We start from the raw sequence: 144,179 nt of genomic DNA, 5'->3' as shown, positions 1-144,179 counted from the left end.
AATTGACAGAGCAAGCCATCTCATCCCAACCAAGCAAACATGTAAAGTTGGTGGATTACGACACATAAGATAGTAGCACAACAACATCGACACTGACACCGAATGGGGGGAGCTTACACGGGCGCACATGGAGATTCCAAACCACCTAGTCATAGGAGAAAAGACCTTGCCACACATCACCACACAACAAGAAGAGCAGCAAGGGGAGCAAGAGGAACAACAGGAGCAAGAGCAAGAGCAAGAGCAAGAGAAAGAGCAAGAGGAGTGACAGAAAGAAGCACCGTTTCCAAAAAGAAACAAAAGGAAGTCGACCTATTACACACCTCGCCTGCTATAACCATTTCCTACTGAACATCTTCCTCGTGGCCCCACCCACAGGAGATGCTCAGGGTATAGCGATTTCCAGGAGATATGGCACTACCAAAAGTCCATAGAGCTTCTCATCTAGAGGGAACTTTCTCACAAATGTGCAAATAAATTTTATGGGAATACAAGATGGAATGTCGGATGTAGTCGGTTGCCCTTGAGGCCTTGTAAGAAGCCGCTAAAGCGTATCTTGTTAATCTATTTGAGGACACTAACTTGTGTACCATCCATGCAAAGCAGGTCACTATAATGGTAACGGATATGCAATCGGCCCGCCATATTGGAGAAAAGGGGAACAAAAAATGAGGAGTGTTCAATGATGTATCTCAATTTTTGATGTATCGCAAATTTTGATGTGTAATATATCTTCCAATTGTCGATGTGTACATCTTGAAATTGTTGAATGTGCAGTCTATTTTGCTATTATCTATTTGATTTAAGCGCGTATGTGCTTTCCATCACGTTTTAATAAAGGGCCAGAAGGGTGCAAAAAAGGTCCCTCCGAGCCGCGTGTAATGGCCATTTTCACACCCTTTCGCCCCCATGGTTTTTCTAGTAAGATGTGTCAATTCTGGATAAACTCTCATCGTGCGAAGGGCATGGGGTGGCTCAGATGGGGTTAAGAGTAGGAAAGTCGTGATGGCTAGAGGGGTGCAAAAATGCTGTGTACGGGGGCCTCGTACATGCCATTTTTGCACCCCTTTGGCCCTCCTTTCTTGTGTGGAACATTGTCTTGTGGTGGTAGGTGGAGCTGGGGGTGGACGCAGAAGAGAGAAACAGAGGACTTTTTCGACCAATAGAACCATTTTTCCCAACAATTTAAAAAACCTTCAACCTCAAATTTTTGTAGATTTTTCTCCTAAAATTTGAAGGTTTTTATCAAAATTAAATCTCAAATCCCTTAAAATCGAACGTGGTATAACTCAAGCCAACGAAAATTAAATGGCACATATTTCTTCATGATGGCCAGAAGGGTGCGAAAATGTCCTCTTGCGAGGCCCCCGGATAGTCCTTATTCGCACCCCTCTAGCCCTCCTCTTTTCTAGATTACAAATCAAACACATGTACTTAAAAGCCACTTTTAGCATTATATTGATATAAAAATTTACATGTGGGATTTGGGAAAATTTACATTGTCTAGAAAAGGGAGTGAGCAATGTGCTCTTGAGAATGAGTGAAAAATAGGTCATTTACAAAGATTCTCTCAACGAGTCACTTACAAAGACTACACACATTCTGTGGCCATGTCATAAAGGGAAAACACGTTTATTTCACTTGAAAACCAACTAAAATTAAATGGCAAATTATTTTACATGATGGCCAGAAGGGTGCAAAAATGCCCTATGCGAGGCCCCCCGGGCAACCCTTTCTCGCACCCTTCTAGCCCTCCTCTTTTTTACATTACAAATCAACACATGTACTTAAAAAAAACTTTCGGCATTGTATTGATATAAAAATTTACATGTGGGATTTGGGAAAATTTACATCGTTTAGCAAAGGGAGTGAGCAATGTGCTCTTGAGAATGAGTGAAAAACACGTCACTTACAAAGATTCTCTCAATGAGTCACTCACAAAGACTACACACATTCTACGGCCATGTCGTCAATGGAAAACACATTTATTTTACTTGAAAACCAACTAAAATTAAATGGCAAATAGTTTTACATGATGGCCAGAAGGGTGCGAAAATGCCCTATGCGGGGCCCCCGAACAGCCCTTTCTCGCACCCTTCTGGCCCTCCTCTTTTTTACATTACAAATCAAACACATGTACTTAAAAGCAACTTTTAGCATTATATTGATATAAAAATTTGCATGGGATTTGGGAATACACTTTACAAGAGACGTTCGTCGCTTCTTGTCTACGGGGAGCTCATCGGTTAGAATAGTAGTGGCAATTTCTCAAGGTGAGTCATGGCCAAGTGACTTGGCAATTCCTAATTGGGCAAACACCTTCCCAAAAGTGGTCATAACTAACGACTTTTTAACTAGGATTACAAAATTGATCGACCGGCCAATAGTGGCCACATAGAGTTACTTTAAGAAGGTCTTTAATGCAAAAAGGGGGAATCTGGCATTGGGTGTGAATTCTTTATGAATAATCACAAAGTGATTGGGTAGGAGGTGTGCAATGTAGTGGCCAATAGCTGGATATGGTCCTATAGTAGCATGCGTTCCCCCACCCCGCATAGCATAACTATCCATCTCTAGCACCCTCTCTTGCTTATCATCTTTCGTCTACATCATCAACCTTTTGCTCCAAGTCAATGTTGGACTTGGACTTGTCGATATTTTGTGTTGGAGTTGGTGTCCAAGGCACGATTGCATGGGATACACTTTGTTGCACCGCTTGGAACTCCTCCTTAGTGACATTTGCTTGCTCTGCATTCCTAGCTACCTCCAGAGCAATGACCATCGTCTCCTCCACTGAGTCTGTGAGTGGGAGGAGGTTCTTCTCCATGTTGCCTGTGTTAGAGTTGTCCAATGGGAACTCTGCCTTCACCTTGAGCGTGCTCAAGCACTCATCCATGCGGAGGCCACATGATTTTTTAATGTTATGCAAAAAAAATGAAAAGCTCCCCCCCTACCACAACCAGCCATAGAGAGTCAATCTCTATCTCAGGAAGGGGGCAGAGTAATATTCATCTTCAATTGCTGTGCCACTTTCACTGGCCTCAAACCAGTGCGGATTTTCTGCGAGCCCTGGCGCACCTTCTGGAAATTGTTTTGCGATTATCAGGCTTTCACTTACACCTGTGTGTGCTGCACTCTGAGGCTCTTCCTTGTTTGTGGATGAATCCTCCAAGGTGTAGTTGCGGCATTTTGACCTCCTCTTCCTCCTATCCTTCTAAAAGGAAGAAAAAAAGCAGGCCATCATGATAGGAAGCAATGGCCAATGGCACCTCTATTGAGATTGCATACTTGCTTCTTGTCAAGCTCTAGGAAGTGTCTAGATTTCATGATAGGAACCAATGGCCAATGGCACCTCTGTTGAGCTTGCGTACTTGCTTCTTGTCAAGCTCTAGGAAGTGTCTAGATTTCATTGCCATTGCTTCAAATATTCTGAGTCGCCTTTGGAAGGGCCTTTCATTGTGATTGATGTACTCTAGGAGGTTGGAAGGCACCCACAATCTATCATCGGTGTGGCCAAAGAGACAGAGTGTGGCTTGATGTGGGTGTCCATGTAAGATAATGTGTCCACAAATAATTCTTCATGGAGGCAGTGTGGAGATCCAATCAATCTCATGAGTGAACATTACGTGCAAGTGTGTGGCCTTTGAAAACTCGCTCTCATGGAGAAAGTCCATGAAGCATTCGTAGGCAACCATGTGATCTAAAGCTCGAGTGTAGAGGTGCCTTGAGCTCTTGAGATTGAGTGAAAAATGACACATATTCCTTCAAAGTACTATTTATACAAGATAGCGGCAATTTCACATTAGACCAAAAAATGAAAAAAATGTTGATTTTTTAAAAGATGAAACCATCTCTTCAAGAAACCAGACAACATAATTTAAACACTACAGTATCTCTTCAAGAAACCAGACAACATATTTTAAACACCAAAGTATCTCAAAAAATATTTTTTTATACAAAACTCCGGTGGAGGGATATTACGAAATTGCTCCAGTGGACACTTATAGCTTAGATTCTTTGAACCAAGGTGACATCATCTGTCCCCCAATCCAAGGACACCTTGGTGTTTTCTTCTATCCTCCTTCCAACCTATCCAAACACCAAACATAGTAAGTGACTCTAGAAAGGGGTAAGCAAATACAGAGGTTTAAATGTCAAAACAATCCTTACCTTCCTACCCTGCACATTGAATACTTATTGATTCCCTCAAATCACAAAATGCGTAGGTGATCACGGACGTTCAAAAGGCTCCATTGCTTACTTGCTTGGACAATATCTATCCCCACATTAGGTAGGCCTATGGAGAGATATATAGGCTCTACAACCTCCTCTTGAGCTTGTAAGGGTGTATCCATGCACCCTTCTTCCTCATCCATGCACCCTTCTTCCTCATCCACTGCTCGTAAATAGAAACAAGTAGTACGAGCTCGCAAGAATGGAAAGGAGAAACTGGAATGCACTACATTGCACCTGAAATTCTCTCCTTTGTGCTCCCCCTCCGCAATGTCCCACCCTTGGCCAAGCAAATTGACAATCTCTTCATAGCCTACCACCTTGCACATGTACATTGTTGGTGTTCGTGTACAAGTAATGGCCCGAAACATGTGGGCAAACACACGCACAGGGCATGCCCAGCTAAGACCAACTAATCTTGAGGCCTTTGTATACTTCAAAGAAGAATGTATATCATTGGCCATCTTTGCTTTAAGAGCAACAATAGTCCAAACATCAGGCATTGGTCAATCAGCACTAGAGAGGGGAGGAGAGGGGGCTTCTTCAAGCTTACCAAACCCGTTGATCTGTGTCGGGACTACATATTTGTGGGTGTAGAAGAAAATCTTTTGACTAGCAAGGTTAGAAGGGGCATGGTCAGAAAATACACCATCCCCAATGTGCGCGTGTATGGCATAAAATGTTCCTGTTAGGCTCCTTATGGGCTGCTCCCTCACTGATGTTGGAAGGGAAAATATCTAGAAATGAGGAAATTGTCAAATAAAGTTGAAAAGAACAGTTCACATACTATGTACAGTAATGTACACAAAGTGAAAGCATAGAGTTGCAAGGGAAACAAGGACTATGACGATGTGGGCTCAAAGAAATTTTTTATGCCGAGTACACATGTTACACTAGGGCCACCAATCCATCATGCCTTGTTTCCTTGAATCCTAGTAGACGCCCCTTCCAATGATGCTCAACCACATCTCGATGCTAAACTCGATGGCGATCCAGTGGCACTGGGCTGCAAATACATCTAATCTGCCTTTTGAAATTGTTTTTCAACCTAAGCACCGTGTTCATCCTTGGTATTGTGCATGAGCAGAGCCCCAACCTCGTCCGTTGGCCTTCTCCTCGACAAAGATGCACTACCCTCCATAGTGTGTTCTTCTAGAAAGCTTTTAGGGGAGAGAGAGAGAGAGAGAGAGAGAGAAGGTTGCATAGTATATATTAGAGGTTGTTGGGGAGAGAGAGGTAGATGTGTATGTGAGGAAATTCGAATGTGTGCACGTGCGTGTGATAGAGATAGAGAAGGCTGCAAATCTGATCACAGTAGAAAGAAGGAAGGGAGGGGGGGAGCGAGAGAGAGAGAGAGAGAGAGAGAGAGAGAGAGAGATTATGACAACATGAGTAGCATGCAGTTGGCCTATTGATGGCAAGGTTGTCATTCATTGTGACGACATGAGCAGTTGGCCTATTGATGGCAAGGTTGTCAATCATTGTGACAACATGAGCAGCATGTAGCTGGCCATGAGCAGCATGCAGTTGGCCAAGAATCCAGTTTTTCATGCGCGGACCAAACATATAGAGGTCCACTATCATTTTATCAGAGAGAAAGTGTTGGATGGTACAGTGGATTTGCAGTTAGTATGTGAAGACTGAAAGAGCAGGTGGCCGACATCTTTACAAAGCCACTTAGCAGCAGGCAGCAGGGAGAAGTTTTACTTCCGTACTATGTTGGGAGTACATGGGATGAGCTTGAGGGGGAGTGTTGAGAGCTTTGATAGCCCAAGCTCATCTACATCTTCATCTATGGCAGTACATCATGAGCTTGAGAGGGGCTATTGAGATTCAAGCTCGATGTCAGCTTATGCCAGTTACACTATGTGCTAGCATGTTAGGTATAGTAACATGTGTGAGACATAAATGACCGCGTCTAGCTGGTCATAGTGTGTGGACATTAGCTAGGGTTAGCAGTGTTGTGTGGACACAACACATGTAGTGTGTTGTAGATTATGGATTATGGCTTTATGCATTGTGTGAGAAGGGAGATGGCTTACCTCTATGGTTAGGATTTGATAATACATTAGGGTTTGCCCCTCTGTGTGTGTCTCCTCTCCCTCTACCTGTTTTTCATCATTAAGCACCCCAACTCTAGCCTAGTCCAGTGCTCCTGTGTGTGTGTGTCTCCTCTCCCTCTACCTGTTTTTCATCATTAAGCACCCCAACTCTAGCCTAGTCCAGTGCAACAAACCTTATGAATCCATCATAAGAAGTATCGCAATCCCATCCATGAATCAAGTGCCAAAAAACCCTAATATCATTCACTATAGAGGCGCATATTACAAGTGAGGATTCAAACATGCTTTCAAGGAGTGTCCCAAACAAAGTGATAAGGGAAGGAGCATCAGCCACATTAACAAGCCTTAACTTGTTGCGTGTATAAGGAGGACTTAAACATAAAATCTCCCTTAATGCCATCATAAGGTTGCAAGCTTCAATCTCAAGTCAAGAGTAGCTAAGGGAACATCAAACACTGCCTTTAAGCAGAAAGCTCAAGCTTCAACCTCAAAGCAAGCATCTAAAGAGCTTGAGGATAATAGCTAAAACAGTACCAAGCTTCAACCTCAAAGTAAAAAGCTAAAACAGTACCAAGCTTGAGGATAATAGCTAAAACAGTACCAAGCTTCAACCTCAAAGTAAAAAGCTAAAACAATACCAAGCTTGAGGATAATAGCTAAAACAGTACCAAGCTTCAACCTCAAAGTAAAAAGCTAAAGAGTGGGTAAAGAGTCTAAGGGCAGTATGTAAGGGAACATTAAACACTACCAATGAGAAAAAACTCAAGCTTTTAACCTCAAAGCAAGTACCTACCGGGTGCGAGTCCCAAGCCGTAAATATTAAAGGACCAAAACCAGAGGTCCAAAAGCAAAAACATCGAAGAGCACATAGAAACTTACCACACAATCAGTTGTTGCCAAGGACTATATGAATGAGAGATCTAAAGTTGCCTCCCTTAGGACTCTTATTGGTGCTGGTTTTGGGCTCCCTTAGCTACTGATTAGAACTTCCCCATGTCCTTGACTATGACTCTTGTTGGTTCTAACTGGGTTCCCTTAGCCACTTAGGCTTTGGATGACATGTCTCCTATCTCTTGGTTTGGATGGATATCTTCTACATCCCTGTCTTTGCAAATTGTCTACATATATATTGCCTCGGACAACAATCATGATGTAGTTTCTAGACCTATATAGAGATGGTCACATGAAGCCTCTTGCTCTTGAGACCGCTCATAAAATCAAAGTAATAAATCATCCAACCTTTCATGGGGACTTCATCTCATATGGAGATACTTGGATCTAGTTAGGTATTCCTGCATGATCTCACTTTCCTCTTGCTTGAGGTTGTAGATTTATGCAATGGGGCTTCATCTAGCTGCATTGGGTAAGAATCCCACAATGAAGGTGTGTCTCAAGATTGCATAATTAGCCTTTTCAATTAGGTTTACTGCTCTAAGCCATTAGTGTGCTTTACCTTTTTAAGAAAACATTTGAATGAATAGATCTTGGTGGGATCATCAATAATCATTTCCATCACTTTGCAAACTTGATCAAACTTCTCTAGGTACTGAATAGGATCTCTAGTTCCATCAAATTTTGTTAGCATCCTTGAGAAATGCAAGGAAATGAATGTGTATTGCTTAATGTCAAAATTGACTTATATACATTACTAGCTTTCACACTAGACCAGACAAAAACTTAAAAATAGTCCAGTAAAATTGTGACATTAAGCTTAGGGTAAGGCCACTTTATAAGTTACATCACCTTTTTACACAAGAATTAGGCTTCCATTACATGTGAGTGTAGGACAAGTAGGTGAAACCATGTTACCCTATAAGTGGTTTTGTAGTATCCAAGAAGAATTATAAAAAGGAAGGCACATTCCAACAAACCTCAGCATTGACAGCCAAAACCTCAACCAAGGAAGTTAACCACAAGGTTAACCACAATACCCATTTTAGCCTTTGGGAAGAATAAGGTACACAATATCACCTACCTCCTACCAACATACCCAAGGTCAACCACAATACCCATTTTAGCCTTTGGAAGAATAAGGAGATGTTGGGTGTACCTACCAAGGTACTAGAGACTCAAGGATACTTTAAGGGATTCACCAATATATGGATATTGAAACAAGTGAATGATGGTCAAAAGCCAGACCATTCTAGTAAGTCAGTGATGAGAAAAGATTGGGGGAGGAGAGAGAGCTTGAGCTCTTGCAAGCACACATGCACTCTCACAACAATGGAGAAGACACACACAGAGATGGAAGAAGGCTGAAATTTTCTTTGATTTGTTGCTCTCAAAATAGTTCTACAAAAGACAAGTGAAATCCAACATAAGTACTAGAGTATTATGTACAAAAGATCCATAATGAGCTGGCAAGATAAATATGCCATAACTCGGTTGGACTAGGTAGGTGTACATAGTACTAGAGTACAATGTACAAAGCGATCCATAATGTGAACATGCTAAGTAGGTGAGCTGGCAAGATAAATATACCATAACTTGGTCAAACTAGGTAGATGTAGTCTTGCTATAGACTTCCTGGGCGAAGATCCATCATGTTAGCTACTACTACCAAACACGCCAGTGGTGTAAAGGTGGAACGGTTACCCAGGCACGTCATGAGTGTTTGCTTGTGTTGACCTTGACATCTTAACACTCTCCCTCAAGCTCAACCCCATCTCTAAGACTCCAAGCATAGTGTGAAATCTGTGAAGCTTCTCTACTCCCAAGGCCTTGGTGAAAATGTCAGGTACATGCTCCTCTATGCTAATGTACATGAGATCAACATCTCCTGCCAAGACCTTCTCTCTCATAAATTGATATCGGACCTCTATGTGTTTGGTCCACGCATGAAAAATTGGGTTCATGGTGGCCAACTACATGCTACTAAGGTTGTCGCAAATGGATGATAACCTGTCTATCCACATGCAACCCCAAATCTCCAAGTAGCTTATGTAACCCTCATGTAACCAAGCTACCTCACATGTGTTGCCATCGTAGCACTCGTGTACTCTGCCTCTGTACTCAACAAGGCAAATTGGTTGCTTGCTCCATGTAGCAACACCACTTCGAAAGGAAAACATAAATCATCTAGTAGATCTTCTGTCCAAGATGCTACCAACCCAAGCTGCATCAGTGTATCCATGTATACCAGCCTCATAGAAGAGGCCATAATCCACTGTGAACTTCACGTAGTGTAGTGTGTGCCTCACACTATCCAAACACCGATTTCGAGGAACTTGTATAAACTGGCTCTCCAACCCAACTGTGTAGTTTATGTCTAGCCTGGGTGATCATCATGTAGATCAAGCTTCCCACTATCTTCCTGTACATAGTGGCATTCTCCAAAATCCCACCTACATTTGCACTCAACTTGCCATTTTGATCCAATGGTACAAAATTAGGCTTACAACCAGCCATACCATATTTGGAAAACATGTCTAATGCACGTTGTCTCTGTGATAGCCATATGCAGTATCTCAGCTCACCCAAATCCTTCATGTCAAACTTCTTCTTGAGGAGAGCCTTTACATTCTCAACTTCCTCTTCATTGTCACCCCTAACAATCAGGTCATCCACATAGATGGTGATGGACCACAATCCCCTTATAACTCTTTCGCACATAGAGTGAATGATTAGCATTTGCTATATGAAAGCCAATGGTGATAAGATACTATGCAATCTTGTCATGCCATGCTCGTAGTGCTTGCTTCAAGCCATACAAGGATTTACATAACCTACACACATATTCTAGGTGACTTAAATCCTCATAACCAATTGGCTAGTCCAAATTTACTTCTTCTCACCATGTAAGAACGTATTCTTTACATCCATTTGATATGCAAAACCCATCCTATTGACATAGTCACTACAATAACAACCAAGATCCATTGCCATCTTGGCAACGGGGCTGAATGTCTCCTCATAATCAATGCCATAGGTATGAGCATAACCTTTGGCAACCAATCTTGCCTTGTACATGCTAATGCTTCCATCTAAGTTGTGCTTCACTTTGTGGACCCATTTACATCCAATAGCCTTTTCACCCTTAGGCAAGGCACCATCAACCCCATTAATACACGAGTAACCTCTACAATGTGCCTGTTCTTCCTCTCAATAACACCATTTTGTTATTACGGAGTGTACCCACATGTGAATTACCTCTGAATTCCATGTTTTCTCAAGTACTCACTGAACTCATTGGAGAAGTACTCTCCCCCTCCATCTAACCTTAATTGAGTCTCAAGTCTCTCTATGAGTCCAAGCTAATCTATTTTGGAACCTAATTGATTTGAGTCTAAAGTCTCTCTATGAGTCCAAGCTAATCTATTTTGGAACCTAATTGATTTGAGTCTATTTCATATACACATCATCATGGGTGTAATTAGATACCATCCACCTTAGCTTACTGTAATCACTCATCATGGGTGTAATTAGACACCATCCACCTTAGCTTACTGTAATCACTCATCATTTGCATGTGATTAGCTTAATCCACTTACATTAGGAAGGTACCATGGATTTTAACATGGTATCATAGCTTCCCCTCACCCCATGAGCTTATCTAACCCTCTATTGCATTAATATCAGCTTATATTAGCACTAATAATCCATTAGCTCCACTAATCCCATCTTATCCTCTTCTCACCTCTTGTGGCCCAAATTTGCAGAGCAGATTTCTCTCTATTCTCTCTACCATTGGCCAAACCCTTTTAGGAGCACATTGTTCATGCTATTGCTAAGCCACATCTCCAAGGATTCAGCCCAAATTGATTCCAATCAAGCGTAGAAGCAAAAATGGCGATTTTCTTCTCCTTTTTCATTATCCCTCTCTACTCACAATTGGTCAAATTACTCTTAGGGGATCTTTTGCAATGCTATGAACTATCCATAGTCCAAGCCTCATGTCAAATGATCCACCGATTGAGCCCCAGCAAGCACATCATTAGTCTGGGCCTTTCTGCTAAATCTCAATGATTTTTGCGTGTTTTAAGATGATTCTTGGGCTCTATCCCTTGCTCCTCATTAATAGAAATAAGGCTATACAAAAAGCCCCATCAAATTCCACTTCAATTAGCTCAATTGAAGACTCCAAGTTTTCAACCTGTTAATCACTATATTAGGCACTAATCATGTAATTAACATATAATTAGCAATAATTGGGTGAAATTGGGGATAAAATTGAGCAAATAGGGTTGAATTTAGTGTGTTTACACATCAAAATCACTAACTTTGCATTGGGGCCATCCTCAAGTAGCTCTAGACATAAAAAATTAAAAATTAGAAGCACACACACTACTTGCTTTTCATCTTGTTTAAAGCACCCACATTTGCCAAGTTGTACAAGAAGACACTACCAATTGAAGCATCGTAATCTCATTGGTAAGAAATTCTTATTATGGCAACATCAACAAGCATCATTTCTCATGTAGAGAAGTTCAATGGGGGAAGGGTTCCACACCTGGGCTACACAAATGAAGTACCTTCTAATGCATAAGAAATTGTGGAAAATCATTAAGGAAAATATGTTGGATGATCCAAGTGAAGGGTGGGATGAAAAATATGAAAAATCATTGTGACTTATTGGTTTACACCTAGGCACTAGTCTTATTCATCACATTGACTCTAATGAACACGCAAAGGATGAATGGGATACAAAAAAACTCATGTTTGGAGCTAAGGCAAAGAACATAAAATTCACTTAAAGATTGAATTCTATGGTCTACAAATGAGCTTTAATAAGTCTTTGGCTCAGTTTGTTAGTAAAATGAAACGCATTATAACCCAGTTATAATGCGTTTTAGCTGGCATAGATGATAAGATTGGAGATAAAGATGTAGTTGCCAATAATCTTAAAAAGCGTGCCAAAGGAATATAATGCACTTGTCACAACCTTGAAGAATCTGCCAAAGCCAATATTTGATGGATGTGTCTCCTCCTTCTTGGAGAAGGAGAGAGAATTAAAAAGAAGAAATCCCAACACCGTTGAGCATGTCTTGTTTTACAAAACCAATGTGAAGTGTCACAATTATGGTAAGAAATGACACTTTCAAAATGAATGCAGGTTCAAAGACAAGCCAAAGTGTAATCACTGCAACAACTTTGGGCACAAAGAAGAAGATTGCAAATTGAAGAAAAGTGAAGGCAACTTTATGGACACTAATTCAACCACATAGTATGAAGAGATCCCTAGTGATCAACTCTTCTAAAGAGCAAGGAGGCAAACATCACCACTACCCTAGCCATATGTTGTGTAAAAGAGGGGTCACCATATGAGTAGACACCCATCTTATCATTTTATCTTTTTTGTTGTGTGTATCCACCTGACCACCTGAGTAGCCAGGTTGAGCACCCAAGGGGTAACTCACATCCGACCACCTTGCGTAGCCCAGACATATGGCACCAAGGAGGGGTATTGAGAAGTGTGGTGCGATAGAGCACATGTAGAGGTAGGGAGTTTTGTGACCATGAAGCCGTATGGTAAACATGATTATCCCACATGATGGAAAAAGCAAAGATGTACTCTACCCATATAAAAGGGGTCATTTTCAAGTAATGGAAGTACAAGCACTTGCACATATCTCAAGTCTCTCTAAGTCCAAGCTAATCTATCTTGGAACCTAATTGATTTGAGTCTATTGCACATACACATCATCATGGGTGTAATTAGACACCATCCACCTTATCTTAGTGTAATCACTCATCATTAGCATGTGATTAGGTTAATTCACTTGCATTAGTAAATGTGCCATGGATTTGAACACATCCAACTCAAGGGAGAAATCCAAGTATTCGTTTTAAAGAAACATGAGATTCTCACATTTGTGAGAACCACAAGATCATCTCCAAAAGATTACCAAAGAGATCCATAGTAAAGGGTATTAATATTTAACACCAAAAAATCACTCCAACTTCCCAAAAGGTAAAACTAAGCAAGTGTAATGCTCACATTCTCATGTCCGTGAAAATCATTATGATTCTCATGCCCGTGAAAATCATTATGATTCTCATGCCTCTAAAAATCGTTATGATTCTCATGCCTCTGAAAATCTCAACAACTTGGAGACTTCGGTTGTAAGGTAGTTGGCCTATTAGGTTGCCCTATCAGGTAGGTACTTGCATTGGGACCTCAGTGGGTGTGGAGGGATGTTACCAACCCGATGATAAGCATCCCTTTCTTCAGTTATATTGTGTGAAATGCCAAGCATATTATTCTAGGACACATTCAAAGAGTCCCTATTCTTAGACCTCATTATGGGAGGCTTATGGTATCACACAAGACATTCATAGGACTTTTTGGAGGAGGCTGTGGGAATTTTACAAGAGTACACATATATCCTCCTTTATCTTCTTGGTGGCCTTGCCACCAACCAATGGAGATTATTTGTTAGTGTTAGCCTAGCATGCCTGAGATGTGCAAGAGCTTTAGATATAGTTTGCCATTGCTTATGGGAGTGCAGGGAATGTCTCTCTCTCTCTCTCTTTCTGTTTCAATGTCCCATTTTTATTCTAAGCCCTTCTCATATTAGGCCTCAACCCCTTCACTATGTAATGATAAGATAATAGCTTAAAATAGTCACCAATGTGACTCTAATTAGAACTAAAAAGTTTTGGAAGACATTTAGGACTATTATAGAATTTCATCACAGGTAGCACAAAGTTAATGGGACGTTAATTCTATATCAATGCCAAGTATGTACTAGATTTATGTAACTCCAAACCCTTGTATGGAGAGCTATATAACTCCAATGTTCTTTAGGGTGTTATGGGTAAGTAAGGGTAATGGAATCACTCCTTTGTGAGCTTCTTTTAATATCTTTAGGATTTGGGACACTGAGTCAAGTCTCCCAAGTGTGTGCTCACTTCACTAGAAGCAAAGACAAGAAAAAGAATATGAAATAATATATGAAGAGGGAACCATAAAGGAGAATTAGCTTCAGTATGAAATTGCATTTTCAATTAAGTAAAAAGATTTCTAGAAGTCTAAGTTCTACCATTGAAAAGAGCATATGTGATATCAAAGAATAAGAGACAAGTATAAAAGACACTCTTAGAATTCGTTGAAAGAACTAAACGTAAAAGGAAAATCAAAAGTTATAGAGAGACATACATCCACAAATTCAACTTTCATATTTGATTTAGAAATGGGAGTAGTAAAGCTAAATGGAGTAGCATGCTATACAAAAGCCACTAGAGGAAGGCGTACAACTAGATTTTATACATTTATAGAACCAGCTATACATTTATTTTAAAGTTTTAAATCTTGTCTAGAAAATGGGGATGCTATAGTAAAAATGACCATTACTTTTTCTTATACCTTGGTGGGAAAACATTACATTCAATTTGTCAAAAAATTACAAGTTATACATTTACAATAGTGGAACCTTCAAAGACAATAAGATTTAGTAAGATAGAGATGGGAAATAATCTCGATAATTGCTGCAAATTGAGGTGACAACTCATGACATTTTCCTTCCATCCATGCGAACCTATGAGGGAGCTTAGATGGTGATTTGGAAAGACATGGAGACATAGGTGTGAAAGAAGAGTCCCTACATTAAGTCCAATTAGACCCAACCAACCACATCATCTGACTAGGGTAGTAAGAGACCAAGATTAGATGCACCTAGACCCATTTAAGGTTATTTGGGCCCTACAAGAGACTAAGATTAGGTGCACCTAGACCCATTTGAGGTTATTTAGACCTTGCAAGTCAAATGGGTCTAGGTGCACCTAGACCCATTTGAGGTGCACCTAGACCCATTTGAGGTTATCTGGGCCCTGCAAGTTGAGGATACAAGAGACATAAGATAAGGTGCACGTAGTCCCATTTGAGGTCATTTAGGCCCTACAAGTTGAGGATAGTATGTCTTCAACAGATCTCCATCTACCCTTAGTGTCAATCTACACACTTGTAGCCTATTTGGCATGATGCTAAACCTACCTAAGTCATTAACCATATGACCACATATTGGCGATGTGTCAAAATGGATCTTCGCTACTCATGCACAATACTCATACATGAGCAACTCTTGTCATTAATTTGTTTTAGAGTCATGGGACTTGGGTAGTTAATGATTGGATGTCAACTGCATAAGGTGTTGACATAAGGACCAAAGAAGGTGATCATTCAACTGCAAAAGACATTTTCTCAACCATAATGCATCATAGTGTCATACCTTTCCTGCCTTCTCTTCCCCTTTGACAACCTTAATATAACCTTACAAATCTTCTACATATGAAGAAAATTATAATTTAGCTGCAAGAGTATGATAACTCTTCAGCTTTTACCAAACAATGAATAAATATAGAGCCCTCCAACTTAATGCTAAAGTCACCATCTTAAGTATGCTCTAACAATATGAGCTTGCTCTAATACCATGAAAAAGTAATGAGCAAAAGTGGATCTTAGGTAGCAAGAGTATAGCTGAGATAAAATAAGGACAAAACTTGGAAACCACACTCAACAATATATGTAGTGTGTAAAACAGTGATGAAGCAATCATTGTGAAGTCTACTATTTGATGATGTAGCCCCTTGATCATTGTTGGACCTTGATTGGTGTTGACTATGTTAACACCTTTGGACATGCCATCTCATCAAAAAGGTCGAACCTCACTAGAAGTAGACTTGTCAAGGTCAAAGTCAATCACAGAGAGATGTGGCATGAATCGAAAGCTATGTTACGGTGTTGAGCTGCATGGTAACCTAACCTAGATCCAACAAAAGGTGTTGATTTAAACATGTATTCTTCACTCCTTATAACAGTGATGCAAGATGTACCAAAACCCAGGTTACAATGCCGAACTGCATGCTCACCTGGATCCCACAAAGGGTGTTGATTGGAAGCAACAAGCTCCACTCCTGGTGGTGCCCTTCTGTCAGCCTTGTGACCATATTCAGTATAATTCCTACCCATGACAATATCTCTCTCCTTGGCACCTACTTTATCCATGCAACTATTACGACCCTGTGTTTTTCAAAGAGACAACAAGCAAGTGGGCACGGGCACGGGATGGCCAGTGTGAACAGGCATCAGTTGGATATGAAAAGGAAATTCATAAGTGTGGCCAGCCTAAGTGTGAAAGGGAACAAAAAGGATTATAAAGTTTATAAGGTTTAATAACCTTTAAGGCTTAAAAATATTATGTTTTTATAAGCATGCGTTTTTTTGGCTATATGGATTTTGGCGTTTTTGAAAAGCGAATCGCCTCTTTATAAAGGTGAAGGGTGGCGCATGGCATATGGTATTCCTTCGTTGGCACGTGGAATATTCAGGCGCATCACCTTGGATGCAGGTCGCCGTGTGGAGTTGCCGCAGCTACGCGTACGTATGGTACAAGCGACTGTACGTGAGGAAGTTCAGGTGGGCGGCTGCACGTGTGGAAGACCAGGCGACTGTGCCTATGGGCTGCAGCCAGCAAAGGGGCACCAGGCGGCTAGTCTATAGCCAAGCGAGCAGCCACGGGTAGCCAGCAACGGGCGTCAGACAGTTACAGCCAATCGGGCAGATTGCAAGCGAAACAGGGGGGAAGGTGTTACTGGACAGAGACAACCGACCACTGTATAGCCTCTCTCTTTCATCATAAGAGCCCGGTGTGTTTTCTCTTTTGTGTGCCATGGAAGTACGAGAGACTTTGAACAGGAGAACAAGCTATAGATGCATGGGACAATGACGGGACAATGTTCATGGAAGAGATGGTGTGATTTCTCTTCCTGTCGAATTTATATGTGCTCAGGGATTTGCTTATAGGTTCTCTATTTTTCTCTCACCTGGTGCTATGGAAAACAACCCTAGGTTTTTTTGGCACCGTGATTGGATGGTGCATATGTGGTTTATCTGTCATGGAAACAGGACATTGGTTTTTTCGAGAGGAAACAGGACTTTGGTATCGAGGAAACAAGCCTATGGTTATGGGATACAAGTCTTTGGTTTATCGGATACAAGTCTTTGGTTTCATGTGAAAAACATGTCTTTGGATTCATGTGAACAGGTAGTTTTCTCGAGGTTACATGCAAGCTGTGACTATAGGAAAGGACATATGGTTTGGTTCAGCCCTACTGTTGTTTGGGAAAGGGTTTGAGAGATCAATGGTAGCGATGGAGAAGACCTTTTCAAACAGGGAGGTGTTGTACAGGTGTGCCTTCTCTATGGAATGCTTAGCTGTAATAACGAGAGTTCTTATTTGAAAGTCTTGGGTGAAAGCTTCGAGGGATCCTATTGGTAGAGGATTCTACGAGTTGTACTTTGTACTCAAATTTTGTTCAAGTAAAGAAATACCGCAAGGGGTGCCACAGCGTTTTGGGACCAATCGGTGTCCTTGTACTATTTGCAGGAGCACTCTAGCTCCCCCTGTTTGTTTCCCTTTTCCAGGTTCCCATGGGTGATGAAGTGTTTTATGTGCGAGTGTTTGTTTCACCGCCCATCAGATTTCTGAAGGCCGGTTTCAACAGCCACCTCCATCCGAACCATTTCTAGCCACTTTAAAATCAAGAGATGGCTCTTCACAATGGTCTCATGATCAACACCAAATGATAAAATCGACTGGAACCCTCATTACCTCGAGTTGCTGCACCTTGGCTTAGCCCCTTGCTCCATGCCCCACATGCTCAAATTATCCTAGACATTTACTACACCCTGTCTTGGGGCTAAGCCACTGTGTAATGCTCTTAATCATGGAATTCGATAGACAATGGATCACAACCAGTGCTCGATGGCTTCAAAGTTTCTCCCAACATCCATATCTTGAATAATTTCCAAAGATTATGCAAGCTTCCAGAGAACTGGGTCCTAGAAACTACTTAAACTTTTTAAAACAAGTTGATCCAAAACACCATGAGCACCTATGACTGCACCAAAACCATGGTCAAGCCAGGTGCTACCTCCCCCTTTGTTTGGCTTATACTAATTCAATGTAATTGTAGCTCTCTCTCTCTCTCTCTCTCTCTCTCTCTCTCTCTCTCACACACACACACACACTAGTTTATTCTTTTATTGACCAAGCAAACGCATAACACGACTTACCAAGGATGCCAACTCGACCAGAACAATCAACGTTTCCAAGGGGAAATGGCTAATGCAGGTGCACACCAGTCAACATCCAAAACACTTTCTTAGCATTAAGGAAAGAAATTGTATCTGTGTGTACAAGAGTTCTTCACTGTTCTATTTGCCATGGCCAAATGGCAGTCTGTTACAAACTCAGAGATTTTGGGCATCGGTACGAGTGTCCCTTCGGTGTATTAATTAGCGCACACATGATACCCAACATTTTACTGTGCCTACATAACATATCTTTCTTTACCTCGTTTAGAAACATCCTGTGACACCAAATGCAAACTCTTCCACACTCATTTTGAGGGAAAGATCTTCTCAAATTGCATCAGAACTTTTTGCATTCTTCAAGCAACAACATCCAAGCTCTTCCATGCTTGTTTTTACACTTTCATTGCCTTAATCTTGTTCGCTTCTTCATGCAACTCATCACCTGCATAGATGTCAGACATAAAGATATAAGCTACAGCATCCTTCTTATCCAAATGCATTGCATGTTCAAAGGCCTGCTTTCCAAACTCCACATTGCCCCAATTTCTACAAGCACCCAGCACAGTATGCCACACCACAAGATTAGGACAGAATGGCATCTTCTTGATCATTGCTACTGCTTTATCTACATGGCCTGCACGGCCAAGGAGATCAACCATGCAAGTGTGGTGCTCAAGAATTGGAACAATGCCATAGTCTTTGCTCATGGCCTCAAAATATGTCTGGCTCTTAGTAAATTGACCTGTACGACTGCATGCATTAAGAACCACAACAAATGTGACCAGATCTGGCTTTAAACCTTCTCCTAGCATTTTGTCAAACATATGGAAAACATTTTCACTCTCTCCAAGATGGGCATATCCTGCCATTAATGCAGTCCACAAGACTACGTCTCGAACTGGAAGCTTGTCAAACACTTGCTGTGCTTTTGCAAGGGAGCCACATTTAGCATAAATATCGACCAAGGTGCTGCCAACCAAAAGGTCTCTTTCCAGAAACCCCTTTCTTTCAATCTCAGCATGTATTTCTCCAATCTTGTCAGTGGCCCCTACGCTGCCACAAGCTTTCAAGCCGCAAACAAATGTGATCGCATTTGGGGAGACACCCTCAAGTTGCATTTGTTCAAAACACTTGACTACTTTCTCAGAAAGCCCATGTTCAGCATATCCTACAATTAATGCATTCCATGAAACAACATTTCGAAATGGAAGCCTGTCAAACACTCGCTGTGCGTTTGCAAGCGAGCCATACTTAACATACATATCGACCAAGGCGCTGCCAACAAAAATATCTCTTTCCAGCAACCCCTGTCTTTCAATCTCAGCGTGTATTTCTCGGCCCTTGCCTGTGGCTCCTATGCTGCTGCAAGCTTTCAAGCTGCAAACAAAGGTTACAGCATTCGGGGAGACACCCTGGAGTTGCATCTCTTCAAAACAGTTGAGTGCTTCCTCCCCATGCCCATGTTCAGCATATCCTCCGATTAATGCAGTCCATGACACTACGGTCCGAATTGGAAGCTTCTCAAACACCTGTTTTGCTTTTAAAAGTGCGCCGCATTTAGCATACATATCAATCAAGGTGTTGCCAACAACAAGGTTTCTTTCCAGCAACCCCATTCTGGCAACCTCCGCATGGATTTGAAGGCCTCTTTCCAGATCTTGCAGTTTCGCACAAGCCTTCAGTATGGCCACAAAAGTATGTCCAGTGGGATGTACAGTATCATCCTTTTGCATTTTCTGGTATAAGGTGAGAGCATGTTGTGGCTTCCCACATTCGATATAACCAGTGATGAGGGAATTCCAGGAGCATTCAATCCGATACACCAGCCTGTCAAAAATCTGCTGGGCATCACGCATGCTTCCGAGTTCCACCAACATCAGGACGAGGTAGTTCCCCAATGATCTGTGCGTTTCCACCCCACTTTTGCACATGTAGGCATGCAGCCGCAGTGCACGCGCTCGGTCTCTCTCCTTTCCACACTTCTTCAAGAGGTGTGCAAAGTCCTCAATGGAAGGCTGGGACAGAACCCCTTTTTCCAAGGAAGGCAGTGCCTCCTCTAAGCGAATCATCCTCCAGCCAACGCCAGTAGCCCAGCTTGTCCTCATGCGTTGTGCATTCTCTCTTGCCGTAGCCTGTCTTGAACCCAACATGGATTGTAGGAGCCGTCCATCCATAGCGACTCCTGGGTAAGATTATGCTTGAAATTTGGGGCTCTTGGGTTGGGTGTGTCTGGACAGGAGAGGAGACAGGGGGAGAGTGACCAAGCATCATCGTCACTTAGTGGAAGCAATAAGAAAGAGGACGTACTTCCCCGTTACGTTCGTCGGAGCAGAGGGAGGAACGCCTCAATTAGTTCTTAAGCGATCGTGTAGTGAGTGAGTGTGAGAGAGAGCGAGCCTCAGATGATGAAATGTCTCTAAGGTACGCATAGTATGTAATTTTAGTTTTTTAGGGTAATCGTGGCTATGTTTCTATGAGTGTGAACTAGCCTATCCTATTTTCTATATATTTATATATGGATAATTGTGGTTGTGTTAGTTATGGGTGATAACTAACCTATCATATGGCATATTTTATGTGTGTTATGGTTTATCACATTGAAGAGTGTAACGCCACGAGACTTAAATTCCTACGAGAGAAAGGGAGTGTAGTTGGATCTCTCTACGTGAAATGCAGAGATCTTTCGGTCACCTTACTTGACGGAAGAAGTGCACGTTTTTAGCTAAGCACGAGGAGGAATCATACCGGCTATTTTTTAGTACAATGTGCGCTTGTTGAAGAGAAGAAGCCACACCCCCCATCACGGACCCTTCCATATGGGAAACCTATGCTCGCAACTCCTACAGCATCCCAAAGTAGCCCTTAGCTCACATCCCGCGTCCCGCATCCACCACCCTTTTTATCACCCCTAATTACATAAAGCTCTACACAACAGTAGAACACCAAGGACCATGAGGACCTTCATCTGGCACATGGTTAAGAGACCTTGGGTCCTATCCTACCTCACTTTTGTAATAGGGCTCTTTGTGAAGGGTTTCCCCGATCCTCAGCTATCCACGCCATTATCCCTATCCAAAAGGCAAGAGACCACTTGGAACCTAATAACTACAAAACCATCATGATTGGCCATAGATTGGGCCAAGATTTATGAAGCAATCTTAGAGGCTCAGATTAGCTCATGGGCAAAGAGGAGCAATAGGACATGGAGACTTCAGGGGGAGCTATTCAACCTTAGACCATATCTTTACATTATGGAGGAGGTGAGAGCAACATAGGAGCAACATGAGCAACATGTTATTTGTTGATTCATGGATTTTGAAAAGTCCTTTGACTCGGCATCGAGATCACTATTCACTCTCCTACAAGAGCTCCATTTTCCACCAGAGATGATGTTGGGGTGTTGGCTCCCTATAAGTTAGTGAACTAGCTAGGTTCGGGCTCCAAGTAGCATGTGGAGAGATTCGTAGAGCAGATTGGGATCAAATCTCCTACACTTTTGGGCTATACATTACTAAGATCTCATATTTTATCAATAGATTGGTTAGTTTAGGATCATCAAGGCTAGCCCACACAATAGTCCCCATCCTCTTTCTCGTATTCGGTCGAGGGGTTGTCAAGACATTTGCTACATGCACTTCTTCATACTTTTTGTGAGAACAGATCTCACTAGGAATCTTGGTAAAACCATGCTCTTCACAACACCTCATAACAATTGGCAACAAGGCACTCTTTCTCATATAGAGGAGAGACCATGTATATATTTACTTCATATGTCTATATGTTGGGGATGACCATCACCTATCATATCTCCAAAATGCACTTGCTTTCTCAAGCCCACCTAATTAGAGGATATGTTGCATGGGCTCGTCTATCGAGGCACTACTTTTATGACCACTTTTAGGAACCTGAAAAAAAGAGTTGGTTGCCTGACACATTGGTGAGGCCACCTATGGTGTAGGGGGCTTCATTTGAGAAGGTTGTCGAGGAGAGGAGGACTGGAAGAGAGTGAAAATGAAGACGCTTTCATGCGTGATCATGAGTAAGTCCTCTGTAGTACCATTGGGATATCCTTCACAGAGTTTGGGGAAGCATCATTGGTCATTAATGCCCTCTCTAAGATGATCACCTACATTTCCCACATGTACACACCTACCAAGGATAGCATTCGAGCTTGCACAGGAGGGAAGATAAATAGAAAGTGTGACATTGATAATGCGATGCTATGCATGCTGAGATGGGTTAGTGCCTAGCCTCAGGATAGCTGTCATAGAAAGGTTGAGTCTAGAAGACTCGGAGAACCACAAAATTCAGCAATTGTTGGTATTGGATGGAGAAAGGGGTTGCTTGGCATCTAGACCACTAAGATAGTGCAAAGAGAAGGAAGCTACAAATTAACATGAATAGTAAGTTCAAAATCTTTAAAGGAGGAGATGCAGTACTATCATTAAATTCAAAATTGGGGCAACGGCCTAGCAAATTAAAAATGATGAGGTGGATTAGACCATACCAAATTCAGAGGAAGTTAAGGGTGGAACCTTTGAGAAGGATGGGGTAATCCTAAACAAACCAGCTAATGGATATAGGCTCAAGCCATATCATGGTCTTGTAAGGAGCACAAAAATCCCCAATCCAAATGTTACCAAAATTGGAAAATTTCTAGAAGAAGAAAGAGTAAAAAATGAGATGGGTGTGCTAATGATTGACGTGTGCTGGGAAAAGAAAGATCCAAATATCAGACTTGCAATGCCACTAATAGGGCTTCGAAGAGGGCCACATACAAAATTTCTGAGGGTGAGGACGGTATTAGACGCCTGTCCCTATCCATTCATTATTTCCATAACTTTCTGTGCGATTTATGAAGCCATCTCAGGGAAGCAAAAATCATAGGCCATCTCATGGAAAAAACCGTATTAAATGCCCATCCCTATACACTCATTATTTCCATAAATTTTTGTGTGATTCATGCATCCATCTCAGGGAAGCAAAGATCATAGGCTATCATAAAAATCTGATGATGATGAGTGCCAGTACTACACGGTCCAAGGACCAATGGTTTAATAGCATCGAGGAACCTCGCTTAGTTTTGGTGAACAAACATATTCCCCTCATTGTCACTCTGTGATTGCTAACTACCTCTGCTCTCTACAACCTTGCCTCCTACATACTCTGCTCACTTTCTCCATTCAGTTCCCCACGTGCAAAACTTTCTCTGTTCAGTGCCCCATGTGCAAAAATGTATCTATTCAATGCCCTTAGCTCAACCCTACCATAGGAAAAACAAAAAAGCACAAGGAGTAGCTAGAGAAAGTCGGCATAAAGGAGTTCACGGAGCTACCTTGGGGTGAGCTACAAATCAATCTCCATGCAAATGAGCAGCTAGAGAGGCTGTAAGAAAAGGATAAACATTAAGCTACCATCCAACAAAACAGTTTCATTCATAGTTAGCTATGTGGTAGAAGTATTTGAGCTGCTTGCAAAGGGCATGATAGACATACTCCCGACAAAGGAAAGGGACTTGATGAGGTAGTTTGGGGCTCTAAAAATAGCAAAAGAATTCAAGATCATGGGAAACATAGATGAAGATAGGCAAAAGCACATGTGATTTGTAAAACAAAGATGATCAACCTAGTACACAAGTCTTATTGCATGTCCCGTAGGAATTACCGAATCATTTAGGTAGCGGAGTCAAGGACTAAGGTTGCATGTGCAGAGCTTCTCTACAACAACATGAAGAAGGAAATAGCCAACTTGAAGAAAAACAACAACAAATAAAAATAGGGGCTCACCTAAAAGAGTTATTCTAAGGGACAATAGTGAGAACCAACAAAAGCAGCAAGACAAATAGGATACCCCCACTCTGAACCAAGAATATCAAGAAGACATTGGAGAAGGAAGCCATATCCAAGGAGAATAGGGGCAGGATGGCTGGAAGAAGATAACCCAACCCAACCAAAACCCACAATGGTGATAGTGTGGTGGGAATCGCTTCCCTACCACCCCAAGGACAATACGAAGTCTACTGGATTCGAAACCTCACAAAAAAGGAAGTTTAACTTTAAAGACAAAAAGACTGGGTTATTTAGAAAGAAGCAACAATAGCTACAATAGTATAGGAGAGGGAGATACCTGCAGTGTCAGATACTGTGTAAGGTCTTCTTTCCTTGGGTAGGATAGGGCAAAAAGTCCAAATTTTTGGGGACACCCCCCGTCCGAAATCCTAATTCAAGATATTATCCCTGTCCCAACATACACAACATCTGAGGTAATGGAGACATCCACTAGGACTTCTATATTTCCAAACACACTAGAGGAGAGATGGGCACATGAACCTATAGAAGTATATTACAGAGGGCCCAAGCTAGATTCAAAACCTTAGGATGAGCCTATAGTAGAAGGACAAGAAGGTCTAAGAGATAAAAGGTACAAGCAAGATTTAAAACCTGTAGAAGTATATTACAAAAGGCCCAAGCGAGATTCAAAACCTTAGGATGAGCCTACAACAGAAGGACAAGGAGGTCCAAGAGAGCAAACAGGAACTACTGCTCCTGGTGAAGACTGAACTACAACAAGGGTAAAAGTTCAAGAAACAAGTGGCATGACTATAGGAAACAAACAAGAATATACCAAAGAGTTAGCCAATCTCAAGGCAATGATGACCAAGCAGGATCAAGAAACCAAAATCATCAAGGACGGCCTTGCCAAAGTAGAAAAGGCCAAGCAAAGGGCAGACAACATGATGAAAGAGCATCTAGAGGTGGTCCAAAGCATGTAGGAAAGAGCCAACAAAGACCAAGTCAAGCTAGCCCAAGTAGAGGCCATATTGGAGATTTATGATGTAGAGACCACCCAAGTCATATATAAGCTCGATGCTACAAAAATGGAAGAATGGGAAGAACATGCTAGAGAAGATCTCAAAGCAATGTCAGAGGAATATTTCAACAAGCTTAAAGTCATTCTAGAAAGCCGTGCTAGAAAGCACCCACCCCCCAGCTGTTGTTACTACAGAGAGATGATTATTTACCAGGAAGATCTAGCAAGGCCAAGGAGACAATAGGATAGGCCACATGTGAATTCGGAGGCTAAGAAATGCTCTAGAGAGAATCAGGCATCCAACTTCCTGATTCCAGAAACCTAGATTATCTCAAAGAGACGAACTAACATCTGTAAAAGGAAGTGGAAGAATGCAAATAAAATTTTTAGACCCTGAAAGCAGAAGGCAAAAAATCCAATGTACAATAGGAAAAGACCTCTAGGAGCTACTTAGTAGTAGCCATGATGTGCTCCCATAGCTCCTATATTATCTATTTGTGTATGTCTTGAGTACCATGTCCGTAAGAGAAAATAAATGAAGAACAAGCACTCTAAATGCATATAGAGGAGTTGGATGGATTGATCAAGGAGTTCAAAGAGCAACAAGAAAAAGGCACATAGGTCATCAAAGAGCTAAGAAAGAAGGTGAAGGATAATTCACCTAGGCCATTACATAGACAAGTGTTAAAGGAAAAGAAAGCTACAAAGGAGCAAACTACTAAACTCATGCATGTCCAAGTTGAGCTAGCCAAAAAAGAAGCAGAGATCCAACAACTCAAGGATAAGCACAAAATGGAGTTACAAACATAAGAGGGATTAAAAAATAAATGTTAGGGATGGTTTACCAAAGAACAAGAATGCGGAAAAGGAACTCAAAGAGGATAAAAATAGACTTCTCATAGACTTGATCAGAACAAGAGACAAAGCAGAAGAAGAAAGTTAGCTCCCAATGGTTTTGGACATTGGAAATGATCATTGACCTTATCGTTATAAGGATCATGGGTTTAGAGGCTGCTACTCTGGAAGATCGAGCTCAACTACATATTCTCAAGAGCAAAATAGCCACATTGGAATCAATGGAAGATATATAGATTTATGAGTTGTCAAATGTAGAAATGGATGCTTATAAATCTTGTTGTACACAACTCCTACATGATACTTATGGCTATATGGAGAAATTCTATATTCTTCTTCATCAGAGTTATCAGCTTGATGCCTTGAAAATCCATAATCCAGAAGATAGATCTGATGGATCTAGAGACCCCAATGGAGCTGATGGAAAGTCTGAAAGAATACAAATGGCACTCCAATAGACATAGCCACAACCACAACATCAACATCTCCTCGACCCTCTTTATCAAATAAAGGTAAAAGGCTTGCTAATATTCATGATAAAGCAAAAAATATATATATCATTTAAAAGACTTACAAACTATCCATGAGCAAGCGTTGGCTTATGTAAATAGAGTTAAAGAGCTTCATGATGAGAAGCTAGCTCTTGAAGTAGCTAACCCAAAAGAATCAAGTAGAAATGATTGAGCAACAAAAAAAGGATACAGAACTCATTCAACAACTTCAAAAGTAAACCAAATCTTCAAAAGAGCTTCTAGCTGCGACCAAAAAACTTGATGAATATGAAGATAGGATGCATCAAATGGAAACAAATTTTTAAGCAAGATTGAATAATTTACAAAGCATCAAACTATGCTAAAAGACCAGTCTGATTTGAATGCAAAGAATCAAGTAGAAATGATTGAGCAACAAAAAAAGGATACAGAACTCATTCAACAACTTCAAAGTAAACCAAATCTTCAAAAGAGCTTCTAGCTGCGACCAAAAAACTTGATGAATATGAAGAAAGGATGCATCAAATGGAAACAGATTTTTAAGCAAGATTGAATAATTTACAAAGCATCAAACTATGCTAACAGACCAGTCTGATTTGAATGCAAAGACAATTCTAGCATCAGCAAGACAACTTGTAAAATGTTCAATATATATTCAACATACAAATGCACTTCTTAGACAACATAATAGACAAATTCCTATGAAGGGTTGATTGTCCATCATTATGACATGGGAGAGCCGTTGGAAGTTCCTCCATTGCGTCCCACCACTTCATCGATTAATTGCATCACTGGAGAATCTGGATCCAACCTGGACTCAAACACAAAATCGAAGTCTTTTGACTCCTTAGCTAGGCAATTATGCATTCCAAAGAAATGCAAAAGAAGAAGATGCAAATGCAAAATTGGTTGTTGCTACTACAGGTCAATAATCTTTTTAATCTTATCTTCATCGACAAGTTCAAATGTTCTCTAGTAAATATCTAGATGCACATGTCCTTGATGTGTAGTTCTAATATCTATAACACGATTAGGATATTCTACTCAAAAAGTTACTCCATCCGGCTACATTATAACTTGTCCACACAATTCTTGTCTAGGTCCGACCTTTGTTCGTGGGGGACGAACAACCCACCGGGTGTGCCCGGTGTTAATCCATAGTATTACCCATATAATATTAATCTTAGTAATTATTCTTGCTTTACATATCAATCGGTATATTGAAACAGTGCGTGTTACTTTGTATCTTTACCATTTATCTTATGGCACAAGGTGGCACAAGGTCACATTATATTGAATCATCATCAATCAAAGAGAACTTTTATAATAATGTAGAGATAGGTTATGGCATCATTATTTATCTTGTAGATGTCTGGTATATACTGTTATTTGTTTATGTTATCAATTGATTGTAATGCATTAATATGTTAAACTGTATGTGTTGTTGTTCACTGCCAAAAGGCCTCAATCCAGCTTGCACACTGTAGATACAATAACTTATCTTGATCCAATTACAAATTAGTAATTTTTTAAGACTTCAACAACCAAAATAGCAAAAATCTACAACTATGAAAGGAAATTTTTTAATGATTTGATATTTATTGCCCCATGCTCCTCACATTGTCTTATAAATGGCATGATTAAATTTTTAAAAATGAATTCCTTTAAAAGTAGTTTTGACTAGAAAGAAAGTAGTCAAAACCTATTTCCCTAGAACCTTAGAACTGTTAATTAATCAAGTTCATATAGAGACATATGGATACACAAACTCATTACCAAAATCATGACTCTATACATGCCCTTCATAGTTGACCCATGCTACAAACATACGGTTTTGACTTGCAACTTACTGTAAAAAGTAAATATCCCATGGCACCTCTAAAGCCTCTCATCAACTCTTAGTGGTGGTGCTAGTGAAACAAAAGGCAAACATAGGTGGGAGAAAACCCTACAATTGCAAACATGACAATGAAGGAGTAGGGAAAGGCCATCGGGAGGCCTTTCCCAACAGGAAGATGGGGAGCCAGCCCTACTTGGCGACCCATCTTCCCCTAGGAAAGGTCGATCGATGGCCTTTCCTGGCTGTCATGGTCGTATCAGGCTCAAAATTCTGAGGAGCTTACTTGGAGTGCATAGTATGGAGTTGAGCTTGATGGGGAGTGTTGAGATATCAAGCTCAACTAGTGCAGATATGGGTGACATGCCTAGATGACAACTCTTTACTTATGACATTGGCATGGTTGGTGAGATTATGGTGATATGCCACCAATGGTCTATAGGTTTTGTGATTGCCAACTAGTCAAGCAAACGAGGAGAAGGATGGAACAAATTCATGTGGAGGCAACCAGGAAGACGACTCCATGTATTCAATGCATCAACTATTTGAAGACTGCAAGACATAAATGTCCGCTGCAGGCTAAGGGGTGGGCATAATATGTTAAGTGGTTTTTGAGAACCTCGAAGTGGATAAAATAATACTAGGATTTAATGTAGATAGTTTTTATGTATCATTAATGTCAAGCCTTTTCTTTTGTAGGCAGCCAGTTGCTATGAGGTTCTTCGCTTTGATGCATTTTTTTTGCTATGTTGTCATCATCTTTGTACATATAGCATGGTGTGATTGCATTATCAAAGGCATGAAGCAAAACATAGGATGGTATTTTTGATTGGCATCTCTTAGGAGAGCTTGGTACTGGCACATGACTTCTTCATCATAAGGACTCAAAGATGGGTTATTTCTAAGAGGCTTGCAATAGTCTAATGGACACACTAGTGGCATAATGATGATGGTACATTGGCAATATACTGATGTTAGTGACGGCAAATGTGTCGAGGATCTCTATTGTGAGGCACTCATATCATTGAGACAAGATGGATGACAAAGGTAGAAAAAGCCTAGACCTTTGATAGCCATTTCCCTTTGCATATATTGAAGGTGTTTGACGTTTATTGCCATATATATAGGCAGTGATGTGTGTGAACACACTTAGGACCGCCGGGGCACTTTTTCCCTCTTTAGGAGGTTTTTTCCCCCGGATTGTATATACGCCCATCATTCTAGGGCTAACTTATCTTAGTACATTGACACAATCTAATACAGTGTGTGTTGTGTGCATTCTTGCTTCTTCTTCTCCAAGCTTTGTGTGCTTTCCTGCAACCCTAATTCCAACAATTGGTATTAGAGCAGGCATCGGGTCCCAGGGCTATGCCGCTAGCACCCTCCGACTCACGTTCTCCGATTGAGGTGAGCTTTCACGAGCGCTTGCAGGTCCCTATACTCTGCAGATAAGCCCGTATAGCTTTGTGTTCTCAGAAATTGCATCTGAGGTTGTTTCGGGCTCCGTTTTTGCATTACAAGTTTTGTAAAGGTGTTTTCGTCATTTTGTGCAAAAATTTCGACAGTGCAGTTTTCTGCAAAATATGCATATGTATTCTATTGTGGACCGTGCTATATAGCACGAGTTATTTTATGTTTAGTCTTTGCTCCATTACAGGTAGCTTTTGCATCAGTTTCAGTCAGTGGCCATGGCTGATAATAACAGCAGCAATGATGTATTTCGCATGTTGTCTGCTGAGATGACAAACTGGATGGAGACAGCAACTACCCACTTTGGGCATACATGATGCAGCATGTTTTGGTTGCAAAAGGAGTGTGGAACATTGTGCAGGGTATGGATGTACGTCCAGGTTCTGTGGATGTAGGATCTGTTGAGGATGTTGCAGGTTCTAGCAGCTCTACTGTTGCTGCTGTTTTACCCACTACTGAACAAGCTCATTGGGATGGTAAAGATGCGCAGGCTCATGCCTTGATTGCACTTTCTGTCAAACGTAACATCACTCCACATATTCGTTCAGCTAAAACAACAAAACAGGCTTGGGATATTCTAGCTGGTTTATATGCAGGTCGTAACGAGGCAAAAATCTCTTACCAGCGTAAAGAGCTAGAATCGAAGATTATGCAGGAAGATGATGACATGAATGTTTTTCTTGCTGAGATTAAAGATCTCAAGGAACAGTTGATTTTTACAGGTGAGATTATTCCTGATCATTCTCTCTTGTGCAGACTGTTCTTGATGCTTTACCTGAGTCATATCAGACTTTTGCTTTCACGTGGAGACTTGTTACTGAGGACAGACCTGATGTCAAGTATGATACTTTAGTCAACAAGCTCTTGCAAGAAGCGCAGTCCAGGCAAAACAAGGCTAGGCAGCGTGCAATTGATTAGGCATTTGTTGCTGCCCAGCAGAGAAGAAGTGGTAAGGCAGTCCCTTCCACTGTTTCTTCTCCTATTAGTAGGTCTGCAACTTCTTCTCCTTCCACAGGTAGCAACAATAGGTCTGAGAAGGCTCTTGATCAAGGCAAGAAAAAGATCAGGTGCAACTATTGTAAGGTAACTGATCATGTCATTAAGAATTGGCCTAAGCTAAAGGCTAAAGAGGCAAAGAAGAAAGAGTCAAATGCAGCCACAATAGCGGATGCTTCTACAAATGCAGATTCTGCAAATGTTGTGCAAGATACAAAATGGGCATTTAGCGTGTATTGCCAGTATGACCCATTTGTACATGATGCATGTTTGGCAGTTTCTGTTGACTCTGATGTATGGTATTTTGACAGTGGTGCTACAAAGCACATTACCTCGCATCGTGATATGTTCACTTGTCTTGAGGTTGTCTCTAATGGGAATACTGTCATATGTGCCAATAATGCTTCTTACCCAGTGAAGGGCGTTGGTAAAATTATGCTTGCTGCTGCAAATGGCAGCGCTTTCACACTTTCAGATGCTTTGTATGTGCCAGGGATAAAGAAGAATCTATTGTCTGTCTCTGCGCTTGCCAGACTTGGACTTGTAGTCAAATTTGTGGATGACAGATGTAATGTTCATGATTCGACTTCTGGTGATACGATTATTGCATCTGGCACCTTGTTTCGTGGGCTGTATAGGCTCAACTCTTATGACAAGTGTGTGGAAAATTCAGCAAATGCAGTTTCTGATGAAAAGGCAGTTTCAAATGCAAAACTATGGCATGCTCGTTTTGGTCATCTCTGAACTTTGCTAGTTTGCTGCGTTTGCAGAAATTTGATATGGTTGCGTCATTGCCCCCTCTTGAGGCACCATTAAAACATGTTTGTGAAGGCTGTATTTTGGGCAAAATGTAGTGTTCTGCGTTTCCAAAGGATGGTTCTGTGCGGGCCACTCTCGCAAATTGCAACTTGTACATAGTGATGTATGTGGGCCTATGCAAACTCCGTCATTTGGTAAACACTTGTACTTCGTGACTTTCATTGATGATTACTCAAGGCATGCATGGGTATATCCACTGAAGGTAAAGTCCGAAGTGTTTTTGTGCTTCAAACAGTTTTTGCTTATGGTTGAAAATGTATCCAATTGTACTGTGGGCACCCTCCGTTTTGATCGAGGGGGGGAGTACATGTCTAAAGAGTTTGATGCATTTCTTGCTAGTCGTGGGATAAGACACCAATGTACAGTGCCGTATACCCCTCAGCAAAATGGTGTTGCTAAGAGGAAAAACAGGTCACTTATGGAGATGGCACGATGTATGGTCAAGAGCAAGCTTTGCCACATGCGTTTTGGCTTGAGGCTGTCATGTGTGCTGCATATGTACTCAACAGGTGTCCCACTAAGGCCTTACAGTCTGTTACTCCATACGAAGCTTGGCATGGCAGGAAGCCTTCTATTGGTCACTTGCGTGTCTTTGGTTGCTTGGCCTATGCTTTAGTGCCTGTGCAACAACGTAGAAAATTGGATGATAAGGCTGTCAAATGCATTTTTGTTGGTTACAGTGCTGAGAGCAAGGGTTACAGATTGTATCATCCGCAGTCAAAGCGTATCTTGATTAGTCGAGATGTTGTTTTTGTGGAAGATGCTGTGCAGCCTTGGTTATCATGTACCAAAGAGACAGGTGTGAGCTCACGGGATGTATTTGATACGTTGTTGCCTCTGTTTACAGTTGGGAATTCAAATGTAAGTCCTAATGAGGCAAATATTCAGCCTATGTAGATTTCAAACGACAGATCAGCCTATTTCTGATGCAGATTTACAGGATGTAATTTATGAGGATAGGGCTGAAAATGAGCAGGCTAGAGGTATGCCTAAATGGCTGGTGCAAACTTTGCGTCTAGTCATACTCGTTTAGGTTTTCAGCATGCCTCTTATGCATCAGATTGTTATGCTTTGGCTGTGTCTAGTATGTGTGAAGAGGAAGAACCTCTTTCATTTGATGAGGCACAAAAATCAGAAATTTGGTTGGCTGCAATGCAAAGTGAATATGATGCTATAATGAAGAATGGTACATGGTCTTTGTGTGATTTGCCTATTGGTAAAAAGGTCATTAGATGTAAGTGGGTTTTTAAGTTGAAACGAAAGCCAGATGGCAGTGTTGATCGCTATAAGGCTAGACTTATTGCAAAGGGTTATGCTCAAGAAAAGGGCATTGATTTTGATGAGACCTTTGCTCCCACTTGTCGTATGACTACCATTCGTAGCATTTGTGCATTGACAGCTCATAATGGTTGGAATGTACATTAGTTGGACATAAAGACTGCGTTCTTGAATGGAGATTTGCGTGAGGAGGTGTATGTATCGCAGCCTCGTGGTTTTGTTCAAAGAGGGCAGTAAAACAAAGTGCGCAGGTTGAAAAAGGCTTTATATGGTTTAAAGCAAGCTCCACGAGCTTGGTATGAAAAGATATATGCATACTTGACTGCACATGGTTTTCAGAATAGTCCAACAGAAAGCACTTTGTATGTTAAACGTGTGGATGATGTACATCTAATCATTGCTCTCTATGTCGATGACATGCTGCTCACAGGACCAAATGGAGTCATTTGCTGATTTTAAGGCTGATTTGAATACCTCTTTTGAGATGTCAGATTTGGGGCATTTGCATCATTATTTGGGGATACAATTTAAGCAGTGTGATGGAGGTATTGCTTTGTGTCAGACAAAGTATATTGAGACATTGTTGCGGAGATTTGGCCTTGAAGACTGCAAGCCTATTGCTACTCCAATGGAGACAGTTTGAAGTTGAGTCTTCATGATGCGGAGATTTAGCCTTGAAGACTGCAAGCCTATTGCTACTCCAATGGAGACAGTTTGAAGTTGAGTCTTCATGATGCTGGAGATCACTTTGATGTCACACTCTATCAGACAGTTGTTGGTTGCCTCATTTATGTATGCATTACGAGGCCGGACATTCAGTTTGCAGTCTCACTGCAGGTTTATGCATAGCCCAAGGTCTCAGCATTGGAAGGCAGTTAAACGCATCTTTCGCTACTTGAATGGCATCATACATCTTGGGTTGTTTTATCCCAAGGGGGGATCGTCCACCAGATTTACATGCTTTTTCGGACTCAGATTGGGCTGGTTGCTATGACACAAGAGTGTCCACAAGTGGTTTTTGTTTCATGCTCGATAGCTCATGCATATCTTGGTTGAGTAAGAAGCAACCTACTGTGGCCACTTCTAGTTGTGTTGCTGAGTACAGTGCAGCTTTCACAGCTACGGTTGAGTGTGTGTGGCTCAGACGGCTTATGGCTGACTTGGGTGTTGGACAGGAGTCTGTCACCTCTATCTACACTGATAGTCAGAGCGCATGGCAGTTGCGAGAAACCCAATTTTTCATGCTCGCACAAAGCACATTGAGGTGCATTATCACTATGTCAGGGAGAGACTCCCCTTTGTGGACTGATCTACTTCGGGCATGGCACTTCCCTATACATGAGTGCCAGCTCTCGTTCACACCATCTCGCCCAGGGGGGATTTGCTGCCATATATATAGGCAGTGATGTGTGTGAACACCCTTAGGACCGTCGGGGCACTTTTTTCTTCTTTTAGGAGGTTTTTTTCCCCGGATTGTATATACGCCCACCATTCTAGGGCTAACTTATCTTAGTACATTAACACAATCTAATACAGTGTGTGTTGTGTGCATTCTTGCTTCTTCTTCTCCAAGCTTTGTGTGCTTTCCTGTAACCCTAATTCCAACAATGTTAGTATTTTAATAGTATGCCATCTATACTTGTTTTTTATACCTACGTATGCTAGTATTCACTTATCTATTCTGAGTGTAATAGCGTTAAATGCCTAAACTATATGTGTTTGGTACGTGTGTGTGTGTGTACATGAACCTACTCCTATCTAAGTAAAGGCGTCGAATTGTACTTATGGTGTGCATGGGCCATGCGAACGCGTGCTGTTATCTTCAAAAAAGCTTAAAGCCTTAAGTTATAAGTTCTGAAAAGCAGATGATAAGGATGGAAGCCAGTGGTGGTTGGTGAGTATGGCGCATGTAGAAGTAAAGGGAGATTGCGCATGGCGGCATGCATGGATAATCATGAGATCGTGATGGCGTGGTCATGCTTACCACGTATGTGGTTGAACACACGGAGCAAAGATGATAGACATGCATGCAGTGATAAAAGGTGGATAATCTGGAGGCCACGAGGGCGTGACATGTTGGAGGCTAAAGGGTAGGCAATCGACGACTGCATACAAGGCCGACTAAAAGCTATAAAAGAAGCTCTTGGGGAAGAGTTGATGGGAAAAAAAATGACAAGGCTGCCAAATTCTCATTGTGTGTGTTTGTAAAGTGTGGGCTACTGGCTCGTTTTTGCCATTGATATTCTAGAATATCATCGGTGAAGTGAAGGTGCTGGGTATGCTAGGCCGTCTCAGAGTTTGCAGAGCAGCTATTGGGAGTATCTCTCTCTCATCTTTGAGGGATACTTTCTGTGATGGGGAGGATACTATTTGAATCTTCTTTTTATTGTAATAATCTGATCTTGCAATCTGTCTTTACAATAAAATTATTCCTTTCAAATCATTCAAGTATAGCAGTGACTTGTGCATGTGTTGTCTTCTATACAGTCCGAGTCTGGTTGAATCAAGTGGCTGGTGTTTTAATCTTGTGAATGCATTGTTGAGAGAGGAGAGACACGCTATAGAGGATCTTGGTGCTACCCTAGTTTTCATAACGACGCAAACAATAGAATCTTTCGCAAGATAAAGAACTTGATGCAAGAGAGATAGAGAACAACATTAAATTACTCTTTACAAACCGGATTACAAACTGATGGCGTGCGCCCACTCGTGTGGTTTGATAAGGAGCTTTTATGGCAATTTAGATAGACACTGAAATTGAGGATGTCATGCACTAGCAAGGGTTCACAATGCAATGAAGAAACTCGATGATGTCAATATGACAGAGGAGGTCACCCCCATCGAACCTACTATATATAAGTACAAGGTTTGTCGTATCGTAGGTCAGTCCAGGTCGACCACCCTATGATTGATCCAAATGGATTGAGTCGACCATATTACATGACTAGTATAATAATAGCCTTAACATAAGACTATTATTATCCTAGTCAGGTAATGTGGTCGGTCGATCAGATGACTAGGATAATAACAGTCTAAACATAAGACCTAAGGTCTTTGCACAGCTTCCAATAGGTCCATCTGAGGTCATTTGTGTGCTCATTTGCGCCCATGCGACTTGAGAACGAGGTATCTCAAGAAAATCTCCTCCTACCCAAGACTGTGGTCTTATTGACCTGCACTTACATGTATCCTACTTGGCATAGTAGTGCCAAGTCTACATAAGCAATCCCATAGCCATCCATTCACCTATTGCCAACATCTAGTGTCTAAACTGGAAACTGTCTAGACGCGTGGGCATCATTGATTTCCAACATAGGAAGGCCTCTCTCTCTCTCTCTCTCTCCTATGCAACAACATTGCAAGGAGCGGGCTCTTGTGTCTCATTTTCATTTTCATTCATCTTTGAGGGGGCGATCCTCTCTGTGTGTATGAGAGCTCTCTCTCTCTCTCTCGATGAGAGCCCATGTCTTCCGATAGCACAGAGAACCTAGAAATTAATGTAGCCCTAATAATATTATTTGGTTTGGAGTGAATTTGTAACACGACACAAATACAATGTAAACTCAAATTCTTGGGAAGGTCTTTTGCCTGCCATAGTTTTTGTATTAATACCCGGCGGGAAAACCCCAAAAAACAAAATGATGCGGCTGCATCATGCTCTCCCTATTGTGCTTTTTCATCTGCATGCCAGTGTGTGGTTCTCTGTTAGCCTGGCAGAACCAGACATTTGAAGACACTCCCGGCGATGGGTGACCATCGGAAAAAGAAACGACTACGGCTGGGTGCTCCAGGTACGGCAGTCTGTCCTCAAACTGAGTTTTTTCCTGGCGAATCGGTGACGGAGCCCCCTTCCGGCGAGCAAGTCACGAAAACTTCCGTCACGAAGATCGATCCGGGCCATTATCAGATTGTTCCTTCTGGCGATCTGGCCACGAAGATTTCCGGCTTTAAGATTTCCTCTGGCGAGCAAATTACAGGGGTTTCGAAGATTGCTTTCGGTGAGGAGATGACGGAGATATCTCCTGTCACGGTGATTGATTCCGGCAAGAAGTTGTCGGAGATTTCTTCCGACAGATTTGCGAAGAAATTTTTTACCGGTAGTGGAAATCACCCTGTGAGTGCAGAGAAAGCCCCATCCATGAAGCGTCTGCTACGGCCACCTTTGCCTGCTGAACAGGGTAAGTGCAGCAGTAGCAGAGTGGTTGACACCCTTTCGTGTTTCCATACCCTCAAAGACTTGCAAAGAATTGAAAACAAAGCGGAGCCCAATTCTGCTGCCATTTTGCTTCATTCTATTGTAGATTTACCAGGAAATACTTTATCTGATTGTACCCATGGTGACCCTCATCAGTATCCATCATCTGATTATGCCCACCATCATGACTCTCCATCTCATCCTGCACATCACGACCCCTCACCTGATTGGGCCCGTCGTGATCCAGAGCATGATCCCTCATCTGTTTGTGCCCATCACGACCCTTCATCTCATCCTGCCCATAATGATCCATCATCTCATCCTGCTCATCACGATCCCACATCTGATTGTCTCCATGGTGATCCATCATGTCATTCTGCGCATCATAACTTATCATCCCATGCTGTAATTGGTCACCCATCGCCTGGTTCTACACACCCTGACTCATCACCCAGTTCAGCAAGTGGTTCTGCACACCATGATCTATCTCCAGGTTCGGCACATCATGACCCATCTCTGTGTTCAGCACATCATGCATGGCATGACCCTTTGCAGAGCCTGAAGACTTACATAGAGAGTCTTGGTGGGGTTCTTGAAGAAGGATGGGAAACTGACCAGCAAAAGACGTACAAAGGGGTCTTCATTTCTCCTGCCAAAGAAAGGTTCACGACGAGAGCTGAAGTGGCCAAGTATCTTGGTTTAAACCCTAAGAAATGTGCCAGCGGCAGCCAGCTTGCAAGGTCAAAGAATCAGATAAAGATTAATGACAAAGATGCTTTTGTAGAAAATTTACCTGGTGGTTCTGGCAACCCACCATCAGGTGCTGCACACCAAGACCCACCACTGGGTTTGGCACACCAGGACCCACCACCGGGTTTGGCCCACCCCAACCCACCACTGGGTTCAGCACACATTGAACCAGGACCAAGTTCTGCACACTTCTACCCACCACTGGGTTTGGCACATCATGACCCTGGTACTACACATCGTGAATCATCACCTGGTTCTGCACATCATGGCTCTTCTGTTGGTCTTATACAGCATGGTCCATTGCAGAACCTAAAGACTTATATAGAGGGTCTTGGTGGGTTTCTTGAAGAAGGATGGAAAGTTGACACGCAGAAGTCGTACAAGGTCTTCCTTTCTCCTACTATGAAAAGGTTTACTGCAAGGACTCAAGTGGCAAAGTACCTGGGTTTACCTCAGAGTCAGGTTGCAAGCTCAAACAGTCAGATGAAAGCTATTCCGATTGACAAAGTAGATTCTGATGCAGGAAATCCAGCAGGTGGTGCTGGCAAGAAAGTGCAACATAACCCATCACCTAGTGCATCACAGTCTAACCCAACACCTAGTGTCGCAAACGATGATTCATCATCAGGTTTTGCATACCATGATCCATCATTGGGTGTTCCACAACATGACCTGTCATCAGGTGCTACACACCATGACCAATCACCTGGTTTTGTACACCATGACCCAGGTTTGGCACATCATGACCCATCACCTGCCTCAGCACATCATGGCAGTTCTGCAAGGGCTGACCCATTGCAGAGCCTGAAGACTTACATAGAGAGTCTTGGTGGGTTTCTTGAAGAAGGATGGAAAATTGACCCACATAAGACGTACAAGGTCTTCCTTTCTCCTGCCAACAAAAAGTTTACGGCAAGGACTCAAGTGGCAAAATACCTGGGTTTACCTCAGAATCCTAGGAACTGCATTGGCAAAAGTCAGCATGCAAACAGTCAGATGAATATTGTTCTGGTTGACAAAGACGTTGCTCATGCAGGAAATGCAAGTGGTGACGTAGGTAAGCAGACACCAGAAGGTGCCCAACTTCATAGTCAAGACCCATGGATACACTCCCAAGGGAAGGACTCTAATGACCAAAGCAAAGTGAGTCATGTATTGCTTGAGGTTGACAAGCTTATCAAATTTGTAACTAGAATAGACAAATCTTCAGCACTCTCTTGTTGCTATGTTGAGACAGTTCCATAGCTACCCATGGCAAGGGATTGATTGCTTTTGTTGGAATGTGTAGAAAGAGGAGCCATCAGCTTCAGCAAAGTCCTATCATAAAGTTGCAGAGAATTCAAGTTTGTGCCTAGCGCACACATCTGATGTGGCAGATGTGACAAATGATGCTTACAAATCAAAACTGGCCAAAAAGGAGCCCCCATCAGCAACATTGATAGCGCAACAGTGCCAAGATGTTATTCGGAGTATCATTTCCACAGAAGAATTTGGATCTCTTAGCAACATGCTCAACCATGGGTTGCCACCTGGATATTTGAGGGGGACTTCTCAATTAAAGAATCCTACCTTCGTTACTAATTCAATAGATCTGCAGCTCATTTCTTTGAGACTGTCTACAGGAGTGTATGGACAAACACCGGAGATGTTTTCTGCAGATATGCAACAGGTATTGCTAGGTTTCAAATTCTCATACACATGTTTCTCTAACCTTGTAACATCTAACTTAAGCCAATTATGTTTACTTAATGTACACCTAGGTTTATGGGTGGCACTTTAACCTTATATAGTCCCAGATGCCTTTGAATCTGTTGCAGCTGCATTGCAGATTTGTGCTGTCGAGTTGCTCTTTTCTTTGCTCTTTTCTTCCCTCACTTCTTCGTGTGTGGCTAGAGGAAGCTTTTGTGAGGTTATTGCCAGCTCTTCAAGGTCAAAATTTCAGCCTGGGCATCAAGTTCTCCTTATGGGTAGAAGGCTTACCTGCTGCAAAGAAAAGGTTGGTCAAAAGGAGGAGCATGTCGCTATCCAAGTCACGTACATACTCATCAGCTGCAAAGATCTCATCCTTTGTACAAAGGATGGGTGGCAAGACCACTTTGCCATAAATAATCTCAAACGGGGCCTTTTCCGTGGAGGTATGAACTGTGTTACATTCCAAAATGAATGACCTTTGCAAGTCGGGAACAATCAATACGGGTCCACACATGATAGCATTCTTGAGTTGCAAGAAGGCATCCTGCTCCTTTGGAGTCCATTTAAAAGTGGCTTTCTTCTTCGTGAGATCATGTAGAGGGGTGGCAATCATAGCAAAATGCGTTATGAAGCGCTTGTAATATGAACATAACCCCAGAAAACTACGTACTTGATGTACATTTTGCAAGTCTGGCCAATTCCGGATGGTTTCAATCTTGGCAGGATCCATTCTTACACCATCCTTGGATACAATGTGACCCAAATAGTGTATCTCTGAAAGAAAGAACTCACTTTTCTCAAGGACTGTTAATTGGAGGTTAAGAGATTGGACCATCGACAGTGGGAGGATGGTTCTCTAGTCCCTGCTCATTAGTGTGGTGAGTGCAAAGGAGTAAGAGGTTGAGTTGATTGCGATTTTGGGAGCTAGGGAAGATCAAATCGAGGCACAAAATCCATGATTAATAATAAGCACAAGGATTGCGATTTTGGGAGCTAGGGAAGGTCAAATCTACGCACAAAATCCATAATCAATAATAAGCACAAGTATCAGCATAAGTGAGGAATAATCTTATACTAACCAAGAGATTTGACAACCAAGCACCAAGATTACATCCTTTATAGCTCACAAGGGAGGATCTAGATCCACAATCATCTCCTTGATTTTCTCCATCACATCCACGATTCTCTCAATTAGTCCATATGGCTCATGACATCACCATGCCTACATCAATTGAAATCTATCTTTTTCACCTTTTTCTCACCCATTTACATTCACTAATTTTCAACAAAAAAACTAAACTTACACATGCGTTGTCACCATTTGTTCCATCTCCATTTCTGGAGCCACTTCTATGGGATGCTCACTCCATAGAGCGGCCATATTTTTACCATGTTCACATGTGGTCATGCGAGTGTCCCATGTGAAAGGGTCAGTCATTTGGTGTCACATGGACGGGAACCAGTTTTGTGCCACCCGTGTGTGATCAGTATTGTGCCATATGGACGGGAGTCTGTTTGCTGCCACCTGTGTATGACTAGGATTGCGTCTTATCCATGGGACTCACTCCATGGTAGGATGCTGACCTTGTCTATGGGATTGTCACTCCATAGGAAGGCCCGTGCCAGGACTTGTGTTTTGTCTATGAGACTGTTACTCCATAGGAAAACCAGGACTTCACATTTCTGTCGCGCCAGTTTTGTGTCCGACAAGAAATCTTTGTACAAGTTTCATGAAAGGGAGATTTTATCCATTACATGTGCACATGCATTTATGTTTGCATGCATAAACTTGTTTTCGCATGACTTGTTCTCGTGTGTTTGCCTGCTATGTCGTGCCAGTACATTGGACGGGGACGCTCCTAGTGTACCGTGGGTGTGCTGTTTGCTGATAAGTTGGTGTGGCGTGTGAACATGTGGTAAGTATTATGGGTTTATATACCCTCTTCTAGACCTGGTTGGCCAACTATACTGGGGTCGGGTTGTTGAACAAGCTCACGACCAGCAAATATTAGCATTTAATGCTAAAAAAACCAACGTTTCACACTATACCCAGGCTGGCCCTTCTGATTTGGCTTGGCTGCCTTGTGGGCTGTTGTCCAGGCCTGCACAGGCTGTTGGGCAGTCCTTGGGCACTGGCCGACTGGCTGCTGGGCAGCCCTTTGGCTTGGCCGCCTGGCTGGGTTGGCCCATAGGCCCTGTCAGCTGCCTGGCCAGGCCCCTTGGGTTGGCCGACAGCCTGCCTAGCACATACTAGGGCTGGTGGGCAAGGCCTGGGGCCTTCCTAGCCCTCTTGGGGTGGCTCATAGCCTTCCCCATGCCCATACTTAACACAAACCTACATCTACACAGTCGTCTGACATCTGGTCACAGACCAAACACACAGAGCAACTGACATCATTCCAGAGGGAGACTCACAGTGCGGACCGGCATTGTTTCATGTGCAGGACAATGCACACCTGACCTTGGATGTATGTGTAGAACAAACACACAGAGCAACTGACATCATTCCAGAGGGAGACTCACAGTGCGGACCGGCATTGTTTCATGTGCAGGACAATGCACACCTGACCTTGGATGTATGTGTAGAACAATGCACACCTAACCTCGGACGCATGGAGTAGAACCTTGGCTGACTCGTCCGGGAGTGGGCTCACATGGGACCAGTTTTCCACTCTAGGTCCTACACCTTGTTCAAATATGTCCACCTGGCATCCAAGTGCAAGATGCACGTGACAGATTGCCTCTTTCCACGATGTTGGCTCATCATGTGCTACATAGTCTGCTAAAAAAACAGAGGCAAATGAGGCACGAGGATTGAGCTTGTTGGACCAACGAGGACTGTCCAAGGGGGTATCGCTTGGGAGCATGCCTGAATCCCACATGGTTTGTTGATACTAGTGGGGTAAAGAGTCCCTAGGTGGTTGTCGGAAGGAGGAAGGCTCCTCAAGTGGCGGAGGAATAGTCGACTGATTAGGTTCATGTGGCACAGTCGGAGAATATTGATTGGGTGGTATGGGCAGCGGAAGGCGAAGTCCGTCCCGCTCATGAAAGACAATGTCTCGACAAATGAAGACTTTGTTCAATCTTCGATCAAAGACTTTGTAAGCCTTTGATTCAGAAGAGTAGCCCACAAAAATGAGCAACTCACTCCTTGGCTCAAGCTTTCCCCTCGTGTCATTCGGAGTGTGTATGTAAGCACTACACCCAAAGACATGGAGATGGGAAACAGTCAATTTTTCACCATAAAATGCCTCAAACGGGGTCTTGTGAGGGACGACGACTGTGGGCCAACGGTTCAAAAGGTATACCGTAGTGTTGACCGATTCTGACCAATGGCGGTCAGGCAGCTCTACTGCAAAGAGCATGGAGTGTGCCATATCCATAACAGTTCGGTTCTTGCGCTTGACCACTCCATTTTGTGAGGGGGAGTTGGTGGAGATGAGCTGGCGTTGAATGCTCTGCTCTTGCAAGAACTCGGTAAATTGATTGGAGATAAACTCATCACCATTGTCACTTTGAGCAATACTCCCATTTGGTTAGTGACTAACCGAACCCACGTGGTAAAGTATTGGAAGGCATTTGATTTATGCTTCAGGAAAAACACGCACATGTACCTCGAATAGTCATCTACAATCAGCATGTAGTAGAGAGCCCATTCAAGGAGGGGGTTGGGGATTGCCCACTCAAGTCAAAGTGAATCAACTTTAGGATACCCTGAGCACGATGAGTAGCATGATGTGGGAACAATGTACAATGTTGCTTACCCATTTGACATGGCTGGCAGACATCCTTTGTCAGTTTGAGGCGAGGTATGCCTTCAACCAACTGGCCTCTAGACAACTCATAGAGTGTGTCATAGGGCATATGACCATAGTGATAGTGCCATAGTTGTTCAGTGTCCGAAGAAGCTCTGGTCACATAGGCACGAACCCAATGAAACTCAGAACCCTCGGAAGATGGCTCAGATAAAAAAGTAGACATCCAGTATCCTCTAAAAAAGTAGACATCCAGTATCCTCTAGTTGTATACAGGTGTGTATTCTCTCTTTGAGATTCATAGCCTGCTCTTCTAGTTTAAATTCTTTTATCTTTAGGATATCGCTTTTGCCACCACAGTGAACTTTGGCCTCGCTTTTCTCAGGTCTAAGGCCAAAAAGCAAGGCCTTGAAGCTAGAAAAGCAAAGGACAAGAACTTTGGGAAAATCCGGCCATATTCAAGTAATAACTTATTATTAAAAGCTAAAAGAGGAAAACCAAAGTAAAGAAAAGTAAAAGCCAAAGCCTTATTAGCTTTTGGCAAAAAGCAAGACCTCCCTGTTAGCACTTTCATCCCTAGTTTTTGCTCTTTTATGGTGCCCATTTGGTCCCCTTTTGTATGATGGCCCTTGCTTGTGGGCTGGCCACCCCTTTTTACTATTTTTCTGGGATTTTTCCCAGCCATTTTGGCATTTTTCCAGTCGGCCATGTCCAACAGCTCCAGTCGGCCTGTTTATGAGCTCCAGTCGGCCAGCACTTCCCCACTATAAATAGTGGGTGCTGGCCTCTCATTTCTCATTCAGTCTTGTACATATTTTGCTCCCTCACTTATGAGACTAACAGTCTTGCTTGGGACTGTTTTGGTTCAGTATATTCAGCATAGTTTGCTCCATCTCTCTCTCTCTCTCTCTCTCTCTCTCTCTCTCTCTCTCTCTCTCTCTCTTGCACTCTCTGTTCAACACATTCTAGTGCCACTCTGCTTCCGCTCTGTGCACTCTTTCATGGTATCATCGCTCCCGGTTTAGCAACCTTTCTGCTGCCCCAGATTCAGCCCTGTTTTTAGCACCTACTCCTCTGCGTTTTCTTCCAGATTCATAGCTTTTGCTGCTGCGTTTTCTGGACAGCACCCTGCTGGTCGCTTTCCCTTCAGATTGGCTTCACCAATTCAGCTATCTGGCTCTTGTTGATCAGCGTTATATTGCCCACTTGGAGATTGGACTGCAGGCGGCCTGTTTTCTACAGGACAGCACTTGTTCACTGTTGCGTTTTCCTCTCTAGTGGCCCTTTCCCTCTGCAGAGGGGGGCTTGTGGTGTTGCAGGCTTTGGTGGCACTCTTGGTACCTGTGGAGGACACCTTTTCTTCAGAGTTTGTGCATTTCTTGAGATTGAGCCTAAGCTTTTGTGATGGCTGCTCCCACTTCTCTTCATATGTTTGCTGAGTCTGCCAAGTTGGATGGTTCCAACTACACCCTATGGAAGGTGAAGGTGAAATCGGCCTTGCGTGGCGTCGATCTTTGGGATTGGCTTGTTACTCCGGCCAATGCCACCCCTCCCACCCTTGCTTCCGGTGGTGTGACTCAGGCATAGATTGATCTTTGGCAGTCAAATGATCGACGTGTTTTCTCCTTCCTGATGTTGAACTGTCAGGATGCTGTTCTCTCTCATGTGCGTACAGCAGATGCTGCACATGAAGTTTGGAAGGCTTTTGCAGATCTCTATGAGATTAAGTCTCCGGGTCGGATTTTGGCATTGGAAAAGCAACTTATGAACTTATGAGTTTCTGAGTTTCCATCTTTATCTGCTTTCATCTCGAAGATGAAAGATCTCCAGGACGAGCTTGCTGTTTGTGACAAGGACATCTCCACAGAGGATATGGCTATTCGGCTGTTCTCCAAACTTCCAGAGAGGTTTGATGCATACTTTGAGTCTCTGGTTTCTTCTCCTCGTCCTGTTCCAGTTACTTGGGAGGAAGTTCTCCCCTCCGTTATGCAGATTGAGTCTCGCTTTGAGGAGCGGCTGGCACCTCCAGTGGCCCTGATGGAGCTTTGGCAGCACGAGATAAAGGGAAGACTCAACAAAAGAAAGGAAAAGGGGGTTCTGACAAGAACTCCAAGGATTCTGATAAGGATAAAGACAACAAATCTTCAAAGAATAAGGACATTGAATGTCATTATTGTGGTAAGAAGGGTCACAAGTCACCCCAATGTCACAAGAAGACGCGTGATGAAGTAGCAAAGAACTCTTCCTCAATGGCGGTGTCTCAACCCAAGAAGGATGATGGAATTCTTCTCTTAGCAGGTACTCGGCGTATACTTGCTCTTGTGACTTCTCAGTCATGGTCTTGGATTGTTGATAGCGGTGCTACTGCTCATATGACACCCCATCGAGATTGTTCCAGCTGGAAAGCCTCAGTCAGTTGAGGAGGTTGAGCCTGCAACTGGAGATGAACCCCGCAGCAGCAGGAGGCTCTGAAATCGGCCTTCAAAAACTTGACGGGTGGTGAAACAAACACTCGCACACACAAAACACTTCATCACCCATGGGAACCTGGAAAAGTAAAACAAACAGGGGAGCTAGAGTGCTCCTGCAAATAATACAAGTACACCAATTGGCCCCAAAACGCAGTGGCGCCCCTTGTGGTATTTCTTTACTTGATCAAATTTGAGTACAAAGTACAACTTGTCGAATCCTTTACCAATAGGATCCCTTTCAGTTTTTCACCCAAGACTTTCCAAATAAGAACTCTCGCTATTACAGCAAAGCATTCCATAGAGAAGGCACAACTGTACGACACCTCCCTACTTGAAAAGGTCTTCTCCATCTCAATCATGGATTCTCACAACCCTTCCCCAAACAGCAGTAGGGCTGTACCAAACCACATGTCCTTCCTATAGTCACAGCTTGCATGTAAGCTCGAGAAAAACTAAAATCTGTTCACATGAATCCAGAGACATGCTTTCCTCATGAAACCAAAGACCTGTAGCTGATAAACCATAGACCTATATCCCATAAACCATAGGCCTGTTTCCTCGATACCAAAGTCTTGCTTCTTCTCGAAAGACCTACGTCTTGTTTCCATGACAGATAAATCCACATATGCACCATCCAATCACGGTGCCAAAAACCTTGGCTGTTAGCCCCTCGGTGCCTCCTTCGGCTCACCTTCTTCAAGAGAGGTAGAGAGAGACCCACGCTGACTGCTTCCACACATGCAGCCACCTGGCGTAGAGAGCCTCCCATCTGATCCTCATCTGACTGCCATATTGTCTGTAGAGAAACTCTTGCGTGGCGCTTGCCTAGCTGCTGCCCATCTGGTTGCCTGCTTGGCTGCCCTATACTGCCCATTGCTGCCCAGCTGTAATCCATACATAGCAGCGATAACAAGCAGCAGCACTCAGCGACGGCGGCAGCGGTACCTGGCGGTGGCGGCGGCGGCGGCGGCAGTAACTGTACTCGACGGCGGCGGCGTGGCTATACCCGACGGCAGCGCCAGTACGCGCGGTAGCAGCGGCTATACATGGTGGTAGCGGCGGTGGCTGTACCTGGCGACAATGCCAGTACCTGGCAGCAGCGGCTGTACCTGGCGGCAGAGGCTATGGTACCTGGCGACGACGGCGGCACCCGGCGGTGGTAGTACATGGCGGCGGTACTCGGCGGTAGCACGGTACCCGATTGCGGCTCCTGGAGGCGGCAGTAGCAGCAGTGGTGGCAATGCCCAAAAGCAGTAGCGGCAGCAGTGGCGGCCCCATGCGCAAACATGCCCGTGCATGAATCATCCGGCCACCTTCCACACGACAACCAACACACGGCCACACCCTTCAACTTGCCACCCTTCGAATCTCCACCACCTTCCCTTATATAAAGAAAGATGCTTTTTTCATAAAAACGCCAAAAAGCAAAGATAGACAAAACACATGCTTTTTAATATAATAATAAGCCTTTAAAATTAAAGTTCCTTTTTGTCCCCTTTTCACACTTGGGCTGGCCACCAACATGGGTTTCCTTTTCACATTCAACTGATGCCTGTCCACACTGTGCGTCCCGTGCTCGTGCCCACGTGCTTGTTGTCCAGAGGGAAAAACACAGGGTCGTAATAGGCTCCGCGTTCTGTTCGAGTACCGAAGTGGTTGGTAGACACCCTTCGGGAATCAGGTGTTATGGAGCTTCCCTTTGAATGGACCACAGAGGACGGACCTCGAAGATCGCGTAGAGTTCGTGATAAAAGTCATTCAGTGGAGCTTTTACAGGTAAACTATGCTTTGATGTCTCGTATCATGCGGGACAAAGAGCCCACTTCCGTCAAGGAAGCCCTTGCACAATACTTGGAGGAAAGCCATGCAGGTGGAACTGGATGCCATTGAGAAGAATAACACTTGGGAGTTGGTTCCGAGGCCGTCAAAACGATCTATCATTGGTGTCAAGTGGGTCTTTAAGACCAAGTATACGTCAGATGGGTCGGTGGACAAACACAAAGCCAGACTTGTGGCTAAGGGTTATGCTCAGCGGCCTGGCATCGACTATAAGGATACCTTTGCACCGACAGCGAGGATGACCACGATTCGGACCGTTCTTGCCCTTGCTTCTTCTCAGTAGTGGCCCGTATTTCAGATAGATGTTAAATCTGCGTTCCTTAATGGTGACCTGTAGGAGGAGGTGTATGTTGAGCAACTTCCAGGCTTTGAGGTTCCAGGATCAAAGGGATGGTTTACAGGTTGCGGAAGGCCTTGTATGGTCTTAAACAGGCTCCCATGGCTAGGAATCAAAAGATTGATTCCTTCTTTCTACGGACTAGATTTCAGAGATCGGTTGTAGATCCCAACCTCTATCTCTTTCAGGAACACGGCATGGTCACATGATCATCCTTTATGTGGATGACCTCATTCTCACCGGCGGTCATAAGGAGCACATTGCAGTGACGAAGGTTGCCTTGTCAAAGGAGTTTGAGATGACCGATTTAGGCTTACTCGAGTTCTTCTTGGGATTTGAGATCTGGCAAACCCAGAGGGGGTTCTTTGTCTCTCAGCAACGGTATGTCCATGAGTTTCTTGAGGCCTTTGGGATGGATAACTGCAAGCCTATCATGTCACCAATGGACCCAAACACGAAGCTTACACTTAATGATCCTTGTGAGCTAGTTGATGCCTCTCTGTACCGGAAGCTGGTTGGTTCATTGATCTAGTTGCTGAACACCAGATTGGACTTGAGCTTTCCTGTGGGGCTGTTGAGCTCATTTATGCAGACGCCATTGAAGTCTCATTGGGAGTCAAGATTGCGGATCTTGCGGTACCTGCAGGGTACGAAGGATCTTGGACTCTTCTACACCACTGGAGGTGAAATGAAGGAATGAGTTCGACTCCAAGGTTGGAGTGACTCCGATTGGGGAGGAGATCCAAACATGAGGAGATCAACATCAGGCTACAGTTTCACCCTCAGCTCAGGAGCTGTTTCATGGAGCAGCAAGAGGCAGCCAACTATTGCTTGTCGTCAACAGAGGCAGAGTACCGGGCTGCTTGTGGTGTTGCTTGCGAGGTTGTGTGGCTGCGGGGGTTGCTTGGCGAGATTGGGTTTCCACAGAAGGAGCCCACGGTCATCCAGTGCGATAACCAGAGTTGTATCGCTATTGCTCGAAACCCGGTCTTCCATGCCCAGACCAAGTACATAGAGAGACAATATCACTTTGTTCGTGAGAAGATCTTGGCTGGTGACATCTTGCTTCTTTATTGTTACGGAGGACAATGCGGCAAACCTCTTCATGAAGTCTCTACCTCAAGCTATGCTTTGGCGGCACTCCAGCTCACTGGGGTTGGTTCCACATCCAAGAGCTGAGAGGGGGTGTTAGCAGTCATCTCCTTTCTGTACACAATGTTAGGGCCTCTGTAGTGGGTGCGCGCGCCGGTATTTGGTGTCTTCCCATTTTGCCTCACTCTCTGTATTTTTTCCCATTTTTTCTAGAGCTGTGTGGACTGTCGACTGCCCCTAGGTGTTTGGCCGATTGAGTCTGTGTTGCCCGTGTGATCTGGTGCTGCCCGGCTGCACGATACTGCTAGCCGACTGGGTATTTCTACATGTCGTGGGCACCAGGGAAGCAGTCAGCTGCCTTTGGGCTGGCCGACCAGCAGTAGCCAGGGGCCATATAAAATGGCCCCTTGCCCTCACACTCATTCATTGTATATTTCCGGGATTTATTGGTGTATATAGCAGAGTTACACTAGCTTCTCTCTCTCTTTTATCTGTGTATTGCTCTCTACAGTAGTTGTCTTCGTTTCCGCTGTGCATTCTGACAAAAACCCCCCTCGATGCCGATGTGGGTTTTGCGTCTTCCTTGCCACACAATGGACACTTGAGTCTAGAGCTCAAGCGTGAATGTAGAAGATGTTGAAGAAGATCCCATGGCTGAAAAGATGGGTGCTGTGGAGCCGTGGATCTCATATGTGTTGGGGTAAAGGCGTTATGCCCACCCTTATAGTGTGTACAAGCCCATAAGTTATAGTACATAGTACACTTAGTACTTTTAATGTACTAAGTGCACTATGTGTACTAGTGCAATATACATGTGTGATAGGGGAGTCACACACTCATGCTTTTCATGAGTTGACTTATCCCCACAACTCTCTCTCTCTCTCTTGCTTCTCTGTGTATGTCTCCCATGAATGAACTCTAAACCCTAATTCTGTTCCTTCTCCCATCAACTGGTATCAGAGCAAGGTCTTCCCTTTCTCTTCCCTCTTCCTGCCTCTGTGTGAGCTGCTGGTCGTTTTTCTTCTGTGTGAGCCTATCAGAGTCGCAGCAGGCAGCCAGAAGCTTGCAAGAGAACAGAGGAGAAGAAGTCGAATACAGGACTGTCGACTTCAGGCTGGGCGAGCACGTGGCACAAGGCAGCATTCGCAGTCAAGGCAAAGCGCCTACATCAACTGGTCGCAAGGCAAAGCTCATAAGCGCTGGGCGTATAGGCGCTAGGCGAGTGAAGCGAACAGCAATACGTGAGCGTAATCAAGCGAACAAAACAGGCGGGCAGCCACTTCTGCATCTAAGCGTGAGAGCGAAGGCGCTAGGTGACGAAGGTAGCGAGCGATAAGGCGCTAGGCGAATAGGCTGCATAGTCGACTGTGAAGGCGTCGGCTGGCGTCGGCTGGCGCTATTCGAAACGCTAGGCGAATCCGTAAGGGAGTCAGCGACGGCGAAATGGATGGCGCCCCCTCTGCCAAAGGTATGAGCCTCTTTCTCGCAAGCGTTCCTTGATATGCTTGGCGCTGGTTGGCCAACCGGACAGAGAGAAGGGAGAGAGCAGTCTGTTGTAGTTGCTGAAACGGAGCCCTGTGGAGCATACAACCAGCAACCAGCAACGAGTCAGCAAGAAGAGCCCCCCCCTTTCACCTGCAAGTATCAGAAATCAACACACAAGTCAGGATCAATCAAAATTGACTCTTGCAAACCTCAAATTCAGCCCGAAAATCAGAAAATCAGAGGTATTTTGCTTCAATTTTGGGAATTTCTCATCAATTCAATTAATTGAGCAGGTACAGGTGCATAATTGCTCAATCTTTGAGCAAAATTGGCAAAATTGGGTGACATTGGTCACATCTCACGTCAATTGGCAGGAAATCGGTGACATTGGTCACATTTGCAGTCAATTGGCAGTAAATTGGGCATTGAAATTTGGGGCTTTTGATGTAATTGTGCAATTAAGCACTCATACATGCTGTATGATGTGAGAAATCGCACATTTGGGCAAAATTGCAGCAAATTGCAGCAAATCGCAGTGCAAATCAAGGGGCTTTTGTGCCGATTTGGTTGATTTGCATGCAGGCGATCGCATTTGATGCTGTGGATAATGTGCTGATGCCTTACAAGCACTCAATGTGCCTGTAAATCAAGGGGCTTTCATGTATTTGATGTATATGTGGCCAGGGGGAAGCATCGTGAACACTCTGGATGCCTTCATGTGCGTCAATGTACCATGTATGATCAGAAATTGATCTTAAATCAAGGGGCTTTTCAAGTTTGTATGCTTGTTGAGCTTGGCAAAGCAGCAGGCAAGACATTTATGCCTTGAATCCTCAAAAATCAGCTTGCAGTCAAGGGGCTTTTGCCCAATTTCTGTTCGGGACTGTTGTATGCAGTGTTCGTGACTGTAAAAGTCTGATTTTCACTCATTTGGACAGCCACGAGAGCATTTATTGCTATTGTACCTGCTGGTACAGATTTGGCACAGCTTTGTGCATGTTTTGGCATGGCTGTACACTGTTTTGAGTGATCAAAAGGTTCAAATTCAGCTGCTGAAATTGCCGGTACAGGTTTGGTACATCATTGGCGAGCGCTTAGTACTGCTGTACAGTACTTTGGAAGGGCAAAAGAGCACATTCAAGGTGCTGTCCAAAATCTGCAGCAACCAGATTTTGGTGTTTTCATCACAAAAAGTGGGAGAAAAGTTGCATTCTTGCTTCCGCAGTGGGAGATAAAGCTTGGGAAAACATTTGTAAGCACTTTGTGTGCTTTGGGTGCAGTGTTTGCACATCTTTTGGTGCAGTGTTTGCACATTTGCAGGGAGTCAGGCATTACAGGTTGTATTTTGCTATGGCAACCACAGGTGAGAGCTCTTCATTGCTTCACATCAAGAAGCTTGAAGGCTCGCATAATTATGATATTTGGCAAACCCAGTGCTACAATGTGCTGCTTCAGAAAAAGCAGCACAAGCCTATCAAAGAAAGGGGTGTGATGCCCGCTTCTCTTACAGCTGAAGAGTGGGAAGATATGGATGAGCTGGCAAGATCTACTATCATGTTGTCTGTGTCAGACTCATTACTTTTCAGCATTCGTGAAGAGAAGACAGCTTGGGGAATGTGGCAGAGATTGCAGGACTTGTATGCCCAACAAAGTGCCTCAAGCAAAGTGTATTGGTTGAAGAAACTCATAGGTCTTCAGATGAAGGAAGGGGCTTCTATGACAGCCCATCTCAATGAGTTTAATGGTATTGTCAGCCAGGTCATCAATCAAAAGTTGGCGATGGACGATGAGTTCAAAGCCACCTTTTTGTTATGCACTTTGCCAGAGAGTTGGGACACATTCAGGACAGCCACTAGCAATTCGAATGCTATGCTGTCATATGCAGATGTTGAGGGTGCTCTTCTTCAAGAAGAGATGAACAGGAAAAACAACTCTGTTGGCAAGTCCAATGCAATGAATGCACGTGGGAGATCCCAGCAAAGGGGGAAAAGCCAAGAAAGGGGAAGGAGCAAGTCTCGCTCCAAAAAGGATTTGGAATGCCATTATTGTGGCAAAAAGGGACACATCAAAAAGCAATGCTACAAATGGAAAAATGATCAAAAGGAAAAGGGAAAAGGCAAAGACAAAGAGAAGGATGAAGCCAAAGATGTAAAGCCAAAGGGCAAAAGTGGAGTCAAGATCGAAGAAATCAATGTGTCACATGCAGGTGGCAGTGAGGATGAGGTCCTCTTTACGTCTTCACTTGATGCCCATTCACTTCTTACAGGTGGTCATGGTATGTACTCATGGATCATTGATTCAGGTGCCTCCTTTCATGTCACAGGTTGCAGAGACTTGTTTGTCAGGTACACTGCTGGCAATGAAGGAGTGGTTTATTTGGGTGATAACCATGCATGCAAAATTCTTGGCAGAGGTGACGTGAGGCTTGTATTTTCAGATGGCTCACAGCTTATGCTCCATGATGTCAGGCATGTGCCTGAGATCAAGAAGAATCTGCTTTCTACTGGACAGCTTGATGATGCTGATTATGTTACCACATTTGGTAGTGGAAAGTGGAAGATTAGTAAGGGCTCACTGGTTGTTGCCAGAGGCTCTAAAGTGGACACTCTTTACTTTATGCATGCAGGTGTTTGTCACCATGCTAATGTAAATGCAACCGAGCTGCCGGAAATTTCTATGTGGCATAGCCGGTTGGGACACATGAGTGTCAAAGGAATGGAGCAATTGTCTCGTTTGGGTTACTTGCCTTCTCTAAAGTTTTCAAGTTTTCAATTTTGTGAGCATTGTATATATGGTAGGCAACTACAGTGCCCCCACAAGAAAGCTCTTGGACAGAAAGATGCTCAGTTAGAGCTTGTGCATACAGATGTATGTGAGATGCCTCAGCTTTCTTTGGGAGGTGCAAAATATTTTGTGTCTTTTATTGATGATGCCACACGCAAGGTGTGGGTCTATCCTCTTCGCTTGAAGAGTGATACATTCTCAGTGTTTCAGAAGTTTGTTGCTCTTGTTGAGAATCAAACTGGCAAAACACTGAAGGCTTTGCGTTCCGACAATGGTGGAGAGTATACGTCCAAACAGTTTCAGGACTTTTGTGATGCTAAAGGCATCAAGAGGGAGCTCTCTACTCCTTATGATCCTCCACAAAACGGGACAGCAGAGAGGATGAACAGGACCATACAGGAGAAGGTCCGTTCTATGTTGTCACATGCTGCATTACCTCATGGTTTTTGGGCTGAAGCTGTTATGACAGCCGTTCACCTTATAAACAGGTCACCTAACACGAGGCTTGGTGGGAAAGTGCCAGAAGAAGTATGGACAGGGAAGCCTCCGTCATACAAGCACTTGAGAGTGTTTGGTTGCGTTGCGTACGTGCACATACGCAGGGAAATGCGCACCAAACTTGATCCTAAGTCTCACAAATGCATATTCCTAGGATATGGTGACAGAGGTGAAATGGGGTATAGACTTTGGGATCCCATGAATAGAAAGATCATACGCAGCAATGATGTCATTTTTGATGAAACATGCATGTATAAGGAGCCTGCAAGGCAACAGGAGCCTGGCAGAGTCATCTTTGATGATGATGGACATCATGGACAACAACAAAGGGCTGTAAATCAGCCATTACAGCAAGAAAACCAGCCCTTAAATGGTGCTGAAAATGGTCCAAATGGACAGCCAGATATGGCAGAAGATATCCCTATGGATATACCACAGTTAGAGGAGATACCGGGCATGATATTTCAGCCTTATGGCATGGAACAGGAGCCACCAATGGGTGATATGCAGGCTGGACAGCAACCTGCAAATGATGGTCATTGGGTACGGAGGTCCACTAGACCCTCCAGAGTCCCTGACAGGTTTGTTCCAGGGGTTGACTATTTGATGCTTACTGACTGTGGGGAGCCCTCATGTTATAAGGAGGCTTTACAGAGGGCAGACAAGGCTCTATGGGAGCGTGCCATGAAGTCAGAGATGGATTCTCTGCATAAAAATGGAACTTGGAAGTTGGTGCCTTTGCCTGCAGGCAAGAAGGTTTTGCCATGCAAGTGGGTATACAGGCTCAAAGTTGCACCAGATGCTAAGCCGAGATACAAAGCCAGGTTAGTGGCTAAGGGCTTTAAGCAGGAATATGGTGTGGACTTTGAGGAGATCTTCTCTCCAGTGGTCAAAATGACCACACTTAGAGCTGTGTTGGCTTTGGTTGCGCATGATGATCTGGACTTGATTCAGATGGATGTGAAGACTGCTTTTCTTCACGGTGATCTCCATGAGGAGATATATATGCAGCAGCCAGAGGGTTATGCAGTAAGTGGAAAGGAGAAGCTTGTATGCAAGCTGAAAAAGAGTCTTTATGGGCTCAAACAGGCACCAAGAGAATGGTATCATAAATTTGATACATTCATGAAATCTCAGAAATTCAGGAGAAGTGACATAGATCACTGCTTGTACACCAAGAAAGCTTTGGATGGCAGTCTCTTGATTCTCATTTTATATGTTGATGATATGTTGATTGCCGGGAAATCTCGTAAAGAGATGAATGCTTTGAAGAAGAGGCTGCATGAAACCTTTGATATGAAGGATTTGGGTGATGCTAATCACATCTTGGGTATGCGGATACTTCGGGACAGAAATCAGCATGTGTTGTATTTGTCTCAGAAGGAATATATTGGCAAAGTTTTGCAGAGGTTCAATATGGACGGGGGGAAGAAGGCTAGTACTCCTTTGCCTCCATATGTGAAACTCAGTGCTATGGACAGCCCACAGTCAGATAGAGACAGGGCTGATATGGCCAAGATTCCGTATGCTTCAGCTTGTGGCAGTCTCATGTATGCCATGGTTGCTACTAGGCCGGACATTGCATTTGCAGTGGGAGTGGTTTCTAGATACATGGCCAACCCTGGCAAGAAGCATTGGGAAGCAGTGAAAGGTGTCATGAGATACCTGAAGGGCACACAGGATTTGTGCATTTGCTTTGGCAAACAGGATGCATTAGTGCATGGTTACACGGATTCGGATTATGCCGGTCATCCAGATAACCGGAAGTCTACTACCGGTTATGTGTTTACATTCACAGGAGGTGCTGTGTCATGGATATCCAGGATGCAGAAGTGTACAGCCTTATCTACTACAGAGGCCGAGTATATTGCAGCCACAGAGGCTTGCAAGGAGGCATTATGGCTATCTCGGTTAGTGGTTGATTTGGGTTATACAGGGGATATTCCATTGTTGCATTGTGACAGTCAGAGTGCCATTCAGTTGGCAAAGAACCCTGTTTTTCATGCAAAGACGAAGCATGTGGATGTGAAGTATCACTTCATCAGAGAGGTGATAGAGAACAAGCAAATTCAGCTTGTTAAGATTCATACGGATGACAACCCGGCTGATCTGTTGACGAAGAGTTTGCCTCCGGAGCGGTTTGCTCATTGCAGACACTTGATGGGCATTGGATGAGGCCATTTTCAGCCTTGATATGGCCTTGTATATTATCATGTACATGCTGATTTTTTCTTTTCCTTTACTTAAGGGCACTTTGCCTTTAAGTGGGAGGTTGTTGGGGTAAAGGCGTTATGCCCACCCTTATAGTGTGTACAAGCCCATAAGTTATAGTACATAGTACACTTAGTACTTTTAATGTACTAAGTGCACTATGTGTACTAGTGCAATATACATGTGTGATAGGGGAGTCACACACTCATGCTTTTCATGAGTTGACTTATCCCCACAACTCTCTCTCTCTCTCTTGCTTCTCTGTGTATGTCTCCCATGAATGAACTCTAAACCCTAATTCTGTTCCTTCTCCCATCAACATGCGGTGTAGAAAGGCTCAAAAGCTAGGCACATGAAGGTGTCCATGTTGAACACCAATCAAAAAACCAAAAGGCTCAAAGGTGCATATGTCCATGTGAACTGTAGCTTACATGCTTTGATGTCTTCCTTAGAATCTTATGAATAAATGAGGATACCTTATCTCCAAAAACACACATGGGTAGGCTCTCTTGAAGGCTCTGTTGTAGATCAAAATGTTGGTGATAGAGCCATGTCGGGAGGAGATGTTGGGAGGAGAGGGAGACCAAGGGCCTAATGAATGGAAAAACTAGAAGGCCAATACAAGACTTCAAAATGGGACCCAAGACCGTCAATCTATTTATATACCTAGATGAATCCAAGAACATGCCCAAATTCACCTATAACTATCAACTCCATTATGCATAGTATAGACTAGATACTATGACATCCCCACTAACGTCATCAGTGCCCAATAGTGGGTGTAGAACTCTGTATCAAGATATGCTCACACACACGCACACCACACACACACACACACACACACACATAAGAGCATATATTCACACAAAGCCCTTCACCGTCAATCTATTTATCATGAAACCACGACCATGACATCAGAAGAGTACCATGACTTTCAGCAATTGAGACAATTTCTCAAAGACGAAGAAGTCCTAGCTTGGAGAGCCAAGAAGGAAAAGGACCAAAGAAGGGCTCAAATGTTTGAAGATTTCATCAAGGACTGAGACATCGAAGCCGAAGGAGTTGAAGCTGCTAAAGCCTATCTTTGGGCCAAAGGAGTCACCATTGCAAGAGGATCTAGAACTACCCGCTCTATTTATCATGGAGGAGACAAGGAAGCTACTCATAGGCCTACTCTTTTAGATGCAGTTTCCTCAGGACAGGTAAGGGAAAGGAAGGCAAAGAAGCCAGAGAGATCGGAAGATCATTAGATTGACATCATGCCAGGAAGTTCGACAAATGGTTTGCAGTGGTGCTTAGTCCATTGCATGTTTCGACAAATAAAGCCATGGGATCTTTGTGGACCAAAGTTGAAACAGAGTCCTTTTGAAGCATTGAGACTTTATGCTAGCAAAGGACCAATGTTGGATATTCTAGATCTTTTTTGTGGTTGAACATGATGAGCTTGCATTGGAGCAGTCTTGAACCAAAAAGGCCATGATGTGGCCTATGAACGTCAAAGACAACAAGGTAACAGATGCATTATCTTGGAGAGCCCTGAGCCATGAGGTTTCTATGGGTTACCCTATGGATTTCCTTTTGATGAAGAATCTTTATGCTACCACAAAAGACTTCAAAGATGTTTTGGAACAAATTACAAAATAAAGATTTGGTGACTTTCTATGTTATCAAAAAGGATTTTTCTTATGATGCAAACCCGTTTATGTGACACACAGGATTCGAGGCCAAAAGTGAACAAAAAAAAGCTATGCTCCACCTCATGTAGGACAAAGAAGAATACTGACTACAACTCAAGCTTTGGAAAGCTACTTTTATTGGCTTGTATGAGAAAGAACATTCAGTTATATGTTCGAGAATGTTTGGTTTATCAACAGGACAAGTTTGACCAACAAAAGCTAGCAAGATTATTGCACCCATTGAATGTTCTATGGGAGAGTATTACTATGGATTTTATCTTTGGATTGCCAAAGTCAGGGAATGATGATATATGGACCTTTCAAATTACCAAGAAGATCATCGGTTGGACCTTTCAGATCATTGCAGGACACATAATGCCTTCCATGACAGTTTATTGAAACCATGTACAAGTTACCCCTAGAGGAGCTTGTTTTGGAGGATCCACCAGGGGTGGAAGAGCCAGAAGAGATTGTGTTTCATTCTATGAGGAAAAGAGGAAAGACAGTGATTAGAAAGTTTCTCTTGGAATTCGAGAATTATTTGCTATTGGATGTGAAATGAATGCCAGAGAAGTACTTCTAGGACTATCTAGATATACTTCGAGCTTATGAAGAAATGGTTGGTCCAGATGTATTTGAAGTACAGATATGGACGTCTTGCGATCAAGACAGATTCAAGAGGGAGGGATTGTGCCTCTATCTCTCTTCATTGTATATATATATATTGGACTGAAACTAACTGTTATTTTGCTTATAATGGTTACTTGGACATGCTCTAGTTGGATAGCAACGACGCCGGATAGTCTAAGGAGCAAGATTTGTATATGGGAGGCAACGATGCCAGATGACGGCAACGATGCCAGATCTCTTGGACTTTGCAGTCGAGCGGTCATTGTGACCAGATGGCCCAGATGACTGTATTGGATTTCGCAGTTGGGCGTCATTGCGACCAGATGGCCTAGATGACTGTATTGGATTTCACAGTCGGGTGGTCATTGTGACCAAATGGCCCAGATGATTGTATTGGATTTCATAGTCAGGTGATCAATGTGACCAGATGGCCCAGATGACTATTGATGAACTCTCGGGCAGTCCTAGTGACTAGATGGCCTTGAGGATAGTCTGAGCGATCCTAGTGGCCAGATGGCTCAGCATGTTTCGATGAAACCAAATAGGACAATCCATGAACAAGAGGATCATTATTTGTGCATTGCATACTGATGTATGTTTGAATTTCTTTAACTTTGTATGTTGTTTTTGATGCGTGGATGATGCTTGGATTTATGGCATGTGATAGTCCACTGGGCTCCAGACTACCTGGCCACCAGTACTTGGAATACCCAGTAGACGCGAATGATGCATACTTGTTTGTTGACTAGCTTGTGTCTAGTTTTTGCAGGAGGTAAGTATGCATTTATTTTATCTAACACATGTGACAGGCCATGAAGATGTACCATCAAGAACAAGGACATTGTTCAAAGAAAAGGCATTGAGATGTTGCCAAATGAGCAGATAACACCACAGATATGGGGAAAGACCAGATGCACAAGCTCACCAGATGGGGCTAGTACCTTGAAACATATGAATGTATTTGATGTACCTTAAAACATATGGATATACTTGATGTACCAAGAACATATGGATACACCAGGGACATGTGGATGTACTTGGAAGATATGGATATGCTTGGAACACTTGCGGTCCGCAGTTGAGAACAACTGTGATGTAAGAGGGAGAGAATGTAACTATTTGGCCCTCCTAGCTCTATTTCACATAATGAAATCCATGCGCGGACATCAGATAGGTGGAAGAAGACATGGGGACAAGGTCCATAAGATTTGATTAAGAAAAAGCACGATTCTTGATCAAAAAAGCAAGAAAAAGCAAAAAGTCAAACAAGGTTGATCGCGAGCCAAGGGCACCATTGGAAAGAAGAGATTGAGCCAGGCCAAAAAGCTAAAAGACGCTTTCTCAAAAAGCAGCTCTAAGGCCAAAAAGCAAGGCCTTAAAGCCAAAAAAGCAAAGCACCATTGATGCTTGTATTTTGCAGCAACTGATGCTTGTATTTTGCAGCACCTAGGGAGAGTCTCCCGGGCTGCCTTGTTGTATTCACTGCTCTGTTTCTCTTATGAGCAGGAGAGATCTTTTGTAGCCCTACGGGCGTTTTTATATAACTAATGAAAGGATCTTTTCTCGGAAAAAAAAAAAAAGCAAAGCACCAAAAGTTAAGTAATATTTTATTAATAAAAGTAAAAAGAGCAAAAGCAAAGACAAAAAGGAAAAAGCAAAGCATAAAAAGGCAAAGCAAAAGCATGGACAAGCTTTTGGCAAAAAGCAGAGTTTTTTTCAAGTATAAAAAGGCTTGAACCTCTCTTGTAGCGTCATGAAGGAGATCATGGGGTGCTCCTCCCCAAGGGGGTGCTCGTGGACGAGGACAACAGGTACAGGCACCAGGTCAGCCATTGCCTGTTCAAAGAACAAATGCTCAGAAGACATGGGATGCCAGAGATGCACAAGCCTTGTCACTCATTGCATTGTCAGTACAGAGGTCTATTATACCTCATATTCGTTCAGCTGGCTCTTCACGGAATGCATGGGTGACTTTGGAGCAGATGTATGCTGCTCGTAATGAGGCTCGGATCTCGTTTTTGAAAAGAGAGCTGGAAAATTAGAAAATGCATGAAGGAGATGATATGTCTAACCACTTGAACAAGCTGCAGGATTTGCGAGAGCAACTCATCAATGTGGATGAGATTATTCCTGAGACACAGCTTGTGTCCACCCACCATCTTGAACTCTTTGCCAAGATCTTACTTGGCTTTTCATACCTCTTTGAACCTCAGCATGAGGAATGCTGTTGAACCCGTTAAGTATCAGGAACTTGTTGCTCTCTTGCTACAAGAAGAGCAAATCAGGAAGAATATGAATATGAACACAAGTGCTGAACAAGCATTTACTATAGGTCAAAAAGGGAAAGGCAAATCTCAGCCAAAGAGTTCAAATCAGAATTCAGGTGATGGTGGTTCATCTCAGGAAACCAAGAAAGGTGATGGACAGCCCAAGAAGAAGGGCAAATGCCATTACTGTAAGAAGCCAAGTCACTACATCACAGAGTGTAGAAAGAGGATTGCCAAAGAGAAGGCAAAGGAATCTGGGATGTCTGTAAATGATGCCTCTAAAGCTCCTCCGGAGACTGCTTCTTTTGTTGAGGACAGGGATTACTGTTTCTACACATGCAGCTATGATGCCTCTTGGTCTTCACAGGCACTCAGTGTGACAGAGCATGCATGTACTTGGTATTTTGATAGTGGTGCTTCAAAGCATATCACATCTCGCAGGGATTTGTTTTGTCATGTAGGCTCTGCCCCTGTTGGCAAAACTGTTCAGTGTGCCAATAATGCTTCATATCCAGTTCGTGGCATTGGGGAGATTCAGCTCACAACCATTGATGGCTCTATTCTTCGCCTTACAGATGCCTTATATGTACCAGGGATAAAGAAGAATTTGTTGTCCATTTCTTCTTTAGCACACTGTGGTATGCAAGTCCACTTTGATGATGACAAATGCATGGTCAGAGACAAAGCTAATGCTTTGACCTTGATGCTTACTGGTACATTATGTCATGGACTTTATCAGTTGGATGCATTTCAGCCAGTGGATCAGTCTGCTTATAATGCATCTTACTCCAGCTATGGTTGATGCGGAGTTATGGCATGCTCGCATGGGGCACGTAAATTTTGGTAGTCTTATGCTTATGCAGCGACATAACATGTTCACAGACCTACCTCTTATGGAGAAGCCTCCAGATCACATTTGTGAAGGATGTATTTTGGGAAAAATGCATCGGTTTTCCTTCCCACGTGATCAGGCTCTACGAGCAACTGCAAAGTTGCAGCTTATACATAGTGATCTTTGTGGTCCCATGCAGACGAAGTCGTTAGGAGGTTGCTTCTATTTTGCTACATTTATTGATGACTTCTCTCGTATATGCTGGGTCTATCCGTTGACACAGAAATCACAGGTATATGATGCATTTTTGGCCTTTGTAGCACTTGCTGAAACAGAGTCAGGGTGCAAGGTTGACTCTCCGTTCTGACCGAGGAGGGGAATATATGTCACACATGTTGAATTCCTTTCTTGAGAGTAGAGGTATCAAACATCAGTATACTACTCCTTATACTCCACAGCAGAATGGGGTTGCAGAAAGGAAGAATCGGTCACTCATGGAGATGGCCAGATGTATGTTAAAGGCAAAGAAGCTACCACATATCTTTTGGGTGGAAGCTGTCATGTGTGCTTGTCATATTTTGAATCGATGTCCCACAAAGGCATTGGTTTCCATTACTCCTTTTGAGGCTTGGCATGGCCGCACGCCTTCGGTATCACATTTTCGTACTTTTGGGTGTCTTGCATATGCACACATACCCAAAGAGTTGAGGAGGAAGTTGGATGATAAAGCCACAAAATGCATTTTTGTTGGGTATAGCCGTGAGAGCAAGGGCTACCGGTTATATGACCCACTATCCAAGAAGATATTCACTAGTCGGGATGTGATTTTTGACGAGAAATCAGAAATATCCATGGCTGGTTATGATGCAAATCAGGCTGAAAATGATGTGTTTGAAGGTCTACTACCTATGGAGTTTCATTCCACAGTTGGTGATCCAACCCATGAGGGTACAGAACAGCTAGCTAATCATGAAGGTGGTGCAGAAATTCAGCAGCAAATTGAGCCAGAAGTTGAGCCAAATATGGGGCAGCAGGCACCACTGGTCAGACACATACCTAGATGGTATTTGAGGACATTACAGGACAGCCATCTAGAGGGTCCTCTTGCTGATCGTACTCATAGGGAGACAAGGACCAATGAGCATGCACACATCATGGATTTGAATATGGTTATGGCAGCCAGTTTACAGGATGATGATGAGCCTGATTCATTTGTGGATGCACGAGACAATGTGCATTGGAACAAAGCCATGCAGGATGAGCTTGATTCTATTAAAAGGAATCAAACATGGGTTTTGGTTGATCTGCCCAAAGGCAAGAAAGCCATTGGTACTAAGTGGGTCTATAAGTTGAAAAGACATGCAGATGGATCCATTGACAGGTACAAAGCCCGTCTAGTTGCAAAGGGCTATGCATAGAAGAAGGGCATTGATTATGAGGAGACATTTGCTCCTATATCCCGTATGTCGACACGTAGGTGTGTCATTGCATTGGCTGCACATCGTGGTTGGGTTGTTCACCAGTTGGACATCAAGACTGCTTTCCTACATGGGGACCTCGAGGAGGAAGTTTATGTATATCAGCCCATAGGTTTTGCAGAACATGGTCATGAAGGGAAAGTATGCAGGTTGAAAAAGGCCTTGTATGGTTTGAAACAAGCTCCACGAGCTTGGTATGCAAAGATAGATGCTTTCCTACTCACTCAAGGCTTTGTGAACAGTCCATCAGAAGCCACTTTGTATGTAAAGAAAGAAGAGAAAGATCTGTTGGTCATCAGTCTTTATGTAGATGATCTTTTGCTCATGGGATCAAATGATGACAAAATTGCAGCTTTTAAAGAGATACTGCAACAGACATTTGACATGTCTGATTTGGGGCTCGTACACTACTATTTGGGCATACAGTTTGTGCAGGATAACAGAGGCATTGGGTTGTTGCAATCTCGGTATGTTGCTAAACTTCTGGAGAAGTTTAAATTTCAGGATTGCAAGCCTATTAGCACTCCTATGGAGCCTGGGATGAAACTGTCACTACAAGATGACAGTATTTCTTTTGATGCCACTACATATGCTCAGGCTGTTGGGTGCCTTATTTATTTGTGTACTACACGGCCAGATATTCAGTATGCCGTATCTCAGTTGAGCAGATTCATGCACAGCCCTTGATTGTCACATTGGCAAGCTGTGAAGCGTGTATTCCGGTATTTGCAGGGTACCTTGTCTCTTGTATCCACTAGTGAAAATTGTTTCTTTCTTGGCTCTTCATGTATTTCTTGGCTAAGCAAGAAACAGACCACAGTGGCCACTTCGTCTTGTGAGGCAGAGTATAGAGCAGCCTACACTACTACCGTTGAGTGTGTTTGGCTGCGTCGTCTCATGACTGATATGGATATTTCAGTGGAGGAGCCTACACCTATCTATACTGATAGTCAGAGTGCCATTGCTGTGGCCAGGAATCCTGTGTTTCATGCTCGCACGAAACATATTGAGATTCACTATCATTTTGTTCGGGAGAGACTCCAGGCAGGTGATATCAGTCTGATCTATTGTCCTACAGATGAGAATGTGGCAGACATCTTCACCAAGGCATTACCACGTCCGAAATTCGAAGCATTCCGCACTGCTTTGAATTTGTTTCCTTTTGGTGGATGATGTACAGTGATCACATATCACTCCAGGGGGGTTTGTTGGGTTTTATGCTGTGTATGCACCCAGAGGAGTGCTAATGATCATCAGTAGATTACTGGGGCACTTTTTACTTCAGTTAGTGGAGGTTTTTTCCCCTCAGTTTTAGCTTAGTTTCACTTATAATAGTTTATAAGTGATTTGGTCCACCTGGCACACTTTATGGCCGGACCATGTGAACACATCTATTAGGTCACTTCATTATGTGGCTATTGTACTTCACTTTATTATAACTGAATACAAGAGGAGTCGTGTTCTCTCTCTCTGCCTCTCACGTTTCTGTTTGAAGTACCTCCAAACCCTAACCCTAACTGTTCAGCACCTTCAGATTTTATGTACATGCTTGGGCCTTGGTCAGCCCCATAGGGGTGACCTTCTAGTTCCTTTCTACATGCTCGTTGATGACTAGACTTATGAATGATGAGAATGACTTGATGGATTTGATGACCTATGACCGAAATGATAGCTTTTGCTTATATATGTGTTTGGGATGCAGTCAGTCAGCTACCAGGGGCTGTCGGCCTGCTGTGGACATGAACCAAGGGATAAAATCCCATTAAATTGTGCACTTAGCATAACATGGTGTCCACCATGTTGCCATATGCCTCTTCTGGCTGCTGCCGCCTTCTGCCTGAGCCTCCTGTTGGCTGCCGACTGCATAATGCAGGCTGCTGACAGGATACTCAGCCCCATGCTTATGCTGCTAATGTAGATGTTGTAGATGCTTCTGAAGATGATGATGATGATGATGTAATGCTGTGGCTGTTATGATGAGGATTATGATGCTGACTTAACTGCTAACTAATCAAGGATTAAGACTGTTCATGTGTTACATGCGGAAGCTCTGAGAGTCTTCTTTCAGCCCTAAACACCACTTAGAACATGCTGATGCAAAAACGCAGACAGAAGGGAGAGTAGAGAGAGAGAGATGCGCTGGAAATTCAGTATTTCATATGGTACAAAAGGTACATAATCCCATGCAACCAAGGCTGCCTTCTGGAAAAGGTAAACAAACCCTTATCCTAGTCTATGTCTAGACCCAACTCAACAAGGAGTTGAATCACTAAAACAATGAGCAAAACCTGCCTTTTATAGGCCTTGGACAGCCAGAGATCTGGCCGACTGGACCCAAACACAATAAATGCCAACTCCGACTTGCCTGATGCAGCCGACACAGTCTTTTCTTGTTCTCCATGCAGCCGACAGGTCCCTGAGTCCACTCCAGTCCATCCCTTGCCTAAACTTGCACTCCATGCTCCAAAACATTTGGTTCTAGTGAGTCTTTATCATGTTGCCTCTAGGATTAGCCCTTGAGATTAGCATGTACATGTGTGTGCACATGACATCCCCCTCTGCTAAACTTGATGACAAGATTCCAATCTGCTTCTTGGATGACTGTCATCAACCCATTCTATTGCCGAAGTCCCTCTGTCATCCTTCCAACTCTGGCAACCTTTTCACCGAATGCCCGGCCCGGTCCCCAAATCCACTCTAACTCTGAATAAGACTTATGCATCTGTTCCATCCAGTCCCCATTCCGTTCCTGCCTTGTCTTTGAACACCGTCTTGGTCTTCATTCCTGAGAAATGAGTCTGGCACTCTCACTCCACCCCTTGGAGGATCATCCTCCCTTGGAACCGTTGCCCGAAAGCCTTTCCTAGCTCACAGGACTGCCATCCCCTTTGGGCTTTGTGGAGCTCCACCAACCAACCTCATGGGAGCTTTTCCTCCCGGTCTTGTGTTCCTTGCCTTGGGCTTCATACCTGTGCACTTTCCTATACCTTGGACCTGTACACCTTCATATGGGACTGAATCAGTGTTTAGCCTTGCTGAGCCTGATGCTCTGATACCAATGTTACATGCAGAAGCTCTAAGAGTCTTCTTTCAGCCCTAAACACCATCTAGAACATGCTGATGCAAAACGCATACATAAGAGAGAGAGAGAGAGAGAGAGAGAGAGAGAGAGAGTTGGAAATTCAGTATTTCATATGGTACAAAAAGGTACATAATTCCTTGCAGCCATGGGCTTCCTTGAAAAGGTAGTAAAATACCTAAACAAACTCCTAGTTCTATGACCCAGCCAGCAACCAATGTTACATGCGGAAGCTCTGAAAGTCTTCTTTCAGCCCTAAACACCATCTAGAACATGCTGATGCAAAACGCATACATAAGGGAGAGAAATTCAGTATTTCATATGCTACAAAAAGGTACATAATTCCTTGCAGCCATGGGCTGCCTTGAAAAGGTAGTAAAATACCTAAACAAACTCCTAGCTCTATGACCCAGCCAGCAAGGGGCTGAATGATCAAAACGATGAGCAATTATGCCTATTTATAGGCCTGAAAGTGACCATGTAAACTGGCCGACTGCTGGTCGACTAGCTCTTGGACATAAATAATCATATGCTGCAGCTGATTGGATCCTCCACTTCTGTGTACTGGCCGACAGCACCCATGTCCTCTACTGGTCCACTCTCCTTGCCAAAAGAGCAACCAATGCTCCGATTCTGTGTCTCTAGTGAGTCTTTATCATGTTGCCTCCATGATTAGCCCTAAGATTAGCATGTACATGTATGTGCACATGACATCCCCCTCTGCTAAACTTGATGACAAGATTCCAATCTGCTTCTTGGATGACTGTCATCATCCCATTCCATTTCCGAAGTCCCTCTGTCATCCTTTCAGCTCTGGCAACCTTTTCATTGAATGCTCGGCCCGGTCCCAAATCCACTCTAACTCTGAATAAGATCTATGCCTCTGTTCCATTCAGTCCCCATTCCGTTCTTGCCCTGTCTTTGAACACCGTCTTGGTCTTCATTCCTGAGAAATGAGTTTGGCACTCTCACTCCACCCCTTGGAGGATCATCCTCCCTTGGAACCATTGCCCGAAAGCCGCTCACAGGACTGCCATCCCCTTTGGGCTTTGTGGAACACCACCAACCACCCTCCTGGGAGTTCTTCCCGGTCTTGTGTTCCTTGCCTTGGGCCTCGTACGTGTGCACTTTCCTGTACCTTGGACCTGTACACCTTCATATGGGACTGAATCATTGTTTAGCCTTGCTGAGCCTGATGCTCTGATACCAATGTTACATGCGGAAGCTCTGAGAGTCTTCTTTCAGCCCTAAACACCACTTAGAACATGCTGATGCAAAAACGCAGACAGAAGGGAGAGTAGAGAGAGAGAGGGACTGGAAATTCAATATTTCATATGGTACAAAAGGTACATAATCCCTTGCAGCCATGGGCTGCCTTTTGGAAAAGGTAAACAAACCCTAATCCTAGTCTAGACCCAACTCAACAAGGAGTTAAATCACTAAAACAATGAGCAAAACCTGCCTTTTATAGGCCTTGGACAGCCAGAGATCTGGCCGACTGCTGGTCGGCCAGCCGACTGGACCCAAACACAATAATGCCAACTCCGACTTGCCTGATACAGCCGACGCAGCCGACAGGTCCCTGAGTCCACTCCAGGCCATCCCTTGCCTAAACTTGCACTCCATGCTCCAAAACATCTGGTTCTAGTGAGTCTTTATCATGTTGCCTCCAGGATTAGCCCCTGAGATTAGCATGTACATGTGTGCACATGACATCATGCACAAGATTAGCCATGGCATGGGTGTGCACGTGACATCGACCTATGTTCTCACCAAAAACCTTGTGACAGTTTTGTTTTTAACGGCCAAAAAAAGCCGTGTGAAATGAAGCATGTGTGTCAAAAGCAAATGTGAAAATGTGAAGAAACTTGATGAATCAACATGTTGAAAGAAAAACAAATAAGAGTGGCTCGTAAAAGATAAACCTATGAGCAAGTGTTAAAAGGTTCATCTCCCTCTGACCCTCACCATCCATTTGCTATCGCCAAAAATGTAAGGGAGCCCCATTGTGAGGGTGGTCAAAGTTCTGGGGAAGGTCCAGATCTCGCACCAAGAAGGAGTGTTAGAAAATGTCGCGATGGACATCATGTGTTTGAGGGAGAGCAGGGACCTTGTATTTGGTTGCGCATGTAACCGCTCCCTACAGGAGGCCTGACAAATCGGAAGATAAAATACACATATTTTAGATCACTTTAACTAATTCAAACAATGGACAACACTTGCAACATTAGAACTAAAAATAACAAAGAACACTTGACACCATCACTGGGGCCGGGCCCCCTCTCAATACTGTTGTATTTCTTGGAGTATTTATATGTACAAGTGTTCACGGGCCCTAGGCCAGATTTCTCCATAACAAGAAGTGAGTAGAATTGGTAAACAATAAGATTTTGTTGGTGAAGAATCAATTGTCGGAGTAGACCCACCTTCACTAGGTGAACACCTACCCTCATTGGTCTTCCGGGACCGTGCACCAATAGGCACGCCCGTACTAACGCCTGGCAAGGTGAAACACCGCCAAGGGAGCAATACCTGGTGCTCCCGAATCAGCTTTGCTCCCAATTTTTCTCATACCCCAAATGACCTTCACTGGCTCCTCCAAAATGTGAGGGCGCTGTCAGGGTAATCATGGGAAAAAGTCACCGTCCTGATGACCTTACTTAATAAAGGCAATAGGATGTGATATTTTTACCTTGACAAGACTTGTACAAACAACATTTAATTTTATTAATTACTGAATCTGAAATTACAAAGATAAATACTTCACAAATATTCAAATTCAATTCTCAGGAGAGAAGTTCATCCCCTTTTTATTGCACTCCCAAACTGTAGGCACATGCCCGGACACATGGACAAGATGATGGACACATGGAAATAGGGTCCCTAAAGTTGGAATTGGAAAAAGCACTCGTCTGGGTCAAAAAGCAAAAAAAAGCAAAAGTCAAACTTTGTTGACCAAAAAGCTGAGGGCACCGTTGGAAAGAGCTCGTTGAACTGAGTCAAAAAGCTATAAGCCGCTTTTTCAAAAAGCAGCTCCAGGGCCAAAAAGCAAGGCCGTGAAGTTAAAACCAAGAACTTTGCTTATTATTAAAATAAAAGCAAAAGCCAAGTGGTAAAAACAAAAGCAAAGCATGGTAAAAGCAGGCCTCCCCTCAAGTATTTAAAGAACCAAGCACCCTCTTGGTGGAGCATTGAAGAAATCTTGGAGACTCATAGAAGAAACACGTGGAGAACTCCTTGGGAAAAGCAAGAACATCATCAACCCTCTTGTGTGCTATTTCTACAACCTTTTGCAACACCAACCACCACCTCTCCACCCCCTGTGAAGAAGCGCCGCTGCCCAGAGCTGCTTGCCGCCGCCTAGGGCTATTTTCACCAGCGTTGCCGCCTGCCACCGCCGCCGGCATCTCCGCCGCTTCAAAAATAGAGTTTCGGCCTCCTGTTTGCTAGACTTTCTGTCACATGTTGGTAGCTTCGGTTTGAAGAACCGCCACCTCTAGTAGTGAAAGGATTGGATTGGGAAGAAGGAGCTTTTTGTGGATACTTGAGAACATCAGTTGGATTCTTTTGATATCAGTACTGGCCGGGTGTAAGCCTTTTGTGGGTCATCCTCGTGGTGAACTCAGCATCAACTATCTTGTGCCTCGATAACGACCTCGACCCGATCTCGACATCAACACCTTTGTTTGATATTGTATTCATTTGTTGTATTGATCCTCGCTTGGAAAAGCCCGTGGATTGTTCTTGAAATAAATTCTTGAAGAGGGGGCGAGGCCTATTCCCCGCTCAGTGTGGTGTACCGTGTAAATCCCCTATTTCCATCTTGCTCTCCCCTTCTCTCTCTCTCTATCTCTCGTACACGTGGTTGCATCTGTCACTACACGCTCCGTTGGGGGCTTACAGTGGTATCAGAGCAAGATTTCTCTTGAAGAAATCTTTTCTGGGGTGACAATCATGTCGAGAGTTGAGGGAGACCAAGGGCCTCAAGAGGGAATAACTTTGAAGACAACCCAGGACATCCAGAAGGGATCCAAGGCCGCCAGTCTATCTCTCATGAGATCGCAGTCATGACATCAGCTAAATATCGAGAATTTCAAAAGTTCAAAAGGTATCTTCAAGATGAAGAGTTCCTAGCTTGGAGAGCCAAGAAGGAACAGGACTACAGAAGGGCTCAGATGTTCGAGGATTTCATCAAAGACCAGACCACCGAAGCCGAAGGTGTGGAAGCCGCTAAAGCATACTTACGAGGTAAAGGGGTTTCCTTTAGAGAAGAACCTAGAGGCTCCTGATCATGGAGGACAGAGAGAAGCTTCCCCCAGACCCGTTCTATCAAATATAGCTTCTTCCGATCAAGCAAGAGAGAAGAAGGCAAAGGAGCCTTCAATCGGCAAAGCAGACTTCAAGCCAGGAGAGAAAAGCGTAAAGTTTGATACCTTCTATGGAAAGCGGGACACTCGAAAAGCTCTATCCTTCATCAAACAGTTTGACACTGCCTTTGGAGGAGAGGACTTCTACGAAAAGTCCAAACTACGCACGGTTCGTATGCACTTGAAAGATGCTGCCTTGAATTGGTGGCTAAAGGTAGTCCAAGAAGGGACCGAGCCTACCTCATGGACTGATTTCAAAATCATGTTCAACAAGAAGTTCCTTCCTGCTACCTTTGAAGCAGATGTACAAAAGGAATGGGACGAGGTAAAGCAAAAAGCGGGAGAAAGTGTAGCAACATATCTTAATAACTTTTCAGTCGTCTCATTGAAGTTCACCTCGTATACTCCTATCCCACCATTGATGGAAATGCGAAAGTTTGTCAATGGATTGCAACCAAAGCTTTATCAAGCAGTCTATATGTTGGGACCTAAAACTTTGGAAGAAGCCCAAGATAAAGCTTTGCAAGCTGAAGCTCTACATATGCCTTGGATGGTGGATAAATCAAAGAATCACAATTGAGACTCATCTCAAAGGAAGAAGTTTAGAGACCGATCCCCATCAAGAATCGAGTCACAAGAAAAGAACAATAGGAGTGAGGACAAACCTCCACCCTTTCGAAGAAAATTGTCTCTTAAGCAACTCGAAGAATATACCAAAGAAGGGAAGTGTTTTCAATGTGGAAAGAAGGGACACTTAGCTGCAAATTGTCCCGACCTGACAGATCAAGAAGCTGAAGAGACTAGAAGATCATCATATTGACATCCTGCCATGAAGTTTTTGGAGCAGCTTTGTATCATGAAGGCTATGTAATAGATTATGACAGTTTTAGATGAGGATCTCTAGAGCTATAATGGAACATATTTTTGTGACTTTTTGTTATCAAGAAAGATTTAAGAGGGAGGGATTGTATCTCTAAGCCCTCTTCATTGTATATATAGAACTGGAATTGATCATTATTTTGCTTATAATGGTTATTTGGACATGCTCTAGTTTGGGTGGCAACGATGCCAGAAAACCCAAGGAGCAAGATTTGTATATGGGACGCAACGATGCTAGATATATTGGATTTCGCAGTCGGGCGGTCATTGCGACCAGATGACTGTATTGGATTTCGCAGTCAGGCGGTCATTGTGACCAGATGGCCCAGATGACTGTATTGGATTTCACAGTTGGGCGGTCAATGCGACCAGATGGCCCAGATGACTATTGATGAACTCTCGGGTGGTCCCAGTGGCCTTGAGGAAAAGTCTGAGCGGTCCTAGTGACCAGATGGCTCAACACGGTTTCGATGAAACCAGACAGGACAATCCATGAACAAGAGGATCAATATTTGTGCATTGCATACTGATGTATGTCTGAATTTCTTTGACTTTGTGTGCTGTTTTTGATGCGTGGACAATGCTTGGATTTATGGCATGTGATAGTCCATTGGGCTCCAGACTACCTGGCCAGTACCTGGAATACCCAGTAGACGCGAATGATGCATACTTGTTTGTTAACTAGCTTGTGTCTAGTTTTTGCAGAAGGTGAGTATACATTTATTTTCTAACCCCTGCTTCAGGCTATGAAGATCATGTAACATCAAGAACAAGGACATTGGTCAAAAAAAGGCATAAAGATGTTACCAAAGGAGCAGAAGACACCACATATATGAGGAAAGACCAGATGCACAAGAGCACTAGATGGGGCTAGTACCATATCTATGCCACAGTTGAGGACAACGGTGATATAAGAGGGAGGGAATGTAACTATTTGGTCCTCCATGCTCTTTACACACGATAGAACTCATGCCCGGACACATGGACAGGATGATGGACACATGGAAACAAGGTCCCTAAAGTTGGAATTGGAAAAAGCACTCGTCTGGGTCAAAAAGTAAGAAAAAGCAAAAGTCAAACTTTGTTGACCAAAAAGCTGAGGGCACCATTGGAAAGAGGTCGTTGAACTGAGTCAAAAAGCTATAAGCCGCTTTTGCAAAAAGCAGCTCCAAGGCCAAAAAGCAAGGCCCGGAAGTTAAAACCAAGAACTTTACTTATTATTAAAATAAAAGCAAAAGCCAAGTGGTAAAAACAAAAGCGAAGCATGGTAAAAGCAAGCCTCCCCTCAAGTATTTAAAGAACCAAGCACCCTCTTGGTGGAGCATTGAAGAAATCTTGGAGACTCATAGAAGAAACACGTGGAGAACTCCTTGGGAAAAGAAAGAACATCATCAACCCTCTTGTGTGCTACTTCTACAACCTTTTGCAGCACCAACCACCACCTCTCCACCCCCTGTGAAGAAGCGCCGCCGCCTAGAGCTGCTTGCTGCCGCCTAGGGCTATTTTCACCAACGCCGCCGCCTGTCGCCGGCATCTCCGTTGCTCCAAAAACAGAGTTTCTGCCTCCTGTTTGCTAGACTTTCTGTCACATGTTGGTAGCTTCCGTTTGAAGAACCACCACCTCTAGTAGTGAAAGGATTGGATTGGGAAGAAGGAGCTTTTTGTGGATACTTGAGAACATCAATTGGATTCTTTTGATATCGGTACTAGCCCGGTGTAAGCCTTTTGTGGGTCATCCTCGTGGTGAGCTAGGCATCAACTATCTTGTGCCTCGACAAGACGACCTCGACCCGATCTCGACATCAACACCTTTGTTTGATATTGTATTCATTTGTTGTATTGATCTTGGCTTGGAAAAGCCCGTGGATTGTTCCTGAAATAAATTCCTGAAGAGGGGGCAGGGCCTGTTCTCTGCTCAATGTGGTGTACCGTGTAAATCCCCTATGTCCATCTTGCTCTCCCCTTCTCTCTCTCTCTCTATCTCTCGTACACGTGGTTACATCTGTCACTGCATGCTCCGTTGGGCTTACACTGATACAACAAGTACAATCAGGTAGAGTCAAGTTCAAGCTGGTACAACAGGTACAATCGAGTACAGTCAGGTACAAGTTGGTACAGCCGGGTATAGGGTGCTGGACAAAGGCGGGTACAAGCTAGTAGATAGAGGCGAGTACAACAAGTAGACAGAGGCGGATCCAGGCAGGCGGGTCCAGCTTCCAAGTAGGTACTTTCCATCAATCCCTCTAGGTACTTTCCATCAATCCCTCTCCCACCAACCATCCACGTGTGGAGAAAAGGAATTTCTTCATGCAATACTTGTTACATTATTATCATTAAACTTTAATAATGTTGGGCACCCACATTAAAGCAAATGTCCAGCCAATGTTTAAATATGTGTGAACACCCAACCTTATAAATATTAAGGTTGACATTACTTAAGGGATTTTACATTTGAAAAGGCCAAAAAGGAAGGCATAAATTTAGTCTATCTATCTCATAATTCACAAGGTGCTGCAGTTACTCAAGGGCCAGGACAGCCAAGGGAGAAGGTAACGCAAGGGTGAAGGATTGAATGTCAAGGGCCGAGATCTATCTCAGCCAAGAAGGTTCAGGTTCAGTCTTATATTTCAGATTTTGCATCATTCTAATAAAAGCAAATACACCATTCGTGGTGGGGGCCCTACAGAGGGTATTCGGGACCCGATACTGTGTCTTCTCTGCAGCCCTTTTAGATGAGATCATACACTACTCCAACCTGGGGGAAGTCCTCCTTATGGGGGACTTCAATGCACGGACACAGAGCCGATAGTGCGACATTTATGATTTCGAGCACCCCGAGGTGATGCACACACTGGACGTGGAGGACATGGTGTCAAAATACGCAGCGGAAATGATAACCAAACTTGAGACCACCAGAGCAAGTAGAGTGCAGAAAATAGACAGCACAAGAGAAGGAGAGAGATAGGCGTATAACTCTTCTCTATACACAAGATCCCGAGGAAAACTGAATGAATACAATGTGGGGGCAATGGGGCCTATTTATATGGCCCCATGAGTGCAGTCGGCCAGTAGATGGACAGCCGACTGGACCTGAAATGCCCACGACCTGAAAATACAGTAGTCGGCCAGCATATCAAAGTCGGCCATCACTCGTGTGCAGTCGACCAGCAGCAGCAGGGAGCAACTGGGACTGCTTGTGACCAGTCGACCAACATCTGGTACAGCCGACAGGTCCTACACTGCCTCCCACACCCTGGAAAAATAGGAAAAAATGGGAAAAAAATACGGGGAGTGAGGAAAAATGATAAAACACCTATACAGGGCGGGCACACCCACAACAGAGGCCCTGGTGTCTGATAAAGACAGGAGATGACTTCTAACACCCCCTCTCTCAGCTCCTAGCTGTGAAATCAACCCAAGGGAGCTGGAGTACCCCGCATGAGCGTAGCCTGAGGTAGAGACTTCGTAAAGAGGTCCGCCGTATTGTCCTCCGTCGAACAATAAAGTAGCAAGATGTCACTAGCCAAGATCTTCTCACGTACAAAGTGATACTGTATCTCTATGTGCTTGGTCCGGGCATGGAAGACCGGGTTCCGAGCAATAGCTATACAACTTTGGTTATCGCACTGGGGATGACTGTGGGCTCCTTTTGTGGAAACCCAATCTCGCCTAGCAGCCTCCGCAACCACACAACCTCGCAAGTAGCACCACAAGCAGCCCAGTACTCTGCCTCTGTCGAAGATAGGGCAATCGTTGGCTGCCTCTTACTGCTCCAAGAAACTGCTCCTGAGCCGAGGGTAAAACTGTAACCTGAAGTAGATCTCCTCGTGTCTGGATCTCCTCCCCAATCTGAGTCACTCCAACCTTGGAGTCTGACTCCATCCCCTCCTGTGTAAAAGAGTCCTAGATCCTTCATACTTTGCAGATACCGCAAGATCCGCAATCCTGCGTCCCAATGAGACTTCAATGGCGTCTGCATAAAAGAGCTCAACAGCTCCACGGAGAAGCTCAAGTCCAATCTGGTGTTCAGCAACCAGATCAATGAACCAACCAACTTCCGATACTGCGAGGCATCAACTGGCTCACAAGGATCATTAACGGTTAACTTTGTGTTTGGGTCCATCGGCGAAGTAATAGGCTTGCAGTTCTCCATCCCAAAGGCCTCAAGCAACTCATGAACATACCATTGCTGAGAGACAAAAAACCCCCTTTGGGTCTACCAGATCTCCAATCCCAAAAAGAAGTGGAGTAAGCCTAAGTTGGTCATCTCAAACTCCTTTGACAAGGCAGCCTTCGTTACGCTAATGTGCTCCACATGACCGCCGGTGAGAATGAGATCATCCACATAAAGGATGATAGTCGTAACCATGCCGCGTTCCCGAAAGAGATACAGGTTAGGATCTGCAACCGATCTCTGAAATCCAGTCCGAACAAAGAAGGAATCAATCTTCTGATTCCAAGCCTTGGGAGCCTGCTTAAGACCATACAAGGTCTTACGTAACCTGTAAACCATCCCTTCTGATCCTGGAACAACAAAGCTTGGAGGCTGTTCAACATACACCTCCTCCTGTAGGTCACCATTAAGGAACACAGATTTTACATCCATTTGATACACGGGCCACCTCTGAGAAGAAGCAAGGGCAAGAACGGTCCGAATTGTGGACATCCGTGCTGTCAGTGCAAAGGTATCCTCGTAGTCGATGCATGGCTGCTGAGCATAACCTTTAGCTGTCCACCGACCCATCTGACGCATATTTGGTCTTAAAGACCCATTTGATACCAATGACTGACCGTTTCGATGGCATCGGTACCAACTCCCATGTGTTGGTCTTCTCGATGGCATCAAGTTCCACCTGCATGGCTTTCCTCCAAGTATCTTGTGATAGGGCTTCCTTGACGGAAGTGGGCTCCTTGTCTCGCATAATACGAGACATCAGAGCATAGTTTACCTGAAGAAGCTCCGCTGTATTGCTTTTGTCTCGGACTCTGTGTGATCTTCAAGGGCCGTCCTCTGTGGTCCACTCGGAGAGTAACTCCGTGACACCTGACTCCCGAAGGGTGTCTAACAACCACCTAGGTACTTGAACAGATCGTGTAGCCTCCTGCTGTTGCGGGGGCTCTACTCCAGTTGCGGGTTCAACCTCCTGTGTTGATTGAGGGTGAACAACTGGAGCAATGGTCTGGGAATCTTCAGTAGACTCCTCTGGATCTCCAAGAAGTGGCGGCTCCTCGACAGTGGATACTGGAACATGCTCATCAAAGACCACATCCCGGCTGACAACAATCTCATTCCTGTCTGGAACATACAATCTGTATCCCTTGGAAAGAGAATTATACCCCACGAATATAAGCTTGCGGGACTTGGAGTCAAGCTTCCCCCTCTGCTTCTTCGAAATATGTACATATGCATCACTCCCAAAAGCACGGAAGTGCGAGACATCAGGTTTCCTGCCAAAGTATGCCTCAAACGGAGTCATATTAGGTACTGAAGTCATTGGGGACCGGTTGAGGGTATGGACAGCCGTTGCCACAGCCTCTCCCCAAAGTGGACGAGGAAGATCATGATGCTCCAGCATGGTCCTCGCCATCTCCACCACAGTCCTGTTTTTGCGTTCTACAACTCCATTCTCTGAAGGCGATCCGGTATTGGCCAGTTCCCTCTTGATGCCATGGTCTGCACAAAATCTGAGAAATACAGTCGAGGAGAATTCACCCCCTTTGTCAGCCTTGAGAGTCTTTACCTGCAATCCAGACTCTTTCTCCACCATCACGTGCCAATCCTTGAACCGTGCAAAAGCTTGGTCCTTCTGTGAAAGAAGGTAGACCCACGTGAATCTGGTACAGTCATCAACAAGCAGCATAAAATAGAGAGATCCTCCCAATGATGGTGTCTGCTGAGGTCCACACAAGTCAGTGTGAATCAACTCCAATGGTTTCGAAGCCCGCCTGGAAGCCTGCTTCGGAAAGGATTCCCTGTGTTGCTTACCACGTATGCAAGAACTGCAACGTCCTTGCCTACTGCCAACATCTGGCAAGCCAACCACCATCTGGTCTCGGAAAGCTCGCCGCAGTGCGTCCACATTTAAGTGGCCAAAACAAAACTGCCACAGATCTCCGACCTGAGAATCTGTCAACAAGGAGAGTGCAGAGAGCTTGTAGATACCATTCTCCACACCGCCTTCCCAAACAACCTAGCCAGTCTCACGGTCCCGTAGAGCAACTGAATGCTCCTCAAATTCCACCCGAAAGCCAGTCTTGCATACTTCATACTTTGACAGAAGATGAAAACCCAGAGCAGGGACGTAAAGAACACGGGAAGCATGCTTGTCCCCCTTGCCGTCGGGAATAATCTCCATCCGGCCCTCACTGTGTATCGGAATAGTGGAGTTGTCGCCAATAAAAATGCGACCTGACTACCGTTTCAGATCCAAAAAGAAGTCACGGGACGGAGTCATGTGCTTGGAAGCACCACTATCAAGAATCCATTCCCGGGTATCCTTCGCGGTGAAGCCAACTGCCTCCTCGCTCGAAGACGATGAAGCATCGGAGTCCATCATCTCTAAGTGCACAAATGCAGGAGTCTTTGCAGCTGAGGTTGAAGAATCAGCACTCTTCCCAGTCCGCTTAGGACACTTCCTCCAATAGTGGCCTTTCTCGCCACAATCATTGCAGGATCGTTCGGCCTTCAGCTTCTCTCGTTCTGTGTCGGGCTTCTTATCAGAAGACTTCTCCGGTGAAGCCTTCCCTTTACCCTTGCTGTTATTCCAGCCTTTCGACCGTTGGCCAGTTAAGGCCTCCGAACCTCCGCTGTGAGGAGGGTTCGTGAAACGTTCCTCCTGGTCCAAGACCATGGGCACAAGCTTCTCCCAAGTAATGGTGCTGAGCCTGCCACTCGTAATCAAAGAGGAGTAGAAAGCGGAATACTGAGCAGGCAAGTGGGACAGTAAAGTAATGGCCATGTCTTCAGATGATATCTCCTTCCCAGCCTGGAGGACTTCCTGCTGATGAAGAGCGTGCAGCTTGTTAATGTACTCCCGCATCGTCGATGACATTGCAGGGTTCATAACCCGCATCTGCACTTCCAAGGAGATCCTCTTCATGGGTGATACCTTGTTATAAAGAGAAGCCAAGTGCTGCCATATGCCTCTGGCCAGCGTCATGTGCTTTACGTGATTGATTACTTGTGGTGTGCAATTGAGGAAAATAAATGACCGGACCCTGGCGTTGACACGATCCCACATCTGTGCCTGTGCCTCTCGGTCCTTCTTCATCGACAGTAACTCCCCTTCCTCTGCTTCCGGCCTTGGAACCTCGATAACGATGAAATCAGCAAGGTCATATGACTCCAACACAGACTACATCATCACCTTCTAGATGCCGTAATTGTTCCCGTCCAACCGACGGTCTACTGGGAACGTGGGGAGAGTCGTTATCTTCACATGCTTCTCAGCCATCTCTAACAAATCTGCCATCGTGGGGATGTAACTGAAAAGGGTGGGTGGGTGGGAAAAAAAAACTCTAAACCTGCAAGTGGCTGTCCAGCACTTTAGCCCGCCTTCCTCTTGCAGCTTCTCTTCCCGAACAGTCCAAACAGTCCACCAATCAGCAACGTAACTATGCTCCTCTTGCTCAGAAAACTCCCAAGATCTATCAAGAGCCTAGGGCTCTGATACCATGTCAAAATACGTAGCGGAAATGATAACCAAACTTGAGACCACAAGAGCAAGTAGAGTGCAGAAAATAGACAGCACAAGAGGAGGAGAGAGAGAGGCGTATAACACTTCTCTATACACAAGATCTCGAGGAAAACTGAATGAATACAATGTGGGGGCAATGGGGCCTAGTTATATGGCCCCATGAGTGCAGTCGGCCAGCAGCAGGGAGCAACTGGGACTGCCTGTGACCAGTCGGCCAGCATCTGGTACAGCCGACAGGTCCTACACTGCCTCCCACACCCTGGAAAAATAGGGAAAAATGGGGAAAAAATACGGGGAGTGAGGAAAAATGATAAAACACCTATACAGGGCGGGCACACCCACAACAGAGGCCCTGGTGTCTGATAAAGACAGGAGATGACTTCTAACACATGGGAGCTTGCAGGGTGTCAGAGGACATGGGGCCGGATAACACCAGATATGGTCATCACTTACTTGAGCTGGGAGCGCGACACCATCTCGTTATTTATAACGGGATGAGACAGTGGCAGGATTCAGGAGCACTGACATGCTTTCCACGATCACGGGGGGTAGCACAATGGACTACATCATGGGGTCCATGGAGACCACACAGGCAGTGACATCTTTCACCATCCCCCCTTGTCCTATTGGTGCAGATCACATGTACCTCTTACTGTCACTGGTGAGCTCCACACCAGCACCCACACAGCCCACATAGGCATCGCATACAACTTTCTACTTCACCCATGACTTGGCAGACATATATGAGCATCATGTATATGACGGGCTATTCCAGATGGATCCCCTGTCACCTCTAGACACACTCACCACCCAGCTGTCATCTCTACTACATACGGCCGCCACCCGCAGCTTCCCCCATCATACACACATTGCACACACAGATAGATCTGGGAGCATGCCCCAGAATCGGTGGTATGATGTTGAGTGCAGAGAGCTATATAGACACCTCAGTGCCCAGAGAGCACTGGGGACCATTACCCAGAGATAGGCGAGCCGACAGATGAGGATCCTCACACGCCGTAAGAGGCGTGCATATGAGGAGGCACAGTACTGGGATATATACCACCTACTCATGAGCAGAGATGCAGCCACTGCATGGTGCAGGATGAGAGAGCCTCGCCGTCGTACCCCGATTGAGGATCCACACACATGGCACACATATGCAAAGACCCTCTACCATATCCCTCAGCAGCCGCCCATACCACAGCCATAGGAATCCCGCCCTACCACCTCTACCTTCTTTACCGCCTTGATGGTAGAGAGAGCTATCCGCCGGTTACAGCATGGGAGATCGACTGATCACATAGGTATACAGAGTGAGCATCTTATTTATGCAGCTGACACACTGGGACCCTTTGTTGCTCACCTCTTTAATAGGGCACTAGTGGAGGGCCTACCAGCTGAGTGGACTATGCACACCATCATGCCTCTCCACAAAGCGGGAGACATGCTAGACCCCAGCAACTACAGGACTATCATGATTGGTCATACATTGGCCAAACTTTATGGCGTAGTGCTTGAGGCAGAGTTGAGCTCATATGCAGAGAAGGAGGGACTGCGAGCACCAGGGCAGGCTGGATTCCGACGAGCTTTCTCCACTACTGACCATATATTCACTCAGAGATGTCTGATTGACTAGGCTAGGGCGCGGGAGAAGAGATTATACTGCTGCTTTGTGGATTTCCGCAAAGCATTTGACACGGTGCCACGAGAGAGACTCTTCCAGCGCCTACAGTCATTGGGGATCCCATTAGAGATGGTTTGGGGCATCTATGCTTTATATGAGCAGGTCTTCGGGCGCATACGATGCCCCGGGGGGCTATCTGATGTTATTGCTAGCACCATAGGTGTGAAGCAAGGATGCCCACTCTCTCCTACACTATTTGGGCTATACATCAATGAGGTGGCTGACTTCATTGGTCATGGTGGTGGGGACGGGGTAGACATCTCAGGTACCACAGTCCACATTATGCTATATGCAGATGATATTATTCTGGTCTCTGAGTTGCGGATGGGACTACAGCACCATCTCCATGCACTCGATGACTTCTGCACACAAAGGGGGCTTACAGTGAACCTTGGGAAAACCAAGGCCATGATTTTCCACACTTCAGGGCTGGTTCGACGACAAGCCATCTTCACACTATAGCAGGAGGACAGGTAGAGGTGGTAGACTCATATGTGTACCTGGGGATTACATTTACGACTCCGCCAAGAAGATTTACTATGGCACAGGCAGCCAGGGATAGACTCACACGAGGGTATGCAGCTCTGGCCATGCTAGAGAGACAGTGTCACCAGGCACACTTCCAGGAGCCCCGCACGAAGGGGTGGTTGTTTGACACACTAGTCACCCCTGCTTTGATGTATGCTGCAGCAGTATGGGCACCTGGGCTCGCCACCTCCACATGATCTCAGATAGAGAGGCCTCAGATTCTCATGCTCTCACGGGTGATCCGCAGCAAACCCTCCGTCCCACATGACATTGTTCGGACGGAGTTTGCTGCACCTCCTATGCTAGTAGAGGCCCTCCAGACGATCTGCCTCATACGGAGGATCAGAGATATGCCATCAGATCGACTCTCACATAGAGCTTTTGAGGCGTCCAGGCAGCTTGCAGAGAGTGGAGATAGGAGATCATGGTATTCACAGATGATACAGTGGCTCACTCAGCATGGTCTTGACATAGATCACCTGCTACCTTTCCAGTATGATATACATGCACCACACATCCAGCTCTCTCACAGTGAGAGGAATAGAGTCCTTCGGCAGGATTTATGGCAGCGATACACTGAAGAGACTTGGATTACTCCTAGTCAGCCTCTACCGCCGAAGATGCTATACTAAAGAGATCATTTTATGCATATCTCAGCGGATGGATTCATACAGAGACCTGGATACATGGATGTGTACATCCCTCACAGTGCCCGAGTGGTGATTGGCCAGCTCAGAGTGTCATCACACCAACTTGAGATTGAGGCAGGTAGGGCAGCACGGATCCCCAGAGCAGAGAGGATATGCAGACTATGCCAGGAGGAGGTTGAGAGTGAGGAACATTATGTATGTAGATGCAGAGCATATAGTGTCATTAGAGAGAGATACACCACAATCTTCAGTGGACATCCCTCACTCCACCAGATCATGGAGACCAGCGCAGATTTGGCCAGTTCTTGCTAGACACAGCGCCACAGAGAGACACTGCTACGGACTCATACCATAGGGAGAGGTGGGCAACAGTTCCAGCTCATTGATTTCTTCCAGAGATCTATCCCAGTGCCTATCTTGACACAGGAGGGGGTTACACTTCAGCGCGCTGCGGACCTCTGAGCCAGACGGAGACTGAGAGCACCAAGCCACCAGACTCCCAGACTACATCAGAGGGAGATCACAGAGATACGGGCTCGACATCAGCACCATATCTAGGAGCGGCTAGCTCACTTACACTCACACCCGGAGATCATGCTCCAAGGTATTTTTGCCTCGCCATCGCCTATGTATCACATATTACACCCCCATTATGGTACTGGTTAGAGCTAGGCAGATCTGCATTGCATTCTTGTATACCCTGCGCATATAGGTTGCATACTGAGCCTCTAGTAGTAGTGCTCCATCCATCACACCCCCCCACTAGCTCAATACTTTCATAGTTTATTTCATGTTCATTGTGTCCTCTTTTTTTAGTACATCGAGAAGACATTGACAGTTGTACATTGATTTGTCTCATAGGTCGAGTTCGGCCTCTAGTAGACGTTAATACAGCTTTCTTTTTTTCTTTCTTTCTCTCTCTCTCTCTCTCTCTATTTTTCTGCACATCTATTTTCAGTTTTGTGCGTTATTCCCGTCATGAAACGTTTGCTGATTTCTGAGCATTGAAGTTACCGATCTCCCTTGAAGCTTCCACATGTTACAATGGTATCAGAGCCTACTTCAAGTGTAAAGATTCAGCAAGAAACCAGAAATTTTTTCTCGCTTGTGTGGTTGGTTTTCAGACTCCGGTGGACCACCCCTTCCGGAGTGACTCCTGTCCCTCGAAGGACGGTTGGTTTTCAGCCTCCGGAAGTCTCCCACACACACAGTGGATGGTCAGATTGCGCTCCGGAAAGGTAGTGCATTTTCCTGCTATGGCGAGCTACGACGGTGAGAGAGACCAAGAACCTTGGGACCGAAGTGCACCAAGTAGTCCAGCTAGGGCATTAGGCATGAGTGTACAAGAGATGTTCCAACAGATGATGCGAGTGATTGCAGACCAGAGTACCAAGTTGGAAGAGCAGAAGGCGTAGATACTGGCTCTGGAAGAGCTGATCTACACCTGCAACAACCAAAGCCAAATACTTCATCATGTTCCTCTTCACCCAATAACCATCTTCTTCATCTTCTCTCATGGTCCCCTTTTGGCCCGAGAGGGGGTGTGTGAAAATATGCCCAAAAATGGTATTTTACCCCAAAAAGGGGGGTTTTTTTTTGTATTTTTGTCTTGCTGCTGGCCGACAACTTTCTTTGGGCCGAGCAGCAGCTCAACAACATAAATAAGCAATCGCTTCATAATTCAGCAAAGGCACAAGATATAATCAACATAAATCGACTTCTGCTGCCGGCGCTTCCTCTGCACTGCAGGCAGATTGAATCATCATCATCGTTTTTCAGCAGCAGCCTTGTCGTCTTCTTCCTCTGCACACAGCAGCAGCAGCCCACGTTTCTGCATGCACCATTCTGCTGTTGGCTCTACCCTCTGCAGCAGCAGCAGCCCGGCAACCTCCTATGTTTCATCATCTTCAACTTCTGCGTTTTCTGCTCCTGTGCAGTCCTCTGGCAGCCGCCCAGCCCTGCACCTCTTAGGTACATCAGCACCCTCGTCATCAGAGTCTGCATCCATCAGGGTACAACAGCACCCTTGTCACTAGAGCCTGCACCACTGCATTTCTGCTGCCCACTACAGCTACTACATTGGAGAGCCACCGCTGTCCTCGACGCGAACCTTCGTCACCGACCATGCTTCAGCTCCGACCTTGTCTTTGCTGCTTCAACGGTCTAGTTCTCAGAGTCACCTCACAGTAGAGGGCCTCTTGTACTGGATTTCATTAACCATTATACATACACTTATTCATCCATTTCATGCTGTGTTGATTTGCTTTGATCTCTTGCACATTTGGTCCTTTCGTCCTTTTGCCCTCACATGCACGAGTGCAAGGACGGTTTCAAAACATCCACAAATTGGTCAACCTAATAAAGAGAAAAAACAACTTCAAAAGAGAAATTTCCTGTTGTTCATCTAATAAAGCTTTGATGCCAGGCATCAATTACATTCACCTCAACTCAAAGTTGAGTCTAATTTGTGGGGGTTTGGGTTTGGGTTTGGGTTTGCATTGGGGTTAATTCTTCTGCGATCCAGATCTTGATGTCTTTAGGTGCTTTTGATTGTTTGAGAATATGTCTGGTACAACAAGTGAGTATTGCATGATTGCCTTGTTGTGAAACTTTGGCATAAAAGTTATATCATTGGCACGGCTTTGGTTACTTGCTTATCTAAAATTCCATTTTCCTCTCCATCCATATGCCATCCATTAGGTAGACCAAAGCGTCCTCACCTTTGGGTTTCAAGTGCCGAGCTTGGTTCGTCCTCCAAGGTCACGACTCAATGTAGAGAGAGAGAGAGAGAGAGAGAGAGAGAGAGAGAGAGAGAGAGAGAGATACACACACACACACACACTCACAGGTACGTTCATCACACACACACACACACAGACGCATGAATATGCGGACACACATGCATGCATGCGGACACACATGCATATGCGTACATACATACGTGAATGCATACATACATACATACATACATAGCTATATGCATGTATGTATGTGCACGCGCGCGCGTGCACACACACACACACACACACAGCTAGGTGTTGGAATTCGAATTCATGCCCAGTGGTCACAGAAAATCTGCGCACTGGACCTGCCAAATTCTCATTTTTGTGTCAAGATTGGTTTCTCAATTCTAAAATTTCTGCAAAAATCCAGTGATGTTTGGTACATTTTGGTGTGATTCTAGGTCTGGAGCAATATTGATGCAGTTGGAAAGCAGCTCGTTTCTATGGCGTCTTCTCTTTCTGAGCTATCGGAAAGTCTTTACAAAGAGCAGGTGCCTTAAGTACCTTATGCCAAGTCTGTTGTTTGTTAGCTTAGATATTATTGTCATGTGTGTTGCATGAGTTTTGATAGTTCTTATCTTGTTGAAGGTTTTGAACTTGTTTCAAGCTGATTTGGAAGAGAAATCTACACCAAACACTGCTTGCCTTTCAAATGAGATGCCTCATCAAGGTAAGGAAACTGACATCCTGTCGCCGTCAGGAGATTTTCTACCTCTCAAAGTTATGCAGAGCTCTGGCCTGCCCGAGACCATTGTCGTGCCTGAAGATTTATCGTGTAAACCATCACGCCAAGCTGCCAAAACTGATCGCTATGTGCAGTTCAAGACCGCAAAACGAGGGCACGGCAGGAAGCTGGCTAAAAAAGTGAGCCAAATCAAAAGAGTGAAGGTCAAGGCTGCAGAACGTGCATGCAAAACGTGTGGTGTCAAGCAGGATAGGGATTGCTTTATCTGCACCCACTGCAATGCTGTTTATCACACCTATTGTGTAATGCCTACTTCAAGCAGTTTTCCTACAAGTGGGGGGTGGTGCTGCCCTGCATGTAGCCCAAGGCTTGGCAAGCAGGATCCTCGTTTTGCAGATCACCAAGCACTACCAAGACAGAGCAGTGATGAATCAGGTGAAACTGACAGGAAGCCTCGTAAGACCACAGTAAAAGAAGACGTTTGCAAGGCATGTGGAAAAGATGACGACCTTGTTCTTCTTTGTGACTCGTGTGATGCTGCATACCACATGAACTGTCTTATCCCGGCCATTGACAGAATCCCTGATGGTTTTTGGTACTGTCCTGTGTGCGCTGAAGCAAAGAAGAAACCTGTGGATCCTCAAGAGGCAGGCCAGGCTGATAGGGAGCACCATTGTGCTGTATGTGATCGTATTCGCAGAGATTCATCAGTTCTCGTTGAGGATGAATCCCTGGAAAACACTGCTGCTTGCACGGAGTCAAAAATCATGTCCTGAAAGCTGAAAATTGGATGTCGGTTTTGCGAACTGGGGAAACCCCTACTGAGGTTTATAAGAAAAGGAGGAAGGGCCTCTGAAGGTCCTAAACTAATAAATTATTTGGAAAGATTCTACGACTCAGTGCCCTCTCTTTTGTCCTTTACCACATGATATATCCTGTTGCATCACGAATTCTAATGTCACATTCTCTCTCCATTGCCAACCTTTTTTTTATCCGGATGGGCTACTCGAACATGTAGTGGAAGGGGAAACAGTTTAAAAAGGGTGAGAAGGGGTCTTTAAGAAGCAAAAAATGGAGAGAGAGAGATTGATTACGCTACCTCAAGAACCGTTCCTCAATCAAAGCAAGAGATTAAGTCATATCATGATGCTTGGGTTGTGAAAGGATGGAAAATCATAGAAAAGGTGACTAGAGCACAAAGTGCTACCAGTGTCCTCAAACAGAACACAATATAGAGTTAAGAGAGTTAGAAAAGAAGAGCAGGAAAAGGCATCCTTAAAGTCCATGCATTGATTGAAGTTACCAAGAACTAAAGAAGGAGAAATATCCTCCAAATGGCACTGGTGTCATCACCATAAGAAAATTAAGGATGAACCCAAGAGAGGACAAAAGCAGGGAACAAACCTAAGAGAACTTAAGATCCTAAAAGAAGCCTCCTTGAGATAACACAACCATATCAAGAAGAGGATAAGTCAAAAGAGCAGTGCCAAGGCGGTTAGAGAAGAGCTAGCCAATTGGAGAGACCAAAGGATACAAGGATGTACTTAATGAAGAGCTACAAAAAGCCAAATCATTTCCCATGGAAGAAAGCCAACCAATTGAGCTTCTACAAGAAAATTTGACATATGAGTAGAGAAGCTAGATGCAAGGCTACCAAAAAACAGCAAACCCAAGCAGGGATTCCCAGCCTTAAGGACACAAATCAATCAAGAAATAGGTGTTTTTAAAAGTCATCATAGCTATGAGGACATGGGTGCTAACCCATTGACCATATATGTTGATGAGTAGATACCCCCTGTCTAGGTCAATTTCTTAGCTTAAGTATCTTGAAAGAAAAAATTGAGAGCAAGTAAGCCAAGGAGCCCATAGTCAATAAAAGACAAAGGAGAGAAGAAGAAAGGTGAATATTTACCAGAGAAGCAAGTAGACAAAAAGGTCAAGATCTCCTAATCTAATCACTAGCACTTGTTGCCATATATATAATATAGGCAGTGATGTGTGTGAACACACTTAGGACCGCCGGGGCACTTTTTCCCTCCTTAGGAGGTTTTTTCCTCCGGCTTGTATATACGTCCATCATTCTAGGGCTAACTTATCTTCGTACATTGACACAATCTAATACACTGTGTGTTGTGTGCATTCTTGCTTCTTCTTCTCCAAGCTGTGTGCTTTCCTGCAACCCTAATTCCAACAATTGGTATCAGAGCAGGAATCGGCTCCCAGGGTTACGCCGCTAGCACCCTTCGACTCACGTTCTCCGATTGAGGTGAGCTTTCACAAGCGCTTTGCAGTCCCTATACTCTGAGGTCGTTTCGGGTTCCGTTTTTGCATTACAAGTTCTGTACAAGTGTTTTCGTCATTTTGTGCAGAAATTTCGACAGTGCAGTTTTTTGTAAAACAGGCATACGTATTCTATTGTGGACCGTGCTACATAGCACGAGTTGTTTTTTGTTCAGTCTTTGCTTCATTACAGGTGGCTTTTGCATCAGTTTCAGTCAGTGGCCATGGCTGATAACAGTAATGATGTATTTCGCATGTTGTCTGCTGATGACAAATTGGATGGAGACAACAACTACCCACTTTGGGCATACATGATGCAGCATGTTTTGGTTGCAAAAGGAGTGTGGAACATTGTGTAGGGTATAGGGTATGGATGTACGTCCAGGTTCTGTGGATGTAGGATCTGTTGAGGATGTTGCAGGTTCTAGCAGCTCTACTGTTGCTGCTGTTTTACCCACTGCTGAACAAGCTCGTTGGGATGGTAAAGATGCGCAGGCTCATGCCTTGATTGCACTTTCTGTCAAACGTAACATCACTCCACATATTCGTTCAGCTAAAACAGCAAAACAGGCTTGGGATATTCTAGCTGGTTTGTATGCAGGTCGTAACGAGGCAAAAATCTCTTACCTGCGTAAAGAGCTAGAATCGAAGATTATGCAGGAAGATGATGACATGAATGTTTTTCTTGCTGAGATTAAAGATCTCAAGGAACAGTTGATTTTTACAGGTGAGATTATTCTTGATCATTCTCTTGTGCAGACTTTTCTTGATGCTTTATCTGAGTCATATCAGACTTTTGCTTCCACGTGGAGACTTGTTACTGAGGACAGACCTGATGTTGTCAAGTATGATACTTTAGTCAACAAGCTCTTGCAAGAAGTGCAGTCCAGGCAAAACAGGGCTAGGCAGCGTGCAGTTGATCAGGCATTTGTTGCTGCCCAGCAGAGAAGAAGTGGTAAGGCAGTCCCTTCCACTGTTTCTTCTCCTATTAGTAGGTCTGCAACTTCTTCTCCTTCCACAGGTAACAATAGGTCTGAGAAGGCTCTTGATAAAGGCAAGAAAAAGATCAGGTGCAACTATTGTAAGGCAACTGATCATGTCATTAAGAATTTCCCTAAGCTAAAGGCTAAAGAGGCAAAGAAGAAAGAGTCAAATGCAGCCACAATAGCGGATGCTTCTACAAATGCAGATTCTGTAAATGTTGTACAGGATACAGAATGGGCGTTTAGCGTGTATTGCTAGTATGACCCATCTGTACATGATGCATGTTTGGCAGTTTCTGTTGACTCTGATGTATGGTATTTTGACAGTGGTGCTACAAAGTACATTAGCTTGCATCGTGATATGTTCACTTGTCTTGAGGCTATCTCTAATGGGAATACTGTCACATGCTACAAAGTACATTAACTTGCATCATGATATGTTCACTTATCTTGAGGCTGTCTCTAATGGGAATACTGTCACATGTGCCAATAATGCTTCTTACTACCCAGTGAAGGGTATTGGTAAAATTATGCTTACTGTTGTAAATGGCAGCACTTTCACACTTTCAGATGCTTTGTATGTGCCAGGGATAAAGAAGAATCTATTGTCTGTCTCTGCGCTTGCTAGACTTGGACTTGTAGTCAAACTTGTGGATGACAGATGTACTGTTCATGATTTGACTTCTGGTGATACGATTATTGCATCTGGCACTTTATTTCGTGGGCTGTATAGGCTCAATTCTTATGACAAGTGTGTGGAAGATTCAGCAAATGCAGTTTTTGATGAAAAGGCAGTTTCAAATGCAAAACTATGGCATGCTCGTTTTGGTCATCTGAACTTTGCTAGTTTGTTGCGTTTGCAGAAATTTGATATGGTTGCTTCATTGCCTCCTCTTGAGGCACCATTAAAACATGTTTGTGAAGGCTGTATTTTGGGCAAAATGGAGCGTTCTGCGTTTCCAAAGGATGGTTCTGTGCGGGCCACTCGCAAATTGCAACTTGTACATAGTGATGTATGTGGGTCTATGCAAGCTCCGTCATTTGGTAAACACTTGTACTTCGTGACTTTCATTGATGATTACTCAAGGCATGCATGGGTATATCCACTGAAGGCAAAGTCCGAAGTGTTTTTGTGCTTCAAACAGTTGCTTATGGTTGAAAATGTATCCAATTGTACTGTGGACACCCTCCGTTCTGGTCGAGGGGGAGAGTACATATCTAAAGAGTTTGATGCATTTCTTGCTAGTTGTGGGATAAAACACCAATATACAGTGTCGTATACCCCTCACCAAAATAGTGTTGCTGAGAGGAGAAACAGGTCACTTATGGAGATGACACGATGTATGGTCAAGAGCCAAGCTTTGCCACATGCGTCTTGGCTTGAGGCTGTCATGTGTGATGCATATGTACTCAACAGGTGTCCCACTAAGGCCTTGCAGTCTGTTACTCCATACGAAGCTTGGCATGGCAGGAAGCCTTATATTGGTCGCTTGCGTGTCTTTGGTTGCTTGGCCTATGCTTTAGTGTCTGTGCAACAACGTAGAAAATTGGATGATAAGGCTGTCAAATGCATTTTTGTTGGTTACATTGCTGAGAGCAAGGGCTACAGATTGTATCATCCGCAGTTAAAGCGTATCTTGATTAGTCGAGATGTTGTTTTTGTGGAAGATGCTGTGCAGGCTTTGTTATCATGTACCAAAGAGACAGGTGTGAGCTCACGGGATGTATTTGATACGTTGTTGCCTCTGTTTACAGTTGGGAATTCAAATGTAAGTCCTAATGAGGCAAATATTCAGCCTATGCAGATTTCAAACGATAGATCAGCCTATTTCTGATGCAGATTTACAGGATGTAATTTATGAGGATAGGGCTAAAAATGAGCAGGTTAGAGGTATGCCTAAATGGCTGGTGCAAACCTTGCGTGATAGTAAAATTGATGCACCTATGTCTAGTCGTACTCGTTCAGGTTTAGTATGCCTCTTATGCATCAGATTGTTATACTTTGGCTGTGTCTAGTATGTGTGAAGAGGAAGAACCTCTTTCATTTGATGAGGCACAAAAATCAAAAAATTGATTGGCTGCAATGCAAAGTGAATATGATGCTATAATGAAGAATGGTACATGGTCTTTGTGTGATTGCCTAATTGGTAAAAAGGTCATTGGATGTAAGTGGGTTTTTAAGTTGAAACGAAAGCCAGATGGCAGTGTTGATCGCTATAAGGCTAGACTTGCTACAAAGGGTTATGCTTAAGAAAAGGGCATTGATTTTGATGAGACCTTTGCTCCCAGTTGTCGTATGACTACCATTCGTAGCATTTGTGCATTGATAGCTCATAATGATTGGAATGTACAAAGACTGCGTTCTTGAATGGAGATTTGCATGAGGAGGTGTATGTATCGCAACCTCGTGGTGTTGTTCAAAGAGGGCAGGAAAACAAAGTGTGCAGGTTGAAAAAGGCTTTATATAGTTTAAAGCAAGCTCCACGAGCTTGGTATGAAAAGATACGTGCATATTTGACTGCACATGGTTTTCAGAATAGTCCAACAGAAAGCACTTTGTATGTTAAACGTGTGGATGATGTACATCTAATCATTGCTCTCTATGTCGATGACATGCTGCTCACAGGACCAAATGAGAGTCATATTGCTGATTTTAAGGTTGATTTGAATGCCTCTTTTGAGATGTCAGATTTGAGGCATTTGCATCATTATTTGGGGATATAATTTAAGCAGTGTGATGGAGGTATTGCTTTGTGTCAGACAAAGTATATTGAGACATTGTTGCGGAGATTTGGCCTTGAAGATTGCAAGCCTATTGCTACTCCAATGGAGACAGGTTTGAAGTTGAGTCTTCATGATGCTGGAGATCACTTTGATGTCACACTCTATCAGACAGCTGTTGGTTGCCTCATTTATGTATGCATGGTAGCTCATGCATATCTTGGTTGAGCAAGAAGCAACCTACTGTGGCCACTTCTAGTTGTGAAGCTGAGTACAGGGCAGCTTTCACAGCTATGGTTGAGTGTGTGTGGCCAGACGGCTTATGGCTGACTTGGGTGTTGGACAGGAGTCTGCCACCTCTATCTACACTGACAGTTAGAGCGCATTGGCAGTTGCGAGAAACCCAGTTTTTCATGCTCGCACAAAGCACATTGAGGTGCATTATCACTATGCAGGGAGAGACTCTCAGCAGGAGAGATCAGCTTGGCATATGTGCCAACACAGGACAATCTCGCCGATCTTTTCACAAAGGCATTTCCTCGTGAGAAGTTTGAAGCTTTCCGCAAAGCTTTGGGCTTGCTCCCCTTTGTGGACTGATCTACTTCGGGCATGGCACTTCCCTATACATGAGTGCCAGCTCTCGTTCACACCATCACTCCCAGGGGGGATTTGTTGCCATATATATAGGCAGTGATGTGTGTGAACACACTTGGACCGCCGAGGCACTTTTTTCCTCCTTAGGAGGTTTTTTCCCCCCAGCTTGTATATACGCCCATCATTCTAGGGCTAACTTATCTTTGTACATTGACACAATCTAATACACTGTGTGTTGTGTGCATTCTTGCTTCTTCTTCTCCAAGCTTTGTGTGCTTTCCTGCAACCCTAATTCCAACAGCACTCATAGGGGAGTATAGGCTCTAACACTAAAGCAAAATTAAAATTGGGTAGCCATAAGCAAGAAAGAGATGAAGTGATTACCCAAGGAGATCAAGTAGAAAATGGATGAAAGACATGCTAAACTCCATAAAGAGGTGTTTTGGGAACCAAGGTAGCAACCTAGGGACATCATTGACAAAAAATAAATAAATCACATTGAATGAGTATTTTAACACCCTTAGTGTAGGACACCATTTTTTTGTTGATTTCACCTCTAATATGAACATTAAAGTAGGTATCATCTCATTTACCAATGCATGTGTCCTACACTAAGGGTGTTAAAATATTCATCTCAAAACAATGTATGAAATACATATATAGGTAATGTGTATGCATTCAACAAAATACATATATAGGTAATGTGTATACATTCAACAAAATCACATGTATAACCTATTTACTATCACCCTCTGTCTATAGATGATATGTGGATTTTCTTAGAAGTGAGGTTCCCTAGGGCAATGAAGTGGCATTGAATTCTTTATAGGGTTAGCATGATGATCAATGGTAGATCCAACACTTGACACGTTAAGATTACCCAAGCAAGCCCAATCAACCACCAATTTCAAATATGTGTGAATCAAGCCCACACCACAAGCTCAAAGGAATCAAGCCCACATCAGAAGGTCAAGAATAGTCACTATATAAGTGACCATAGTTGTCAGGTACGATATCATACGGTTCATATGATACGATACCGTACGGGAAAATATGGTACGATATAAAGTTTTTTCTTATCGTACGATAAAATACGATGTTTTAAAAAAATACTTATAAACTTAGGTATTTTCAAGTCCAGATATGGAGTATTTTAGAAAGGAGGGAAGCATCATAGTACAGAGGAAGCTCAAACAGCCATAGATAAGCAAAAGAAAGACCATTACCTACCAAAAAAATAATATTATTTTGGAAAAAATCTATTTTTGAAAAAAAATCGAGGAAAAAAAATATTTTTTTCTGAAAAAACTCGCACGAATACGTACAGTATTCTGTACGATAAGCCATCGTACGTTGTACGGAAACAACCGTGTAAGTGACTTATGGGTTATTATCATTATGGCTTGAGAGTTAGTTTGTGCCTGGACCAAGAGTTGTCATACTCTTGCTTCGGACATGGCGGACCATAGATAGTCTTGTTGAGGGCATGTACGGGCTGCATTGGTGGTAGGTGTCGGGATTAGGGTTAGAGTTTGCACCAATGCACAACACAGACACACACAATGAAGCAGTCGTGAGAAAGAATGAGACAATACTCTATATTGTGATTGAGTGTACCACAATGCTAGTACAAAAGATAAAGTGAGAGTGACATAAAGTACAAAAGTCACTTCACACAATCTTAATGATGCAAAATTTCTTTATTTTGAAAAAAGAGAGGAAATTTAAAGTGAGTGCACATACCACGCCAAGTAGCCCCCACCACTGGGTTCAAACCTGTCTACCACATCATGCTCTCTTACAAAACGCCCTATCCAACTCAGTTAAATACATATCTACCCACCCATTTGGATGAAACAGTATGATATCCTATCAAACTCAACTAAGCACACATCTACACACCCATTTGGATGAAAGAAACAAATTAAAGGTTCTCCATAACCAATATGAAATAAAAAAATCAAACAAGGATATACCATGAGAATGAACTGGAGTCATAGAAGTAATCTAAGAAACAATCAAGCAATTTATTACATGGATGAAGGATTTGCAAGATTAGGTGGTGGTAGTTGCGATCAATATGTCAAGTGAAGATCTGGCATGAAGGTACATTAGAATGTTGCCTTAGAAGTATGATCGCTTGGTCAGCTCATCAATACTAAGGTGAGGAATCCTCCTTTGACTCGTAGAAGAGTTTAGTGCTTACTTGTGGAAGAGGAGATGTGGGATATGCAGCAAGCTTGACCATGAGACTTATGCCTATGAGTGGGGGGCTTCCCCATGTCTCTTAGTAATCCTTGGTGATTCAGAAAGTTTGGATGAGGAACTTGGCATACCAGTTTTACCACACCAGGTGCAAGACAGGATAGATATGTGCCTCCACATGTGCATGCATTGCGGAGATCCCAAAGGGTCAAGTATCCAGTTGTTGAGACAGGTTGACATATCGTGACTTTGCTATGCATTACACATATATGACCTCTTTGGTGAAGCATGTGGAACCTACATGCTATAAAGAAGCTATTTGGAAGCATGCATGGGAGAAGGCAATGGATGTTGAGATGGACGCATTGGTTCAAAATGAAACTTGGGTTTTTGTTGCCTTACCATAATGCAAAAATGTCATTGGTTGCAAATGGGTTTATAAGGTGAATGCAAATCAGATGGTTTCATTGAGCGCCATAAGGCACGGTTGGTAGCTAAGGGTTATGCACAAACCCAAGGCTTGGACTATGATGAAACATTTAGTCCAGTTGCAAAGATGGGAACAGTGAGAGCAGTCATTGCTATGGCTGTAGCAAATGGTTGGGAAATACATCAAATGGATGTGAAAAATGCATTTCTAAATGGTGATTTACAAGAGGAAGTTTATATGGCATAGCCAGAAGGATATGTACACCCGAGGTACCCCACTCATGTATGCAGATTAAAGAAAGCATTATATGGTTTGAAGCAAGCACCTCGTGCTTGGAGTGATAAGATAAGCCGATATCTTATCTCCCTTGGATTTTAGGTTTCTTCAATAGATTCTTCACTCTATGTGAAGAAAATAGATCATGGGATTGTCTTACTTGTCATCTATGTGGATGACTTGTTTGTCACAGGAGATCATGCTACAGATGTTATGCATGTCAAGAAGGCATTGAGTGGACAGTTTGATATGAAAGACTTGGGTGAATTGAGATATATTCTTGGGATTGAAGTGATCAAAGACCATGCAGGGACATGGTTAGTCTAATGCCAATATGCATTGGATATGTTGGCAAAATATGGGATGACAGGGTGTAAGCCAATGAGTACACCTTTGGAGCAGAATGTGAAGCTGCGGGCTGATTTTGGTGAAGAATTGGATGATCCATCTATGTATAGAAAGATGGTTGGTAGTCTGACTATCACACGCCCGGATAGAGAGAGAGAGAGAGAGAGAGAGAGAGAGAGAGAGAAGGTTGCATAGTAGAGAGAGAATGAGCTATGGAGATTTGAGGTTCGGGATGAAGAGGATGATGTTGGAGAGAAGAATAATGTGTAGGGAGAGAAATTTGAGGTGGAAAAAGAAGTTTTTTGATATAATATGGTTTGGGTTGGTGGGTTTCGAGAGGGAAAATGCACTTTTGATTTTTTTTGAAAAATCCTATTTTTAAGGGTTTTTTGACCCATGAGATTGATGGGGTTGAAACTAGTGGAGCCCTCTACTTTTTAGAAGCTACCCCCTTGCTTTATAGCACCCTCCTACTTTTTGCACTCCACCTCCCTAATTTATGAAGGCCACTCCCTACTTTTTGAACCCCACAAATGTAGTAATGAGGGAGACAAACCTAGTTGCCCCCTACTTTTGGAGGAGACCAAATGTGCACACTCCTCTCTTCCTATTGGTCCATTGCTAATGAAGGTCATTAGCAAAGGGCCCAAAAGATGTCCAAAGGTTTCCTGATGATAACGAGTGATCTCTCACTCAAACTAGCTCTTCCCAAAGAAAAGAAGCCCAGTAACTATGCCAACCTTTAGCATAAGAGAGTTAAGTGGCAGCCCCAGTTCAGACCCAACAACAATAGTGGGGTGGTGGACATTCTGTTGGGTCCCAACCAAGATGCTAGAAGAACAACACTACATTTGGGTCTTGAGATCAATGAAACATGTACCACAAAAGCCTTTACGGACCACACCATCAAAAAACTAAATCAAAGATGGAGTGGAGACCTAAAGTTGTGCCTCTGATGCCAACCCCAAAGGTCAAGCATGAATGGAGGGCATTGGCTGTCCACCTTAGCTCATGTGTTGACATCACCTTTGAAGGATTCGAAAGAGCCTATTGGGACACCAAGAAGCAAGAGGCAATATCGTGTCTACATATAGTGGGCCTTAGCTAATAGCCTCATTCCCATCAAAGAAGAGCCACCCATGGTGTTAAGCCTCTTAGAGAGCCATGCACAAACTTCCATGGCAAAATCAAGTAGGCTCATAAGTCTCAAAGGGATCACCATGGTCCCACAACATCCCTATGCACCATGGCGTAACACCAACTCGCCTGTTGGAAGTGGAAAGAGAAAATGAGTGTACTAGTAAAGCCGACGGTGAAAGTGTCAAAACTTTCATCAGTGGATGGGTACGAAATTTTCTACCTTTGCATTTAGTGAGCTCACAAGATAAGTCAAAAGCCTTATACGCCATTTAAACATCTATAATTTAGCATCCCTATCAAGTCTGTAGATACACATACTTGGGAATGATGGAAAACATCAAATTTAAAACTAAAAAAAATAAATAAACAATAAAAAATAAAAAATAAATACACATTGTGCGCTTTTGCCGCACAGGTCATAGCTGGGGACTTGCCGGACACCGTATGCGAGCCACGAATGGCTGCAAGCATACAACCAGGGAAGGAAGCTCAAACAGAATGCAAAGGGTGTGTCACTCACCGCTCAACCGCCGCCTTGAAGGATTCCCGCGTCGCAGTGAAGAAGGAGCCGTCGTCGCCGGTCTACCGCCTCTCCGCCGTGCCGCTACACAGTGCTCGATCGCTCTCTTACTCTCTCTCTCTCTCTCTCTCTCTCACACACACACATACGCAGGAGAAGGAAACCAAGGAGATAAGGCAAGAGCACTCTTGTATTCACAACACATGAGAATGAGGATTTTAGGGTTACATTTGACTCTTATAGGTGACTTGGCCGTTCACACTTGGGCGCCCATACATGGCCGGTCGATCCTAACCCTTATCCTACTGATGTTCAAGGTGTGCCTCTCATCGGCGATCACCCAATCCCTTCATCCTTAACATATGGTGCCGACAAGCCCGGCCCATGACTCAGAATATTTAAATTAATGACGTAAAACATAGTACGTCGTCTCAATGTCCGCCATGGATTAACATGCCCCCCTTCCTGATGTAGATTCCGTCCTCAGAAGCTATGGTATGGTAAGCTCGAGAGGGTTGTTGTGGTAGACCGTTTGCAAAACAGGGAAGTAGAGTGAAGGTATGCTGGAATTCAAAAGATATAAAGTGTATAAATTCAAACATGTTAGACCATAATGGATGTTGCTATGAGAACTTAGTTTAAGGGTCACATGAGTGAGCTAGTGTAGCAAATTAACAGGAGTTTAAAATTATTGAAAGTAAATCAAGAGTTAGCAAGGTGTCAAAGGTTAATCATGGTTTATAACTGGCCTAAGTCAAGGAAAATAACCAAGCTTAATAAATAAACAGATGACCACACTGTGTCTACTCTAAGAACAAGTTAATACCACGAGCCTAGGGACACAAGAAACATCAGAGTTACAGGAGCCTTTTGCCTTTATTTATTTATGCACGTGACAATTTTTATACACAATGGCGACCTTCCTAAGGCAAAACTAACATCGATCCTGGTACCATGTTTAACACAAGGCATTATCCAGGAATCTATTAGTCCACCTTAGGCAAGGCTACCCCCTATTAACCAAGGCATCGGTGTGGAGTAGAATACTTCTCGCCTACCAAGTATCAATAAGGCGATAGGCCAACATTAAAGCACATCATAGACTTTTATTGCCATTTATTGTAGGCTTCTTTTTGTTTAAATAAATAATTTCTTTTGATCTTCGCTTCTGAACTATAATTTGTCTTGCATCCTTTCGACAAAGGGGTAATAGCTATGTCCTAGAGGTCAACACACACATGGCCAGGTGTCAAACATTAAGATGGTTTGATCCTAGACCTAAGACAATCGTATTCCAAGGTTAACTAAAGACGTCATGCTGCCTAGGAATATTTCCAATAAAGTTAAGCTCATTAATGATTTACACTAGCATGCAAGCAACTTCAAAGACTAAGTAGTACATTGACAATTTCCATGTGGTCATGCATTATAGTTTATGCAATTAATTGAACAGTAAAAACGAAAGAGAGTGGGTATGGAAGAATTACACCTGTAATTGGAGATCTCCTTGATTTGACGAGACAGCTTGCAATTTGATGTAGATATATTTTGATGAACGTTGCGGCAGTCTCAGGACTTGAAAGCGAACCCACCTCAAACTTTTCAACCTGTACAATCAACTAACAAGCACTATACCTCGAGAGGCACATCAGTGTGAAAATTTCAAGACTTGTTTAAGGAATCTAAACTAGAAAAAACTTGAAAACACTAACCTACCTACCAATCACCACACTACTACTGAGGATACGGTAAGAGGATGTTGTAGAGTCTTGGCTCTAGCCCTAAGGCTAAGCCTCTATCCGCATCATCCAAACAAATAAAGTCAACCTCAGTAGTGCCATGAGTTTCATCCGTCCATTCATCATTGTCAGATATTTCTTTTTCATTTTCCCATCCACATAAACTCATCAAGAATGTAACCATGCGAGGATAGTCATCTTGTGGAAAAGGAAAGCATTGGGCTAATGGGGATATGTCCTCTACGGAGTAGGGGTCAGTCATGGTCAATAGGCAAATTAGCCATTCTAATTCCTCAACATTTTCCTCTCTGGTGGCTAGTACATCTATATGATCCCATTCAGTTTCAATAACAGGATAGCACATGTGAAATATCTGAGAAAGGTATAGATGATACCTCTCACCAAAGGTGGGAGTGGATGAAGTGTATGATGATCGTGCATCTGCCATATCTGCAAACACAGATATAGCATCAGTAGGTTTATGTGACAGGTCAATCTAGTTCTTGATTGTATACGGATATTTATTCTCTTTTTGTGCTCTTGCTCTTTTTACTATTTTTTTTTTCTATGTATGAAGCTATATATATACATCCCCTTGAATTTGGCAATTACATGGTCAGGGGAGAAGGCTAAGGAGGAAGCATTAGAATGTCGAGCGTGAGTACATGCTCCCCCTTTCCTTGGGTAGATCATATTATTTGCAATGATGTTGCAGCCTCTTGGAACCAATTTGTCCAGCGGGTCATAGGTTGTGATGTGGGCAGATAGCTTTTTATGACCTTTGTGGCCACATCCAATTGCAAAGATGGTAGTGTACGCTCCCATTGACGAATGGAGGAAATGGTTTCCGACGATACTATTACAAGGGGAGACGTAGACTCATCGGTTTTTTGTTGGGTGTTGACAAGAGTAGGTGTAGAGCATGTAGAAACTTCTATATTAGCGTGTGCCTGGCATGAGGAGCTAGAAGCTTTATGTGGCTCCCCCCTTCCTGAGCTAGGTGGTAATGATCGATATCGTTTGGGAATCCAAACTAACTCTGGAAGAAGTGGTGCGGAGCACTCTGTTACCTTTCCCTTACCACGGTCTTGAATTGTCATTGGGGTGGCAACAATTGGTTTGCAAGGTTTTACAGGTGATGTAGAGGGATTCAGCTTATGTTTAGGGACCCAAATCTGGTCATTCCCCTCGTAGTACCCTTGGGCTACTAATAATTTTTTAGGGATCCATCGCGATGTTACAGTGCCCTTTCTCGAGTGGGTAGCTGCTTTCCTTTTACGAGGCTTCTTGGTGGCTGAACGAGATTGAGTAGGGGAAGCAGCTGTTATCGAAGCTTTTGGGACCCATTTGTATGTGTTTTTTGGCATATTAAGCGGAGCTTTAGAGACCACCTTGCCTGTTTCCACTCTTGGTGTTGAAGCGTTAGAGGGATGGCAAACAATCAAAGATGGTTTTGCAACTAGACTTTGTGATTTTTCATTATCTAATATTTGAGTGGATGACTTAGGTGCGGGATTTTGAGCGGTCAGACCTAGTGTTGGTTCTAGTGTTGTGACTCGTCTGGTTGCCCAATCGATATTGCATTTGGTGGCCATCATCCATTTGCGCCATAAGTTTACAGTCCCTTCCATTGTACCAGCAGGCATAACCAAAAAGCTTTGAATTATGGTTCCCTTGTCATAAGCAACCGGAGTGTGCAGAATTCTTGAGACAGGGGTTTTCTTCTTGTTGATACCTTGAACTTGGATAGCACTCTTGGATAAAGGTGGTTTTTCAAGTTGACACCACACGCCATATGATAGCAAGTTGTGTTGAGCTCCTGTATCCAATAATGCATTATACAGCACCTCCCCGTAAGGACTCTGTAACTCAATTAGGTATCTTAGAGGTGGGTCAGATTCCAGTGCATCCTCCTCTGCTTCCTCGAAAAATACTTGCGTAATTCCCAAGTTGGCTTCTCGTTGTCTCCTAGCACGCTGTTGACGTTCTTTGGCTTCGACTCTCGCTTGTATCTTTTTAAGCTCAGCTTGTTCTTTAGCTGTCTTCTTTTGATGGATTGCATGTAACTCCTCCTGGCTCAGGGGGTCATAGTATCTTTTGAATTTACTCCCATTAAGGAATCCAATGGTTTCAACTCCGTCGAGAGTCTCCACTCTGATGGTACCTTGCGGGGTAATTTCACATACTCTATATGGTCCCTTACCAGCATATTTGAGCTTCTTCTTTTCGTTTCGCACTCCATACATCAGGACTTTATCCCCAACCTTGATGTCCTTGTCCTTTAGATGGCGATCAAACCATTTTTTCCTTCTATCCTTCTCCACAAGGGCATTGTATACAGCCAATTGTCTTTCTTCGTTTAGCCGCTCAAGGATATATAGACGCTCTACCAAGGGATTACCATCCCAACCCTCTTGAGTAGCAACACGAAGACTAGGAATGACAAATTCCCACGGCATGACTGCTTCTTGGCCATATACCATTTTGAATGGTGTGCAATTAATAGCCACTTTGTACGTAGTACGATAGGCCCATAAAGCTGTCGTAAGCTTTAGATCCCAATCCGTGCGATGAGCTTCAACTGTCTTTGTCAAAACAGAGATTAATGTCTTGTTTGTACTCTCGGCTTGGCCATTCGCTTGCGGATAATAAGGAGTAGATTTATGATGGGATATCATGAAATTTGTTGTGAGCTCCTTAATCACGTCATTTATAAAATGCGTACCATTGTCGCTCACAAGTTCAAAAGGACAACCGAAGCGTGTGATTATATTTTCAAAGAGGAACTTGGCTGTTGTCCTTGCATCTGCCTTACGTGTCGTCTTCGCTTCAGCCCATTTGGTCATATAGTCAGTGGCCACAATAATATAGCGAGATTGTGTGTTTCGGGCCGTTGGGCTAATTGGACCTACAAAGTCTAAACCCCACTTTTCAAATGGTTGGTTTACTTTGATTGGATGTAGGGACATCTGATCTTTCCGTTGGGGTTTCTTGTATCGTTGGCATTCATCGCAACCCTTCACAAAGAGTGATGCATCTTGGAACATAGTGGGCCACCAATACCCTCATTGTAAGATCTTTCGTGCAGTTAAGTCTGCTGAGAAGTGACCACCGGCTACGCCCATATGTGCCTCTTGCAAAATGTATAGATACTCATCCTCTCGGGCACAACGCCTAAGAACGTCATCCTTTCCTCTTTTATAAAGAGTCCCTGCTATCAGGCAATAGGGTTCGCATTCTTTGATCAGCTTTCGAGCTAGATCTTTACGAAGCTCCTTGGGTGGAAAGCCATTAACCAAAAAGTTAACAATCTTCTCACTCCATTTAGGCATTGTCTCCACCATGAACAGGGAAGTGTCAGGTAAGTCATCATCAACCCCCGTAGGAGCCTCACCATTAGGTATGCGAGACAAATGATCAGCCATAACATGTTTTTTGCCAGGTCTCACAACAACAGTGAAATCAAACTCAAGAAGAATCAATAGCCATCGTGTGATTCTTCCTGTGGAGCATGGTTTGTTTACCAGATACAACAATGCTTGATGATCCACATAGAAAACAAACTTGGTGGCAAGGAGGTAATAACGAAATTTCCTTACTGCATATATCATTGCCAACCCTTCTCGCTCCGTAGTGGTGTAGTTCATCTTAGCATCGTTCAAACTGGTGACTGGCAAAGCTAATGGGATAGTCTAGCTTGTGCTCTCCAGGTTGAGTTAACACACACCCAATAGTAAAGTTTGATGTATCAATATGCACATGGAAGAGTAAATCCCAGTTAGGCATTCTCAAGATTGGAGCACTCGCCAAGGCCTTCTTTAATAGCTCATAGGCACGGTCACATTCTTTGGTCCAAATAAACTCGATGAGAAGCTTATACAATGGTCGAGCTATCTCGGCGAAGAAGAGAATAAACCTTCGATAATAACCAACGTGGCCCATAAAGCGTTGGACTCCCTTGTAGTTGGTGGGTGGAGGTAATTCTAGAATGACCTTGATTTTACTCTCGTCAGTGGAAATCCCATTTTTGGACACTATATGCCCTAAGATAACTTCGTGTTTAACCCAGAATTGGCATTTGAAAGGATTCAAGGAGATGCGATATAATCTACACCTTTCAAATATTTTTCGTAAACACATCAAGTGCTCGTCCCAAGAGGAATGAACACAAAGATCATCTAAGAAAGCTTCACAGAAGTCCCTTAGATATTCCTTAAAGGCCGTGTTTATCAATCGTTGGAATGTTGCAGGTGCATTGGTCAAGCCAAAAGCCATGACGCGAAAGGCAAACACTCCAAACTCCGTGATAAATGCTGTTTTAGCTTGGTCCTCTACTGCAATTGTGATCTGATTGTAACCCGAGTACCCATCTAAAAAGCTATTTGCCTCCTTGCCTGCCACTCTTTCAAGCACATGTTCAGAATATGGCAAGGGGTAATGATCCCTTCTGGTGGCTGCATTAACCTTTTTGAGATCAACGCACACTCTGAGTTTCCCATTCTTCTTTGGCACGATGACTATCGGAGAAACCCATTCTGAGTGCTCAATTGGGTATATGAATCCACATTTTACCAGCTTTTCAATTTCCTCTTGTACAATCTTTGCGTACTTAGGATTCATTGGGTAGGGACGTTGCTAGACTGGTTTAGCAGTGCTAATCATTGGAATCGTGTGTTGCACCACCGAGGGTGGAACACCCTTCATATCATGATATGTCCAAGCAAATATGTCCTTGAATTCTTTAAGAAGCCTCGTAAGTGCAGCTTCTTCCGCCTTGGTGAAGTCTTGAGCAATAAAAACTGGTTTAGACTCCTCACCCGGATCTGCTAAGTCTATCTCCTTAACTACCGCAGGGCCATCGTAGACACCGTTACTCCCATTGGTAGGCGTTCGTTGGGTTTTTGTGTAGACTACTTTACGTTCCCCTGTGGTGAATGATTTGAAATGCTCGGGTGCGGGGTGTAAGTCTACTGGTTCTTGTTGTGCCAGGCTTTTTTCTTTCAATTCCGCTTCCTTTTGTTGTTGAGCCAACTCTTGGTTTTGCCGCCTTCTTGCAGTACGACTTAGTTTCGGCTTCTCTTCGATTTCTAATTGGGTGACGTCATGAGGTTGCGGAATACACCACATGACACTTTGGAGGTATTGTTCCCAATTATCTGCTAACTTTCGATGAGCATCAATGGCTCCTACATAACTGAGCCATTCTGCAGTGGATCTTTCCTTGTTTATTGCAGTGCGTATAGCGTTGACGCTTATGTCTCGTTTTCTTCTTACCAAGTTTTTGATTTTTGTTTCTATCAGATTCGGACTCACTTGGTCGATCTTCACTTTCGGATGAACTGCAGGAGGTCACTGTCCTAGGCCTTGAGCACCTTGCTTCCACATTTGGGTGAATATTTGATTCATCCCCCCCATCAAGTTCAGAGTTAGTTTCTTCTTGAGATTCATACTCAGAGTTGCATTGGTCAGAGTCTTCGCTACTTTCAGTGTCAGTGGAGTTTGCCCCTTTCTCGCCATCAGGAGTCAAGTGCATAACACCTATCATGTTTATTGGCACTAACGGTGGCATATCTTGCCCCTCAGGTGTTACCCAACTTGTGCCTCTATTTCCCCATGTGTCTATGGTTGTCGCTAGGTGTACCCAATCCACGTTATCCGACTCAGTCATACCCGGTAGGACATCCATATAGGGAGAATCTTTCCCATCATCCGTCTCTTTTTTGCATGTATAGCAATACCTTAATGGGGCGGAGTGAACAGTGGTATCCGATCGATTATCGATGATAACCTTGCTTCCTAAAGGATGTGCACGACCATTCTCAAGATCAACTCGAATGACAGAGTCCTGGAATTGTAGGTAGACATGGTTTTTTGACCAGTCATGCACCATTTGTGCTTCCCTCATGAAAGGACGTCCTAAGATCATTTGATATGACATAGGATGCTTGGAGAAATCCATTACAATGAAGGTATGTTTTACCTTGTATCCCAGGACCTTGATCTTAAGGTCCCTTAACATTCCAATAGGTTTAGCTATGGTTCCGTTTGCCATCTTAACCACTATGTTTGTGACTTCCAGGTGAGGTCTTCCCATAGACTCCCAACAGTTTTTAGTCACAATGCTCACTCCAGCACCACCATCAAGGATTCCGTTTAGAGTTAATCCCTTGGTAGTAATGGGGAGGGTGGCATTAGATTCGTCCCCTTCAAAGTACTGACCCAACTTGTTCACAGGTATTTCAACGACCGTATCTTCATCTAGGTTGGGTTGTAGATCCCAATGTTCCCCTTCATCTTGAAGCGTGTCGGGTCTATCCATATTTGCAAATTGTGGTAGCCCCGCCTTTCGTTCTCCATTGAGAAATGCCCGAAGAGCTAAGAATAGCTCAGGATCTCCGTATAATTTGGATATGATCGTGGTTCTGATTTCAGAGGACATGAAATCCATTAGCTTGGACACATTCAATGGTACTTTTCGAGATATCGCCCCTTGACTAGGGACTGGTGAAGATGGAATCACTTCCTCTTCAATGGGGTCAGGCATTCCCTCACTAAACATTCTTTCCAGTAAGAAGGGTGTTTGCCCACTTCCTGATGTCCTATCCTCACTTTCTTCCCGAATGATACTAGGTATAGCTAACGGTTTATGGTTCCTGTGAGGCTGCACTTGCATAGGAAACACTGTGTCTGGAATTTTGACTTTTCTCGGGTTTGGCTCCAGTTCTCTTTGTGTTTCTTCCACCAAACCCCTTAAGTGTTGCACTTGTTCAATCTCCTCAACTGGGTTTGGGTAAGTTCCAATCTTTTTCTTGAGGGTTTTTGGCCCACGTGGCTTGTCTTGGGGAGTCTCAGTCAGTTTGGGTGGTCGAGAGGGCATTAACTGACTTGGTTGTGGGGCCGAGGAAGTTTCCTTCTGTTTCCCCTTATTTATGTACTCGCTTGATTCTCCTTCATTGAGCTCCCGAGTGGGTTCCTCCCTTAAGGTAGTGGCTTTGGTCCCCATGGTTTCTATTGAATCAGAATCATCTTCAGGATCATTCATATACACGGGGTCGTCTCCTGTCCCTATGTTAGTCTTTGAACTGGGCTTGGAGCTCGTGGCATTAAGCGATCTCTTCCGCCGTGTTTTCTTTTTCTTTGCCTGAGCGATTGATGCAGTATCCCTCTCTTCAAGAATGTAGTTTTGATTTTGAAGCATTGACCGTGTAACTACATTCGCGGGTACAACGGGTGTGGTTCCTCGTGCTTGGTTGGTGACCTCAACCAAATTCAATGGCGTAATCTTGGGTGCATTAGGATTATGTGGACATTGAGCAATTAAATGATCTATGCCACAACGATTACATGTAAGTACCGGTATTCCCGATGTGCTCCCTTGATTTGGTTGCATATGAGTAGCGATCTTCTGTAGCCTATTAGGGCACTCTGCTACACGATGCGGTCCACCACACTCGTAGCATTGAGGTGGTCTCCTCGCCAAGGTATTAAGGTTTTGCCCTCTTGTGGCGAGAGCAGCCGCTTGATATACAGGCTTGACTTGCCCGAAATGATCCTCCATGTAGTACTGGGGAATCATTTCAAACGTATCAATCCCATATGGAGCAGTGGGGTCTATCTCCTCTTCATAATCCCCACACGCACTATGTGACTCACAACCCATCTGGTTGTGGTAACGGCACAGACTGGACTACATTCGGATTCCTTGGAACTATGTGCTGTGACGGTTGCTCGACAGGTTGTGCAGGCATTAGCGCGGGTACTTGAGGTGTGTTTGACCAGGCTAGTGGTGCCTGATTTGCCAACATTCGCTTAAGTACTAGGCAATCTTTAGATTGATGGCCATACTTACCACATGCATTGCAATTCCCATTGAATTTGACTCTGAATGTTGGACATTCACTCGTGCTATGTGGTCCTAAGCACACCGAACACCATTGTTTCTCTCTCCTTGGTGGGTACATATGGCTATTCTGAGGAGCTCGATTACCCCTAAAGTATTCTTGGAGAGCCTTAGTAAGGTCGGTCTCACAGACATTTCGGATATCTTGGGCTCCTTGGCAATAGGTTTTACTGTCATTGGCTCGTGCCCAGATACTTGCGAACTAACGGATTTTGTTTCTGAAGACACCTTTTTACCTGCAATCATCAAGTTGTCTTCTAACTGGATTGCATTGGCAGTGACTGCTTCCCACGTTGTAAGACCTCTAATGACTAGGCCATTGTAAATGTCCTCGTGGCGCAATCCTCGGATGAATCTATCGAGGAGTTGGTTGTTATTGAAGCGTTCATCGGGAGTGCAGCGAGAATTTAGATGCTTCAATCGACTTATGAAGTCTCTCACTGACTCCCCTTCCTCACGTTCAGCTTTTTGGAGTTGAGATGCTACTCCCCAAAGCACACCCTCACGTATGTATTCTTTCAAGAACAATCTCTTGAGAGTGGGGTAGTGAGTGCGCTCTTCAACCCTTAAGGTTCGATACCAATCTCCGGCCTTCCCACTCAAGGTTAAGTCTAAGGCTTTACACTTATGCAGCTCATTGTGCTCTTCCAAGGAATCACACACGTGTTCAAAGACTTCATTCAATGTGCTTCCTAACATCCTCGTTACCACTGAAGTTTTGAGTGAGATTAGCCACTTGTACTGCCTTGCTTCTAGGTTCTCTCTCAGGCATACCCCGCATGTTTTCCGCAATAGATCGTCCGATCGTCTGAGCAAACGCTGCGAGATCACCTAGATGAGCAGGCATAGCTGGTGGAGGCACTTTTGGGATAGCCTGGCTGATAGGAGTTGGCGTTGGTCTGAGTATGTTGGCAAATGACGTAAGATATGATATGTAGCTAGGCCTAGCTCCTCTTGGATAAGGGTTGTGATAAGGCGGTCGTGGAGCATACGCCATTGGCATACTAAGAGGCGTAGGAGCTACATGAGCATGAGTAGCGATAGGTACATATGGTTGATAGGCACTAGCACGCACTGTTGTAGGTACTGTTCCACTAGGTAGCGGCGTCGTACTAACTACAGTGGTAACAGGTGCGCTTTCTGTCATACTCATCATTGGGGTAGGCATTGTGGATTCCTTAATGGAAAGTTGAGCCAAGGTTGGAAAGCTAAAGTTACTGCTCGTGGGCTCAACCTGCATTGAGACTCCAGGCGAAACAACATACAAAGGGTCTATGGGACTCACCGAGGGAGTCTCCAATTGTGATAGGGTTGGTTGTTTGGCCTTGCCCGTATCCAAAAATCTCATAGGGCCAGTGGAAACTAGGTTCACTCCCCTATTTTTCCTCTCAAATTGGATAATTCTATGAATCACCTCACATATCATGTGTTGTTGCTCCTCTAGATTAGTGGCGCTAGATGTAGATCGTAGGACTTCTAACCAACCTACATGGTATGTGTAACCTGTGTATAGGTCAGTTAGAGTCTCTGTGTGTAGATCATATTCCCAATTTTCATTGAGAAATATCCCATCCAGACTTGGTGTGCCAAACGGTTCTCTTGAAGTGGACGCAATGTCACTTCTTATGGGTTGGCTTCTAGGGACCTCTACTTTAGGAAGAGCATCGGAATGTGGAAGCTCAGTAGGGCCCTCATTAAACGAAGTGGGTAGAATATCCACATGGACACTCTTTGGGAGGGTAGGGTCTACAGGAGATGTGAATGGCGAATTCACTACCCCACCTTCTTCATTTACTTCGCTTGTCGCATGCTCAGAGCGTGTAGCTCTACTAAAGGTCTCTATTAGACGACTAAACATGCTAGATCCAGGTTGTGGGGCCCACACTGGCATGTTTGGCTTGTCTCCTCAGGGTTCTTGGTAGGGTGCCCTTCCATGGCTTCTGAGTCAGAGGACGAGTCACTATCCACTATTCGTGGATCTTGGGTTGCACTCCCTTGGGTTCCAGCCGAAGGCCAAGATGCTAACGTGGAGGGATGGTGTGAGCCTGCATAAACTGAAACACTTTCTAGTGGTTCAGGCTCTAGCACCCGACCAGAACGTAGATGCATGTGACGTGGGTACCCTACGTGCGTTGGTAACTACCCTTGAAACCCACACAAGTGGTTTCTTGGGTATTTCGCACCCCGTTTTTACTTGTTTTTAGATTATTTTTAACTCGTTTTTGACTCCCTTACTCACGGTCGAACTTGGACTAGGGCGTGTGATAGCTCGAAACGAGCGTATCGTTCAAAGGGTCCTAGTGTGCTTTACAGTACCGTGTTCGCCTATCTAGAGCTCCTGTAGTCCTCAAAACAGTCCGTTTCCCTATGGGGGAAGGGGCAAAAGCCTATTTGCTTGTGGAGGAAAGGGTGAGGGCTTTATCCCACATGCTCACTTTACTCCTTGGGGAGTGGGCTATATATAGGGCACGACTTTCCATAAGCTCTCACTTGAAAGAAAGCTATGGAGGCTCACTCTCCTATGTATATATATCAAAAGACCGAGACCGAGACCGAGGCCGGGGTCGGGGTCGTGGGGTTCTTTCTTTTCAAAATTTTTTTCTCCAATTAGAAAATCTTTCCTCTCTTCCTCTCCACACGTTTGGTTCTTTCTTTAAAAATAAAATTTAATTTTTAATTTTTATTTTTTTTTGATTTTTTTCAAAATTAATTTTTTCTTTTTTTTAAAGATAAGTTTTCTAGGGTTTCTTTAGGGTTCAGCCTTGGCCGCGGCGCAGTTCGCACACAGCACAGATCTGGGGATTCAAAAACCCCCCCGCCCGCAGATAACCAGTTAACAGAACGCACGCCCACACGCGGAGTGGAAAAATAACAAAAGAAACAGAAATGCAGAAGACAAATTGCAGAAACAGAGTGTAAAACACAGAAACACCTCAACAACAAACACACAGTCGCTTTCCTACGGTGTAGATTAAACTTCACGAAGCAGCCGAGCTGCAAACTAGAGCTTGGTGCAGGGCAACTCCCCGGCAGCGGCGCCAAAAATGTGCGCTTTTGCCGCACAGGTCGTAGCTGGGGACTTGCCGGACACCGTATGCGAGCCACGAATGGCTGCAAGCATACAACCAGGGAAGGAAGCTCAAACAGAATGCAAAGGGTGTGTCACTCATCGCTCAACCGCCGCCTTGAAGGATTCCCGCGTCGTAGTGAAGAAGGAGCCGCCGTCGCCGCTCTACCGCCTCTCCGCCGTGCCGCTACACAGTGCTCGATCGCTCTCTCTCTCTCTCTCTCTCTCTCTCACACACACACACACGCAGGAGAAGGAAACCAAGGAGATAAGGCAAGAGCACTCTTGTATTCACAACACATGAGAATGAGGATTTTAGGGTTACATTTGACTCTTATAGGTGACTTGGCCGTTCACACTTGGGCGCCCATACATGGCCGGCCGATCCTAACCCTTATCCTACTGATGTTCAAGGTGCGCCTCTCATCGGCGATCACCCAATCCCTTCATCCTTAACATATGGTGCCGACAAGCCCGGCCCACGACTCAGAATATTTAAATTAATGACGTAAAACATAGTACGTCGTCTCAATGTCCGCCATGGGTTAACACACATGTGCGTGTGCGTGCACACACGCGCACACACACACACACACACACACACACACATGCAATCTATGGCATCATTGGCAACCAGAATGCTCACCACCTGTCCACTCAGGGGTCTTTTTGATAGCTCCTAGCTCATAGTACCCGGCAATATATTCACTTATAAAAAATTCAAGATGGAATCTCCGTTGAAGATCAGCAAGATCAACCAACAGATCTACATAAAAGAGCCATGGACTCATCCGTTGAGGACCAGCAAGGTCAATCAACCACATCCATGCTTGGTTTCAAAACACAAATCTTACTCCTTGTTTCAATATCTTCCCACGACGCACGTGTGGGTATCTTTGGTGGCCCAGAGCCCGAGCACCGTATGGTCAGCACCCTCTAGGATCCTTCGCAGGTCACCTAGCGCTTCACTCATAGGCCGCTTCCTTGGTCCCTCATCCACCGTACCGGAAGCTCACCATTTAAATCGAACTGAGGCTAGTCAAGACCTCGGCCGCTAGAGTTGTCATTAAGAGAGAGCTTACACATGAACAACTGAAACCAAATGGATGGACTTTAAAGTGTGAAGCTGATGTCAGGAATTTTTTAAGGGCTAGGTTTTGTGGCAGTGAGGTGAATAGAGTCTTTTGGGAAATCAAAGAGGATGCAGTACAAAGAGATAATAAGTGGGAATGCAAGCATGTGGGAGGTTCATGCTTTATGCATTTCGTTAATGGATATTTGGCCACATAAATAAATGTGCCTTGAGATGTAGGAGGCTCTCTTGCTTTTGTGATCCATGTATGCAGGGAAAATGGAGAAGATGCAGGAATAAGGCATACGTAGAAAGTTGGGAGTATCGTACTTTTGTCCCCATGGGTGATGGTGAAGGATCAAATGGCAGCTCCAGTGATGAAGAGGGTGTTGATACCCCCATGTATGTTGGTCACCCAGATGCCCTGAGTGACACATTGTGTGTAGGAGACAACTTTGTTGTTAATGTGTCAAGCAATGGGAAGCAAGGTGAAGACTTTTACATTATTAAGTTCTCTGTGGAAAAGGAAAGAATACCCAGGGCGATGCCGAATAATTGGGGAAACATTCTTGCTTCTACCAGATCGCTGGTAGTTACGGGATACTACTATGAGAGAATCCACGATGATGTGTGGGAGCTTCTTGTCAAAGAACCTCCTATTCTCATGTACGCACATCTAATGTAGGCCATTAACTTTCATATGGAGCCCATACTAGGAAAGGAAAATCTATTCAGGCTATCACCTGAGGTTGAAGAAAATATATATAGCAGCATGCCTTTCATCAACTAGCTAAGTGCAAATTTGTATGGCTGTCTTCTAGCAAGGTAAAACTTCTTCAATTTTGAGACATCATAGATTAGAAGTTCCACACTTACATCTGTAGCATGATGTGTCTTTGACATCAGGTAGAATGAATGCCCAACTTTTCTGAGTCTGTGAAGCTTTGAATATTTTGATAGGTTGTCCAAAAACATGTATGATTTTGGGATATCAGTGGATAAGTGAGTTGCGGTGATTGCTTTTGGGTATATGATACCTGATGTTTCTCATGTTCTATGAATGGTTAACATGTGGGTTAACTGGTTACTCTCTAGATATGGGTGAGTCTATACAAGAAACTTGGGCTCTCTGGATCTAGCTAGTCTTCACTGAAAAAAGAATTTCCAAACTTACAAAATCTTATTGTGTGTGTCCATGGAAGTACCTTATAGCACTTGACTTAATAAATTGTACTTGTAACACTTTCCACTTTTTACCACTGCATTTTAAGAATTTCACATTCTCAAGTCTTGTACATTCTATTTGTTGATTGTATCCATACATTCCATATGTTTTGTTAGCATGTTCCTTCCATTTAGTCCTATACGTGGATCCCATCCATACATTCTATACAATTGGATACCCACAAAGTGTGTACTAGTCTTACACTCTTCCATGTACCATTCAATCATGTGTGGTGGTCTCTTCTCCTTCAACTATTTTTTTCACTCCCTACTCCATCTAAAAGCATCTTCTCAACCTTTCCTCTCTAATGGGCACATGCTAGACACTAAGAAAGAGAGTGGGGCTCTCTCAATACAAGCCTTCTCCATAATAAACTTTGGTTTCCACCTCTACTATCATCGTTGTTCCTCCACTATTCTTCTCCTTCAATTGCTTTGTTCACTTTGTACTCTACCTAAAACAACTCTCTCCAAGTATTATTTTCCAACTATTGAAAAACATTTCTTCCTTCAAAATTGATAGCAAAGAGGCATCGTAATATGTATCTCAAACTTGCTAGTAAAGTGGTTCCTTGGCTTCGTCATCAATATCTCCCAATGAAACTTGCTATAGAGAGAGAGAGAGAGAGAGAGAGAGAGAGAGAGAGAGAGAGAGAGAGAGACTTAATCCACTAGGCAACATTGCAACTTCTATTATTAGAGGTGTGAGGCTAGAATGGTGTGTCATAGATAAAAGATGCTTAAATAATCAATCCTCATTTATAGGTGATAAAGATAGCAGAGGCTTAAATGAAAAGTAGGCCATGAAGATAATGTGGATTAAATGACCACCATGGAACCAAAACAGACATTGCTAGATGGAGCGAGCATATGATTCCCAAAGTTACAAGGGGGAGGGACGAATAATAGGCCATGCTTTAAAAAATACATTGGTTTTTGGTGTAAAGTATGGCCAAAGTTGATGCATCAATTAAACATATGCCCAAAGTTGATGCATTGCTTGAACATTTCATGCAATATGTGAAAGCAAGTAAGCACAAAGTTGATGACACGCCTTAAACATGTGTGCAATGTAAAGGATCCCTTAAGTAGGTCCAGCATATTTGCTAATTAGGAGAGCCACGACCTCCAATTCAACCATTAAATCACATCCTTGCAGTGCTAATTATTTGAAAAAAAAAGATGGGAGTTTGACTATTCTTAGGGATGTCTTCACTCAATTTCAACTGTTAATTGTGAACTGTTTTGCCAACAAATTCATCAAAGTACAAACTTCTGAAGGCGAGTTGCACTTGCAATAATACTATATGCTTAATATAAATCTACAATATAAATACAATATATATATACACTGGATCTCCGACTATAACTCTGTGTACTTCATTAGACACACTTGATGTAGGAAATATTAATATGAATACAAGCAAGCACCCAGGCAATAGCTTAGACCTTGGATTATTATTTCTAAGCTAGATTAGCAAGCCTCAAGCAAGATTAAGGAGAATGTACACTAAGATGGATTAGGGCGTTGGGGTACTGCATGTCCTGAGGGCGATTCAGGTACAATCGGTGATTCTTCTGCTACTTCTTGTATGGGGCAAAGGATGTGCATCTTGGACATGGCTTTGGGAGAGCCCCCTTTTGTGGAAGGTGAAGAAGAAGAAGAAGAAGAAGGGGATGATGATGAGCGTGACTTTCTGGTACACTGTGGTTTCCTTTCTTTCACGCGCTTCTCTTCTTCATGCAGATTGGCATAAACGGCTCGCAGGCAGGAGTCATCTAGCAGAATTTGTCCAAACGACAGATATTCGGGCATGCCAAAGCTCATAGAACCCATCGTAGAGATCTGTACAAGGATACCCAATGTGTGTGTGTGTGTGTGTGTGTGTGAGAGAGAGAGAGAGAGAGAGAGAGAGAGAGAGAGAGAGAGAAAGAGAGAAGAAGCAATGGTTATCTTGGGAAAGAACCAGTCAAAGACTCCATAAAGCCGTAAGCCTCCCTTGAAAGAAGCTGAGAAGCTAGGAGACCTTTACACAGGCCATGGTTTACATGTTTACCTATGGGCGCTTCGTAGTTTCACTTGGCCCGCACACCAACCACCACCACCTTAATCTTTTACATAATATTCTCCTTAGGCTTTGAAGGCACGTTAGTATACTATATTGAGAAAAAAGCTTCATTACTTTACTTTATCAGGCTTTGAAGGCACGTTAGTATAATATATTGAGAAAAAAGCTTCATTACTTTACTTTATCAGGCACACGGGCCCACACACACTTTATAGATACTCAGCTTCCTAGAACTTTCTTTTCCTCTTCCCGAACTTCCAAATTCTTGCCACTATAATTTTATGAAACTTTTATATATATATAATATATATAGATATATAAATATAGATATATAGATATATGTATAACCTTAACTTTCTATATTATTGATCAAAGATTCTACTTATGCTTTCAAGGCATATTAGTGTAATATATTATGAAAACTTAACTTTCTATATTATTGATCAAAGATTCTACTTATGCTTTCAAGGCATATTAGTATAATATATTATGAAAACTTAAGCTGCTTTATTATCAACCACATGCAACCCCCCGCTCACACACACACACACACACACACACACACACACACACTATATATATATATATATATATATATATTCCGTTTCTTTTTAATATGAAGCTCAAGCAAATTTTATCATTGTCTCATAACTTCATAAGGAAGTCACGACTTTAAAAAAGAACTAGAGCACATCCACTTTCATCGCATGCACTTAACAAAAGCAAAAAGTAACTCCCTTAAATCAAGCTTCAAGTTGCGAACACCCCTTTGTAAAAAGATATTCTCCCACTTTGTAATGTTTTTATTTAAACAATAACTACTTAAAAATAAATTGGCTTATAATCATTTTTAGTAGGTATTACTTTAGCGAAAGCTAAGAATAATGCATTACATTATTGTGGAATAGGTAGTACAGGCTCCTTCGATACACTAGTGGGTAGTACATATGGAGTCCAAGTCATCTAGTGACTAAAGCCACAGTAGTTGGGTTAGCACTATTCATTCTATTCATTTGATCTTAACATCCATGTATCTTTGTACTTTTGTCAAGTGACTAGAGTAGCTAGGTTAGCACTTATGTGTTATATCTTTTGATCTTGACATCTATAGATCTTTTGATGTATGTGGCTTTGTGCTTTTTCCCTTAGGTCTCAATTTCGAGGGGGCTATAAGAGAGGTTAAAAAGTAGGCCCCTGGCCTCAACATTCCAAGTCAACTTGCTCAGATGGTGACCAAACTTTGCAAGGATGTACATGTGGATCCCTATCACACTTAGGCAAAGTTTGATCACCATCCAAGCACATTTGGTTGGAATGTTGGGGCTACTCTTAACCTTAGTCTCCATGAAATTAGGTTATGTGGGTGACATTGGGTGCAAACGTACTGAGATGGTGACCAAAATTTGCAAGGGTGTACATGTGGAACCCTCCCACACTTACACAAAGTTTGGTCACCATTTTGGTTGCCAATATTGGGGCCACAAGCATACTTTTTAACCTCTCTAAGCCTTAGAGAGCTCCCTTAAAATAGTGACCAAACTTTACGCAAAGGGTGTACATGTGGACTCTTCCCACACTCATGCAAAGTTTGGTCACCATCTGAGAACATTTGGTTGGAATATTGAGGCTAAAGGTCTACTTTTTAAGCTCTCTTGGCATTAGAGAGCCCCCTCGAAATTGGATTATTGTGCAGATGACATCAGGTGTAAATGTGCTCAAACAGTGACTAAACTTTGCAAAGGTGAACATGCGGACCCCTCCTATACCCATGCGAAGTTTGGTCACCATCTAAGGAGGTTTAGCTGGAATGTTTGGGCTAGAGGTCTACCTTTTTATCCTCTTAGTGTTAGAGAGCCCCCTTGAAATTGGCTTGCGCACGTGACATCGGGTGCAAACATGCTTGGATGGTGACCAAAATTTACAAAAGTGTTTAGCCACATACCTCCCACACTCATACAAAGTTTGGTCACCATCTGAGCATGTTTAGTTGGAGCCAAGGGCCTACTTTTTAATCTCACTTGGCCTTAGCGAGCCCCCTTGAAATCCGATTATGTGGGTGAGATATTGGGTGCCAAACGTGCTTGAATAGTGCCTACATTTTCACAGGAGTGCTGGGACATACATCTCCCCACCTGTGTAAAGCACATCCATTTGAAAACATTTAGTTGGATTGTTGGGGCAATGAGCTAGTGAGATGAGCTTAGAGAGCCCCCTTGAAATTGGGTTGTGCAGATGACAAATGATACAAAGATGATTAGATGGCGACCAAAATTTTCAAAGGTGTACATGTGGCTCCCATATGCATGCAAAGTTTGGTCATCATTTGAGCACATTCGGTTAAAATTTTGGGGACAGAGGCATACTTTTTAACCTCTCTTGGCCTTAGAATGCCCCGTCAAAATTGGGTTGTGCAGGTGACATCAGGTGCAAACGTGCTCGGATGGTGACCAAACTTTGCAAGGTTGTATATGTGACCCATACAAAGTTTTTCCATCATCCAAGCAATTTTGGTTAGAATGTTGGGGCCAAAGGCCTACTTTCTTGGCCTTAGAAAAAGCCCCCTGTCGAAATTGGGTTGTGTGGGTGACATCAGGTGTAAACATGTTGGATGGTGACCAAACTTTTGCTCTAGTGTTGAGGCATTACCTCCCACATCCATGCAAAATTTGGTCCACCATTTGAGCACATTTACTCTGAATGTTGGGGCCTACTTTTGACCTCTCTTGGACTTAGAGAGCGATCTTGGTCACCATTGGGTCTCGTTCCGAAGTTGAGTGGGAGTGCCTACTTTTTAGCCTTGTTTGGGAGCCCAATTTTGGGGCCGAGGAGGAGGCTCCAAATTGAGCTTGGGCTGCTACTTGTTGATGATGCAAATTGAGCTCGATGGGGACTAAAATTTACAAGAGGGTTATGACACATACCTCCCACACCATCGGGTTGGGGGCCAAGAGAGGCCTCTCCAAATTGGGCCCAGGCTGCCCTCTTTAAATTTGACCTCAAATGTTACATGAATATGCAAACAACACCGATGGGGCAACCAAACTTTGCAAAAGTTTCAAGACACATACTTTCCACACTTATGCAAGAGTGTGGGAGGTATGTGCAAGAGTGTTGGGACACATACCTCTCACACACACTCATGCAAAGTTTGGTCACCATTTGTCACACATACCTCCCACACACACTCATGCAAAGTTTGGTCACCATTGGATCTTATTCTAGTATGCCTACTTTGTAACCTTGTTGGGGCCCAATGAACCCCCTCCAAAATGGGCCTCGACTACTACTTGATGATGCACCAAACTTTGCAAGAGTGTTGGAACATATCTCCCAACACTCTTAATGATGCAAACGACGCTCAATGGGGAGGACATAAGTTTGCAAGTGTGTTGGGACATATCTCCCACATCCTTAAAAAGTTTCATCACCATTATTTCTCATTCTAGGGGGGTGAGGGGGGACTACATGCCTTTAACCTCACTGGAATCAAGGCCTCTCCAAACTAGGCATTTGTTGCTACTTGAATATGCAAATGGCACCCGATTGGGTGACCAAACTTTGCAAGAGTGTTGAGGTTCCTTGTGAGTGCCCTTGACTACTTTCCATGCTCCACCCTTGAGAAGCGAATCTTTGTAAGCCAGGTAAGGAAGTTGGAGCCGTTGAGTTTTTCGAGCGCGTAGAGGCTTCAAATTGATGCAAGAAGATTAATTTCGAAAAAGGCCCAAATTTTTACAATTGCAGAAGCTTGTATTTGGTAATTTTCACCAAAGCTCCCGAGATGAGAGATACTTAACGTCGACTTATTGATCTAGAAAGACCAATCGACGGAGAAACTTGAACCTAGGTGGGTACATGTCATCCCAAGGGCAATTACACTAGCCAATCTACCACACTTGGGTGATAGAAAGGTAGTGCAAATTGTCCTCTTTTACCCACACACCCATAGGAGACGAGAACTGCTTAATAGAGCAACTTATTGATCTAGAGAGACCAATCGACGGAGAGACTTGAACCCAGGTGGGTACATGTCATCCCAAGGGCAATTACACTAGCCAATCTACCACACTTGGGTGATAGAAAGGTAGTACGGATTGTCCTCTTTTACCCACACACCCATAGGAGGTGAGAGCTGCTTAACATCGACTTATTGATCTAGAGAGAGAGAGAGAGAGAGAGAGAGAGAGAGTTTTGCATGACTCAATGGTTATTTGATTGATGTGTTGAACCCTCACCAAGTACATGCTTCTCTAGGCTTTGAAGCCTTATCTTACCCATAAAATCACACACATACACATTGAACCGATGACACATGGTACACTTATGCTATCCACACATACGGGGTGTTCACACTTACTTAAATCCCAACATGTGATACTTAGAGAATTAGAAAAATAGAAATCAATACATAAGTCAACTTGGATCTAAAGGAAAGCACCTCACAAGGCGAAACGGAAGTTTCCAAGGTAAAACAGAACTTTAAGGCTCAGTGAGACAACCATCAATGAAAGGTTCACAGAAATCAACCTCTTGTCAGAGGTATTAGGGTTAAACTACGATTTTCTATCAAACCAAGACCTTGGAGCCTAGGTATTCTGTTTCTAAAGAAGAAGAACTTATGGTTCAACACATGCCAAGGTTGTTATGACCATTGTGAGGCACACAACGAAGTACACATATGCTAAGAGGTGATGTGCACTAAAATTTTAAGACCACCTATGTAGTGGTCATCGTGAATAGTATCAAAAGATGTCCACACCAACAAAACAGAGGGAAACCATGCAAAGGGCTTTCCCTAATATGTGTCTTAATAGGTATAGCTTATGATTGGTATGAGGACCTGCCACAACTGATGAAGGCCCTCATCTTGAGGTTTGGAGCATCAAGACTAGCCAGTTCTCCAACTATGAGAAGAATTGAAGCAGAGGATAGATAAAGTATGAAGCTACATCGCCAAAGTCCATAGGCTCATTGCACCATACGTAGAGGATGAAAGTCCAAGAGACCAACACACCAAGGGTTATGAAAAATTTCATAGCTAGTCTCAATCGTAGGATCCACCAAGAGGTTTAAAGAATGGAAGAAGTGGTAGCATTTGAAACTATTCAAGTAGAGGATTGGCTAGATTATGATGCATGATGTAGCCCCTTCTTGGTCGACATTAAGATCTAATAGTCACAAACAAGTTCATATTGGGAGAAAGAGGAGCCACAAGATGCAGTGGCTAAGGCAGCCAAGGAAGCTAGCCACCATGATACAAGAGAAAATGGAGGTTATTTGTGCCAAGTTCCAACACATAGGTAGCCAAGGAGCTGGTCACAAACACCCCTTCCTTATCTATGTTTTTTCTTTAGCATTTACATACCCTCTCTCCTTAGATTAAAGTATGCTACTTTGAACCTTATTGAGAACATGAGTACTTCAAGAATGCTACCAAGAAATATATGATAAGTACTAGGAAATCATCACTATAAATAACCACCCTGAGGCCCCCTCCCCCTAACTTAAATTCAAGATTTAGTATTTACCTAAATACATGGCCTTACCCCTACCTTATAAGCTTATGCCTCATTTTGAAAACCCCCTCTCTTGTACACTCATGTGATATCATAAGTTTTCTAAGAGTGCATCCCCCGGGGTTTGTGGTTGTCACTCTGCTTACTCTAGTCCTATTCTAGCTTACCCTAGTCCTATTCTAGCTTACCCTAGTCCTACTCTAGCTTACTCTAGTCATATTCTAGCTTACCCTCATCCTACTTGGCCCTATTCCTTTCATGCGACCCTATTTCATCCACATGTTGTTATGCATTTGTCCCGTAGCTTTGACCATACATCTATCCATAATTTTGTGTACTCTATTATCAAGTTTTGTGGGGTCTATGTTGTACTCTTCCCATACATTTTGCGTGTTTGTACTTTTGATATGCTTCATCCATGTTGTGTGCACTTGTCTTGTACATTCTATATGTTCCTTTTATCCATACTTTGCATCTATAATTCCATATGTAATGTTAGCATGCTCCTTCCATTCACTCCTATATATGTAGATCTTATCCATACATTGTATAGGATTGGATGCCCACAAAGTGTGTACTAGTCTTCCACTCTTCCATGTACTTCTCTCTTCTCCTTTTCACCCTTTCTAAATTAATGCATGTACTGTTTAATCATGTGTGTTGGTTTCTTCTCCTCCAACTATTTTGTTCACTCCCTACTCCACCTAAACTTCTTCTCAACTTTCCTCTCTAGTGGGCACATGCTAGACACTAAGAAGGAGTGTAGGGCTCTCTCTATACAAGACTTCTTCCTAATGACCTTTGGTTTCTACCTCTACTATCACGTTTTCCTCCACTCTTGTTCTCCTTCAATTGCTTTGTTCACTTTGTACTCTACCTAAAACAACTCTATCCAAGTATTATTTTCTAATTGTTGAAAACCATTTGGTAGTAAAGAGGCACCCTCTCAAACTTTCTGGCTCCTTGGCTTCGTCATCAATATGTCCAAATGAAACTTGCTAGTGGGGAGAGAGAGAGAGAGAGAGAGAGAGAGAGAGAGAGAGAGAGAGAGAGAGAGAGAGCCTTAAGCCACTAGGCAACATTGCAACTTCTATTATTAGATGGGGTTGTGAGGCTAGAATGGTGGATCATAGACAAAATATGCTTAAATAATCAATCCTTGTTATAGGAGATGGCTTGAATGATAGGTAGGCCATGAAGATTGTGTGCCCATGGAACCAATACTGATGGAGAGAGCATACACGCTTCGCGAAGTTACAAGGGGAAGGGGCAAATAATAGGCCATGCTTTAAAAAATGCATTGGTTTTTGGTGTGAAGTATGGCCAAAGTTTGAACATTTCATGCAATATGTGAAAGCTATACATAAAACATTAGGCTTTGGTGTACAAAGTTGATTGAACACAGTGTGCTATATACATGATCCTAGTTAGTAGGTCCAACATATTTGATAATTAGGAGAGCCACGACCTGCAATTCTACCATTTTTATAAACCGTTAACTCACATCCTTGCAATGCTATTCATAGGGTTGTCTTCACTCAATTTCAACTGTTAATTGTGAAATGTTTGCCAACAATTTCATCAAAGTACAAACTTCTAAGTTGCACTTGCAATTGAATACAAGCAAGCACCCAGGCAATGGCTTAGACCTTGGATTATTATTTCTAAGCTAGATTAGCAAGCCTTAAGCAAGATTAAGGAGAATGTACACTAAGACGGATTAGGGCGTTGGGGTACTGCATGTCCTGAGGGCGATTCAGGTACAATCGGTGATTCTTCTGCTACTTCTTGTATGGGGCAAAGGATGTGCATCTTGGACATGGCTTTGGGAGAGCCCCCTTTTGTGGAAGGTGAAGAGGATGATGATGAGCGTGACTTTCTGGTTTCCTTTCTTTCACGCGCTTCTCTTCGTCATGCAGATTGGCATAAACGGCTCGCAGGCAGGAGTCATCTAGCAGGATTCGTCCAAACGAGAGATATTCGGGCACGCCAAAGCTCATAGAACCCATGATATAGTTCGTAGAGATCTGTACAAGGATACCCAATGTGTGTGTATAGTTATCTTTGAAAGAAAAGATAAAAAGTCTTTGAAAGAAAAGATAAAAAGACCATAACCAGCTCATGGTTTACAACTTTGCACAGATTTACCTATGGGCGCTTTGAGAACTGGCCCCCAGAATCCATAATGCCAAATACAAAAATTCTACCCCTCTCTCTCTCTCTCTCTCTCTCTCTCTCACACACACACACACACACACACACACACTATATATATATATTTCTTTTCTTTTCAAATTTAATCATTGGCTCATAAATTCATAAGACCACTACTCGAAAAAAAGATATTTTATATGCTAGTTTTATAACTAAAATATATCAAAAATTGTTCCTTAAAATAAGGGCTACTTAAAATCTTAACCAATTTTTCTTAATTCTGGCTGGTATAGAATGCCAGTCACAACTTTAAAAAAGAGCTAGAGCCTATCCACTTTCATGACATGCACTTAAAAAAAACCAACCTTTAGTGTATTTTTCTTAATTCTGGCCAGTAAAATACAGTAGAATGTCGTTTTTTTAGCACTAGTCACAACTTTAAAAAAGAGCTAGAGCCTATCCACTTTCATGACATGTACTTAATAAAAGCAAAAAGTAAGTGCCTTAAACGGTGTTAAAAAAAAACCAACCTTTAGTGTATTTTTCAAAGGCCATCATTGGAAAAAACCGATTGGATTGGAGCAAGCAAAACTTTTTAAAGGGTTTAAAAAGAGTATGTACATGTCTTTACTTTAAGGAGCATAAATTTGTGTATTTTTTAAAGGTTGGACTTAAGGTATATACTATAGACTTTGTTTATATATATATATATAAAATCTAGTTTATAAATATGCTATTAATAGCAATTGTAGTCCATTTTGAGATAAAGTTATCTCCATCACATGACTCAATGATGTTATTTCCATTTTGAGATAAGGTTATCTCTAGATGACTCGGATGAGTCGCTTAAGTGGCAAGTTGCAAGGCTTTCAAATTTATTTTTGGGTTTATATTAGTATTCGGATTTTGAATCTTGATTCCCCTTGCTACTTACGTGCTCTAAGTTAAAGTTGAAGGATGCATTCATGAAGTATTTACTATGTGCTTACCTAAAAGCATGCTTGATTATTTTTTAGATTCTGTCACTACTACATGGACATTATGTACCATGCATATATTTTTTTTCCATGTTTCAATATCCTTGAATATGTTTCCTATGCTTTGATTTACAATTATGTAAGTCATTCATGCATTTAGTACAACATCAATGCCTCCATGTCTATGAATTGCTCAATATTAAATCAAGGAAAGAATTGTGTAATGCCCAGTACATGTTATATGCCACTTCCAAATATAACCATGCTTTCTTCATAAATAAAAATGCATTCCCTCATGTACATCCATGCATTGAAAGATTAGACTGGTATACTTATATCCCTAAAATATGTCCTTGTAAAACTCTTTATTCAAACAAAGACAACCTTGGCGTGTGGGTAGATTGACTAGAGGTATGGGTTTTTTTACATCAATAAGTATTTATTTTGGTTATTTTGGGTTTGAGCAATTATTTTGGTTACTTCGGGTTTGAGTAACCCAGTGTCCATTTACCCTTAGTGTATGAGATTGAGTTGAGTTTTTAGGAAAAGGGTCTCTACTCACATAGCATTAGCTTGAGATTAAGATATTTGCTTTTTTATTGTAGGATTTTGAAAGATGCCCTTTGTTAAATTGACTTTGTTTGGTAAGTATGGATTCATTAGAAAGGACTCACCTCAGTCTCCTAAGAAAGCATGCTTCAACAGTGGTTTAGAATTCAATAGTGGAAGTTAAGAATGGGAGCCATAAGGAGAAAGGTGATGCTACCAATGATGAAGACGATACTCATCATAAAAGAGCATGAGCGGATTGGAGCCAAAAACTTTACACTTTTCGTAAGCAAGATAAACAGTGCAAAAAGTGAATTTGGGAAATGTGGCTCTCACATCCAACATAGTGCATCCAACATAGTGCACTTACCGATTATTATGCAAAGAGTAAAGCTCCTAGAGAGGCTATATATTTCTATGGAAAACAAAAGGTGGTAATTACCAATACTTTCGCAAAGAATAAGGATAAAGCTGACATTGCAGTTTTGAATGTGTTACAACTGCTTGGCATGTGGCCAAGGAAGATCTTGCCTTTAGTAAGTTTGCAACAGTCTTGGAGTTGCTCTTGTATTGTGAGTGTCCTTCCTTACCTAAAATTATGTATCATAATGACAAATCTTGTTCTATCAATATATTAGTGAATCACTAATGATAAATAAGATAAAGAAATCTCCCTTTTTTGGCATTCTTATGGTTTAATCTATTGATATTGCAATCTCACAAGATCTGATTGTTTTTGTTTCTTATCTTGAGGATTTTGAGCCTATCACTATTTTTCTAGGGCTTTTAGAAATTGAGGACTGAAACCATTGTATCTCTATAATGCAACAAAGTGGTTTTATCTAGAATGAGCTTTAGATTACAAAGATGGTTTATTTTGGTTCAGATGGAGCTTCTACTATGACGAGTTGGCGAGGATTATCAACTCTTAAGTCAAGCTTCAAGCTGCAAACACCCTTTAAGTCAATATCAAGTAATTTGGGAAAAATCTCACATTTTGGGAATCAATTACTCCATATAGTTTTGGACATATCTTAAACATACTAACTCCAAATTTGTCGGAGATCATAGATTTAGATTCTACTCTTCAAGATCTTTCCGATGATATGTCACATGAGGGGGTTTTGACAAACTTTTGGACAAGTTCACCATTCTCCAATTTTTCAAATGGGAATGGGATTTTTTTCCAAATTATCTAATATGGTGTTCTTTTGTAAAAATTTATTCTCCCATTTTGTAAAGTTTTATTTTAAATAATAAGTAAACATATCATGGGGCACATAGGGTATTATAAAAGATTCATCTTCTTTGAATGCCATATATGCATCTTCTTGAATGCCACATATGCCAAACTTGGGTGTGTCTGTGGAGTGAGCACGAGTTAGTGAGCAGATTGGGTTATTGACAACTTACCAGTGCGCGAGTGAGCAAGAGTGAGCGAAAAGATGTATGGATATGTCCAAATGTAGTAATTAATCATAAAGGAATACTAAATTGCCTATATTTACTAACATCAAATAACAAGTTGATTTGATTATGAATTGACAAGAAATTTACAAATAATACAACATAAAAAATATACCAGTGGTAATACTGAGGCAAGAACAAGTAACATTATATTGCTAGTTTTTAGGAGAATTTGAGACACATGGCATTTCATTATAACATCAAAAAGTTGAAATTTCTACCACATGAAGATGCTTATGCTGGTATTTCTACCATCACAAAATAGTTTTTAGGAGAATCTGAGACACATGGCATTTCATAATAACTTTAAAAAGTTAAAATTTCTACTACATGGAGATGCCTATGCTAGTATTTCTACCATCACAAAATAGTACTATACTAGGAATTCTTGGTCTACCAAAAAGTACAACATAAAAGGAGGCAAAGGAACTTTTCCCTAATGTGAAGTGGAAGGGTAGCTCCTTACAACTTTTGTGAGCATGTCCGTTAAAACATGTTGAGCTATTTTTTCTTGATGGATGTGCATACTGTTATTCACATACCCAAGCACCATCAAAAACACAAAATATATATACTTGCAAGCAAGATATGTCTTCTTCTTGTTTACCCTTTCCATGAATGCACCACATGAACAGGAGGGTTGCTTCTGTATTATCACTTCAAATGGTGGCATCCCCTGCTCATCAGCATCCTTTGTTTTCACATAGAACATTTCTTTGACACCAGCCTTGTATACAACTCCGTCAACAATCTTTGCTTTCATGTCCAATGCTTGCTGAATCTATTCAAATGTAGCTTTAGATATACCTCTTCTATAGGAAAACTTATGGCTTTTTTTTTTCCCAAGAAGGTCACTGTTATTGTGTGAAGTCGTGGATGTTGGGAGATTCTCAAGTGAATTACCAATATCAAAACCTGCACAAATAAGCTTTTGTGCTTTCCCAATTTTCAAGGAGGTGCCCTTTTGCAAATGGGCCATACATCAGGAACACTAGGGGGTGGGTGTAAAACTAATGTTTGAATCTTCCATGTATGTCTCACATCAGTATTGCAGAAATAGCACATCTTATCTTTTTTCCATTATGACAATTGATAGTCACTTGAAAAACAAGGAGCGACATCCCCACCTCGCAACTGCACATCACATTTATGACCCTTTGCCCAATGATGGCACTTTATCTTGCTTGTCTTTGGAACACTCCTAATAGCCCACTTTGCAAAATGAATTTCTTTTTCCATTTCTACTAGTTGTTTATCTGTATCATGCTCCAAGTCAATCATTGCATCCTTTGCCTTTACAGAGTCCACCTGGTCTACTATCACAGAGATAAATTCTAGTCTATGACTACAATTAGCAGCATTTTCCTCTGCTCCGTGGTGAAGAGGTCTCTTTGCTCGAATAGTCTTCTTCTCCCCCTTGAATTTTATCATGTCTGTAAACATTGGAGTTCTCATCACTGCATCACCAACTATTCGTGAAGTGGCTTCAAAAGATGGGCTGGTCTTTTGCCTTGACAAAGTTCTATCTATTAGCATCTGAAGATCAGGTCTGCTACAACCAATGCATTTTTCCTCCATGAAAGCTAATTGTCGAGCACATTGCAAGATTTCATTTATCAGATTTATGACACAAGCATTATAGAGGCTAATTTTGTGCTTATAATCCTCTCCTGCTAGCTAACTCCCATGTTTTGATTTCCGCGATAGATTAGTCCTAGGCACCAATGTGTTGATTGTGGTATCCCCACCCTACACACACACACACACACACACACACACACACACACACACACACACACACACACACACACACACACACACACACACACACACACAAGATTCTTAGGTCTTGACACGATCTCATTTCAAGAAAAAAAAATCTATCTTACAAACAAGAAAGAGCTTTTATGCACATGTACAAGAAAGTGTCCCCAGTGTCCAACTCTAAAATGCCACCAACTGAGCTATCTATCAAGTTTTACAATGCTCTTATCTGCAGCTTCACTTGTTGCCCACCAAGCACCAAGTTTTTTGAACTGTACAAGAGAATCATCTTTTGTCTTTGCATGTCCTCCACTTTTCACACATTTCAATGTGCACCTCTCTATATGCTACGAGAAAATATATTTATTGGTATGAATATTAAGGCTATCTATTCAATGAAAAATGCATGAGTGTTCTTTTCCAGCCATCTTTTTGCCATTGTTGTAAACCCTAGGAATAACATTCCAATTGGCTCCTACATTATCAGCCATAAAACCACAAAAATTTGTTGGCTTCCTTCGTTGCTCAATCATAACTAAATTTAGATTATCCTAGAATAAGACTTGTGCCTCTTCATCTTCTTCCTTGAACTCACATGTGGAAATTGTTAACAAATACTGAAAATAAAATTAAAATATGAGAGAAGTGTGCAAGGGAACTATTTGGACATTGAAAACAAAATGAAAATATGAGAGAAGTGTGCAAGGAAACTATTGATCAATGAAGGCTGCTAAAAATGAGATTACTCATAAGGGGTCATACAAATGTGCGGCCATCGTATGCCATCCCTCAATTCTATGAACCATGATCAAAGCAAACCCAAGAGTGTCACAAATCACCATCACCGTCACCATCCATTTGATCCACAATGTCCACCCCTGAGCCTGGTCCCATTATGTTGCCATCCACAATGTTCACCTGAGCCTGGTCCCATTATGTTGCCATCTTAAATATAAAACATCTCTCATTTGAATTTTGAGCTTGTTAGGGGAAACGACTACCATCATGGAAGAATGCAAAATGACTTTTTCTCTTTAGTTCCAAGATTTCTTCTATCCCTTCACCTTATGGTCGATTAGTCTTTCAACTTTGCATGACCATTTTCTTGCCTGCACAATAGATATATCCATAAACACCGTGTTTTGAAATTTCGAACTACAATACATAAAAGTACTAGGAATTACTTACTTGCTAAGCTTCAACAATCCTTGGAGCTCTTGTGTCATCTCAAAAAACTCTTTCTTAGACATGTGTTCTCCCACCTTTCTATCTTCATCTATAAATGGTTTCAAAATTAATTACCTAGCAATAATCATTTGAATCTTTCTCGGACCTTCATTGTGGTCCACTAGCATGCCTAATGCTATTACAATGACTACTCTCATAATATACCCATGAAGTACATCACTTAGGACTTCATCCTAAATTGTTACCACAAGCTCTTGAAGTGGGAATCAACATAAATACTCAGTCACACCATTACGGGCGCCCGTCCAAGTTGTAGCTGTGGACACTATTGCTTCATATCTTGAATGTATGACCCTTTGGTGTATCTACTGACTCCTTGATGTAAGATAATGACGGTAGCTCTTGTTAATCCTAGAATTGGATTAACATCCCCCCCTTCCTGATGGTGATCACGTCCTTGGGATCGCGTTGAAGACCTTTGTGTGGGGAGAATGAACAAGCTTTGTAGATGTCTTTGATGTTGAGTGACGTTCAATGGTCTTTGTTTCTCTGGAAGACCTTTGTGTGGGGAGAATGAACAAGCTTTGTAGATGTCTTTGATGTTGAGTGACGTTCAATGGTCTTTGTTTCTATGGAAAGAAACAAGAAAATCTAGTTAATGAATGAAGAGGTTAGTGGTGTATTGGGAATTCCTAATAGGGTGGGGGGTGGGGTTTTTTTGCAAATGATTGCATTTTTATATTTGTGGTGTGAGCCCTTGTTTTTTTTGGCTCAATTTGTTTTTAGCAATCATCGGTAAGGTTACATGTGATTTTTGTTAGTGGGGACACTAAGAGATGTTAATAATTGGAGAGAAGAGAGGGAAGGATCCGGAGGAACGCAGACATAATCATCAGAATGAGATGGTGATTCTTAGTTTCTCATTTGATTCATATTGAAGCGACATTCATCATTTGAAGAAATTGGCCTTCGATGATGATCCTTTGTGTGGAAGGATTCTTGTCAAATGTTGTTGAGTGGGACCTGTTCCTGCTTTCTTCTGCCCATGTGCTTTGTATGTTTTTATGTATATTTAAGTGCTCTTATGAAGTATATTTATATGAAGTACAAAAATTGAGTCATATAGACTCTTATTGAACTGCTCTTGTTGGAGAATTGAAAGAACTACGTCGACTTGCGAGGCTGATATTATAGATATCTTCACGAAGGATTGAAGATCATTGATTTGTGAAGATGGTAGTGTCGTTTGGAGAGGTTTATAATTTAAAGGAAAATTCCAGGCGATGGGTTGTACCATTGACTAGGCTTTCGCCCACCATGGCCCCCATCCAGGGATGTACGTGAAAGTTATCGATGGTGAGGCTTTGGTGCAAATGTTCTCCAGTGCTTGCATGAGTATGGATATGTACTCCTCATGAAGCAACTGCTACATTAATTTAGCCAAAAGAATAGTAAGAAATAAGCTTAACAGATAGACTATAATTTGTGAGAAACTTGAACTCATGAGATTGCAGGTTTTTTGGCTATGAAGGGTTATTCCGTGAGATGGTCTAATTCGGTGAAGTTGCAAGTTTTGACCCCGATAGTTTTTTTTGATTTTATGGGTCAGCTAGGTCATGACTTCTGAGCAACAGCATCTTATGCACTTATTTCTCACATCCAAAGGGGTAACAAGAGTATTGCTTTTTTTCCTTGATGTACTCATAAGTCTCTGTTTGCAGATATGGGTATTGATTCTTGAATTTGTTGCTCAGATGTTGTTAAGGTAGTAGGGAAGACTGCTGATTCTTTTCTTGAACACACAAGCTCTTGTGTTGGTGCGGAATGCTCGAGAGTTGTTGAGGGATTTGCTTGTTGTTGCTTAGGTCTCCATTCTTGTCGAACTTTAGGTGAAGTTGTTGGGGTTGAAGTCGGTGGTGAGGTTTTCTTCACATTATTCGATTTTGGCAATATGATGGAATTACCATCATAGTATCCTTGTTGTTGAAGCATATGCACATGCACCCATCTTTGATGAACAGTGTAAATTGGTGGCCAATGTGCTTGGGGATGAGGCTTCCTTCTATGTGCAAGCTTAGGGGACTTTGTGATGTGCTTGGGGACCCAAGTGTTGGTATTTATTTGGTAGTACCCTTGTGCATGCAGTAGTGTTTTTGGTACCCACACTTGATGACTTGTTGGTGGAGATTTTTGAGGAACTCGCATAGGCTTTTGTGGATTGTATTGTGGAGTACTTTTCTTTTTCCTTGGCCTTCGAGTGGTGCATTGAGGAAGAGGTTTTGACTGTCGAGGCACCCAAATTTGATTGGCACCTTCATAGTAGCCTTGAGCTACAAGTAGCCGCTTCTCCACCCACATTTTGATACTATTAAGATATCGTGATTGTGGTAGTCTTGGTGGAGTTTTCTTTTGGGTTGACGTGGAAGGTTTGGGGCCCTCCTTGACTTTGGTTGGCGCTGAGGCTGTAGGTTTGGGACTCATGGGCATTGTTGATGAATGATGAGGTTAGAGTCTCTTATGGAGTGGCTGTCGAGACGAGGCCTTTGAGCATGTGGTTGTCTCCTTTGGTGAGGTTTATCGGTGAAGATGCATAGGCTCCAGGGTCTTTCCTTTGAGTTCTTTGTTAGAGATAGATGGTTTGGCTATGAGAACTTCTTCAGGAATAGCTGTTGATTGCGAGGTTTTGGCATCGAACTTCGTAGGTGAGGATGGGGTTGAAGGAGTAGATGCTTTATCGGAGTCAGTCGTTGACGTAGATGGTAGGTAATTGTGTAGAGGGGCTTTTGTGGAAGAGGCTTGTATCCTTTTGCGTTAAGCACCATAGATATCCTTTAAAGTTGGATCCTCTTCCTTGCAGTATGGTATTGTCAACTTTTTATCGTTGACCATTATGAGTGATGACTCTATTGCTAGCAAAGCACAGTGGTGCTTGGGAAGCAATAGTCCATTTATGCCCCAAGATCAAATCTGCTTCCAACACATACTCAAGCACAAAAAACTTGCAAGTGAGGGGGTTAGTTTCAATATACATTGTATGTTCAAAGTACCCCAAACATGGCATGTTCAAGTCTTGTGTAAAGGTAATCCTTTCTTCAGGATGTGTCGTGAGTGTTGGTTGACCTAACAAATCCCATAGTTTGAGGGTCACGAGATTGTGTTACCGTGTTGGATAAAGTTGTGCTTGAGCTGTGGTGATTTTATTTGAAAATTTCCAATCCAGGTATGGATCTTTTCAATAAGATATGTTGGAAGGTCCAGGTCTTGTAAGGTCTCTTCCTCCCGTAATAGCAATTTTACATTGGAGGAGTGTTCAAGATGACTGCTTGCATGGATTCATCTATTGAATACAATGATTCACCTATCTAAGTTTCTCCCCAAGGATGACATCATACTCAAGGGAATGTACGATAACATGTAATGTAAATCCCATATCGCCCATCGATTGTTTGAGTAGTGTATCTAAAGTAACATGGAACTTCAATGTTTTGTCCATTCGCTCCTTTTGCAAGACTATGGCTTGTAGGGATGAGTTTAGGTTGTCCCAATGACTATGGCTTGTAGGGATGAGTTTAGGTTGTCCCAATGACACCCAAGTGTCTATTGTCAAACGATGTTATGACTAGCTCGAGGGCTAACCAATGCGTGTTTGCGCTTAACATCATTGGCTGTAGGGAAATCCAACCATACTATGATAGAATCTTCCAAAGGAACCATGGGTGTTTCGGTTATTGTTTCAGCTTCATATCTTATTTCTGTTTCATACTCCCATTCACTTTCATCCTCATTTTGACTTTCAGCTTTTTCAAGAGTACCCAATGCGCACACTAGCACACTTGGCCCTCTGACAATTCTTAATGAGGTCTATTTGGAAAGTTGCAAATCCTCACAGTCCTATTTTATGGAGTTCTTTATGTCTTGGTATAACTCAAGTTGAGCCCTTAAAGGTGCAAGTGCTGATGTGATGTTGGCAGAGCATTCCTCCAAATGAGGTTTTGAGAGACTGTTTTAATCTTGTAAGGGAATTATCAAATTCCTCACGTGCTTTCTCAAGCGTATAGTTCGTAGTACAATCTGTTCCAAATGACTCTTCTGTCGGTCTCGAGAGCATGTCTTCCTCTTGAAAGGGGAAGCAGTACTCCTCTAGGCTTTGTATTTTGGTTGCTTTTTTAGGATTGGCATTATGAGGCTCAATCACAATCAATGACCCTGTAAGACATTCAACCAAGCTAAGCATGCTCTCTTGAGCTTGCTTTTTGCGTTCCGCATATGTCATGTGATCATTATTATCCATTTGGGGTGGTTGGGTGGGTTCTAGTTTCTTGATTGGTCTATGTGGTGCACTGAGTGAAGAGTAAGAACTTATTGAGGTAAGTGAGAATTGTTTGTCTTTCATGTGTTATAATTACATGATGTAATTATGTGGTGCATTGAGTGAAGAGTAAGAACTTATTGAGGTAAGTGAGAATTGTTTGTCTTTCATGTGTTATAATATAATTACATGATGTAACATGTGTTTTGCATGTGTGCCGTATGTTTATAATACTCCCATTACATTCCATACCCAATCTATAGCATCGGCCAGCCACATTACTCATGAGAACCACTTGTGAACCTAGGAAGACAACTTGTAGAGAACAGGCCTTGCAAGCAAGCAAGAGGCAAGTAACACAAGCACGGAGTAGTAGCATTGGTGGAGAGAAAACTGAGAATGTTGGAGATCCTCCGATTGACATTTTGGAAACAAAAGGTTGAATTGACTCTCCACACATATCACAATGAAGATCCCTACTTGACTTAGCCATGCCACTTGTGAACCTAGGAAGATAACTTGTAGAACAGGCCTTGCAAGCAAGAAAGAGGCAAGTAACACAAACAGGGAGTAGTATTTTTGGTGGAGAGGAAACTGAGAACGTTGGAGATTTACCAATAGACATTTTGGAACCAAAGGTTGAGTTGACTCTCCATACATATCAAATTGAAGATCCCTACTTTACCTAGCCATGCTAACATTTAAAATTGTGATAGGAATTATATTTGCCTTTCATGCAAGCATTGTAGATCTTTCTTTGGATGTTCAGAATTGGAAGTAACCCTCCACCATCATGAGTGGAATTATGGAACCGTTGAATATAATTTGTACTAAAGGCAATGTGAAAGAGAAGATGGTGGATTATTGTGTTGAGCTCATATTTGGTGACTTCCCGTATGACATTGTTGTAGAGGGTTGTTCCATAAACAAGATTCCATCTTGGAATAGGGTTGATGATAATCTATATACCTCAGACTTTAAATTTGCCGACTTTTGTCTCTTTGATGCTGGCTTCTTTGCATACCTATACACAATGGAGGAGGCTATAAAGATGGAGCATTGTGCCTCAATTCAAGGTTTTGCAGTGATGCATCGCCAGGTTGTGAAGTGTACACCACCAGTGGTGGGAAGAAAAAAGGGGTTAATGGCAACAAAGGTAACCTTTCTGCATAGAAGTCTACATAGAAGCTAATTTCATATAATACTTTATTTTCATTATTTTAATAAATGTGTAACACATGTGACATGCCTTATCTTATCTGCATTTGTACGCTATTCTTCACCAAAAAATGTATTCTCAATTTGATAGAGATCAAGTTATAGACTTGAAAATTGAGATGAACTTGATGTGGAGCATGAACTCATTCAAGATATGTACATGTATTTAGTTTTAATTATCTTTGTTTCTGTCAAGAATTTGTTTAATTTTGAATTCATTTCAGCATGTATGTACTTAGTTATCATTATCTTTATGTTTGTCATGTAGTTTAATTTTGAATGATATTTTATTGAATCACCAGAGTTCCTCTTGAATATTTGATCAAAAGAAAAGGCTCTTCTTGTAGAGGTGGTCTCCAGAGAGGCTAGAAATTCTGCAAGTATATTGTTTCATTGTTCAGGAATCTTGGGAATACTGTTGTGGATTTGCTCTTTGGAACTGGGACAGTTGGTCTTGCAGTAGCATATATGAATCCCAATGTAATATTGTTAGAGAAGGATGAATGCATTTACAAGCGCCTATTAGAATCCTACTATGCTAAGGTCATAAGTATTTCCAAGCTTAAGTAAAGGTATTCTCACTAATGTGCATTGCAATATAATTTCCTCTAATTAACATACATATTTATTATATAAATTTAGAACAAAGCCAGCCTAGAATACCATTGATGCCTTCTTGTTTGGAACATCATTCCCTGTTTTGATTCTTGTGTTCGTTTATTTAGATTTAGAAGCTCCTCTTACACTTATAGCTTCAAACATTATGGAAATTATCTTAGTTTCACTATTGTAGACATTTTCTATGATCAATCTAGGTTTCTTGCCTTTGTTTATTATGACTAAGAAGCTCCTTTTACTATTACAACTTCAAACATTATGGACATTATTTCAGTTTTGCTGTTGTGGACATTTGCTACAATTTAAGTGGATTTATATCTTACACATTTCTTATTTGTGAAGGTATTGTTAATATTATTACATTTTATAACTTCATTTAATTTTATGTTATGTCATACATTTTTCACATTGATGAGCAAAAAGTGGTACATGGTTTGTGAATTAATTTGTTGAATCCATTATTAATTTTGGAATGTTGCTTAATACTTTTATTGGCATTATCTCTTCTCATGAAAGAGTGTAATGAATCATAAAACTCAAATATGCTCACTCAATCATGCTCACCGATTTAAACCATTTAAAAAAAGGAAATATGCTTGCTTTAATTGTGCTCACTTTTTGGCCATCCCTGCTAGACCCTTATATAAGATTCATTTTCTTGAATGCCATATATGCAAAGATTCATGGGGCATGCAGGCTATTATAAAAGATTCATCTTCTTGAATGATGTAGCCATATTTGGTAGTGATGTGTGTGAACATAGTAGCACCAACCGGGGCACTTCTTTAGGAGGTTTTTTCCCCATATTAATATACACCCATCTTGGGGTATAATTACTATCTTCGTACAACACACATTTATTATCTATCTATTATCTCATTGTGTTCTCCCTTGAGCATCTCCACTCTATGTGTGTGTGTGTGTGTATGCATTCCTACAACATTATTTCCAACATTTGGTATCAGAGCATACACTCTTCGCCCCTATGTTGTTGCCTATTCTTCACCCTTCATCGTTATCTTCTTGAATAAGATCAAGGAGTCCTTTGGGAGAAGAAAGAGGACCATGAAGTGTGTAGTACTTTGTACTAAAGTTTTTTGTCTAATTTTTGTTATAAGCACGTTTTGGGAACCGTTCATGCGGTTTTTAGGTTTTTGTAGACATCTTTGGGGTCCAGATTTGCAATGTTCTTCATTGGATTTTGAAGTAGTATTGTTAAATCTACTACAGGTGGGTGTGCAAATACACATGAGAACATTCAAATACTCACCACACTGGATCTTATCTATGAGCTACACTTTTTTTCGGTGACATCAATCTCTACATCTTACGAGTAAAATTTCTAATCACTTTACTGTGTATTTATTTCATATACCTTGTTGGTCTCCATTGTTAGTGGCCTTATTAACAGCCACTGTGGTTGCATCATCAAGGATCACTTAGCACTTGTAGGTTGCATGATTACTTGCTTGGGTATTATCAAAAATGGTAGAGAGTGATGTATTTTGGATGTTATCCGCACGAAGGGATAAGCTTGACAGGATAAACTACCCATTATGGTCCTATATGATGTGGCATGTATTGGTAGCCAAAGGAATATGGAATGTTGTGGTGGTTAGTATTGAGAAATGCCTTGTTTCTTTGATGAACATAATGCAGAAGACACATCTATAGACACGGGCTCAATTTCATATGGTACATTACCATGAGATAGCATGCCTCCAATGCAGGAACAAATAAAGTGGGATGAAAGAGATGCATAGGCACATATGTTGCTTGCTTTGTCATTTAAGAGGAGTAACATTCCTCACATTCAATTATGCAGGACTACTAAACATGCTTGGGATGCACTAGCATCATTCTACCCAGTACGTAATGTAGCATGTGTTGCTTATCTACGTAAAACTATAGTCAAAGCATATGAATGAGGGAGACTCCATGGATAGTTTTCTTACAAAAATCAAGGATTTTAAGGAGAAGTTAGCCAATGTTGATGAAGTATATCTTGACATTTCATTGGTGCCTAATGTCTTGAATGCATTGTTAGTCTCGTATCAAAGTTTTTCTTCTACTCATCAAACTCATGGGTGGCAAAAGGCAATCCAAATGCCTTGAAGTTTGAGGAGTTGGTTTTTGTGCTCTTGCAAAGAAGAGTAATCCAAGAAAAACAGATATGTTATGTGTAGAGGAGATCAAGATTTTGCTACCAAAATTAATAAAGAGGCAAAAGGGCAAATGAAAATATTGCAGGAAACTTGGTCACTACATTAATGAATACAGGAAGTAGCTGAGAAGGAGAAAAAGAAAGACTCAGGTTTGGATGTAGTTGATGCGTTAGCATCTAATGTAGAAAACAAAGAATCTACAAAATATACACATGATGATTGTGCTTTCATTGTACAATAAAGTTTTGACACTTTGCATAAGGATGTATGCATGGCTGTTACAAATATACATGTCTAGTATTTTTGACAGTGGGGCTAGTAAGTGCATTACTTCTCATTGTAGTTTGTTCTCATCACTTGAATCTTCTCCACAGGGAAACACTATTACATGTGAAAACAACTCCTCATATCATGTAAAAGAAGTCGTAAAATTGTTCTCAATGCTGCAAATAGTGGAACAATCATGTTCTTAGATGTATTATATGTACTAGGGATCAAGAAGAACTTGTTACCTGCCATTACTAAGACTGGCTTAGTGGCTCAATTTGTGGATGAAAGATGTATTGTTCATGATCGTAGTGATGGCAATACAATTGTTGCTTCTGGTACCTTGTCTCATGGCCTTTTTTACAGGCTAGATGCATATGAAAGACAAAAGCAGGTTGTATGTAAAGTTTCTGCCACAAAGACAATGGTGGGTGATGCTAAGTTGTGGCATGCATTGCTTGGTCACTTAAACTTTGGTAGTTTGCTGCATTTTCATAAACATGAGATACCACATCTTGAAGCCCCTAGAAAACATGACATGGTGTCTGAGCTACCACATCTTGAAGCCCCTAGAAAACATGTTTATGAGGGCTATATTCTTGGAAAAATGAAACATGCATTTTCATAAACATGACATGGTGTCTGAGCTACCACATCTTGAAGCCCCTAGAAAACATGTTTATGAGGGCTATATTCTTGGAAAAATGAAACAAGCATCATTTCCCAAATATGGTTCAGCTAGAGCTGTCCAAAAATTATAGCTTATGCACAGTGATGTATGTGGTCCTATGACATCATCTGTTGGGGACTACCTCTATTTTGTCACATTCATTGATGATTATTCCGGACATACATGGCTATATCCACTGAAATAAAAATATGAGATTTTTATGTGTTTTAATTACTTTGTTGCTATGGTTGTTGCTATGGTTTAAAATGTTTCTACATATAAGATTTGTACCTTGCATGATGCTGATCAAGTGGGGAGTATATTTCTAAGGATTTTTATGCATACATGGCTGATCGTGGGATAAAACACCAATGTATTATGCCCTACACACACCACATAAGTAAAACGGAGTAGCTAAACGTAAAAATTGGTCTCTCATGGAGATGGCACATTGTAGATTAAAATTCAGGAGTTACTCATGATTTCTGGCCTGAAGCAGTCATCTGTGCAACATATGTTTTGAACAGGTGTCCTACAAAGGCTTTGCATACAATTATGCCTTTTGAAGCTTGGAATGGTAGAAAGTCCTCCGTGGCTCACTTATGCATTTTTGGTTGTCTTGCTTATACTTGTGCCTGAGAAAATTTACAGTAAGCTTGAGATAAGGCTGTGAAATGTATTTTTATGGGTATAGCTCAAAAAGTAAAGATTAATGTCTTTATCATCCTGCTACTAAGTGGATCCTTGTGAGGAGAGATGTATTCATGGAAGATGTAATTCAACACTTGCTTTTGTGTCAGAAACAACAAAATGTATGTTCACATGACATATTAGACACTCTCTCTCCATTGTTTTAATATAGGACACATTGATGTAGAGCATTTGGGTACTCAAAGGAATCCTGAAAATCAACCTATACAGGTTACAAATTAGCATGTTTTTCAGCCCAAAGATCAGCTTATTGATGAGAAAAATGTGGATGATGCAATTGATGAGGAAAGAAGGAAAATTGAGGAGTCAAAAAGTATGCCAAAATGGCTGGTGCAAACACTACGTGAGAAAAAATTGGCCACTTCTTTGCCTAGCAAAACACGTGTAGGTTCTCATCATGCATCTCATGTTGAGACGAAGGTCATGCTCTTATTTCCAGTTTATGTAATGAAGAGGAACTTGTCTTCGTTGATGAAGCAAAGGAATCAGAACAATGGATGAGTGCTATGCAATCTAAATAGGATTCTTTACTAAAAAATGATATTTGGGAGTTCTTTAATTTACCTCATGGCAAGAAGGCCATTGGCACAAAATGGGTTTAATTTACCTCATGGCAAGAAGGCCATTGGCACAAAATGGGTTTATAACCTTAACGTAAAGTTGACGCTAGTATCGAGCGATACAAAGCAAGGCTTGTTGCAAAGGGTTGTGCACATTGAAAAAGGCATTGACTAAGAGAGACCTTTGCACCCACATAGCGTATGACTACCATGTGGAGTATCATTGCATTTACAGCATATAAAGGTTGGAATGTACGTCAATTAGACATCAAAACTGCTTTTTTGAATGGAGTTTGCATGAGGAGGTCTATGTATCTCAGCCTCATGTTTTTGTTTAGAAAGGTGAAGAATCAAAAGTACGCAGATTGAATGCTAGCATGTATCAAGAAGTTGTTGTGGATGCCTTATCTTCTTATGTAACACTAGACTTGACATTTAGTATGGGGTCTCAGTATTGTGTAGATTTATGCATAGCCCAGGCACAAAGCATTGGCAGTTTGTCAAATGAGTGTTCTGTTAACTAAAGGGCACTAAAGCACTTTGGTTATTTTATCCCAAGGGGGGTAAATCATAGCTACATGCATTTACAGACTTAGACTGGGCTATTGGATGTTATGACACACGAGTGTCCACGAGTGGTTTTTGCTTTCACCTTGGTGATTCATGTATATATATCATGGCTCTTGTGGCCACTTTTAACTATGAAGTTGAGTGAAAGGCATCATTTAACAGCTAAAGTCGAGTGCATTTGGCTCAGATACCTTATTGTTGATTTGGGTATTGGTGAGTCCTTAGACACTACCATCTTTGCTAATAGTGAGAGTGCTAAGGCAATTTGTCGAGGAATCCAATTTTTCATGCTCACACTAAGCACATTGAGGTGCATTATCATTATGTCAGGAAGAGATGCTCCGTAGGGGAAATCAACTTGGCTTATGTGCCAACATAGGACAACATGGAAGATTTATTCATGAAGGCTCTCTCACAAGAGAAGTTTGAAGCTTTTTACAAAGCTTGAGCTTACTTCCCTTCAAGGATTAGTCTAGGCTCCCTCTCACAGTACAAAGTGATTGGCATATCTCTATACTTTTAGTACTAGATTACCCCTTTTTCTCACATCATCACCCCCAGGGTGGATTTGTAGCCATATTTGGTAGTGATGTGTAAAAAAACTAGGACCAACCAGAGAACTTTTTTCCTCTTTTCCCCCTGTTGAAATATACAAGTGAATAGGGTGTGTGTGGGAACAAGCTCTTGGTTAGAGGCTGTAAAAGAGGAGATGTAATTGTGAAAGAACCTGTGAAAAGGTGAGAAGAATCTACTAGGAGAGAATAAAGGGTAGCATGAGAGAATTTAGGAGTGTGGAGATATTCTGGGAGATATTCAGGGAAAAGAGAAGAGGTGGAGAGAATCAGGTAAAAGGTGGAGATATTCTGGGAGTGAATCATGGAGAAATCAATGGGATTTGATGCTTGATGTAAACTCTATAAATTGAGGCATAGCCCTAATGAGAATTTTCTGGTTTTTGAGTATCCATGCCTACATTAATCTATTTGCTAATTATTCACTAATTACGTCTTAATTATTTGCTAATCACTTTGTTAATGATGTTGATTCTAGTGTTTGATCCACCATAGCTCATCATTATGCTCAAATTTCAACATGGTATCAGAGCCATGCCTAGAATCAATTAGGTTTATGAGCCCATTAGTTAATTAATTAGGATTAGTAGATAATTAGCAAAAAAATTAATTTTTTAGTGAGTTTTTCACTTCCCCCTTCACCCCCAGCCAGTGGAGGATCTCTAGCACCTTGCACACATAGAATTAGGGCACAAGATTCTAGCACATGGTAGCTAACATCTTTGGCTACAAGCCCATCAAGAAAACGCAGCAAACCGCCAGCGCTATCAGGAGAATTCGACGTTTTTTTCAGCGCGTTTTTTCTGAAGGGAATTGAAGATTTCTCCTTGCTCAAATCAAATGCTTCTAATTCCTCTTAGCCCAAGGGGTATTCAAGCATGCTCTACAAGCTGGTGAAGAGAGAATTGAGTTTCATCAAGTCTACAGTGAGATCCAAGATCTTCATCAAATCTGCAGGTGACTGGTAAAACAGAGATTAAGCTTTCAATATTTGGTCAAATCTTGTGTTTCTTGGCTTAATCCTCTACTAGACTCATTGCTATTGATGCCTTTGAAAGCATTTGAGCTCAATTGAAGTGGAAGGCACCAGATCTGGACTCCCCGCATACTCTATTTTCTGCACACAAAACAGAGCATTAATTTGCTAATCAGTGATTAATCAGTGCTAATCACTAAACTTTGGTGCAATTGAGGGTTCAAATTAACCATTAGGTATCTGATACAGATCCTTATAACTTCAGATTTCAAATCGGAGTTGGTTTGATACTCCAACCATCCCGTACAAATTGGTTACCCTTAATTTAATGTAATTTCTGGAAAAATTGTGCTGATAAATTTGTGAAAATCATCATTTTGCATTCAACCTTTGGTTAATGCCGATAAATCTCACTCAAATTAAAGATTATTCATAGCCAGAGTTGCATTTGGAATGTGCATGAGAATGAATGCTATACGCATTATGTATTGGGCACATTACATCAGTGTAAAAATGGGAACAGACACTGCCCTTGTCTAGAATAAGGCAAGAGGTAAGACCTCCCGCATAAATTTGGGTTTGCATTGCATAATGACAAAAGATAAAATAAAAAGCCCAAAGGAACTGTCAACAAAACATTGAAACATGTTGCTCACATGGAGCAAAATGACCTGACGGATGAGCTCATGGTCCCAGCCATGAAAGAAGAAGAATATCTCTTCCCAAGAAGAGATACATGTTGCTCACATGGAGCAAAATGACCTGACGGATGAGCTCATGGCCCCAGCCATGAAAGAAGAAGAATATCTCTTCCCAAGAAGAGAATCCACACCAGGAAGAAATGAAGGAAGACATGGACATGAGAAGAGAAGCTGCCCCAAGAAGACTGAAAGAAGAGACGAACGCGTGGAGAGAAGCTGCCACGATAAGAAGACTGAAGAAAAGAGAAGATGTGAGGCTCCAAAGAGTGAGGAGCCATGTGAAAATCTCTGAGAGAGAGAGAGAGAGACCCCACAACCCAATGTAACCTGCCCCAACAAAGTAAAACCACCTCTGAGCCACTGATGATGTACGCCACGTGGTAGATGTATGTGTGAGCACTTTAGTCAAGGTCGCGGGCACTTATAGTAGCCTTGGACACATAGAGAGAGAGTGTCAAGGACTATGGAGTTTAGGGACTTGAGGCACTGGTCGCGGACTGTCAAGTAAGAGAAAGAAACTTGATACAGGGTCCAGGTGTGCTGAGATAACTTGAGGGGAGGAGTAGACACTGGTCGCGGACTACCAAGTAAGGGGAGGCAAACTTGGTATAGGGTCTAGGTGTACTAGGAAGTATTCACTTGAGGGGAGGTGTTGAAATATACAAGTGAATAGGGAGGCAAACTTGGTATAGGGTCTAGGTGTACTAGGAAGTATTCACTTGAGGGGAGGTGTTGAAATATACAAGTGAATAGGGTGTGTGTGGGAACAAGCTCTTGGTTAGAGGCTGTAAAAGAGGAGATGTAATTGTGAAAGAACCTGTGAAAAGGTGAGAAGAATCTACTGGGAGAGAATAAAGGGGAGCATGAGAGAATTTAGGAGTGTGGAGATATTCTGGGAGATATTTAGGGAAAAGAGAAGAGGTGGAGAGAATCAAGCAAAAGGTGGAGATATTCTGGGAGTGAATCATGGAGAAATCAATGGGATTTGATGCTTGATGTAAACTCTATAAATTGAGGCATAGCCCTAATGAGAATTTGCTGGTTTTTGAGTATCCATGCCTACATTAATCTATTTGCTAATTATTCACTAATTACGTCTTAATCATTTACTAATCACTTTGTTAATGATGTTGATTCTAGTGTTTGATCCACCATAGCTCATCATTATGCTCAAATTTCAACACCCCCTCGTGCTTGTATATACCCATCTTGGGGTATACTTATTATCTTTGTATAGCACACATTCATTATCTATCTATGATCTCTTTGTGTGCTCCCTTGAGCTTCACTACTCTATGTGTGTGTGTGTGTGTGTGTGTGTGTGTGTGTGCCTTCTCGTAACCCTATTTCTAACAAATGCCATATATATGCTATACCCTTATATAAGTTATTGATTGTCTTTGAATAGGTATACAAATGCCAAATAATAGGCATACAAAAAACTAAATAAGGCATTAGCAAGTGAACCTATCCTAACCAGGGATCTAATTCTCCATATGCATGCTTCAACATTCACTATTAGATGCAAGCATAGTCGATGGGAGATTGATGATGCTAAACGTAATTACACAATGACTGAGAGGGAGGGGTTAAACATGGTAATATGTTGTAAATAACTATAGGCATTACATCTTGGTGGCTACCAAGTTTATTTATTTTTGTTGAATCATTAAGCAATGTTTTAAACATGTGGTTCTTAGAGACGATGTGTCCAAGGATGACACCATGTTTAACCTAGAATTAAAATTTGAGTGCATTTAATGAGATGTGGTAAAGTGTGTATCTCTTAAAAAATATCTTGATATTAGAAAGTTTCTCCTTCAACTTTGAGTTCCCACACATAGGTCATCAATGAATATCTCCAAGATCTTCCAAAGAAGATCCTTGAAGGCTATACACATCAAGCATTGGAAGGTTGTAGGGGCATTGTTCAAGGTAAATAGTATGACGAATGGCATAACAATATACACATAGTTCTTTATTCCATAGTAATGATGTCTTATATAGATTGGTTGGGTCGATTATCAATTGGTTTTATCTTGAGAAACCATCGAAGAAGCTATAAGCTCTGCTTATAAGCTCAAGATTATAAGCTCAAGATATAAGCTATAAGCTCAAGCTATAAGCTCAAGATATAAGCTATGCTTTGGGGATTCTTTCCAATATATGGTCAGTGTATGGCAAGGGGTAAAGTCTAGGAGCTGTGGTGACATTCTTTTTTGAGATTCACAGGTCCTTGGAAATAAACAATGGCTTAGGTTCTTCACCTCGGCTTGTGAGATTCTTTGACCTCTATGGGGCCGAAGAGGCATGCGGTTCTCTGCTTAGGCTTCTTTTAACCTTCTAGATGTGTACCACTCTGTCCTCGATTGTAGGACTTAAATTATGAGTTTAACTTCCTTCTCTTTGCCTTAGCCTTGACGTTGTTGAACTTGCATCATCTGGTGGCTTTGTAGAGATTAGCTTACTTGAAACTCATGGGCTCCTTATCACCTTTATTGGCCAATATGTTGGCCTAAATAGTGATATTGTTTAGGTCACATTCCCAATGTCTGGTGTAAGTCTCATGTGAATCCATGGCCTTAACATAGCGAAGCCAATGAACACCCATCTGCATAGTTTATGCTTTCTTTTTGGTTTTCCCCTTCTTAGCTAGGTGACATTGACAGTGTAGAAGATGATCCTTCCCCATAGGAGTCCTTGCTTTTGGTTCAAAGTTGATGTTTTCTCCTAAAATGTATGCTACTTGAAACATGAACACGGAGGTTATTTTTGTCATGTCTTGAAAACCTTGTTTCAAGCTTTTGTGGAAGAGTGTCTATGGTTGTCAAGACATAAATCCAATCCTTAGAGTCATCAGGCTCTTGATAAGGCTCGTTTGTCCTATTTCTCATCTTCACTATCCAACAACTGGGGTTTACAACATTTACACATGACCAAAGTAGTTCAAATAGTTGTGTTGGGCTCATTGGCCTCGCCACATAGGATGGGTCTTTCTTATTTTCAAGTTTAATTTCAAGGTCTGGTTACCTTTACGTATGTAAATGTGATTGGTTTTCCAATCATGAACCAACCTTGCTTCTCTCATGTAAGGCCTTGTGAGAATCATGGTGTATGACCCACTTCTCTAAAAATCCATCACCATGAATGTGTAGTGGAAATTTAGTTTAAAGTTCTTGATCTGTGTATCCTTTAGGATGCCTTGGATATGCAGCAAGCTTGACCATGAGACTTATGTCTATGAGGGGGGCTTCCCCATGTCTCTTAGTAATCCTTGGTGATTATGATAACACCAACATCACCATGCAAGATCCTAAAGGTTGTTATTCCTTTGTACACAATAGCTAACATGACGTTTTTTTTGTTACTTTCAAATTGGTAAGAAACAAGGGATTGGATGGAAATTTTGAGTTATGATATCTGTAACCA

At 42.7% G+C, this 144,179-nt stretch overlaps 2 protein-coding genes across 3 annotated transcripts; one reads left to right on the top strand and one right to left on the bottom strand.

Annotated features, from left to right (window-relative positions):
- Positions 1 to 18,424: 18,424 nt before the first annotated feature.
- On the bottom strand, positions 18,425 to 20,710 carry LOC147641873 (pentatricopeptide repeat-containing protein At2g13600-like). The gene has a single exon (XM_086800546.1). It carries the CDS (start codon positions 20,502 to 20,504, stop codon positions 18,723 to 18,725), a length of 1,782 nt encoding a protein of 593 aa, XP_086656672.1. The 5' UTR covers positions 20,505 to 20,710; the 3' UTR covers positions 18,425 to 18,722.
- Positions 20,711 to 36,458: 15,748 nt separating this feature from the next.
- LOC147641872 (uncharacterized) lies at positions 36,459 to 86,132 on the top strand. 2 transcript variants are annotated; one of them, XM_086800534.1, is made up of 5 exons: positions 36,459 to 38,974; positions 39,120 to 39,500; positions 84,950 to 85,039; positions 85,137 to 85,218; positions 85,368 to 85,550. In XM_086800534.1, the coding sequence occupies exons 1-5, from the start codon at positions 36,632 to 36,634 to the stop codon at positions 85,406 to 85,408; spliced, it is 2,937 nt and encodes a 978-aa protein (XP_086656660.1). In that variant the 5' UTR covers positions 36,459 to 36,631; the 3' UTR covers positions 85,409 to 85,550. The 2 variants fall into 2 exon arrangements, with proteins under 2 accessions (XP_086656660.1, XP_086656651.1); XM_086800525.1 differs by having other exon boundaries at positions 85,137 to 86,132.
- Positions 86,133 to 144,179: the final 58,047 nt, after the last annotated feature.

The sequence above is a fragment of the Cibotium barometz genome, chromosome 1 (genome assembly GCF_041138505.1).
Source record: "Cibotium barometz isolate CiBa-2024 chromosome 1, ASM4113850v1, whole genome shotgun sequence".
Taxonomy (NCBI): Eukaryota; Viridiplantae; Streptophyta; class Polypodiopsida; order Cyatheales; family Cibotiaceae; genus Cibotium; species Cibotium barometz.
The sequence above is the reverse complement of the archived record's forward strand: the minus strand, read 5'-3'. Positions and strand labels throughout refer to the sequence as shown.

What these genes read in the sequence shown, in the direction of transcription:
- LOC147641872 (XM_086800525.1), top strand. Translation starts at nt 36,632, where the DNA reads ATGGGTGACCATCGGAAAAAGAAACGACTACGGCTGGGTGCTCCAGGT. An exon ending in ACTCTAATGACCAAAGCAAA is followed by an intron (nt 38,975 to 39,119) that starts GTGAGTCATGTA and finishes TGGAATGTGTAG; the next exon opens with AAAGAGGAGCCATCAGCTTC. An exon ending in AAAGTCTTTACAAAGAGCAG is followed by an intron (nt 85,040 to 85,136) that starts GTGCCTTAAGTA and finishes ATCTTGTTGAAG; the next exon opens with GTTTTGAACTTGTTTCAAGC.
- LOC147641873 (XM_086800546.1), bottom strand. Translation starts at nt 20,504, where the DNA reads ATGGATGGACGGCTCCTACAATCCATGTTGGGTTCAAGACAGGCTACG.